Consider the following 142375-nt stretch of genomic DNA (forward strand, 5'->3'; position numbering starts at 1 on the left):
GTAACTCTATGGTAGCACCCAAGGGGCTTGAATTTTCGAGGTCTACCCTTAGACTTGGCAGTGACGTACTGTCCCCACGAGTGACAGAACACTGAAATAATCAAGGGGCAACTAGAGAACATTACCAACACTTACACTCCGTATTTTCCGTTGGCTGACCGACTACCACAAAAAGCAACGAGCTAGGCTGAAACACCTGCATTTTTGAGCTGCCTTACTCAAGAAAGCAAAAAAAATACCATGTTTGTATGCGGCTTTATTAACTCAATGAATTCTCAATTTATGTATTTATTTACATTGTTTGCAAACTGATATGTGACACAGGTACCCCCCTAAAAAAACATGGATTTTAGCTAAATGCCCAGAATAAGGGGTCCCCACGGCCATGGTCTAAAATGAAAAATCAACTAGGGGCTCTAGGCGTTTTCTGGAAAACAATGCATCTCCCTGGAAGGTCAGTTACGCTAGCGCGTCGTGGAACATACCTTCCACGTCGTTCATTATTTTCCATAGAACACCTTAATAGCCCCCCATTAATGATTCCTTAAATATTATACCGTATTTGCAGCAGACAACATTAAGGATATTTGAAGATGAATTTAGTTCCAATTTAACATAGTAGGATAATATGAATATTACTAACATGGGTTACATAAACACATGCAAACATAATACAATTATTTAAAAAAAAACATAATTTATGCATACTTTCTCCAACTGTATTTATCAAGTAAATACAGTGCACTTGCACATGAGTCGCGCAGGGTGTGTAGTTTTCTCTCTTTCCTCCTACCAGGGATGGGATTTCGGGTTAAATATTCAAAATGGCGGATGGAGGAGCAGCGAGTCAAGATGAGAGTTCAGGACCAGGTAATCATTACAGAATTTTACATATTCATACTCATATTCAAACACTCTTTCTCTCAACCCATGTAGCACAGAAGAAACGCGACAACAAAATGAGTTAGCCCAATGTTGCTGTTGTACGCGTAATTTTAGTTAATTCACAGCTAGCGGATATTTGACAGAGGGGTAAACGGGCTATTGCAGTGCGATGACAAATTAAAGGCAAAAAACATGCCTCCCTTCTTTGTGTGATTAGAGCACTGTACGCCGCTACATATTCATACCCTTGTCTACAAATGCGATTTAGCATATTTTATTAGTAATTGGCGACGTGTCTGTGGTTTTTATACATGCCATATTCAGATATTGCTCAAATACTGTACTGTAGCTGTACTAGCTTGATAAGATGGCTAGCTTGGCTGCTAAAACTAGGCAGATCGGCTTTGTGTTTATGCTTATTGTGGCGTTAACTTATCTGCTTCTTGGAGGAGGTTTGCATATTCATTTTTCCAACAACAGCCAGCGGCTGTGCATATTACATTATAATCATATTTACAGTAGCATAATAGAAAGCCGAGAAGCTAACTTGCTTGATGTCGGAGGGCCGCAGCGTGTTTTTATATCTTCCCAGCCTTTGTGCTCGATACAGACGTTGTAGCCTGTTTTGTGTTATTCATGTGGGCCTGTCCGAGCATAATAACGTAGTCATAGAGAATGCGGGGTTCTGCATATACCATGAACTATTCGACATTATCTCGCGTTCGCCGCAAAATATGTCAAAACCTTTAGTTTGGCGGTTATAGACCATGCCGATTGTCTCCACTAAGTTTATATGCCTATTGATCATGTTTTTAGATTAACAGTAGGCTAACCCATCTTTTTTCCATCCATTGTGGCAGCTACAATCTGCCCATTTTCAGCACCTAGCCCGTGAGCTAGTGTATTTTCCAGAAGCGTGATATCAACAATAGTACTGCTCTCTTTAGCAGATAAAAGCCTAAACGCTTTAAGAAATGTATAGCCTAACTAGTATTGTTTAGTATTGTTTATGTTTAGGACGTATTTGTGCTGCCTACCTCCTGGATGTGTTTTAAGAAATAAACGATTTTCAATTTATTTTATTTCGATTATTTAATTTGACCACATTCCCCAAAATATAGCAATGACAGTTATATAAATGTTGCTCCTGCCGCCACAAATCCACTAAAAACACTCACGGTCGAAAGGGAAAAAATAGTTGCCGCCATTGTCTCGCCATTCGCTAGTCTGAGTTTGGATGAGAGCTTTGAAGTTTCGCCCCACACAACCGAGTCCCTCTTGTCTTGAGTTCTGTGTGTGCGTCGGTATCGGTGGCGTTTGTTTACGCAGACTGAATATATTAAAAACTTCAGTAGAATGCCTAATTTGGGGACGTTTCTGATATTTAAAAACGATGCCTTGGATTTCCCAAACTTCTTGTGGAGAGCGATTCCCGTGTTCAGCATCAGTTTTGAATTCCGTTTCTTTACAATCCATGTCGGCGAGGCCCATTCTACCTGTGCCATTTTTTCCCGGGGAGGGGTGATGCGTACTTCCGTGACAGCCAGGGGCACAAGAGAGGCCCACATCCAATGAATGTCTTCGGTCTCAGTTTGATGAAAGGGCAGACAAGGGCTCCCACCCATTTTCTTTTCTGGTGACACTGTTTTCATGATAATAAACACTTAAGATTTGCTGAAGTAGTTCAAATCTTTTCGCTCTGATGTCATATTATAGGTCTATTGTCGCCCTTCTTCAACTTTTATGAACATTCTAGCCAGCAAGCACATTTTCCAAAAGATATGACAACTACACAATTTGCTTGCCTGATGACGCAAACTGAATTCTTCCTCTGCCCTATGTTCACTACATACTGTACTTCAGTCTAAGACTGCTATTGTTGAAGTAATTTCTGGTTATGTTATACAAAACAAAGTCATCAGCGATTTGATCATCACTAACCAATCAGATTATCAAAGCCGATGACACATTTTTTAAACGCTGTGTTATCCAGGTGTGTTATGGCTCTGGCCCAACCCATCGGTTAATGGGACCAAACAGAACAGTTAGAGTGTGTATGCGTTCTAGAAATCAGTGGGGAGGTACTCAGATCCAGACTTATGAACTAACGTCCGTGGGTGTGGCGTAGCGTTTGGCCGGAGTAAGGAGTTTGGGTAGCCAGGCAAACTATTTGCTGCTTAGGCTAGGCGTTTGTGTCCATATTTTAGTTGTAGGCTACATCCCTGTTACTTATTAAAGATAATCTTATTCATGTTGCTGTGTTGTGTCTTGTGCTTTTTTGCAAAGTGTGAAATCAGGTTATCCTTGTCACTGTAGCACAGCATTCACTTATTTTGTTGGGTTCCTGTCTTGTTGTGGGAAGCATTCAGTAAGTCCTTTGTAAAAAAAAATAAAGGGGGGGAGGGGCTTTTAGAACAAAATTGGGTCGATTATGAACTAAGCTACTTTGTGGTGAGAAATTATTTTCTAATTTTCACACTCGCCCTCCTCACTTCCTCACAGTTTTATATTTTCATCCCATTCCATCCCGAGAGTTCCGTCTATGAATATTCATAGTTGTAAACATGGTTTTCATGAATAATGCATTATGTTCAGTAATAGATGCAAGGCATCTGAAAAGTATGCATGAAGTACGTACAGACAAGCTGTTCTATAGTGGGAGTTTGAGAGGAGTATGTCATGTGCACATAGTGATATACTATACAGTATGTGACTAGATGGATAGTAGGTAGGCTTGGTACTAGATTACCATGGTAAAGTTAACCTGGTAAGAGAAGGGACCAGACAGCTGTGTGGGATGTAGCCTAGGATAGGACAAGAGGAAGGCCAAAAAGATTCTCAAAGGGGCAAAAGACAAATGAAAATAATCTAGTGTTGTTCAGGTATAATTTTTTGGAATATACTATAGGCCTAATCCGGTTTGCCAGTAGCCCTGCTAACACTGGGCTAGGCCATCCACATAGGATTCACAGTATTTTGATTTTAAAAACAATTGGGAAATGTTTATATGATCCCCTTTCAAACAGCTCATCTTTACCTCTTTCTTGTAGGCATTCACCTTTTATATAGCCATTACTTAGGGTTGTGACTAGAGGGAGTACAGCTATGACCGGAAGTTACATTTTGTAGCAGGTTAGGAGAGCATTTTAATTACCTCTAACCCTTTACCTAACCTTAACCTACGTCTCCTAACCTGCCACGTTAATTATGCTAACCTGATGCGTAAGTTCTCCTAACTCCTAACTTCCGGTTGAAGCTGTACTCCCTCTAGCCAGAGCCACTACTTTGGCGGGAACTGAGCAAAGAGACATTCAACTTTGACCCTGTTGCTGCAACAGTTGTCATGCTAACCTGAAGCAGCAAACAGCATTGATCAAGTTCTATATTTCTCAGATAGGACAGAATGCAATTAACTGCTTTAATTTCTTCACATTCACAAACAGTAAGTTAGCAGTTTGCCATACTTGTAAATCTTTTCTAAATAATTACCTTCTACTGTGTTAATTTTCCTGTTATGGTGAATAAAAATGTGTCCAAAACTTTACCGTTAGCATTATGCGTTCGGGCAGGTAGTGTTCTCCTGGCATCTGCCAAACCCAGATTCGTCCGTCGGACTGCCAGATGGCGAAGCGTGATTCATCACTCTAGAGAATGCGTTTCCACTGCTCCAGAGTCCATTGGCGGCAAGCTTTACACCACTCAAGCCGGCTCTTGCCGTTGCGCATGGCGATCTTAGGCCTGTGTGCGGCTGCTCTGCCATTTCATAAAGCTCCCCACAAGCAGTTATTGTGCTGACGTTGCTTCCAGAGGCAGTTCAAAACTCGGTAGTGAGTGTTGCAAACGAGGACAGACAATTTTTATGCGCTTCAGCACTCGGCGGTCCCGTTCTGTGAGCTTGTCTGGCCTAACAAATCATCTAAAAGGTATTGCCAGCAGGTATCTCACTGGTCATCCCCAAAGCCAACACCTCCTTTGGCCGCTTTTCCTCCCAGTTCTCCGCTGCCGATGACTGGAACAAATTGCAAAAATCACTGAAGTTGGAGACTTATATTCCCCTCACTAACTTTAAACATCAGCTATCTGAGCAGATAACCGATCGTTGCAGCTGTACATAGCCCATCTGTAAATAGCCCTTCCAATCTACCTACCTCATCCCCATATTCTTTTTAAATGTACTTTTCTGCTCTTTTGCGCACCAGTATTTCTACTTGCACATCATCATATGCTCATCTATCACTCCAATGTTAATTTGCTAAATTGTAATTACTTCGCTACTATGGACTATTTATTGCCTTACCTCCTCACGCCATTTGCACACACTGTATATAGACTTCATTTTTTTCTATTGTGTTATTGACTGTACGCTTTTTTATTCCATGTGTAACTCTGTTGTTGTTTGTTTCGCACTGCTTTGCTTTATCTTGGCCAGGCCGCAGTTGTAAATGAGAACTTGTTCTCAACTGGCCTACCTGGTTAAATGAAGGTGAAATAAAAAAAATACAGATTAGTTGAAAAATCTATTGCGGTGGTTTGTATGAGGCTTTCCTGTAACGACCAGTAATGGACAAAAACCTTTGTACACTAGATAATGTGATATAACCTGTCTGTAGCTAGGTAATTACAGTGATTATACAAAATGCTCTTTCCATGACATAGGTGAATCCAGGTGAAAGCTATGATCCCTTATTGATGTCACTTGTTAAATCCACTTCAATCATTGTAGATGAAGGGGGGTTAAAGTGATTTGTAAGCCTCGAGATAATTGAGACAGATTGTGTATGTGTGCCATTCAGAGGGTGAATGGTCAAAACAAAATATTTTAAGCGCCTTTGAACGGGGTATGGTAGTAGTTGCCAGGTGCACCGGTTTTGAGTGTGTCAAGAAGTGCAGCGCTGCTGGGTTTTTCACACTCAACAGTTTCCTGTGTGTATCAAGAATGGTCCACCACCCAAAGGACATCCAGACAACTTGACACAACTGCAGGAAGCATTGGCGTCAACATAGGCCAGCATCCCTGAGGAAAACTTTCGACACCTTCTAGAGTTCATGCCCCAACGAATTGAGGCTGTTCCTAGGGCAAAGGGGGTGCAACTCAATATTAGGAAGGTGTTCCTAATATTTTGTACACTCAGTGTATATGAGCTGGATAGCTAGATGAGCTAAATATTAAAAAAACTGCAACAACCCAAAACATTGTATAGAAAGTGTCTTTTAGTTGCCTGGCTTGCTAAATTTACATATCCTAAATACAATTTAAAACTAATGGTTTTTTTTTGTGCAAAAAATGTAACAGGTAATGCTGCTATTTGGACTTGGCTGCTTCAATGTCAAGCAGACTGCCGTTTTTGTGTTTATACCAGGTTTATACTTTTTCTTAATAACAAGAACAAGTTTGATGTCAGAGAACAACAATAGAATGTTCATAATTGAAAGCGTGCCACGCCGCTACATGATGATAGGGGACATTTATACTGAGGGTCTGGCGGGACATTTTACACATATTACCACAATCATGACTAGGTTGGTTGGTGGAAAATAAAAGTACAGGCTATGTTGCCGGCAATACCTTTCAGATATAAATGCAAGTTGCCAAAAAGTGTTAAAGTTGGTGGCAAAACGTCTTGTTTTAAAAGGTCTATAATAGTAGGAGAGAGACATGCATGATCAATAGGACAAATGGAAAAATTTGGTCACCATAATTGTAGAACAGTGAAATGCCTTATGCACACACAGTTACATGCTAAGTACTGTATTAACAAACTAGTTTAGGCCTATAGGCTTAACTCAGCTACATGATATTAATGGGAACTTAGTTTGAAGTGTTGCCGTGACTTTACATACTATGGGTGAAGTTAAATGTCAGTGGAATTTGAATATGCTTATTATTCTACACTCGCTATGCCTCACGTTGAATGTCTCCCTTTCACATTAGCTGTTCCGCTATATTCACTCAGCCTTTCTATAAAAAAGTGCTAATGACTTACCTATTAAATATTCTCTGCTAAAATATTTGCATAATGAATTGTTCGATCCACAGTTGGATTTTGCGAGCCACCCTAGCAAGTGTGGTTTAAATAAAGTGCCTTTCTCCTTACTTCTCTTTGCCTCTGAACCCTTCTGTTTTCTCTTTTTGTTTTGCATTAAGAGGGTATAGTGGGTGGTTGTGGTTTGGAAGGAAGAAAGATGGGGTGTCTGTTTTTTGGGTATCTCCGTCCTTGTATCATGGGAGGGAACCTTATTTTTTCCATCAACAAATTCACACTTGGAGAGTTAGTGGTTGAAACATTTGCTGTGGCTTTGAGAACGTGAGTTTAAGTGTCCATAAGGGTTCAGGACTAGACCCAGATGCAGACACGAGAGGCAGATGGTTTGCGTGTTTGATATATATTAGTTCCAAAAGGGGTAAACAAGAGAATAGTCATGGACAGGCAAAAGGTCAAAACCAGATCAGAGTCCAGGAGGTACAGAGTGGCAGGCAGGTTCGAGGTCAGGGCAGGCAGACTGGTCAGGCAGGTGGGTACAGAGTCCAGAAAACAGGCAAGGGACAAAACCAGGAGGACTAGCAAAAGAGAATAGCAAAAGCAGGAGCACGGGAAAAACACGCTGGTTGACTTGAAACAGACGAGACGAACTGGCACAGAGAGACAGGAAACACAGGGATAAATCCACCGGGGAAAATAAATTACACCTGGAGGGGGTGGAGACAAGGACAGGTGAAACAGATCAGGGCGTGACAGTGTCGTAACCTGGCCTAAATCGGCCTTCTGAAGAAAATGGTTAGCCTTTAGCTTCCTTGGCTGAAAAAGTACTACAAACTAGTCTAATAATAGCCCACACTGCAACTGCAAAAACACTGTTTTTAGGCTATTGTTTGATTACTGTCCATACTGTTGATTACTGTCCCTACTGCTTTGTCATGCCCTTTCTTCAGTCTCTGTTTGTCTTGGTCACTAGTGTGATAAGGGAGCCAAGAAAAGAGACGAATTCGGTTTAGTTTTTTATTGAGGATTTTTTTGAGCAAGGCAAAACCACACATTCATCCCCCTATTTTTCAGAGGTCTACCCCACAAAACAATCAGATTTAATTTTAACATTGCTTTGACACCCCACTCTGTCAGTCGGCGCCTGCCTGCTCGCTACATTAACTTCCAAGGCATGTTCTTCTACACTAGATTAAAAAGAGTGAAATGGGAAAAAAGCCGTCTGAATGAGAACAACTAGCCTAATGGAATTTAAAGCTAATCTAAATATGCTAATCTTCACACGCTTCATAAACATAGCAGATAATACCCCCCCCTCCCATTTCTGTTTCTCTCTCTCTGTCTCAGTAGTTGTGCAGAGTGGAATGCCATAGCCACAGGGGGTCTGGTAGTAATGACAGGCTCGTGGTGGAGTTATTTATTCCCCCCACCTCCAAGCCCTCATTAATAACCAGGCCTGGTCTCTGTGACTCCTGGCGGACTTTGGGACCAGCAGTCCGAGACATTCTATTAGTTCTATTAGCACCCGCCACCTTTCCACGCCAACGTGCCCAGACCACTGCCGACAGGCCTCGCACTGAATTCTGGGCAGTTGTTTGCCCTGTTTTTTTACCTGGCTCTCTCAGCTAATTACTCTGCTGCCTGCATTCTGCCGGTAATTGGGCTTAGTTTGAGCCCGGACATCTTTAAAAAAAAATATATTCCCCTGTTTTTTATTGTTCTCCAAAAAGCCATCCAATTAATATGCTAATGAAATGATACATATTTATGGATTTTAAATTATGCAGAAAGCTTTCAGAGCCCGGTGTGAAATGAATTGCTTACAGGACTTCAAAGCCTTGAATCGCTAACGAGGTAGGGCCTGATTTGCATACAGCTTTAATCAGTTGAATACTGATTATACTCCATTATAGAATGGGGTGGGTGGAGGGAGAGAGAGAGGAGCCAGCTGCACTAGTTGTTTCTGTTTTCTTCCAGATAGAGAGGGAGAGAGAACTTTTTCAGTAGTTGCGACAATCCTGCCACGCATCGGAGAGAGGGAGGGAAACTGTTGAGAAGAAAGGAAAGGTAGAGAAAGATCGATTGAGAGTGAGGGAGAGCTGTTAGTCTAAAACCCATTGGCTTAAGTGGAGTGCTGAGGCTGTGTCTCAGTGTTGTTCAGTGGAGCGTTCAGTGGACTGTGCCAGTCTGTCTGTGTCTTGTGTGTGTAGCTGTAGTTTGACTGGACTCTGCACTGACCAGTGGATAGTGAAGAGAGGGAGTAGGGAGAGGAGGGGCAGTGTGCAGTCCGGCGGAACCAAGCCTATCTGCCGCCGCCAGCTTTTGCAAGCATGCTGGAAAATACAGGTTCTACAGAAGTGGGTGAGTCATGTGGTCCGGTGTTGTGTGTTTGTGATGTTGATGATGATGGGGTACCAAATACACCAGATATTGTTGTTGTGGGGGGAGGCCAGGGAGAGCTGCTCATTTTGGAAGTGGGCTACTCATTTGCCGAGAAGGTGCTTAAGTACCAGCTCCTGGTGGCAGGCTTGGACATCCTCGGGTAGAGGTGCAAGCTGGTGGCGCGGATATTTGGCACAGCCTTGCAGTGCGTGTCCTCCAGATTGCGGGCCTGATAAAAACTAGGGCAAAGCAATTGGCTAGGTACTGCTCTGTTTCAGCTGTCGTGGGCAGCCTAGCTGTTTGGAGAGGGAGGTGCTTTCTGTACCCTTACATGCCATGCATAAAGGGACCTTTTGAAATCTACCAATTTGATTGGTAGATTCAAATAAAGTATTTCAAATGTGAATGTGAGAGAGAGAGCGAGATCGTCAAGGAACAAGTCAAAAGGGGATGAAACATTGTCCTGCTGGGCTTTTATGCATGTAAAGGCATGCTTCAAAGTGTATCCCCTAATTTCCATTGTTGAAGATGTTGATTTCCACTGTATTAAATGGGGCTTTTTCTAATTGTAAAATTTTCACCTGGCGCAATTTTTTTTAACCTGGTTTTGTATGGAAACAATACTCTGCATGTAGGCTAGAGGTAGTTGTGGGTGTGTAGCCCATCAGAAAACATTATTATCAGACTCTGTTGGAAGGAGTGGGAGTTGTCTAGTGTTATTGTATTAACTGCAGCATACGACATCAGATATTTAAAAGATGTGGGCTTTAGGCGCTGGTTTGGGATGGGATGGTGGGGCGTTACTTTTAGATGACAGTTGAGTGAAAGTCTCTCTCTGTCTGTCTGTTTTGTCTGTCTGCCTCTTTCAGATTCTAGAATGAGTAATCCATCAGAAACTAGTAAATGTGCAATGGAGAGTCAGAGTGGGGACGGAAACACAGGTGAGTTACCTGCTGTGACCTGCTGCTGCATTGCTCTGGCTGCCCGCACCTGGAGTGTCGTTCAGGAGGCACAAACGGTTTCAAATAGTCACAAACGGACAGAGAAAATGTCCTTGGTTATTAGACTCTTAAGTTCAGGTAATGGTCTTCTGTTTAAAAACCTGTGGTCCTGTTTAGTGCCCTCTGAACACCCCCCGGGTCTGCACTCTGCTCACTTCAATGTCCTACAGAGTGTGTGTTTTTATTGTGTTGATTGAGAAACCTAATAGAGAGAGAGGTTCAGTGAAAGTTAATTGGGTTGTTGTGCTGTTGCTGTAATTAGAGGCTACTGTGTGAGTATTATGTTCACACGTGTCGATTTGTGTGTGCGTATGTGAAAGTGTGTGTGTGTGTGTGTGTGTGTATGTGAAAGTAATTAATTGCTTTTCTGTTCTCAGGAGTCCAAACGAATGGACTGGACTTTCAGAGGCAGACGGTGCAGGCCACAAATGCAATCACCAATGCACATGCACAGGCTCTGATCCAACAGGTAACTCACTCACTCAGACCAAAATGCACACAGGTTTGCTGCTTTTACCAGAGAGTGTGTGTCTGTGTGATCTGAGTATATGTGGGTGTATTTTTTGCACGTGCCCAGGCTGGCAGAAGTGTAGTTGAAATGAGGAGAGGGGACAGAGACATGCCAACAGAACAGAGCCACACACACTAGAGCCGGACGATATGGACAGAAAATCCATATCGTGATAAATCTAACCATTTTACTCGTAAATCTAACCATTTTACTCGTAAACAGTAAATATGAAACGTTTATTTTTATTACTTTACATTAGCGGCAGGGCACTATCATTTTTTATTTTCAGTGCGAAGTAAGAAAACTGAGATGGTAGCCATGATTCAAAAAGTCAGCTATTTGATCTAACATATCCAGGGAATGCATGGTTGATATGTTGATGTGCGACCTGTCAAATAGGATCCAGAAGGATCAGATTTATTTTTGGTTCTTCAGAGAATCTGCCGACATCTTTGTGCATATTGGACTTTAAGCTGTATTATTCACAACCTGAGGAAGTGGGAACTCAAAACACTTGGCTGGATTGCTTACTCTAAATATGATGTTGTTGCTATATAGCCATGTAGGCTAATTGATTAAGCTATCAGTGAATGTAGGCTAATGTCCTACAAAAACCTTTCAGGACTAGGTCTAGGCTAATTTATATAAATGGCACACTCTGCTTTGCGCACCATACTAACTACAGTCTACTCTGGTTGTAAAGTTGTGCCATGAATTCAAGAGGTGAGAAATACATGATATACTCCCAGAAAGCTGTGACTCTCCTCTGTAACTACAACAACAGTAGTTGCTTTGAAAACTGTATGTTTCCCACAATTACATTTGGAGCAACTGTCATATGCTTGTGCTTCACAGTAGGATGAGGGAGTGAGAGTGGCTCGCTCACACAAAATACGACAGCGAAATGGGGCAGATACTTTCATAGCAGGAATCAACATAATGCATAGGCTATTACTGTTGACCAAATATTGGCTTTACAACAATCTACAGGAATGTCGTGTAGCAAAATCACAGAAAATTACCTTCGTAGGTAAAATGTTTCGTTAAGAGGAAGGCAATATCCGTCATTTTCGGTTTACCATCCCAGCTCTAACACACACACACACACACACACACACACACACACACACACACACACACACACACACACACACACACACACACACACACACACACACACACACACACACACACTACATGTAAATGAGCCTTGCTCTCTCGGTATCGCCTGGCAACAAGGCAGATTAATCAACCCTGTATGCTAATTAGCTGCTCTGCGGTTGCTCGGAAACAGATGGCGAAGAATATGCAAATCTCTGCAGAATTTACATGCACCGCATAACAGTTTTTAAAATTAATTTCTCCACTCACCCCTCCCTCTTTCCTCTCTGTTCTCTGTGGGCTGCAGTACATTCCTCTCCTGTTTTCCTTATGTCGATCATTTTCTACTTAGAGAATACCTTCAGTGTGCTACCTATTATTGAAACTCTGTTTTTGTGTTTATGTGGCAGTGTGTGTGGGATTGTGTTTTGTCTTGCTGTGTATATGTTTTTTCTCTTCTTCTCCACTCCAATGTTGAACATTAAACATTTTGGTCTTTGCTCATTATCTCTAGTCAAGACTCTGACAGATATAGTTGCAAGAATTAGGGCATCTGAGTAGAATAAGTATCAGTCAACATCATTATTCAAAAACAGATCGACAAAATGTACAGACGACTCGTGATAAATGCAACGGCTTGAGACTGGACTTAACAGGAACATGTCGTTATCAGGAGCAATGTAAAATAATGCAGTTGAACTGAGACTGGAAAACTGTATTGCACTCATCGAGTTTACAGTTATCAGGAGTCGCCTGTGTCTATATGACATGTATCTGGGAAGGTTATTCTATATAAGGTTATCCTATGTACTCTGCTCCTAGTCCAAGTCTGAAGACTCGGGTGCAATTCCGACCTCCGTCCAGCAGGGGGTGCTGCCTCAGGCCCAGCTCATGCTGGCTGGGGGACAGATAGCTGGAGTAAGTGTCATGCTGTCTGCCTGCCTGCTTGTCGGTTCATCTGTCTGTCTGTAATGTGCTGGTTCTCTATGGCTTCCTCATCTGCACTGATCTAAAAGAACAGCAAATACTCAGGAGGTATCGTTGGTATATTGGTTTCACTGTTCTCAGATCAGTGCATATGAACGGAAGGAGACTATTGAGATACACCCAGAGAAAGGGTGGGGTTATGTCCAAATACTATTTTCCTTGTTTCCTCTCCTTAGTGACCGGTGATTCGATATAAAGATTGAATGGGAATTGATCTACCTACCTTATTCATTCTACCAATTCCTGCTATGATCAGTGTTGGTGGGAGGAACTGAGAGAAGAGTATTGGGACGTAGCCTGTGTGGGCTTGTGCACATGTGCAATCATGTCAACCCCACGACAAACATCACCCTGGTACCATCTTTTGGTTTGTGTGTGAGCGACCGGGAGCCCAGGCGTCATACTCATCCATGATCATTCTGTCGCATGGCCAGAAAGCCCTCACATGATAGAGTCATGTGACCTAAAGATCAGACAGCCAGTGGCTGCGATGAGAAACCTCTCCAAACACCAACATCATCTCCCGTCCAAATGCATGAGTCCTCTACTCTCTCCGTCTGTTGGGCCCTAAGGCACTCAGTCACTGCATCACATGTACTGCTAGTTTTGTAGTCCTTTGAAACTTGAAAGACCTTTGACATTTTGAAATGAATGGTGAGGGGCATTTGTCTTGACATACTATTGTTTCTCTTCCAACCGCTCACGCCATTTACATTATTATCTCTATCTCTGCGCCCCCCTCTACCTTTCTCTCTGCCCTCTCTCCACAATATCTGTCTCCACAATATCTGTCATCTCTGCCTTTCTATCTCCCTCTTTCTCTCTGCCCCCCTCTCGCTGTCTCCCTGTCTCTTTCGCTTTGACCCCCCCCGTCTCGCTTTCTCTCTCCAGTTGACCCTGTCTCCAGCGCAGCAGCAGATGCTTTTGCAGCAGGCCCAGGCCCAGCTCTTGGCAGCAGCCATGCAGCAGCAATCAGCCAGCCAGCAGAGCAGCACCACGGGGGCCAGCATCTCTGCCTCTGCAGCCACCCCCATCACACAGCTGCCTCTGTCCCAGCCCGTCCAGATCACCTCTGTAAGAGAAAAACACACACACCAAATACATGAGAATGTGTATAGACACACACACACACACACACACACACACACACACACACACACACACACACACACACACACACACACACACACACACACACACACACACACACACACACAACCCCATCACTAGGGCTAGATGGAATCTGCAGGGGGCAGAGTATCCTGCTACCTGCTCTAGAAAGGGGTGTAAAATAAAATCCTGAAGTCAAACCCAATACTGCCTCAAAACATATAACAGCCACAGTGTCATCAATTGAATATGCAGGAAACACAGAGCTGTAATGTTCACATCATTCCCCCTCAGATTCCCTCTGTCTCTACTCATCTCCCAGGCCAGCTAAGCCAGCTGGGATACCCGTATGAGATGGCGACCTTCAGCAGTTACCTACCTGTAGTACACCTTTATATCACTGTTATATGAATGACTGGACCTGTAAAATCTACCTAGTAGTACTCATGTATAACACTGCTATATGAATGATTATAAGTATGCTGTTACCTGTAGTACGTTGTAACCTTTTCTCCCTGTGGAAGCTTAATGAAAACTTTCCTCTGTTGATCTCTGTTGTATGAATGAGTGCACCTGTAGAATGAAGCTAGAATAAAGGCCAGCAGGCAGCAGCTACAGTATCACCTCTAGTTGACCTGTACCCCCTTTACCTGTAGGACTAGACTAAATACTGGCTTCCCTGTAGTTACGAGGGTTCCTCACTTCCTGTATTTGTGTGTGCGTGTGCGTGTGCGTGTGTGTGTGTGTGTGTGTGTGTGTGTGTGTGAGATGACCAACATCAGCATGAGTGGTGTGTGACTATACGTGTCTGTGTGTGCCTGTAGTAATGTGTGCTCCTTTCTCCCGGTGGGTGTGTGCGTGAGGACTTCCAGCAGTTACAGCAGCTGCAGCAGCAGAACCTAACCATGCCCCAGTTTGTCCTGGTTCAACCTGGCCACCACATCGCCACCCAGCTGCAGCCTGGTCAGTTCATCATCTCACAGACGCCGCAGAGCCAGCAGAGTATGTACACAACGCAGAGTATGTACTACACACACACACACACACACACACACACACACACACACACACACACACACACACACACACACACACACAGGCACGCACACACACGTGCACAAACATACACACTCGCCCGTCCTCGCTCACCCTCCTTTCGTACCTCTTAAATGGTCTCCATAATTCTCTCAACAGGTTTCCTGCAAGCCCATAATCTTCTAACTCAACTACCTCAAAGCCAAGCCAACCTCCTGCAGACTCAGCCAAGTATCAACCTTGCCTCACAGGTCAGACACTACAACTACAACTATCACTACCATGTTTAGTTTGTCATTTCCTTTCAGCCCTAACCCCATACTTCCGTCCTGTAGCCAGCAACTCCGTCCCACACGATAGCAGCCACGCCCATCCAGCCCCTGTCCCACAGTCAGACCCCGCCCAAACGCCTGGACACACCCAGTCTGGAGGAGCCCAGCGACCTGGAGGAGCTGGAACAGTTCGCTAAGACCTTCAAACAGAGACGCATCAAACTGGGCTTCACACAGGTGGGTGTATGGTTGGTGTTGTGAGGCAGCTGTATGAAGGTGTGTGTACACATTCTGTGTGTGTGGTTTGGGATATTAGCGAACTGCAGGAAGGTGTGTGTGTGTGTGTATGCTTGCATGAGTGTGCATACGTGTGTTTGTGTTAACAGCAGAGCTCTACCTAACCCTCTCTGTCTCCCCCAGGGGGATGTTGGCCTGGCCATGGGCAAGCTGTATGGTAACGACTTCAGCCAGACCACCATTTCCCGCTTCGAGGCCTTGAACCTCAGCTTTAAGAACATGTGCAAGCTGAAGCCACTTCTGGAGAAGTGGCTCAACGATGCAGGTATGTCTCTGAGCTGACCGACAGCTGTGTGTGTTTGTACTCTATTGTGTACCGTATTATGCACTGCAGAGTACCTGGTCTTTACCTCCGTCCCTGTCCCTTGTCACGGTGCTGTTTGTGCAGAGAATCTGTCGTCTGACCTGGCCCTGTCCAGCCCTTGCGGCCTGGGGTCCCCCGGTCTGGGCATGGAGGGGCTCAACCGCCGACGCAAGAAGAGGACCAGCATCGAGACCAACATCCGCGTGGCCTTAGAAAAGAGCTTTCTGGAGGTAACTTACCTCATCAACCAATTTTAGCACTTAAACCATTAGGAAGGGAATCAATGAAATGGAAAAGACTTCATTCAGCGTGTCTGAAAATAACTACCCCATGCTGAAAATAACTGCCCCATGATGAAAATAACTACCCCATGCTGAAAATAACTGCCCCATGATGAAAATAACTACCCCATGCTGAAAATAACTGCCCCATGCTGAAAGTAACTGCCCCATACTGAAAGTAACTGCCCCATACTGAAAGTAACTGCCCCAGACTGAAAGTAACTGCCCCATATTGAAAGTAACTGCCCCATATTGAAAGGAACTGCCCCATACTGAAAGTAACTGCTCCATACTAAAAGGAACTGCTCCATACTGAAAGGAACTGCCCCATACTGAAAGGAACTGCCCCATACTGAAAGGAACTGCTCCATACTGAAAGTAACTGCCCCATATTGAAAGGAACTGCCCCATACTGAAAGTAACTGCTCCATACTAAAAGGAACTGCCCCATACTGAAAGGAACTGCCCCATACTGAAAGGAACTGCCCCATACTGAAAGTAACTGCCCCATACTGAAAGTAACTGCTCCATACTAAAAGGAACTGCTCCATACTAAAAGGAACTGCTCCATACTGAAAGGAACTGCCCCATACTGAAATGGAATACCTGGTCTTTTGCCCTCTTCAAGCAGAACCAAAAACCTACCTCTGAGGAGATCACCATAATTGCTGACCAGCTCAACATGGAGAAGGAGGTGATCCGGGTGTGGTTCTGTAACCGTCGGCAAAAAGAGAAGCGGATCAACCCCCCCAGCAGCGGACACAGCATCACAGGGACAGGCAGCACCCCCATCAAAACCATCTTCACCCCCAATAGCCCCTTGGTATTGACAAAACACACTGGCATGTACATGTACCACACACACTTGCACTTGCATGCATGGACACATACACAGTGTAAGCATGCATTACAAACACACACACACACAAGTAAAGTGTATTTTTTTCTATTCCATGTTCAAGCATTTTTCTTCTCCTTCCCTGGTGCAGGTGGCCAGTACGGCGAGCCTTGTGACCAGTAACACACCAACCACACTCACTTTAAACCCAGTGATGCCTCTCACCAGCACCAGTGTCTCCGGTCTGACCTTGACAGGTACACGGGGAAAGGGGAGGGACAGGATCATATTTGAAGAAAGAAATCTCAAATTAAGATTCAGGCATAATTCCCTTCCCGTTTCCCACCTGGTACTTAAAAACTAAACACCACCCTCCGGGTTCCGTCGCAGGCACGACGATCGGAGCGACCACAAACACGGCATCTGTCATCTCTACGGCACCCATGGTTACCGCGGTGACCAGCTCCACCTCGCTAAGCCCCTCCCCCACGGCCCTCCAGGCCACGGCAGCGGAGACGGATGGAACCCAGGAGCACACGGTGGTCATGCAGGCGCCATCGTCACTAGCAACCAATCTGGGGACAGGTCAGGTGATGGTGGCTGGACCGGGGCTGTCAGCGGCCCTGCAAGGAGCTGCCCAGTTACCCACCAGTTCTAGTTACGCCTCCATGGCTGGCCTTAACCCAGGACTGATGGCATCCTCACAGTTCACTCCTGGGTGAGTAGGACGGGAAAGGGTTTCAGAGCAGGATCACAACACACGTCAAACTACATGAATATATTTCCAGTGCCCATGTATATCTAAAATATGATATAAGCCATGTTGAAACTATTTTGAATAGTCATAGTAGTAATAGTTGCAGTTGAACGCTCATTGCTATGATCATCATAATCTCAGGGATTGAGGGAGGAATAAGGAATTCAGGGTAATCTCTACTGGAATCACTGTGTCTCTGTCTGTCTGACTATACTTGTCTCTGTGTGTAGGGGGGCCTTGCTGAGCTTAGCTCCGGGTGGGCTTGGAGGGGCTATAAACCCCGCCATGTTGAGCAACAGCACCCTGGCCACCATCCAAGGTCTATGGAGCGGCAAGTACACCTGTTTAATTACTCTGCATCTCACACATATGCAGTGTCTTCAGAAAGTATTCCTGGACTTTTTCCATTTTCTTGTTACAAAATTGGTTGTTAAAATGAATTGAATTGTCATTTTTTGCCATCAATCTATACAAAGTGGAAGATAAAAAAAAAATATATATATATTTTTAATGGAAAATAGTACACTGGTACGTACAGTGGGGCAAAAAAGTATTTAGTCAGCCACCAATTGTGCAAGTTCTCCCACTTAAAAAGATGAGAGAGGCCTGTAATTTTCATCATAGGTACACTTCAACTATGACAGGCAAAATGAGAGAAAAAAAATCCAGAAAATCACTGCTCTAGAGGAGATCTGCATGAAGGAATGGGCCAAAATACCAGCAACAGTGTGTGAAAACCTTGTGAAGACTTACAGAAAATGTTTGACCTCTGTCATTGCCAACAAAGGGTATATAACAAAATATTGAGATAAACTTTTGTTATTGACCAAATACTTATTTTCCACCATAATTTGCAAATAAATTCATTAAAAAGCCTACAATGTGATTTTCTGGATTTTTTTTCTCATTTTGTCTGTGAAGTGTACCTATGATGGAAATTACAGGCATCTCTCATCTTTTTAAGTGGGAGAACATGCACAATTGGTGGCTGACTAAATACTTTTTTGCCCCACTGTATATTGTGATTATATAAGTATTCGACCCCCGGAGAACAATACAGCAGCAATTACAGCTGTGAGTCTCTCTTTTTTTTACCCAATTTTCTCCCCAATTTCGTGGTATCCAATTGTTAGTAGTTACTATCTTGTTTCATCGCTACAACTCCCGTACGGGCTCGGGAGAGACGAAGGTCGAAAGCCACGCGTCCTCCGAAACACAACCCAACCAAGCCTCACTGCTTCTTAACACAGCGTTGCTCCAACCCGGAAGCCAGCCAATAACACATTGGTGCGGCTGGCTTCCGAGTTGGAGGAAAAGTCGTGCACCTTGCGACCTGGTTAGCGTGCACTGCACCCGGGCCTGCTAGTGCGCGATGAGACAAAGATATCCCTACCTGCCAAACCCTCCCTAACCCGGACAACGCGAGTCCAGAAAACAGGCAAGGGTCAAAACCGGGAGGACTAGTAAAAGAGAATAGAAAAGGCAGGAGCATGGGAAAAAACACACTGGTTGACTTGGAACATACAAGACGAACAGGCACAGAGAGACAGGAAACACAGTTATATAAACACCAGGGATAACAAGCGACACCTGGAGGGGGTGGAGACAATAACAAGGACAGGTGAAACTGATCAGGGTGTGACAGATACAGCTACCACCATTCTTGAAAATACAAAGAATGGTACTCATTGTGTTGTGTTGGATTTGCCCCAAACAAAACGCTTTGTCGTCAGGACAAAAAGTACATTTCTTTGCCACATTTTTGGCAGTATTACTTTAGTGCCTTACTGCAAACAGGATGCATTTTTTGAATATTTTTATTCTGTACAGGCTTCCTTGTGGTTGAATCTGCTTGAAATTGTGAAGTGAATTTCACTGCTCGACTGAGGGACCTTCCAGATAATTGTATGTGTGGGGTACAGGGATGGGGTAGTCATTTAAAAAATCCTGTTAAACACTATTATTGCACACAGAGTCCATGCAGCTTATGTGCCTTTTTATGCACATTTTTACTCCTGAACTTATTTAGGCCATAACAAAAGGGTTGAATACTTTTGAAGACATTTCAGCTTTTCATTTTTAATTAATTTGTAAACATAATTCAGGCTATAACACAACAAAATGTTGAACAGTCAAAGGGTTTGAATACTTTCTGAAAGTACTGTATATACATATGCTATTTTCATGTTATATAGCTGGAACTTATACTGTATATCCAACCTCAATATATATAAGTACTTTTCTCTTTGCTCGGTACCTTACAGCAGCGGTTCCCAACCTATTCAGTAAAAAATGTGAAAACCACTGCCTTACGTTTATTTACCTGTATAACTAGTCTATACCTGACACTCGTGTACCTGTCCTCCTGTTCTTCACCACATGTTGGTCTCGTCACTGACATCCAAACTCTTCACAGCTCCGGCAGCTAGCGAGCTACACTACCCATCCCCATTAATCCACAGTCACTGTAACTCTCCTCCAACTGACGATGGCTAAATGTCTAGCTAACCCCCTCTGTCCCTCCTTTCTTCCTCCTGTAGCGCTGGCATCGGGTGGCACTCTCCCCATCACCTCGCTGGACGGGAGTGGTAACCTGCTGTTCGCTAACACCTCGGCCGGCAGCACCCCCAACCTGGTGCAGCCCCTCTTCCTGAACCCCCAGAACCTGTCCCTGCTCACCAGCAACCCCGTCAGCCTGGTGTCGGCCGGAGCCGCCGGGGGAGGGGCCCTGCAGGTCACAGCCAACCACCAGGTCACCACGGCGACCGTCCCAGTGCCCGCCTCCACCATCACCACTGCCTCCAAGGCCCAGTGAAGCTGAAGGCTCAAATTGCCTCGAATGACACCCTATGCTCTATTTAGTGCACTACTTTTGGTTAAATGTTGCGTACGATATGGATGGCTTTGGCCATAGTAAGACACTACATGGGGAATAGGGCTGTTGTTTAAGATTTGCCCATAGGCTATTTGCTCAATCCACTTCTTCATCCTCTTCCTCCTTGTCCTTCTGCCTGTCATCTATCATTATTTAATCCTTTTGCTGCCACCAAAAAGAAACCCTCTGTAAAGAGGGTTGGAATTTATATTTTACGTTTTTATTTCATGATTCATTCTCTCTTTTCCCTTGTACTCCAAAAACGATGTGCGACTCCCTGGATGTTTTTGTCGGTGTACGCAGCGGGTCACACAGGAGGACTGGGGCGGCCATTTTCTGAGGCAGGATCATCTTGAACTCTATGGTCTGTGCTCCTTGTGACCCCTGAGGGACCACCTAGCTTTCCCTCTTTCCTCTCTGTCACCTTTTTCAAAAGTATATATCTTTCTCTTCCCTGTTCAGAACATCTTCTGAAATACTTCTAACCAAAAATTTGATTTAACTTTTTTGATGTTTTTTTCTTCTAACAAAAAATGATTTACTACTAAAGTTCACAATCTACATCATCACTAAAAGGGGGGTTTGCGTGTTTCCCCGTCTATAGTTTGAATTTATTTTGTGTCGGGCTCTGTTGGACAGGTCTCAGCACAAATCATATCAAAGTTATATTTTAGAGGCGCTTAGTTTGTTTTCTCTTATTTTAGTGTGTCTGTGAGTGGACATTTTCAGAACTTTGTACGTCTAACATTAATTTAAGCATTAACTCTGATATACAGTACCAGTCAAAAGTTTGGACACACCTTCTCATTCAACAGTTTTTCTTTATTATTACTATTTTCTACATTGTAGTAAAATCGTAAAGACATCAACACTATGAAATAACACATGGAAATGTGTAGTAACCAAAAACGTGTTAAACAAATCAAAATACATTTGATATTTTAGGTTCTTCAAAGTAGCCACCCTTTGCCAGGCTGCATCACATCCGGCCGTGATTGGGAATCCCATAGGGCGACGCACTGGGCGATTGGCCCAGCGTCGTCCGGGTTTGACCAGGGGAGGCCGTCATTGTAAATAAGAATTTGTTCTTAACTGACTTGCCTAGTTAAATAAAGGTTAAATACTTAAAAAAAAAGAATTTCCTTGATGACAGCTTTGCACACTCTTGGCATTCTCTCAACCAGCTTCACCTGGAATGCTTTTCCAACAGTCTTGATGCTGAGTACTTGTTGGCTGTTTTTCCTTCACTCTGCGGTCTAACTCATCCCAAACCATCTCAATTGGGTTAAGGTCGGGTGACTGTGGGGGCCAGGTCATCTGATGCAGCACTCCATCACTCTCCTTCTTGGTCAAATAGCCCTGACACAGCTCGGACGTGTGTTTGGGGTCATTGTCCTGTTGAAAAACAAATGATAGTCCCACTAAGCGCAAACCAGATGGGTTGGCGTATCGCTGCAGAATGCTGTGGTAGCCATGCTTGTTAAGTGTGCTTTGAATTCTAAATAAATCATTGACTGTGTCACCAGCAAAGCACCCCCACAACATCACACCTCCTCCATGCTTCACGGTGGTAACCACCAATGCGGAGATCATCCGTTCTCCTACTCTGCGTCTCACAAAGACACGGTGGTTGGAAACCAAAATCTCACATTTGGACTCATCTGACCAAAGGACAGATTTCCACTGTTCTAATGTCCATTGCTCGTGTTTCTTGGCCCAAGCAAGTCTCTTCTTCTTATTGGTGTCCATTAGTAGTGGTTTCTTTGCAGCAATTCGATTATGAAGGCCTGATTCACACAGTCTCCTCTGAACAGTTGATGTTGAGATGTGTCTGTTACTTGAACTCTGTGAAGCATTTATTTGGGCTGCAATCTGAGGTGCAGTTAATGGCTGATTTCTGAGGCTGGTAACTGTAATGAACTTTTCCTCTGCAGTAGCGCTAACTCTGGGTCTTCCTTTTCCTGTGGCGGTCCTCATGAGAGCCAGTTTCATCAGAGTGCTGTATGGTTTTTGCGACTGCACTTGATAAACTTTCAAAGTCCTTGAAATGTTCCACATTGACTTACCTTCATGTCTTATGGTAATGATGGGCTGTCATTTCTCTTTGCTTATTTGAGCTGTTCTTACCATAATATGGACTTGGTCTTTTACCAAATAGGTCTATCTTCTGTATACCACCCCTACCTTGTCACAACACAACTGATAAAAGTGAGAAATTCCACAAATTAACTTTTAACAAGGAACACCTGTTAATTGAAATGCATTCCAGGTGACTAGCTCATGATGCTGGTTGAGAGAATGCCAAGAGTGGCAAAGCTGTTATCAAGGCAAAGGGTGGCTACTTTGAAGAATCTCAAATATAAAATATATTTCGATTTGTTTAACACTTTTTGGGGGTTACTACATGATTCCCCATGTGTTATTTCATAGTTTTGATGTCTTCACTATTATTCTACAATGTAGAAAATAGTAGAAAATTAAGACAAACCCTGGAATGAGGAGGTGTGTCCAAAGTTTTGATTGGTACTGTATATCAATTTGTAGTCGTGGTTATAAGGCTTTAAAACCGAGTAATAATAAATGGCCGATATAACGGTTATCGTTGCTTTAAGGAGCGGGGTTGACCATGTGTTCTCTCTCCGGTCTTCTGTCTGGTAACACTGAGTTTGTTTATATAAAAAATATATATTTTGCCTGCCACTATTTTGTAAACCGTAGTCTAGGTGTGGACCGTAGACACTGATATGAAATGACAACACTCAGAGCTTTAACTGGTTTGGGGGCAGGGGGTTAGCTGTATGATCCATGGAGTTCTATGCCTGAGTGTTCTCTGACTGCTATGTCGGATGGTGTCTATGGTTTTCATGCCAACTGGATGGAGTTGGTGTGAGGTAGATGGGGTCGTTGTCTGTTTTTGCTCTGATAGATTTTTTAATGCCGCTTTATCTACTTGTGCACAGTATCTGTACCAAAAAAAAACTGGATTTATGAACTGTAGTCTGCCTGTTTTAGAGAAGTTAAACATTCTGTCCCAACATTCTGTCCTTTATTTCGGCAGTCTTTTGACTGGCTTACTTCAAGTTGTACCAAAAATATTTGTTGCTGTGTATTGTCAGTGTAGCTTAGCCTAGTCCAATATTTGAGTACAAGCTCTCCCTCTAGACAACAGGAGATAAAAATGCAATATTTTGATGATCACTTTCCAAAGACAAACTTATTTTTTAATTTGACTAAGGCTCTCCCTGCTCATCTTTAAAGTGACAGCGCAAATATCCAAATAGAAAGGGATGGGAAGAAGGGAGATCAGGGGTATTGTCCCCCTGTATAAAGTTAATATATTTGAGTGGTGTTTAGGTTTGAATGGTAGTGGTTATATGATATCAGTGGGTGCTTGCCCTCAATAATCTTTCCTGTTTTTCTACGTTTCCCCCTATGATGATATGGCGGACTGTGTTCCTTTCTAGACTGGTGTATCTGCTTTGGCAGCAGTTTGGGCTGTAGTCAGGCATTCAGTAGTCGGGTAGGGGCTGTCCGTTTTAGTTTTTCTACCAATCTTTAGCCATGAAATAAAAAGCTTGAACCAAAGTTGTTTTCTCACTAGCTGCTGTGCCTGTGTGCTCGCGCAAGTTGCTGTTCACACGATCACTATCCTACACATTACTACTGACACGTTTTCTTCTCTTATACCCACCTATTTGAATCCTTTTGGCATCCCCCACCTCTAACCCACTTCTAAGGAACAAGGACCTGCACGTTTTCTTCTTCTAGCTTTCTAACCACATCCTGTTAGCAGCTCTCAGGTCACGTGGTTGAAGCCCTCTCTCCTTCCTCTCATCGCCCTACTAACTTTACTATGGGGGCTCATCCCCTGTCAGCACCAGTAAAGATGTTAGCCCTGTGCCGCCCTTATCGAGCTGCCCCTTTCGTAAACAACAACCCCACACAACAATAGTGTTCTTCTATCGGCCCTAACGTAACCAGATGAATGACTGCCTAGTTTGAAAAAGCAGAGACATCTCTCTACGCTAATAAATTTTTATGTGCTCCTTTTCTAATCGTGAATTACTTTGACGGAATACCTCAGCATCACTTAAACATTAGGTTCACTTTAAGAAATCTCACACCTGTAGAATATTGTAGAATGTACAAGTCAGTGGAGGCTGGTGGGGAGAGCTATAGGAGGATGGGTTCATTGTAATGTCTGGAATGGAATCAATGGAACAGTATCAAACATATAAATAATATGGAAACCGCGTGTTTTACTCCGTTCCATCGAATCCATTCCAGCCATTCCAATGAGGCCGTCCTCCTATAGCTCCGCCCACCAGCCTCCACTGGTACAAGTACTGAATGGCTTTGCCATTTAAAAATAAACAAAAGAGTAATCGTTATCTAAAACTAGGACAAACTACTACTGCTATTTTCTAGTACTACTACTTATGGGGTATTTCCAGGTTTGAACAGGTTTGACATTATTTTGTGATCCTTGCCAAAGCAAAGCGAAAGCCTTTCTCTCTGCGGCTGGGTTGATGTCTCGATGCTGCTCACTTCACTGGTTTTCTGTCCTTGAGGTCATGGCAGGCCGAATGGGACTTGTAGTCCTATTTGTAGTGCTGTTTGTAGTCGTGAACCATTGGCCATCGGCAACATGGGAAGTTACTGAAATATTTATCTGAGGAACGACTAAAGGATTAGAGATAAATATATATATACAACTTATGTAAGATATTCATATTTTATATTTGAACTAGTATGTTATCAAGACTGAATGTAATGTTTTGTCATGCTTATAAAAAAAAACTTAAAAAAAAAACATTTTTATTAATGTCAAGACCAAAAACTTTGACCCTTGGTGCGTGATTTGCAGACACCTGTGCCCATTACATGTGTGGGCGTGGTCTCTTGAGTGAGAGAGGCTTGCTGTGGTGCTTCAATCGGACAGTCCCTGCTTGTGCAGTTGCTAGGGGAACAAACAGACTGATGCTCCTGATCTTAATCTTTATTTTTTTTTGTCTGGTTGTTTGGTTTACTATGGATTTGATTTGATGTGCTGTTTTTAACAATCATTTGAATGTTTTTTTTTTATTACTTATGCCTTTAATTGTTTTGTATAGCATGAGAGGGCAAGATCACTGTCTTTCTAGGTTTGACAAAAGATTAACATTGACATTTATGCCTTATTGTTATTTAGAAGACAAGCATTGTAGCATATTGTTGTTTGTGCGACAGTGTATGAGAGTAATCTAGTGAGAGAGGCTACCTCCTCGCTAGCTTTTGTGTTTAGCTTGCTCACTCAGTGCATAGGTCTTTGCTGAAAATCTACAGTGTATTTTAGGCATCATTTGGGAGAGTGCTGTTCTGTCGCGGTTATGTTGCTACCTATGATTTTAGGGGTGACTCATACAGGTCGGAATACCTATAGAAAAGCTTTACTAATAACTGAACTCCAGCAGAGGTGTGTGTGTGTGTGTGTGTGTGTGTGTGTGTGTGTGTGTGTGTGTGTGTGTGTGTGTGTGTGTGTGTGTGTGTGTGTGTGTGTGTGTGTGTGTGTGTGTGTGTGTGATTGAGAGAAGGGAGTGCTGACTGCAGACCATGATGGTGCGTTTGTTTTCAGTTTACAGAGAAAGATGAGATTATGATAAAAATCATTCAAGGGAAGAATGATAATATTGAGTAGGTGTTTCCTCTGAGTTGTGGATCTCTCTGGTTCGTCTAATGCTCTAGAAGTGGATCTGTGTTGATGCATGTGGTCTACCCCCCTGTGTGGTGGGTGTAAAGGGAAAGTGCAGAACGGCACCAGTAAGTCTGGGGTAACTAACTGGGTTAAGGGAGCTGTTGTATACCTCATTTTTAACTCGAGACTAAGTGAAACCTGCTTTAATCTACTTTAGAAATAAACAAATGTAAAGCTGAATATTATAATAAACATAAACATCAAGGTCCTGTCAGAGAAGCCTACAGATGTCCGTTTTTAGTGTCCAGTGTCAGTTGCAGCCACCGGGGGAAGACACGCACCAGTACCAGAATGTCTGCTTATTTTTTTATAATATTTTTTTTACAAGAGCATAACCATCAGTCTCCCTAAACACACTGGCCTCTCAGACCTCAACCTCCAATTGTCTCATAAGGCTGAAAGTATTATCCACATTTTTATTTGGTTTTACCTCTGAAATATTTACCACTAGTCTGTACTTGATTTACCCCTCCATTCTGTTTTCTATGATTTGACAATCCTGCCCTATTTTATTCTAATTTAGATTCTGAATGTAGATGTTGGTGTGTGTGTGTCTGTTCACCTGGTGGCACTCTGTCTCGATGTGCTCTCTTTCTTTCCTGTGGGAACGTTAACCAAAGACTTCTAAAGTGATTGTATATGGACTACACCATCTCTCACCCCTCTCTGCCTCACTATCCCATGAGACACACATTCAGCTGTGCACACCTGTAAAGTCAATACACCTATATGGCAGAGCTGTGTGTGCACCGTGGACACAACTGGTACCTGTAGCAGTGCCTATGGATGGGGATAGGTTGAGTGTGGAGGGGCAAAGTGGGCTTCTCTGATGGACAGGTCAATTAACCAATCCCGTGGTGGCTGGGTGATGTTGTTAATACACACTGAGGGTTGATCCTGTGCACACTGTTTATGCTCAGGACTCACTGTCTCGGTCTGTCTGTCTGTCTGTCTTGTCTGAAGAACTGTTGCTAGGACACACATGTTCAAAGACTGTCACGAAAATACACTGTTTCTGCCTCTTGGGTACAGTGTGTCTGTTTGGCTCCAAGTCAGTGCATTGTAGTTGCCAGGACACATTGTCTCTAGGTTACACTCTCTGGTTCTAGGGTACTGTTTCTGTCTCATCACCGTTTTCTTTCTTACATTCCCTCCCTCATTTCTTATTATGTTTCTCTCGATTCTCTCTGTTCAGCTTTGACACTATGCATCATGGTCCTTCACTCTGCATGGCCTGTGTCCGATTGGCTAAACTCTTTGGCCAATGGAGCCCCAGGGAAGCTTTGTTTGATGCTTTATTCCAAGTGGGGAGTTGTAGGATCTCACAAGCATTATCCCAATGCAAAAATATCCAAATATTTAATGTTTTACAAACGCAGATACCAAAGATAACTCTCTGTCCTGTCACTCGCTCTCTCTCCCTTCCTCTCACCCTGCAGCTTGTGTATTAAGAGACAACCCCAGCACTGGCTTTAGTTCTAGCCTCAGTAATTCCAAAGCATAGATGTATATTTTGGTATATTTCTGAGAAACCTAAATGAAAAACTTCTTGTTTGTTTGGTGTATCGCTCTTTTTCTGTCACAGCATGGAACTAATTACAGAACTGTCTTACACTTGGTAGGTTAAAGATATAGTATTTTTGTATGTTTTGGGTGTGTCAAATTATGTGTGTGATCATATCAGTCAACACGGCCCAAGTGACCATGGTTTAAAAAAATATATAAAAAACAAAATAAGGTAAACCTGTACATATTACTTCTGTTTGTGGATTTTTGAGAAATGCATTCTGTAAAATAAGTTTGGGCTAAACTAAAGGAATGTGTCCACTGTATCGTCCCAGACTGTAGTCTTTCCTCTGAATAATCTCCGTCTTGTCACTCTAGAACTCTGGGAGCCACGCTGTCGTTGTGACGCGCGGTTCTACCGTTCCAGTTTGGACTAGAACACTGCTCACTATGGACACATGCCTCAGATCTGACTACGAAACGCCCCCCTCCAGACATGGCGGATGGTGGCATATAGAACTGAAAGATTGTGTAGAACATTTTAAAGTATGTGAATCAGGACACATGGTAGATTTGATGCATTTGTCTGCTGTATTTTATTTGTTTATATATATATATATATATATATATATATATATATATATATATAAACAATATTTTACTGTAACTGTACAGTTCTCTTTAGTTGTAAACATCATTAAACCATTTTCCAAGTGTTTTAACATTGGAACGTGTACTGTGTCTTTTATTATGTTCAAAATATCAACATTACCACATACAGCCATAGAGGGCACAGAAAGCAGTCAATAAACTTAACAAATTACATGATAATACACATAGATAAGATAAGCACACGTTTCTGCTGATTTGTAACATGCAATAACAGAGCAGGGAGTTGAGCTCAGGAGTAGAACACTGCTATAGCTAGAAAGCAGATAACCTTCTATGCTGTTATCTTCAGAGATATAAGCTGACTGGGGTATCAGTGCAGGGGAGATCTGCCAATGGAGTAAACAGCTGCCTCTGTGCCGAGGGCTGACTGGGATCAGTGCAGGGGAGATCTGCCAATGGAGTAAACAGCTGCCTCTGTGCCGAGGGCTGACTGGGATCAGTGCAGGGGATATCTGCCAATGGAGTAAACAGCTGCCTCTGTGCCGAGGGGCTGACTGGGATCAGTGCAGGGGAGATCTGCCAATGGAGTAAACAGCTGCCTCTGTGCCGAGGGCTGACTGGGATCAGTGCAGGGGAGATCTGCCAATGGAGTAAACAGCTGCCTCTGTGCCGAGGGCTGACTGGGATCAGTGCAGGGGAGACCTGCCAATGGAGTAAACAGCTGCCTCTGTGCCGAGGGCTGACTGGGATCAGTGCAGGGGATATCTGCCAATGGAGTAAACAGCTGCCTCCGTGCCAAGGGCTGACTGGGATCAGTGCAGGGGATATCTGCCAATGGAGTAAACAGCTGCCTCCGTGCCAATGGCTGACTGGGATCAGTGCAGGGGATATCTGCCAATGGAGTAAACAGCTGCCTCCGTGCCGAGGGCTGACTGGGTCAGATCAGTTTGGAGGTGATGGCAGGGCGGAGGGCCGGGTCTGAGTCTGGGTGTTTGCACTGAGAGGCTGGGGGACCTTGGCTTTCTTGTCCTTCTTGCGAGTCTGTGAGAAGAGAGAACCCACAGGAAGAATGTGTAGGTTAATAGCCTTCAGGAGCTTTTCTACAGATTAAGTTGGACAACAACATTTCACTTGTGTTGCCCTAGTTTTGTCATGTAAGTTTGATAGCAGTTTTATGACATGCTGATGACTATCCACAGTATAGGATATGGATGGCAGAGTAGAGATTTCATCTTTCCATCTCTCAAATGTACATAACCTATAGATTTTCAATGTTCTATGTCACAATACCAGTAAATGCAGATATGTAGTTCACATGACTCAGCACAGGGGGCTGAGTCATGTGTTTTGTTCATTACATGTGACTCTTACCCTCCCCTTGGACTCGATCACCTGGTAGGCCTCACTCCCATCATCTTTTATCTGGAGGGCCTAGAAAACAAAACACGTTTTATGGTATTGGTCAATGAATGAATAAAGTGCCCCTGGAATGGAAGGCTTGCAGAAGTGGATGAACCTGCATTTAGGATCACAGTGTTCTGCAACATCTCAGAATTGGAACACGGTTATAAGCCTGTGGTATATAAGGAGTAGTCCTTACCTGGTATGTGTCGCTACTAGCTTCCTGTCTGCGCTTCTAAGAGGGACAACCACAAACATGAACGCATTAAAAAGACTGTGCTCAGAATTATAACACGGCCTCTCTCACACGCTAGTCATAATAGCCCTCTCACTCACCCGTCTAGTAGCTGCAGTCTGGTCAGTCCTTAGATCCTCATAGTCGTCAGCAATAGTACCCGTCAGGAGTTCCTTTACAAAAACATACAGTACCAGTCAAACTTTGGACATACCAACTCGTTCAAGGGTTTAATTTATTTTTTCTATTTTCTACATTGCAGAATAATAGTGAAGACATCAAAACATTGAAATAACACATATGGAATCATGTAGTAACCAAAAAAGTGTTAAACAAATCAAAATATATTTTATATTTGAGATTCTTCAAAGTAGCCACCCTTTGCCTTGATGACAGCTTTGCACACTCTCATTTCAAGAACTTAGAAAGTTTCTCAAGTGCAGTCGCAAAAACCATCAAGCACTGATGAATCTGGCTCTCATGAGGACCGCCACAGGAAAGGAAGACCCAGAGTTACCTCTGCTGCAGAGGATAAGTTCATTAGAGGTACCAGCCTCAGAAATTGCAGGCCAAATAAATGCTTCAGAGTTCAAGTAACAGACACATCAACTGTTCAGAGGAGACTGTGAATCAGGCCTTCATGGTCGAATTGCTGCATTAGAAACCACTACTAAAGGACACCAATAATAATAAGAGATTTGCTTGGGCCAAGAAACACGAGCAATGGACATTAGAATGGTGGAAATCTGTCCTTTGGTCTGATGAGTCCAAATTTGAGATTTTTGGCTCCAACCACCTTTGTGAAACGCAGAGTAGGCGAATAGATGATCTCTGCATGTGTGGTTCCCACCGTGAAACATGGAGGTGGTGTGGGGGTGCTTTGTTGGTGACACTGTCAGTGATTTATTTAGAATTCAAGGCACAACAGCGATACGCCATCCCATCTGGTTTGTGCTTAGTGGAACTATCATTTGTTTTTCAACAGGACAATGACCAAACACACCTCCAGGCTGTGTAAGGGCTATTTGACCAAGGAGGAGAGTGATGGAGTGTTGCATCAGATGACCTGGCCTCCACAATCACCCGACCTCTACCCAATTGAGATGGTTTTGGATGAGTTGGGCCGCAGAGTGAAGGAAATCCAGTCAATAAGTGCTCAGCATATGTGGGAACTCCTTCAAGACTGTTGGAAAAGCATTCCAGGTGAAGCTGGTTGAGAGAATACTATGGAAAGAGTCTGCAAAGCTGTCATCAAGGCAAAGGGTGGCTACTTTGAAGAATCTAAAATATAAACTATATTTAGATTTGTTTAACACGTTTTTGGTTACTACATGATTCCATGTGTTATTTCATAGTTTTGATGTCTTCACTATTATTCTACAAAGTAGAAACAGTAAAAATAAAGAAAAACCCCTGAATGAGAAGGTATGTCCAAACTTTTGACTGGTACTGTACATTCAGAATGTCAGTACCATGTCCATGATGCCACTACACACACACACACACACACACACACACACACACACACACACACACACACACACACACACACACACACACACACACACACACACACACACACACACACACACACACACACACAGTATGGGACATTGTAGCTCACTGCATATGTGGAGTCCTCCACAGGTGCAGTTACAGACTTGCCCCACTGTAGACAGAGAGAAGAGGGGAGGAGCAGAAACAAGGAGTGGATAACACTGTTCTACATCCATTTCTATGTATTCAATTGAACGATAACACGCCTCTGTAACATGTGCACTAACTCATCCTCACTGTATATACTTAAATAACTAGTACCTCATCATTGGTAGACAATGGAAGGCATTACCCACCTATATTGTGACTCACCTTCACTTTGAAGAATAGAACGGTGGTGATGATGGAGTAGAGAATCAGGACTCCGTCCAGTATGTAGCAGATGACCGGTTCATTCAATGAAGCCTCTACAGGGCACACAGAAGATGAAGAGTCTTTAAAACACAGTCAGGGCACACACACAAGCGCAGAGAAGGGGGAGGTATAATAATACAGTTGAAGTCGGAAGTTTATATACACCTCAGCCAAATACATTTAAACTCAGTTGTTCACAATTCCTGACATTTAATCCTAGTAAAAATCCCCTGTCTTACTTAGGTCAGTTAGGATCACCACTTTATTTTAAGTGTGAAATGTATTTAATGTGAAATGTCAGAATAATAGTAGAGCGAATTATTTATTTCAGCTGTTATTCATTTCATCACATTCAAAGTGGGTCAGAAGTTAACATACACTCAATTAGTATTTGGTAGCATTGCCTTTAAATTGTTTAACTTGGGTCAAATGTTTTAGAGTAGCCTTCCACAAGCTTCCCACAATAAGTTGCGTGAATTTTGGCCCATTCCTCCTGACAGAGCTGGTGTAACTGAGTCAGGTTTGTAGGCCTCCTTGCTAGCACACGCTTTTTCACTTCTGCCCGCAAATTTTCTATAGGACTGAGGTCAGGGCTTTGTGAAGGCCACTCCAATACCTTGACTTTGTTGTCCTTAAGACATTTTTACACAATTTTGGAAGTATGCTTGGGGTCCTTGTCCATTTGGAAGACCCATTTGCAACCAAGCTTTAACTTTCTGACTGATGTCTTGAGATGTTGCTTCAATATATCCACATAATTGTCCTCCCTCATGACGCCATCTATTTTGTGAAGTGCACCAGTCCCTCCTGCAGCAAAGCACCCCCACAACATGATGCTGCCACCCCCATGCTTCACGGTTGGGATGGTGTTCTTCGGCTTGCAAGCATCCCCCTTTATCCTCCAAACATAACAATGGTCATTATGGCCAAACAGTTCTATTTTTGTTTCATCAGACCAGAGGACATTTCTCCAAAAAGTATGATCTTTGTCCCCATGTGCAGTTGCAAACCGTGTTCTGGCTTTTTTATGGCGGTTTTGGAGCAGTGGCTTCTTTCTTGATTACATTTACATTTAAGTAATTTAGCAGACGCTCTTATCCAGAGCGACTTACAAATTGGTGCATTCACCTTATGACATCCAGTGGAACAGCCACTTTACAATAGTGCATCTAAATCTTTTAAGGGGGGTGAGAAGGATTACTTTATCCTATCCTAGGTATTCCTTAAAGAGGTGGGGTTTCAGGTGTCTCCGGAAGGTGGTGATTGACTCCGCTGTCCTGGCGTCGTGGGGAGTTTGTTCCACCATTGGGGGGCCAGAGCAGCGAACAGTTTTGACTGGGCTGAGCGGGAACTGTACTTCCTCAGTGGTAGGGAGGCGAGCAGGCCAGAGGTGGATGAACGCAGTGCCCTTGTTTGGGTGTAGGGCCTGATCAGAGCCTGGAGGTACATCACTTGCATCAGTGTAAACAACAAAAGGGCAATCAAAGTTGGGATGACCCAAAAGGGGAGGTGTGACGAGGTGTCATTTCAGGGTTTCAAAGGACGTCTGGCACTCTGCCGTCCATCGGAATTTCGCTCCTTTTCACTTCAACGCGTTGAGGGGTTCTGCCACCTGGGAGAAGTTTGACACAAACCGATGGTACCATCCAGCCATCCGATGGAACCGTTGAAGGGCCTTGAGTGTAGTTGGCACAGGGAAGTCTTGTACAGCCTTGGTCTTTTCAGGATCCACAGGAATGCCATCAAAGGACACAATATGGCCCAGGAACTTCAGGGAGGTTTGGCAGAAGTTGCTCTTCTTCATATTCAATGTCAGACCAGCTTCTCTTAGCTTGAATATCTTGAAAGTGTTGTTCTTTGATGAGCGGCCTTTCAGGTTTTGTCGATATAGGACATGTTTACAAGCGTGGTAATAAGCGTGGTACCTTCAGGCGTTTGGAAATTGCTCCCAAGGATGAACCAGACTTGTGGAGGTCTACAATTTTTTTTCTGATGTCTTGGCTGATTTCTTTTGATTTTCCCATGATGTCAAGCAAAGAGGCACTGAGTTTGAAGGTAGGCCTTGAAACACATCCATAGGTACACCTCCAATTGACTCAAATTGTGTCAATTAGCCTATCAGAAGCTTCTAAAGCCATGACATAATTTTCTGGAATTTTCTAAGCTGTTTAAAGGCACAGTCAACTTAGTGTATGTACACTTCTGACCCACTGGAATTGTGAAACAGTGAATTATAAGTGAAATAAGCTGTCTGTAAACAATTGTTGGAAATTACTTGTCATGCACAAAGTAGATGTCCTAACCGACTTGCGAAAACTATAGTTTGTTAACAAGACATTTGTGCAGTGGTTGAAGAACGACTTTTAATGACTTCAACCTAAGTGTATGTTAACTTCTGACTATAAGCAAACCAGCCATTGTGGAATAGATGGAATTAGATTATGATAATACCGATGAATGAATGTGCTTCTTTCATCAGGAATATTTGATGTGTATGACATTTTGGGTGAAATTTGCATTAAAAAACGGAATAATTGCCCATAATTCTGCACCGTTGGATAGTTGTTCTTCCAATTTTGATCATCATGATTTAGTGACGGCAAAGAAAATGTTTTGATCAACTGGAATTTTTTAACTTTCTGTTTGTGTGCTTGGACTTAAGATACAGTATAAGTGTATGAGGTTGGATTAATCTTTTGCAGGCAGTACTGTTCTTTTGATGGATGTATTTGAAATTTGCATGGTATAATATAGTTCTGATGAATGTATTTATGTTTTGAGAAGACAACTACATTTTGAAAACATATTTACTGTTTTGCAAAATGCCACAGAATTGTGTGTCTTGTGGACCCTGTTTTTGAAAATCAACATTGTTACAAAAAAAAATGCTTGTACTCGATTGAGAAAAACTGTAAAAAGGTGAATGGATACTTAACTAGAAAGGAGAATGGGGTAGTACTGAGCACAGAGCTGTACCTATATTTACATAGGTGGAAATTGCAGACATTTTACTACAGTACACTAATGTTAGAGAAAGTTTGCATGTAATCGGAAATATAGATAACAGTCTCCCTGTCACTAAAAAGGGGGAGCGCTATATCTCTCTCAATCTTTCTGTGGTTTGCCTCCACACTATGTAGTTCAGTGGTTTCTAGAGAAGCTGTTGCTTGGGTAATTTCTAGCACTTATTAGTGTAAGAAAGGTGTGGGGGGAAATGCCTGAGACCATTTAGCTGGGGCCAGCTGGTGATCATCTACATTTCTACAAGATGTAGGATCTTAATCAGAGACAGTTTGCTACAGCAAGAAATTAATCCAGCAGCAACAGGAAATGTGAATTATTATGTGGGTTATAATAAATATAAACATTTTTAGGGGTTGATTAATTTTTCGTTCAGGCAAATCAAGTCTGTTTATTTCCCACTTATTTAAAACTCAAATACACTACAAGTTTGATTTTCCTTCTTTGCAGGGAAATTCTCAGCAACAAAATAGTGATCAATTAAGATCCTACATCTGTACAGGTGCACGCATGCAGACAGACACACACACACACACACACACCTAATTGAGGATATTGACCTGCACACGTGAATGTATGGTATGTTAGGATTACTTTATTGGAAAGATTCACTTTTTGGAGTTTTGATTTTGCATCAATGACTTTATTTCAAATTCACTATTGAGTTACCCTCTTTATTCAGCAGCAACATTGTCTCGGAATAATCACTCTAGTTTTCAGTTATCAAACACCAACAGGTGTGTATGTCTGTGACTTTGCCATTCTGGTAATGCGGAAACGAACAAGGCCACGTCTAAGCTTTCATGTTCTTCGCAGACTCTAAAAATAGATGCGTAGAAAGGTAGCCGCTCAATCACAAACATGAACATATAGGTAGGGTACAGAGCACTAAATCTCCTGGAGCCTGCCTCTCTCCTGACCAGGGGGATGACACTCTCCGTACTCAGGATAGAGCACCTCTGGGTGGGTAAGGAGGTGAAGGCGGTGAGGGTGGGAGAGGAACGCCATCGAAAGGCTTTGGACAGAGCATATACACAGTAGCACAGGAAACGTACTATCTAGCCACACTAGAAAGCATTAATGTCAATTTCTAACCAAACAAACAACTTTAATGTATCATTTTCCTAACCTTAGCCCTCAGACATAAATTCAGAACCAACAGCTCATATACTTGCTGAACAGTTTTGATGGTATCGCCACTTCTGTGCAGTCTACCATGGCTATTTAGTGACTATCGTAATACATCTAGGTTGGCACTTACCTGCAGAAGAAAAAAACATCAGCATCAGCATGACACCTGTCCTCCATATAATGGTCATCCTCTTTTCTCTATTTCTCTGCAAGGACACGGGTGATGATCCCTCTCTTTTGGTCCTGGGCTGAATGATGGGCGCTAGCTCTAGAGGGCTCTCTCTCTCCCTCCCTCTCTCTCTCTCTCTCTCTCTCTCTCTGATCACAGGAAGTGGCTGCACTGACACCAATGTATTTGCTCCCCCTCGCTCTCCTACATTCTCTCCATCTATCTACGGTTCTTATTTTTACCTCCCTAAGCATATATACTTGTCTTTTTCTGTCTTAGTTCTCGCTGTCTCTTCCTCTCTAACCACCACTCTTTCTCTATTTTACGCCCTTATCCCTTTCTCTTAGCATTTGTTTTTCCGTAGTGCATGTTCAGCTCCTCAGTATCTCCATTTGTAACAGATTTCAGGCTTTATCAACAGACAGCCTATGAATGTAAAAAAATTAACTTAAATTCCTAAAGGTACTGTGTGCTTCCTCCGGCTGTCAAATAAAGCAATAATAAGCAAGAGGGTAAGCATTACTGTGATTATTGGCACGGCTGGATTGTTAAACCTGCAAGAGCCTAAATTCGGTTGCTGTTGTTACAGCCCACAGGGACACATCACAAAAATGTGCAATCTACCCCACCATGGCAAGGTGGCAGCTCCAGTATTATACACAGCGAGCAAGGATATCAAATTATCAAAACATTTCAAAGCTAAGGTACAGAATAACTTGATCTCTAATGGTGTACCATTGATATCAACAGGTGAGTTATTTTTTTGTGCTTATATAAACTCAGCAAAAAAAAGAAACGGCCCCTTTTCAGGACACTGTCTTTCAAAGATACTTCATAAAAATCCAAATAACTTCACAGATCTTCATTGTAAAGGGTTATAACACGGTTTCCCATGCTTGTTCAATGAACCATAAACAATTAATGAACATGCACCTGTGGAACGGTCGTTAAGATACTAACAGCTTACAGACGGTAGGTCAGTTAGGTCCTCACCAGACATCACCGGCAACAACGTTGCCTATGGGCACGAACCCACCGTTCCCACCGGACCAGGCAGGACTGGCAAAAAGTGCTCTTCACTGACGAGTTGCGGTTTTGTCTCACCAGGGGTGATGGTCGGATTCACGTTTATTGTCGAAGGAATGAGTGTTACACCGAACCCTGTACTCTGGAGCGGGATCGATTTGGAGGTGAAGGGTCCGTCATGGTCTGGGGCGGTGTGTCACAGCATCATCGGATGGAGCTTGTTGTCATTGCAGGCAATCTCAACGCTGTGAGTTGCAGGGAAGACATCCTCCTCCCTCATGTGGTACCCTTCCCGCAGGCTCACCCTGACATGACCCTCCAGCATGACAATGCCATCAGCCATACTGTTTGTTTTGTGCGTGAGTTCCTGCAAGACAGGAATGTCAGTGTTCTGCCCTGGCCAGCGAAGAGCCTGGACCTCAATCCCAATGAGCACGTCTGGGACCTGTTGGATCGGAGGGTGAGCGCTAGGGCCATTCCCCCAGAAATGTCTGGGAATTTGCATGTGCCTTGGTGGAAGAGTGGGGTAACATCTCACAGCAAGAACATGCAAATCTGGTGCAGTCCATGAGGAGGAGATGCACTGCTGTACTTAATGCAGCTGGTGGCCACACCAGATACTGACTGTAAACTTTTGATTTTGACTCCCCCTTTGTTCAGGGACACATTATTCAATTTCTGTTAGTCACATGTCTGTGGAACTTGTTCAGTTTATGTCTCAGTTGTTAAATCTTATGTTAATACAAATATTTACATATGTTAAGTTTGCTGCAAATTTACGCAGTTGACAGTGAGTGGATGTTTCTTTTTTTGCTGAGTTTATGTTGTAGCTTAGACCCTATTTTAAATCTTCGGAAGTTGTAGTTGAGGACTTGGTGGACTGGATATTCTTTAGGGTTAGGTTTTACTTAGCACTGTGTTCTCTTCCAGGTGCTGGTAAGGGCACAGATGACAGACCGGTAGGATTCCAGTTGAGGTTGTTTAATGACGCTGATTCACATAGAGCAGTAACGGCACAGAACAGCGTATTGCTTGACAATTGTGTTTTAACCAAGAGTGTGTACGGTTCTGAAAAGGGGGAAATTAAGTACAATGGTAAATGGCAGGTATAGGCTTACTACAACCTCCAATTACAGTACATATTGTAGCAATATTATTTATAGCTTATCTGCTGCACCTAATGACATGGCTGTGACTTCACAAATGAATGATCCGAGGTGTGCAACTACAGTACACAGTACTACTGAGCAGCACCATCATCCTTACACAACTGCATGAACTTGAATGTATAATGCATCCACAAGGCTCAATGCTAACAAAATACCCACATAATCTATACAGTATACATCCATATAACCACTGGGCATAAAACTCGACACTGAAATGCTAAATGTCTGAAATGAGATGACAGAAACAACAGGGTTAGAAAGTTTACAGTTACGAGCTCGCGGTAAAAACGCGATTTAGCATAACAAAGGAGTGCGTCCACAACACATAATTGTAAGAAATATGAAATCACATTTCTGAAGGACGCACACTGGCCTTGGCTAAAACAAAGAACATCAACTAAAGGTAATCACAGGAGATGTCTGGAACTTATCGCGACACCCAGCCTCATTTAAATAATATTTTTTTCTCAACTGACTTGCCTAGTTAAATAAATAAAAAATAAATATATGCATATACTGTACCTTATACCATCTATTGCACCTTGACTATGCCGCTCGGCCATCGCTCATCCATATGTACATTTTCGTATTCCATCCCTTTAGATATGTGTGTATTAGGTTGGAGAATTGTTAGATTACTTGTTAATTGTTAGATTACTTGTTATTACTGCACTGTCGGAACCAGCAACACAAGCATTTCGCTACACTCGCATTAACATCTGCTAACCATGTGTACGTGACCAATAAAATTTGATTTGATTTGACTTATCACGGCTTCTGTACTTTCTCTCCTTACTTCCTTCTCCTCAGTTAAAGATCACCCAGCATGCTCTCCTCCCGGTGGGCGGGAGTCTCAATAGTCTTTCGTACTGAGGTGTTTGTTCTGTTTTCGATGTCGGTTGATATAATATTCTTGAATACAGACTGGGTGTTATGTTTTTGCTGATAAATGTAATAAATGTGAATAAAATGTAAATTTCAACATTCAAATGATTACCACAAAGATGGTTGGAGGTCCACACATCAGAGAATGTTGACTTGAGTGGGAATATCCATTGTTATACATTTAGCTGTCAATCTTTCATAGGTAACCTATTGAAATCATAGAAATATAGATAATATAATAGACCTTCCTATTCAAGTTGACTTTCCATTTTGGGTGGACCGGCAGCCATATTTCTGGTAGTACTAGACAGTTAAAAATTACATTTACATTTGAATGGTGTACCAGCTAAATTGCAGTGGTCTGCAGGGATAGGTTCATTCTATTCATATTTGTAATATTATTATTGAAATGACACCTAGCCTGTATTCGAGAGTATGCTGTGTCTCAACCGATGACTGGCATAACACAGACACATCAGATAATGTAAAATAGTGTCTAAGAATCGGAATCCATGCGTTTTTAGATAATTGACGTTAAAGGTTAAAAAAATATATATATATATTGAAAAAATTTCCCCCCCAAGAAATCATAGAATAGTTTGACAGCCCTGTTTATAGGCTTTCAAATGATATCCACCTCAACCATTTACCTTTTTCAGTAATTAAGACATGGCTTTACACAATTACTGTTGCTGTTTACGCAATCCAATAACAGGCCATTATAAATCGCAATCTGGGTCAGATGGGCATAATTTGAAAGGTTGTTCTATTGCCAACATGACTAGCTAAATGATAAAATACGATTTTACAGTATTAGGCTTTCACAGGGAATTCAGCGAATTTTGGAGAACATAGACTGGAATCATGAGTGCATAAAGATTCGACCTGGCCTTACTAAGAATCTAATTATTTCACTCATCCCTGTTTAAGACATTAGAGACTTGAAGAAGACCAGAACGGAGGTTCGAGGTTGCAGCTTGAGTGTCAATAGACCTAATTGAGGTGAAGAAGGGGGTAAATAGCAAGTGGATGACAAGGCATTTTGACATCCCTGTGTGAAATGCTCGCCCGGCATCATCTGACTATGGAAGATGGACCACAACTGGTCTGAATGATGAGCAAAAATCCTCTTCAATATGAACATTTAATGAGTGAAGAGAGTGATGGTGTAGGTCTATTGGGGCACATTTTTGGATGAGCTGGTTTCAAAACGAATATGCTCTTCTTTTTTTCCTTCTTTTCTTTTCAGAAAATAAACTGTATGGAGAAAACGGTAGCATTGTTATTTACGAGGCAAACTACCGCGACCAAAATACAGAACACGTCACTTCCAACATTACATCTCCATGGCAACATCGCAACCAACGTCACATCTGTAACTCCACAGCTGTCGAACGTCAACACGAATCACTACTCATGTCACGTGTTCATCCTGGGCGGTTCTTAAACTCTCCGTTACATGACCGTTGTCATTTCTTCTTGGTGCAGAGCATAAATCATCCGTGGTATGGGACGGTCCAAACACAACGATCATCAATTTAATCGACACGAGGTAAAAGCAAAAAGAGCAAAGTAATCAAAGGGAAAGGAAATATTTCCGAAAAGATTTGTTTCCAGAGGACTCTTGCTCGCGGTAGCAAAGAGAGAGCACGAACAGTGAGTGGGTTTGCGTTGTTTCTAACAAAGCTAGCTCATAGATCGTCCTGCATTCCTGTCTCTGGGTCGTGTGCATGCTGTTGTGATTCGCATTGGCAAACAACCGAATAAAAAATATGAAACAACACAACCGCAAACAACCCTTGTTCCTGGCGTTCATCACGTTTTTAGGTGAGTATGCAAGATGGGCACAATAAATACAATGAATCTAACGCGAATACACCAGAACTCGGTCCTCTAACCTATTTTAACCTCGTTTGCTGGTTTATGTAAACGTGTAAAGCTGGTTCTTCGTTTGCCCTTTGACTTGCATTGCTCTGTTACAGGTCGATGCGGGTCCAGGCTGAGTTGTTTGTCTTGCTTAGTGGCTGTAGTGCATGACGAAGTCAAGCGGTGCATGTGCGCTTTTGTGGCAATGGGCCCCTCACGTGATTCCAAAAGTGCTGTGACAGTGATAAAAAAAAAAACTGGATTCATTATGACCTGTATCATTATTGATGTCACTGCACTCGGTTGTTTTGTTTATATTACATTCTATGCTTGTTTCTTGGCAAGTAACAGATTTAGTGCTTTGGGCAATAAGCTGGTAGTCATGTGCTGTAGAAGGCCATGCTATTAGATCGCAGTAACATGTGTACAGCCTGTCCTTTGTAATCTTCTCTTTGTAGGACAAACTGGGCCTAAATGTAATCTAAATGGGTACAGGCAACTAAGATAATGTCAAGATATTGTGGAAATTGATTGTCAAGATATTGTGGAAATTGATTGTCAAGATATTGTGGAAATTGATTGTCTATTTGTCTAAGTGAGACAGAAATGAAAATGATCGATACAGACGAACCAATGATTTACCGGGGACATTTTACAGATCAATAATAACTATAAATTAGTTATTTTTCTTAAGGAGTAGGTCAGCTTTAATATTGCAGCTTGTGGCTTCTATCAATGTAATTGTCCATTTCCAATTCCCCCCTATTTTTTTGTGTAGGCAATTCTTTTTTCTTAATTAAATATATTTTACTAATTTATTATTCTCCCTATCCCTACCACCCCTCCCCTAATTGGAGTAAACTAATGGCCAACAATACTTAGGCTTCTACTTCCAGCTGATACATACTGTATACATTTTGCTGACAGTATATTTTACACTATTCTGTTTTTTTTTAGTTGCCCTCAACCCCTCCTATCTATATCTGAAAACCATCCAGCTTTGATTTCTAGTGGCCATATATTTTTCTAATTGTTTCACAAAAGTTCTGAACCTTTCTATGCTCAGTTTCTACATATTTTAAATTAAAGATGAACATTTTTGTTAAGAGTATTTCATTGATTGATTTTTATGGCTTTAAGTCAAACAGCAGAAATATTTGCAGCGTTAACTCCAGGTAAATGTTGCAATTCTTCAGCCATTCATGAATGTGCATCCATAAACAAGCTACATAAGGCCAGTACCAAAACAAGTGATCTAATGCAAGCTGTTCTGTTCAGTGGTCTATTTTTTGGGGGGCTTAAATTAAACGGGTATACTTTAATCACAATTTTCTTTAATCAGTTTTGGTCTTTAATGCAGGGCCGACAGACAAGTTCCTTACCTTCTACCCCTTCCACTTGCCGCCTCCATTTTTGCGGTAATGCTGCCATTTTGGATAGAGCAGACATTTCCATATATTTCTGTTAACCGCATGTGACAACTCCACCAGTTCTATTTATTACAGAATTTAAAGATATCTTTTATTATATATTTTGTTTTATTATCAATTAGTTTGTGTTTAATAATATTTGTTTTCTTTTCTGGTGGATTATACTACAATTGCAATCAGCTTGTTTTAAATATAGCAATATTTTTATTTAATTTAAGTAACCGAAAGTGAGATGTAAACAACAATGAAGGGAAAAAGGCCATTCTGGAACACTGGGTGAGCCATTCTTACAAATCTGCTAGAGAACCAGTTCAGATTTAAGTATAGCTTTTGTATGACTGAAGTCTTAAGTAAGCGGTCCAATGCTTAAATATGTTCTGCCCTCCAAATCCATATTCATTACATAAATAGGCCTGTTCAATTTTCTGGCTTGGCGTTCCAAATAAAGTGGAATATCTTTTGCTCATATAACAAATAAATAAAGTATTTAGGTGTAGGCAAAGCCATAAGTAAATAGTTAATCAGGGTGATGTTTTCCACAAATAGACTTTTACTAGAGGAATGTGGAGTTTGAAATTAAATTAAAGTCTGCTAATATGGGCTATTGCCAACAGGACAATTGATAGCCACAACATTCAAAGTAGTAATAGTTAAGGGCAATATAAAAATAATTACTGTTGTGTTATTGTGATTGTCAATTTATCGTGATATGGATTTGTCTATATTGGCCAGCTCTAAACTTAATTGTCCTCAAGTTGCTGAATATTTTTTATATTTTTTACATTTTAGCCTAAGGTTTCCTCTATTCCTACAAAAGCGAGGTAGTGGTGAGTGTTAACTAGTATTTTCCTCTGCACAGGGAGATAGACGGACATTGGCCAAAGAGAATGTGAGCGATGACATCAACAATGATGTAGCCTTGGAAGCCACATGAAGCTAATTGTGATGAATGTGACCGTATTGTAGATTTTATTTATTATTTTTTTTGTTTTTTCAAATGAACCAAGTAGAACAAATGCTTCTTCATTCCAATGGTTCTTAAAAAAACACTTGTGTGAGTCAAGGGTTTCACATTTTGGGGAATATTCAGAGGTGGAAACTTTCTGTGGGAATGAACAGGAATATATGAATATAATTTAAAATGTAGATGTTTTTTGAATAGGATATATTTACCATATATGGAGACAATATCATGTGGAGACAGAAACATGAACCTTTTACCTTGTCATAAGTAGACAATTTCAAATGACTTAAATCCTTCCAATAGAAATAAAAAACATTTAGTTGACTTCACATGGAATGATTTCTCTGAACAAAAGATGGGGAATATTGAATGATCCATCACATCTCCCAAAAATATTTAACATCTGTAAATGAAAATAAAGCGTTGGTTGTCTTCCTCAGGCTTCTCCCTGGACTTCCTCAATGTCCACCTCTTGAACATCAGACTCTGGGGTCTCATCTTCATTGTCACTTTCCAACCTTGAGGATGGATCATTGTCAGGCTCAAAAAGCCTCAAGTTTGCCCGGATGGCCACTAATTATTCAACCCTTGTATTGGTCAGCCTGTTGCGTGCTTTGGTGTGTGTTCCCAAACAAGGACCAGTTGCGCTCTGAGGCGGCTGATGTTGGTGGGATTTGGAGGATGATGGAGGCAACAGGGGAAAGAGCCAAAGATCCACAAAGTCCCTTCCACCAGGTTACTGATGAGATATGTTGGCATGACTGCCATATTGCACCTCCATCCCAAAGCCCTTGCTTGGAAGTGTACTTCACCAGACTGCTTACCACTCTCTCCCAAAATACATCATCCAGAAGGATCCTCTTGATGGGGCTGTCCATATCAGCAGACTGCGATATGGCCATTTCTTGGAGACTCCTTCTCCTTCCCCACCCAAACGGGTGTTGCTGGGCAGCATCAATGTGGTGCTCTTATACTTCTCACTTTGCTTGGTGAGGTAGATTGCTGGAATAACTTGACCCTTCACATACCTAACCATTTCCTTGGCTGTCTTGTAGATTGTATCCATTATTTTCAGTGCCATGATGTCCTTTAGGAGCACCTTCAATGCAGGAGCAGCAGAGCCAATGGGAGTGATGTGAGGGTAAGACTCCTCCAAGCAGCCTTCATGTTCGCAGCATTGTCTGTCACCAGTGCAAATACCTTCTGTGGTCCAAGGTCATTGACTGCCTAAAGCTCATCTGCAATGTAGAGACCAGTGTGTCTGTTGTCCCTTCTCTGTACTCGTTGAGGGGTGGCGATTATGTAGTTAATTATTCCTTGCCCAAGAACATTCGACCACCCATCAGAGATGATTGCAATAAAGTTTGCTTTCTCTGATTTGCTTGACCTTCACTTGAACTCTGCATCCAGCAAATTACTAGATAAAGCATGTCTGGTTGGAGGGGTCTCTTCCAATACACATTGCCTGTGAGCATCGGGTGAACCAGTTGCATACACAGCTCGAGCAAGACCTTAATCAGCATTTCTCTGACCACGTTCCTCCATTGAGTCAACGTCTGATTCCAGGAGGACCACGAGCTGTTGCTATCGATAAGGTGTCTGATTCCTCATTTTCACCTTGAATATGAGTAGAGTGACTTTTGTCAGAGGTTGTGAGCATTGAGGAAACTTTATGCCCTTGACCAGATGATTCTGCATCTTTGTTGCATTCTTCATATATGAAATGGCACAGTATTTGCAAATGTACACAGCGTTACCTTTTACATTAGCTGCAGTGAAATGTCTCCACACATCAGATCGTGCCTGTGTCATTTTACTGTAAAGATTAGTAAAAAAAAAACAATTCCATGTGTATATATAAATGGTTAAGCAGCTAGATTATACAACTCCTTTGTAAGATACGTTTTAAAATTAAACATGTATGGAAAGAGGTGAATTAACACTCCTCAGGGGGCTCAAGCAAGCGAAAAAACACATGGTAGCAAAAACTAGCTAGCAGAAATTGTTAACAAGTTAGAAATGATTGAAACACACTTTCCTGTAGGCTACTATTTACTAGTTAACAAAATCATGCATGTCATAAAATATATTCACCCCACCCAGTATTGTAATCAAAACTTACCAGAAGGCATGTAAGTCATTGGCTCAGACAGTGTAGTAGTATGGGCTCAATAGCATCTCATTAGTGTGCAAGATCTGGAGAATCAGCTGATGGAAGAATGCATGCAGAGGGTAACAATCGCATTGAATTGGGGATAGTGTTACCAAAATATGCCACAAGAACAAGAATCCCTGTTAAGCCAACCTTTTTAAAACAATTTAAGCAAATCTCCCAGGCTTAACTTAAATGGAAATTTACTGTAAAGTTTCCGACCCTTTGCAACCCTAGGTGTGACCCACTAAAGCGCTTGGAATTTGTGACTGCAGAATAAATGGAACCAGAGTTCTGTTACCGCCCAGTTAAGCCAACCCATTAAAGGAATTAGCCACAATATTACCCCAAAGTTACTGACCTACTCAATGGGTGCATCTCAAGTGTCTCACTTCATCTCCTCATATCAGAACGCATGATGGGTGAAAGCAACATTATGGCGTTGAATGCCTCCAGAGGTTGCTTGTCTAGTTCTTTCACATCTATACAGATAGAGAACACTCAAGACTATTGAGATGTACCCTGTGAGACCTAACCACCAGCTAGCTGAGGATCGGACCGAGCTGTATCTTTTTTTTCTATCCATGCATGTACTCTGATTGTAGACTGGCATTGGCTGTTTCACTTTATTGACTTATTGTTCCATTACAGCGGTCACGTTGCATCAGAGCTTTGCTGCCACTGACGTCCCGCCCACTGCTGCTGCCCCTCAAACCACGGCTCCGCCTCCTGCGCCCCCAGCCCGGCCTGAGAGGGGCAACTACACTGTAACCAACGGCAATGGGACCGTCTGTCTGATGGCTCGCATGGGACTGCAGCTCAACATCCGCTTCAGCTCTGCCTCTCTCAATAATGTACACACGTGGACACATACTTGCACATACTTGCAGCCCAGGCACTCTCTCGCACCCCCACACTAACTTGTCTTGTCCTGTGTGTGCAGACTGTGCAAGATGTGTTGAACCTCCAGCCCAACGTGACTAAGAGCTCAGGGTCATGTGACTCGGACAGTGCCACCCTGCTGCTGATGGCTGAGGAGAAAACCAACCTCACCTTCGTTTTCTCCCTGGTCAGAGCGCTCTTTACATTTTTTTTTAGCTTCTCTTTACTTTGTTTTTCTCATCTTTGGCTGTACCATTCACCTCTTACCAGACAGACACATACTCACTAACACGTGGACACACACAGAGCGAGGCAGAGTAAACCCACAGAATAGATATGCCCTGGTGCCTGGTGTTACCAGCAGGAATGTCGTGTGTCGGCGGAATGGAGGTGATGGATGGCAGACAACTGATCTCTACATGACCTGATTAACCTGCACACACACTTTAACATAGGAATACACACATACTGAAACAACACGCAAATATCAACACAGGAAAACATTATCTGGGAATTGATTTGTTTACTCTCTCTCATATCAGTACATGCTTAAGGTAGTCTTCTGTATCAGTAGTACAAACCTTTCTGCACTAACACCTGATGCCACAAGATTGAGCCTAATGAACAAGCAGAGAACAGGCACTCGTGATTTAGTTTGTTCCATCCTGGTTTAAATGGAGTGGGCTTGGCTCTGTAATCCTGTGTATGTGTTTGATGTACATACCGTGTCTCGTCATTGGTTCTCTTGTGTCTGCAGAATGCCACGTCCAGTAAGTACCACCTGAGTGGAGTGACTCTGTCTGCAGCCTGGCCGGACATGAGTGGTGAGTCTGGATCCGTAGTTCACCAATCAATGGATCATCTCTGCAGCATATAATTTCGTGAATAATACATGATCCATCTATCCTCTTATAACCTCCATCTGCAGTTTTTCCAGTGTTGAACCCTTCTATAATCCTCCCTTTCCCACCCCACCTATAACCTCACTGTTGTCTCTCCAGAGCCCTTCTCAGCCAGTAACAGTAGTCTGGACTACCTGCGTGGTACCCTGGGGCGTAGTTACATGTGTCGTGAGGAGCAGACTCTGGCTGTGGCTGTGAACTTCTCTCTCAACACCTTCCAGCTGCAGGTGCAGCCCTTCGGCCTAACCGGGGACCAGTTTGGAGCAGGTACTATACTGGGTGTTACTATGGGACTTATTTCAGGAAAGTGGTTATCCAGAGTTCTGAGATTGGAGTAATAGATGGTCACTAATTCAACTCTTGCTTTTTTTTCTTTCCATTTTTTTCCACCTGTCTCACCTGCTCTTTTCTTTCTCTCTCCATTGGGGTCTCTCCTCTCTCAATCTCTCCAGCGGAGGAGTGTCAGCTGGATGAGGATGACATGTTGATCCCCATCATCGTGGGCACTGCGCTGGCCAGCCTGGTCCTCATTGTCCTTGTGGCCTACCTTATCGGCAGGAAGAGGAGCCACGCCGGGTACCAGACTATCTGAGATTACTTCCTGTCAATTGACCCCCCCCCCACCCGATTGACTGAACCTCACTCCGACCCTCAACTGAACTTCCCCAACCCCATTCAGTTGGTCTTACCGTAGAATCCTTGCTGCCACCTCCTCCCCTTTGTACTCACTTACTCCACGTTGGGTCTCCATGGGGTTGATTTGCACTTTCAGAACTGAACTGCTCCTTTGTATGCTGACAGATTGTAATGACATAACGAAACATTCGACACAGTCACTCAACACTGCAGGAGGGGATGGTGTGGTGGCGTGCTCATAACCATATGCTGAATAATAATCCACTCTGCGTAGCCTGAGGTAGTTTTATCATGCTTACGTTTTACTGGTGTCTGACATGGGAATTCTGAGGGATTGTTTGTTTACAAGCATTGCTGCTGCTGTTGAATGGCTTTTTCTGTTTTTGATGGTGGCCATTGTCAGTCACATAATAGGTCACTGTTACTCTTGTGTGAAGGGAATATTATGACTGTAGCTGGCTGCTCCCCTCTCTCAACCAATGAAAGTTAACTTGTTCCATAATGTTTGCAACATCATTGAATATGGAGTTGATGGAAGTTGCCTCTAACCGCTGGTCCAGGGTCAGATATTTTTGTATCCTGTTTGTTAGGAGTTGAATAATCTGACCTTATATCTGTGGTTAGGGGTTTAACTTGGGACCGGAGGTCAGCTGCAGATTGGGAATGGTAGTGTTTGTCAATCCATAGGGGCACATTTTTGTTTACTTTGGGTTCCCCTCAGAATGGATTGAGGAACAAGGATGAAGGTAATTGGATGGTAAAGCAGTTGTCTGCAGAGGGGGGGACTAATTTATGGTAATCAAAGTCCACAAACCACCCTATAACCCCTAAATAACTTGGAATCTCCACTTTGTCTGATTAGTACATTTGCGGGGCTAGAGGTTTCTGGACCAGGCCTCAGAATGTTTTTTTTGATTATTCTAAGAGGGAACGTGAAACTGAATTGACAGAACGAGCATCACGCTACACTAGAATGAAGGGACGTGGTGGGCGTGCGTGTGCTCCACTTAGACATTGGTATTACAGCGCACTGTACCATGGCTGTTATGAAACATGACTACCATGTTACTACCTAATTGATTATGTGCCAATTATTTCCCCTTAGCAGTGAATTAAACCTGGTTTTATGAATACTGGTACTACCAATTATAGTTACATTAAGACAGATTTTTGTTGGTACTTCCAGTGATTATGTTAAGTAAAATTACATGGTGCTCACAAAGGCTGAATACTAGTTTAAAATGTAACTGGACATTTAAGTGAATAGTTATGTTTTCTAAAGTTAGGATTCAGGCTATTATAGTTCGAACAATTTAAGGGAGTTGGCGTTACTGGCCATAGTACAACACCATTTGAGAGGAATACTACATCTTAAATGCCCGTGCCAAATGGAATCTGTGCCTCCCCACTTACAAGAAGGATGGGATCTATGCCAATGTTATAGTTTCTCTGTTATGTCTCAAAGTACACCCTATTCCCCATGTAGTGCACATCTTCGTTGTCATTGGGGACATACCCTTTCTATCTGCACAGCATGTGACCTTGTTAGGGACATTCCCTTTGATTTGCCTGGCCTATTGAATGATCATAGATGATGCATTGTTTGTAGTGAAAAGGATGTGAACTTTCACTCCACCCCTCATTTAGAAGTGTTAATATCCATATGTAGTGATTCAGGGCTGGATTCAATCAGTATCAGAGCGAGATGTTCCCGCGTTTGGAGACTGCATTAACGTAAGCGCTACATGTCAACTCAATCAGCAATTACCTGAATTTTAACGCGGCTGTTCCGCGATACAGATTGGATCCGGACCTTAAGGTTTAAAAGAGAATGTTTTAATTGTTTTCTAAAAGCGGAGCAAATAAAAAATGTGAGGAATGAGCTCTATCTAGTTTGTCTTGGTGTTTGACAGGACCCTTGGTTCTATTCGAGATTGCTTGTATTGGAACACAAATCGCTAAGCTTGGAGAACAAAGCAATACATTTAGCTTAAATGTAATCGACAGTAATTAACTTCCAATTGAAGGTTAGTGAGAGAGCAGCCCTTTGTTGAAAAGAGTCAACTTTGGTCCAATTAAACCAGTCAAATTCCAACTTGAGGTATGATCGCACAGACATGGCGTAAATCATACATTGAGTCAATGCAAGATTGCATGAACTTATATGCACACTTCAAGTTATGATTCAGGCCTAAGTGTGCACTTTCTCCCTCATGGATTTTAAAGCATTGGGATGGTGTAAGTATGGTCTAGAGTTATCACATTTTCCTCCCCAGGCGATTCCTGGGTTGGACTGGAATATGGTACCCTTTGGGGAGAAGGGTGGAAAATTTAACTACATCCCCTGACTTCATTTTAGAGTTGACACCTCATTATTTACAACGCTTCTCCACTCTTGTCAAACTACAACTTATCATTCCCATGATCCTACCACAGGAAAAGTGCAAAAAGTACAAGATAACAGTTTAATGCTTTTTACAATACAAATAATATTTGGCTAGATGGGGGTACTACAATCACACAGCTCAATTCAGCATCTCAGAAGAGTGATTGCCATGTCATCATATTTGTGGTTCCTGGTTATTTCTCCAAATGTGAAATCTGATCATCTGTAGCTCAACTACAATGAAGATGACCTGGAACAAGCCCAGGATAACCACAGGGTGATTGCCTTAAGAGGTTATTAGTGGTGGAGGAGTGGTCAAGGGCGGAGTCTGGACATCTCAGTCACTATGTGTTCTCGGCATGTCTCCCTTAGCTTAGTGATGGTTGCCATGGAGAGACTTCCTGGTTCCCTGAAGATTTCCTGTCAATATCAAGAAAAGGAGAAAGGCCAGAGTTCACTGGTGAAGTTGTCAATAGATGCTGATCTAAAGTCTCTCGTATTTCCTTACTCATGGTTAAAGATGCACTTCAGCTATTTTTGACCTTTTCCTGTTAAATGATATCCCAAGTATAAATTGTAATGTACACAGACTTAAGGGTAAAACATTTTTTTGGAGCAAGTGTTTTTTAGACTAGTGGTTCCCTGGGAATGCACAAATGCAATTTCAAAATGGGATAGTGCATCATCAGTTTCCCTCGTCATGTCAGTCATTGCATACCTTAGAGCTATTTATAACTCGTCAAATGTCCAGATCAACTAGCCCATGTCAGCTAACATTTGAGCTAGGTTTTTTAGCCCATAGATTGTAGTGGGACGGGAACAGTTTGTCAGGAACAGTGCTTGTGCCCATAGAAATAGACGTGGCGGGCACGAGATGTTCCCCAATTCTGGAAGGGGGCCCGAGTGAAAATGTTTGAGAACCCCTGTTTTAGACCAACTTCAAGAGTTGGCTATTCAAGGAGTTGGTCTGATGCATTAACTCCTCCCCCTTGCTCGTGGGAACAATAGACAAGCAATACAGGTCAAAAGAGGAAAGGCTCACACACACTTATGCAATGTCATACCTGGACCACGTATTGAAATGTGCCTTTTGTTAAATTTCCAATGCAGTCAACAAATGTGATTTTTCCTGTGTTTTATTTATACATTTCCACATGAGGTTGGAATAATACTGAGGAATTGTGAACCTTATAAATGCCCTCTTTTCGTGCAAGAGCTGTTTGAACAGACTGCCTGAAAGTTTAGCCTGTTTTGGTGGGATGGCGCTTTGGCATGCCTGGTGACATCACCAGGTGGTAAATTAGTTAACAGACCAATAAGAAAGAGATCCAAACCTCTCTGCCAATAACAGCTGGCTTTAAGTTTTCCCCTCCCAGATAGTCCTAGCAAAATTATTGTTTGAGAAATGAGTCTTCGCTAAGAAGCTTTTTGACCATGTTAATTGAAAACAATCACAGTAGGGTATCTAATTGTCACCCAGCTGCATTTGACATTAAGGTTAGGAACAGACCCTAGACCTTTGCCTAAGGTTACTTCTCTTCTGGAGTAGCTTACCTGCATGAAGGTGTGGCAGTCGTATGTGAAGGCTCCCTGGGTGATCAGTTTGAAGCGCTCACACACCTCGACCATGGAGCGGGACTGCAGGATCTCAGCTTGGTGGTGGAGGATCAGAGTCAGGGCCACGCGGAACAGAATCTTAGAGCCCTCGTAAAACAGGCAGTCCCAGATCCGTAAAACCGTCTAAGAGAAGAAAAAAATAGAATAATTATCATACAGAGGGCGACGATAGACCCAGACTTTACCAAAACATCCACACACTACCCCAATCCCCTTCACCTCTACAGGCAGGACATCGATGTAGAGGCAGATGAACCATCGGGAGACCACCAGGGTCCACATGACGTTGTGTTGGGCCATGGCCTGCCACACAGCTGGGGCTTTGACCCTCACCAGCTCGCCCAACACCTCCTGGTCCGTCTTCAACCCCAGCATGGCCGGGCTGTAGTAGTCTACAACAAGAACCTGTCAGGTTAATTCAGTCCAGTGTTTGACAAGAGGTTGTGTGTGTGTACATAGATGGCATAAATCCTGAAACCTGAGATAGATCCTGTGTTTGCTCATGTCGTAATGAGAGCTCGACATACCAACACCACAGTCTTACCACAAGCCTCGTGACCATGGCGCTATTCCACATTAGCAGCTCCCAAAATACACAGAAGGGAAAACCTTCAAACAAACAAGTGGGTCAACTACTATGACTATGCAAACCTCACCATGCGTATCCTCTCACACAACCAGACAGACACAACAGGAGCGTGTGGGACTAACCAGAGAGTATTCTTCCCAACAAAGAGTCCATGAGCCAGAAGGACTTCTCTTCATCCTTAGTGATGATGATGAGGTAGCCTGCAATGAAGTTCATACCCTAGAGTAGAGAAAAACAATAACTCCCTTCACACACACACACAAACAGAAACTTGTGCACACATGGTGTGTACCCACAATGCACACACTTCAGAGGACAGGTGAGGTATAGGCAGTTATTACAGCCACAGGGGACAGAACAGGTACACATGGAAGAGGCGACAGTGGACGTATTGTACACACATTAGGTAAACAAAGGTAAGCAAAACTGACACAGGAGACCGGTGAGATCCATCCAACAGATGATTTATAGTATCTATAAGGCCCAGTACCTGGCAGTATCCCACAGCCTGGTTGTGGTGCCCATACGCCAGCAGCACATTGTACAGGGCCTTCTGCAGACAGGGCTCTGAGCTGTTCCGGAACTGCACGTTGTCAGGGAACGTTCTGTGCATGTCTGGCGAGACAGGGCACTCCGCCATCAGCCAATCATAGTAAAGGAACAATCAGGGTCTTGTTCATTAGACAGCAATTATGTTTTCTGTTGCAAGATGCTATAGAGCGATTACACGCCAGCAGGAGCGGAAAATATCTTCGGTATCTCAGATTGTTCTGGAAATTCTCACATAAACTCCATTGGGAAGAAGGATGTTAGAAAAACTTTTTACATTTATCACATTTTTTAAAAGTTCATGATAAAAGTGGCCATTTTGGGCCCTTTTTAACCTGTACATGTCTCCTGTAAGACCCTATGATCTGTGAACCGTATTTGATATAGACATCACAGTGAATGGGAAAATGGATTCAAAGGGAACTCCATTTGCTGGTGACTGAAATTGCAATCCTGAAGGAGGGTTGTGACCTTTGTTAATGACCTATAATGTCAATTGCAATGAATAAAATAGGGAATATCATTAAAAGTACCATGTTGAATAAATGTGAATGAATGTGAAAATGTGTATTTCATAATGAAGACATACTCCATATTTGGGAGCACACTATAAGGAGTATAAATGCCAATATAATTTATGGTTCACAGAACATAGGGTCTTATAGGAGTGTATAGGTCTAAAAAGGGCCTAAAATGGCCTAATTTCATCATCAAATTTGTGATACAAATGTAAAAAGCATGGTAAACATCCTTTCTAGAAAACAGAAAGGAAAATGCAGCTCACTGCTGCTCATGCTTTCTACCAATGAAGTTCCTATTTAACAATTGCCAGAACAATCTGAGATTCCAAAAATATTTTCCACCCCTGCTGGCGTGGAATTGCCCATAAAACATTTGATATTGCTTACAGTACCTATCCTGACGGTCTCCTCCAGCTTGGCATCGTGCTGCTGCTCGGTACCCAGCAGAGAGTGGTAGTACCCTGGGTTCTTTTCCAGCTGCTCCTGGGCCCCGCTGGCTGCCATCCAGATCTGGGCTCGGTGCTCGTTGGGCACACCCTTACGCACATACCGCTTCACTAAGAGAACCGAAACCATGACTACAGTCAAAATTCCAAATGCAAATATAGAATGAAAATTCTTATTCAATATATGTATGTGTTGTGTGTTTATTTCCCTGTCTGTGTGTGTGTGTGTGTGTGTGTGCATCACACCCTTCAGGTTCTTCTCCACGTAGACTTTCCCCTGTAGGAGTTTAGACCACTTGATGGACCTTCTGGTGAGCACAGCTACATACTCAGCCATCATCTTCTCATAGGACTCATAACCCTCAGGCATCTCAAACCCGTACGAGTCCACCCTAGAGAGATAAAGCAGGGTCAGTCTGAGAATACACACACAGAAAAAAAAACTATGGATCTATATGACCCACATTCTAGACCCAGTAGACTGCATTGATCACAGAGGGATGTCAGTGTGGGTTGAAAGCCTGGAACTGTTATAGCATAGTGACAGTCAGGTGACATGACATTGGCCAAGCTTTAGCTACAATAACCTGAGCTAGGTGGTTGGGATTACTGTAACAGGTAGCTGGGATCAGATGACATGCTGTTCAATCAACCCGTGTGAAATTACAACCCTAGAGGTTGAAACTGCATATCAAAAACCAAGCCAAAAGAAGGAAGATGAAGACAAGTTCAAACATCCCAAACAGACATAACATGCAATAAAACAAAAAAGGTAGAAGTTTCACAATTGTGTACTTAATGGCAATTCAGCTGGTAAATGCAAACTTTGTGACATACTGTAGACAGAAAAGTAAAAGCCAGATGATAGGCCCTACACTAAAAGCCCACCTGGTTAATTATTGTCATGCCATGCCGTTGTCACCTGATACACAACTTCATGACAGATGCAGTATAACTTTTCATTGCTTGTAATAATCAATTGTTTGATTATTACATGATTTCATTACGGATAAGTCGGAGACAAATAAATGTATGATACTCATCATTGCAACAACACAAAAATCACACAAGGAAATGTCAAAACTGTTAGGGCCCTACCTGTCATTCGCATTGGTGCTGTTGTTCAGGTGAAGCTGGGAAGTGATCGAGATGTTACCGTTCGTTTCACTCTCCATAGTTTGTAGCCTACTCCTCCGAATTGTCGGTAAAATGTGAAAACGTGACACCCACTCTCGAATTTAAGTTTCTGATCCAACCAACTCCAATAGTTGCAGTCACATCAGAAAGTCATAGACTACTATCATACATTGCCAACTGCCAGTCAGCGGGAGCAAAAAAAACGACGGACTTGTAACGACACGGATGCTCAAAGGTTAATCAGGAGCCAATCCATGTCACGAAAGAATTTGCAGGCTAATGTGAAATTAAATATCTTGCCATAAAATTGAAACAAAAAAACATGGAAAAGTCCATTAATTCATCTACTACCGCTCTTCAGCCCATATGAATACGATTCCTCTCCCCTATCTCGCCAATGATTAATCAGGAGGCGGGACTTGTTTTGTAAACTTCCCCCACCTCAGGTATATCCATTCAGTAAACTCTACATTCAGCCCACTTGGCTTATAGTCCAATAGTGTGCAACTGCAGGCCGCAAATTCATGTCTAAATAGTGCTCGTTTCGCTTTCCATTCTTAATGGTCTCCTTGGTTCTATCAAGCCTTGGCAACAACCGATGCCACTTTTGTGCCTTCATGTCAGCGTTGTGTATTTATTTACTCACAAAAGACAAACCTACTTTTCCACTCTCCAGTAGCCTAGACTAATGTTCAACAGTTGATCAACAAAATAAACATTGCATTCTGGGTGTATAAGAGTTGTGGTTTCCCCTAATGGTTAAGCTTAGGGTTTGTAAAAGGGAGGCTAAGCAGATCATAGATATGTGCCTAAGAGCAACATTGGGATGATGATAACATCCATAGCAAATGTAATATGTTGGTTAAACATTACACAAGTAATGATGCCAACAATACAGTATCTGTTAATTCCCTCCATCAGTATAGTAACCTGCCATTAGTCCAAATTCTAGTCTTGTCCTACAACATAGAGAATGTATGTTCTAATCTACACAATACAGTAGGTTATATTGGAGGTTTCTGGGACATTTTCAACCTGCGTAAGGCCCTTGTGTGATGTGTAAATGAAGCACAGGTGCTTGTGGAGGAGGAAGACAGTACTAGAGGGCAACAGCTAATTGGACTGGGTCTTAAATACTCATGATGGAGTGTGTGTGGTGCGTAACTTGAGTCTGCTGGGGTGGATGTGTTCAGAAGGAATGTGTTCAGTAGGTGAAACATTTTGCAATTAGAAAGAGAAACTTAAATCATGAGACTGAATCATCACATTACAGCAGAACAGCCTCTTAATTTCTGATAAAAACATGCTTTATTCAATATTCCTTTCCAAACTAACAATACCTGTGTGATTAGTGAATGACAAAGTGTAAATAAATGCGTGTCACAAAGGCATTAATACTAAAATGGATGGGCAGCAGGGACCTCTTCAACACACGTAAGCACTGTCCAAAGCGCTCCCTCTAAACACACATGCATGACAAACAGTGCCCCCCAGTGACTGCTTGGTGGTTCCGTATTTGGGGTGTTTAAATTACGTAATGCAGAAACGCACAAATCACAGTCATTGAGGTCCACAGTCCTGCTGGTCTTTTGTGCCTACACTTAATTGACAAATTAGTGTCATTAATTGGCCTGCAGACACTGCATTACATTTGTTTTATCCAAACCTCCAAAACAACCAGGAAGAACAGAACAGTATTTCAGTCTTTGTGGGCCAGAATGAACAGCCTTTCCCTAATATACAGATGTCGAATGGGACAAACATTTAGAGTCATGGTCCATTTACTTAAAATGGCTGAAATGTATTCGTTTATAACAAATATAACATAGTGAACCAAAAGAAGATTCTAAAACACAGAATGTTGGAATTTTTCCAACCCAAACGTTGAAATAAAATAATGACTTGGTACACACCAGACCTAAAATTCTATCAAATGTTATTGAGGCATCATATACCAGATCTTTTATTTTATTTTTAATTTACACAAAAAGATGAATCTCTTATATTCATAAATGTAACTTATTTATATTATTCTTTATATAATTCTCTGTACATACTGTTTTAAAAGACAGTATAATATATACAGTATATAACTAACAGTTTTGTTGACGCTGGTGTTGTGAGCAAACATTGCAAGCAGCTCGGTCTGTCCCAAAGTGTTTGTATTAGAAACAAGGCCCGTTCTGAACAGTCCCCTCAGAGCCCTGCGTGCCACACAAAGCTAACTAACAAGGATCAACCCCAAAAACACACAACATTTTTTCACACTTGTAAATCCAAATTCTCAGAGCTGCAAGAGAGAGAGAGAGAGAGAGAGAGAGACTGTGCCAGGGGAGGAATCTCTCCTTTTCTCCTCTTCACTGGAATACTGAGATTCCAAAGGGAGCTTTGCCTGGAACACTGATATCCCCAAGGCCTCTTCCCAGCTGGCCCTCAGGCTGGGACATGTACTGCCAGCTGGCAATGTGCACGTGGCGACTCCCATCAAACAAGGATAGAAATAAAGCCTTGCTTCCCTGTGTTTTCCTCTCACTCTTCCCTCATAGGTTGGTTACCTGATAGTTGTGCAGTGTCACGGATTCAAGTGTTTCTCTGTTTCCTCTTAAAAAGTATATATTGTTTTTAAATCCAACAGTCAATGAAGAGGAACCAAAGTTCAGCCCCCCTTTCAAGAGCTGGGTTGTTAGTAGTGGGTTTTGCGTTTGGATCCTGTTACGATCGGCCGGGCGAATTCCACAAAATCGTCTATGAGAACTGGCCACGCCCCTGACAGGAAGGAGACGTATGATTAGCAGTCACTTTATTGACTCTCTTAATCCATCGCTTGGATGGAAGTTACCTTTAGCCCAGACCTCAAAACAGCTGACTCCCTCTACATCCTAACTGTAGGCATTGGGGGAGGGGGGACAAAACTGACCTTAAATCAGTGTCTCATCTAAAGCAGTGGTCACTGGTCACCAAACCTGGTCCAGGAGAGCTGCAGGGTCTACGGGCTTTTGTTTCAGCCTAGTACTGAATCACCTGATTCAACTAATTTACGGCTCATCACAAACTTGATTAGCTGAATCAGGTGTGTTGGTGCTGAGCTGGAACAAAAGCCTGCCCACTCAGTGGCTTTCCAGGACCAGGTTTGATGACTACTGCAGTCTGTCATTGTGTATATTCAGTTGAGAGCAACATTCAGTGTATTGCACTTTTGCAAACAGCAATGAACCATGACTACTCTGTACCCTACTGAATACACTCCAGGTAACCACGGGTTTTAAACTCACCCTCCTCGTCGTAATTTGACATGTCGTCTGCGATTATGTTGCCAAAATCCAAGAGTAGGTTCCATGTGTCTTTGGGAATCGACCGTTTGTGGTGTTCCTATATAAAACATGAGAAAACAAAAGTGGGAAAAGCGCACAAGCAGAAAACAAGACACAGGATGTACATAGCAAGCACGGAGTCCAGCTCAAAATGTAATGTTAGATTGGGATGCATAACATTACTCACTCACCAATAAGAACCTGTTCCAGAGGTCCAGGAACTTAAAGCGGCCTGTCAGTACCAGGTTCCAGTAGGCCACAGCCATCTCTAGATCTGAAACACAGCCAGAGTTACACCTTGTTATCTCACTATAGTTTAATCAGATGTGTTCACACTGGGTTGAAACAAAAGCCTGCACACCCTCAGGTGTCCTCCGGACTGGATTTAAGAAACACTGATGTAACTACAATAACTCTTGTGAACACTAATGTAACTAACTTTCATCTGTGCTTACCTAAACCCTTCTGTCCAGGGTTCTTGGCGAAGTTGAATGTGAACTGGTAGAAGTCCTTGAACTTGCCACTGTCTTTAAGCTCCTGTTCTAACCTGGGAAGAAGAGCCTTCAACTTCTCTGGGCTGTCGCACCTTGAGAGAAGATAAATACAGTGGACAAGTAAATGGATCTCAATCAAAAACACAAACACACACCTCTTCTAATCCAGTGGTTCCTAAACTGTTCTTGTGCTATGATCTGTTACCCATCCATTGGGTTCCCCAGGGCAGTGTTTGGTAGGCACAAAACAGGATAACATTTAGTAGCAAACCTTGTCCAATAAGAACACTTATTTTCAATTTCCATTTAAAAATATGTTCCTGTTCTGTACCTACTAAATAAGACCCAGAGCTAACCTACCTGACTTGGTATCACACAAAACACACAGTATTAATGCCAAAGTTCAGAGTCTAAATATAGAACTTCTCCCCACCATGTGAACACACTAACAACAAACACCACAATAACATGTACTGGCATTAACCAACAACACACTGTCATGCCACCAAACGAAGCTGCGTCGCAGAGTGATGACTTCACCCCTCGCTCACCCCAGTTCAGACATGCCATCCAGGAACTCCTTCTTGCTGAACTCGCACTGGGTGGCGGCCCGGAACTTCCATGCCACCACCAAGACACTGATGCTGGCCGGGTCCAGGGTGAGGTCATCGCAGAACTGCTGGATGCCATCGATGCCTATCTTATTCTCATCCTGGGGATCTATGGAAATGACATGTATATACAATCATCTTAGGGATTTGAGAGAAACTTACAAATTTCCTCTTTCAAGAAACAGGATAACCAATACAACGCATAACACCACAAATACATACTACACACTTACTAACCCATAACAGATACATAAACTTTGACACACAATCTCCACAGGCTGTATTCCTCTATAACTTCCCCCACTTGCCTTTGTAGCGGTTGTAGAGCTGTTCCAGCTTCTTCTTCTCCACAGGGGTTTTCATTGATTCCTTGTAGTAGAGGTCTGGGTTCTGGAAGTAGTTGTCTGTGGCCACCTCTAGTTTCCAGTCATTCTGGGTCAGACAGTAAGCAGCAGTCTTCTCCCCAGCCTGCGTGAAGGACATGAACTGCCGGACCTTGTCCCTCTGCGAAGACTTCAGCTTATGCTGCACGGAGACAGGACACGGGCTGTCAGATACCGAGAGACCGTGCAGCACCGACAGCAAGACGCACACACACACTGAGACGCACACCAGGATACACAGGGGCACACACACATCCACAGACATTCAGGACGAGGTCATGTGGACACCAGACATAAGGGTAGGTGGTCACAGAGACACTCACTTCATATGATGAGATACAAGTCGACAAACAGACAGCAGGAGACAGACAAGCAAACAAGCTTTGGGCGTCCAGTCAACAAGCAAGGCAGACCTAGAACTATTCTGAGAGTGGAGAACGTTGGGTAAGCTCAGAGCACGTGCACCCCAGAAGGCCCCCAGTATATGGGGCGTCTAGTGGAATGTAATGTAACACGAGTAGGGGGATGCCATCAATGGGACCTCACTGCTCAACTGTTCCAGGGCGTCCCATGGTCCCAAACACACCATGCTACTGCCAGATATACAGGGGGTATTTCCAACTTTGCAGAGTAAGCACTAAGCAGATTGTGTAATGAAGTTACCAGGTGTGTTCATTTCAAACTGAGTGCATGCACAATTAAACATGTAATGCAGTCCTGCTTGCGTGTTAAAAGTTAGGCATATTTCCATAACTTCGAGACATGCATCTATTTTAATAGACAGTCAACAACTGTAAACGATGACCACCGGGTGTTGGATAACTCTAGACTGATAACTACTTAACTGCCTTCACCATAGAGTGAATTTTAGTTCGGTTATAACTACTCTGTTGAGCGTGTGCGTGAAAAGCGACAACTATGATGTTGTTGAGCAAACAAACAACTACCTCGGACGGAAACGTAATCATCAAAAACATGCAACAACAGATCGGGCGCCCATAGGATATTTCACGGGTGTGCGAGAAAACACTATCCGTCCTGCGCGCTCACTGGTCCGGCTTGGCCACCGCCGTCAACCACGACCAACTTCTCAACTTGGAGCATCTGACTAGCTCGCATTTCCAGACTACCAAAAAGGGAGTCGTAACCAGCTAGCTGCGCGCTGGACGAATGCGGTTCTAGGTCTCAAAATACCACCAACTGACCTTCCTTTCCTTTCCCTGGTAAATACGTTAAGTCAAGTGAAACAGCTCAACAATGGCAACACAGACAGACAGGAGACAGTCCGTGAGCCGCGACGGAACAATTTCTACCTCGCGCAACATGTTATAATCCCGGGGTTCAACATCACAGCAGCGGTTTATGTTTGAGAATCTGTTTATTAATGCCCTCCTTACCTACCATTTTCACACCGCTTTTTACCAATTTGATAGCCAGTCGCTCATTATGCGCTTGCGCGGAAGCACTGACAGCCCTTGCCTTGTAGAGTTGCACGTCGAGGTCATTTGAGTAAATATCCTACAGATATCACGGGATAACAATGAAACTTTGACAAGTAACACTTGTCGAGTGGACTCGAGTTATGCACAAACCTAGATATGGATGCCACTGTATCAATCAAAAATCTACAAAAGAGAAGGATGACAACTGATCTGGCTACCGATCAGTCACGAAGACGACATATCCCGAAATGCAACGTATGTTTGTTTCGGAAGTAGCTTGCAAGCAAGTCTAAGATCAACAAGTATTTTTCTTATGTGTGCTAAAAACATATTATTAATTTGAAATGTATGTTAGACCCCTTAATACCTATTATTGCTATCATATTAATAAACTTGTCTCGGTGTCAGCATTCAATTTAGCTAAACCACAGTCGTTTATTGGATTAACGTTAGCAATCTAAAAATTGGAAGTTGAAGGAGCCCTTCTTTATGTACACAAAGCTCATTAGCAGACTGTTCGATTAAAGTACATACCTCAGGTAGGCCTACCGTCGAGGTTGGGAAAATATTGGTCTTTGGGCCAGGGGAAATTGTGTGGGGCTGCAAACCAGACACATTTCCCAATATCCAAGTAAAGCAGACGTCATGAAAGGAGTTGCTTCATGCCTTGAAATCTGATAAGTGAGAAGATCTGATGTGATTGGTGAAAAGACCAATTCGTGGAAAAAAAATTCAGAAATTGGCTGCATGTTTAAAAGCAGGGGTCCCTAGTGGTGCAATGGTCTAAGGTACTGCATCTTAGTGCAATAAGCGTCCCTGGTTTGATTCCAGGTTGTATCACATCCGGCTATGATTGGGAGTCCCATAGGGCGGCGCACAATTGGCCTGGGTTAGGCCGTTATTGTAATAATAATTTGTTCTTAACTGACTTGCCTAGTTAAATAAAGGTTCAATTAAAAATAGATGTATTCAGATTGGCGATAGCAGTCAAAATTTAGCCTACTTGCATCTCTCAACAGAAATCTCCCACATAATCTTCTTCTGCAACATTTTATCACAACTGACATCCATCCACACTATTAAGCATCACTAAATGTGTTTTAGGGCCTATGTTACATGTGTTGCATGTTGTACGTTTTTCTTTTTTGTGTGTGTGACTAGCAGGTGAGGTTGGGAGGACAACTCACATATCTTTCTCTCTATGATTACAGGTTGGAGGGGGTCATGAATGACTGAGCTGGGACTGGGAGGCTCAGTTGAGAAGGGCGTTCTATCTATCACTTAATGAATCAGGGAAAAGGGAAAGGGGGATACCTAGTCAGTTGTACAACTGTATGCATTCAACTGAAATGTGTCTTCCACATTTAACCCAACTCTGAAACAGAGAGGTGCGGGAGGCTCCCTTAACTCAACATCCACATCTTCGGTGGAACAGTGGGTTAACTGCCTTGCTCAGGGGCAGAACGACAGATTTTTAACTTGTCAGTTCGGGGATTCAATCCAGCAATCTTTCTGTTACTGGCTCAACGCTCTAACCACTAGGCTGGTTGCGCTGCCATTCTTCTATATATGGTTGTCAGACTGTGTGTTTAAAAAAATGTCTGTGGTTGTTGTGGTGTACGTGGTTATGCTCATAGGATGACTTTTAAAGGTGAGACCTCACCGTGTTATTTTCAACACAAACACCTCATGCTTATTTTTTAACTAAGTCTTTAGCTGAACCCTGAACAGTCTCATTCTCTCCTCTAAATAGATGTGTTGAATGTTGTGGTTGTAATAAACAATAGACAATTCACAGTTGACTCCCCAATCAACACAGTTCATCATGTCACAAGAAAAAATAAAGGATTGGTATGTAAGGGTTCAGGACACTGACGGTGCTGGATGAGGTTTTCTGTGAACACTGATCTAAAGTCAGTGCTGCAACTACCCCCAAAGGTTAAGGTACATATTCAGGGAATATGAGCAGTTCCTAGATCAGTGTGTTTAAGACAGTTGAGCCAGCTAGACCTATATATAACTGAACAGATTACTTATTATGACATTGATCTCTGATTTGCGATGTTTTCGAATGGCTTCTCGCTGTTACTATTTTTACTCAAGTTTTAAATCCCGGAAAAGGCTTTTGAAACGCTGAAAAGCTGGAGACCAATTGGTGAACCCGGGATAGGAGGTCCTAGTGCGCGAAGCAATCAGAACGCGCCGAAGGCGTGGCTTTAGCGGCATGGATTGCCTGCGTCATATTGAAGCTATCCAATCCGAAACTTCAGATGTTAGACACCGCCAAGATTGGTTTCAGACTTGGACGGTGGAAGGTAACAGCTGAACACGAATCTCGAGCTAACAGCTAGCAAAGGCAACAGACTTGGGTGTTTATTGATTGAAAGGGGGGAAATTATAATTTGACATTCGAAAGGGATATTTGTCTATCCAGTGATCTCTCCAAAAGATAGGCTATCTGCTTTGTAACTTGGAGGTAACTTGTTATGTTAGCAAGTTAGCTAACAACTTGCTACTGCTAACTAGTGCTTTGACCGCGTTGGCTAGCCAGTTTGCTAACGTTGGCTAATTTACCCAACCGGCTAAAATTGCAAGACTGGTACACTTAGCTATCCATTGTGGTTATCAAGCCCACCAGTTGACCATCAAAATATGAATCGCGTTATTGTAGTTAGCCAGTCATAGCTAATATAACGTATTTACTTTCTCTTGCGCGTTAGTGTCAAGTTATTTATTATGAAATATTTCGTTGTCATTGATGGTTGCAGATTTATTCCTACAATATAACGTTAGTAGGCAAAGTTTTGTCCTAGCTTGCTAGCTAACAGTAATCTTCTAGTCTTTGCCTAACGACCAATTACAACACGTACGACAGCTAGATTACAGCTAGCAAACTAGACAATTTCGTTATTCTTTTTACCATTTACGCCCGAGGCATCCGAACGCTATTAATGTAATTCATAGTTATTCGCTCGGTGGCAAGCGATGTTACTTGGAAAAGCATCCATTTTGAGATTGAGACATGATGGACCAGAAAGCTGCCTAACTAATTCGTTAAGGTCAAACTAGGCATGTAGACATACCTCAGGCGTGGAGTGTTGAATTGCTTAGAAGCTTAAATTCATTATTTCAGAATCAAGATAATTTGACGTATAGTTTTGTTTCCTGTTTGGCGATAGGGATTTAGACCTCCTCTTCCTCTGTCCTCGATGCCAACAAAACAGCCGTCGAAGAAGCAGACGAAAAGAGTGCACTCGTAAGTGCATATCAAATTAAATCTTTAAATTGTTTGGTAATTCCTTATTGCAAATGCATGTGTTGACTTTTATTATTATAATGCACGCAGGATATATTTGAATCCGTTTTCTTATAGTTACACAATCTCAAGTGCATTTGGAATAGTCTCAATGTGCCTCTAAACTAGCTGGCCTGTAATATCACTAACGCTAACGTTAGGTGTGTAGCTTGCTAGCTAGTTAGCATCAGTTTGCCCCTTGAGTTAGCTGTCGCAGAGTGCTGGATAGAAACAAATTCATGTAAAAAGTAATTAGCCAGCCAGACAACGTGCATTGTTGAAGCTGGCTAGCAATTTCTGCTCTGCCTCGTAAACTTCGTGGGGAATCTCGGGTCTAGGACGTGGTCAACAACACCTACTAGGCCTTACAGTTTGCATGATAAAAGTTATGGTAAGATATCAGAAATATAAAAACGAGGACGTTTGATAGATATCACAGGTGATCGAACTCATCACTTTGCGTATTTCAATCGAAATTGCTTTCCAAAGACAATTTCGTCGGTTAGCAATGTTTTTGTTCAGGCTATAGCGATGTAGCCAGCTAGTGCTTTTGTGCAATATATTGCTTGCATACTAGCGGCCTTGATTTTTGATCAATAATGCAATTTGCTACCTACCTTTGCAAACATGTCATGTACAATATGCAGTTCGTATACATGTGCAATAGTTCACCTGTGTGACATTCTCATGACACCCGAGGCCTAACCAACTCGGGAGGGGAGGAATTCCCTGGGTAATATTTTATTTATGCTCATTTATGTTGATCATTTTTTACTGAATTGCTCCCCATACCAAAGTCGTCCTGCTTTGTCCAATGCATTCTTGGAATTATTCAGGTTAAAGCCAACTTTAAATGGGTAGTTTCCACAGTGTACTTTTTTGCACGGACAGCTAAAAATCCAGCTCTAGTCATTGCATTACACACTCCCCTGCTGTATCATGGTTGTTCTGTTTCAGGGAACTCGTTGGTGACATCAGAGCTTCCCTTTCTTCAGACAGAGCCTTACTTTGTTCCGACAGGATGATGGCCAAAGATGTGAGTCTGATCAGAGACAACCAGATGCAGTATTCTTCCACCTTGGTCCTGGGGGACTTAGACATTTGAGATATTCAATAGAGACCAGCTTTTGAGATTTTACTGGAGTAGATGTTGATGGTGTCTTCCCCACAGGTTGGTCTGATGGAAACCAATGGAGAACTGAAGGTTTTTATTGACCAGAATCTGAGTCCTAGTAAAGGTGAGCAAAGCACAGTGTTGTGCTCCAGAATACAGATCAGTGTCATTCAAACCTTGTCTATGTCCGGTATATGTCCTCAACTCAACAGCAGGGGGCAATAAGACTACACAGAAGTTTCTAATTTTACTCCCCTCCCAACTTCTGCTCGTCTTATTACTGGCTTCCATATCAGACAGTGCAGGTGTTCTAAATATCTGTGTACCCGCCAGTAAGTTTGCATCCCATAGGGCCTCCTGCCTGTTCTCTGTAACAATCTACCTGGGGGAACTGGATATGAAGAGGCAGCCATTTTGTTGACAGTGGTTCCAGATTACCCCTTTGACCCTAGTGTTTACTCTGCTCCTTCTTAGGTGTCTTGTCTCTGGTTGCTGTCCATCCTGCATCCATCCCTGTGGCCAAACAACTACTGCCCAAAACACTGGGGCTCTCCAATGTCAACATTGCTCCACACATGGTGAGTGTGTCTGTCTACCTTCACTATTTACCCGAATGGACAGAAATATACTGCAATACGGCAGGGGGGGGCGGCAGGATAGGCTAGTGGATAGAGCGTTGGACTAGTAACCGGAAGGTTGCAAGTTCAAACCCCCGAGCTGACAAGGTACTAATCTGTCGTTCTGCCCCTGAACAGGCAGTTAACCCACTGTTCCTAGGCCGTCATTGAAAGTAAGAATGTGTTCTTAACTGACTTGCCTAGTTAAATAAAGGCAAAGTAAAAAAATACAGGCATATCACAACCACATACTTGATGACAAAGTATTTTATTTTGAGACCGTGTGGTAGAGCGCAGGTTGATATTTGCTCTCGCAGACAAGGTTAAAAAAAATGTTGTTCTGCCCCTGAACAAGGCAGTTAACCCACTGTTCCTAGGCCGTCACTGAAAATAAGAATGTGTTTTTAACTGACTTGCCTAGTTAAATAAAGATTTAAACATAAAAAATGCAAGCTCACCACTTGCGTACACTTGGCCAAAGCGCTTCACAGCTACAATCTATAAGTTTATAGACAAGCACACACATACTTCATGGTCTCTAAGCCCAAACCATTAGCCTTGTGAGGTGACCGGGGATGAGCTTAAGCTGATCAACCTCTGCAGTCAGCAGGATTACACACCATCCCATTACATACATGAGAATATATACATGGAGGGAATCAGTTTAGGTATCACCTGATGGCCGGCCAGCAGACAATGGAATAGATTACTTACCTGGCCTGTCTCCCGTACTTCATTTGAGCAGGAAGTTCTCTTCACCTCAGAGAAGACTCACTCCACCACAGGCACTTGGTATATTATGAGTCAGCGGCATAATGCTCTTTCCATTTCTTTTGGTCTTGTGGGAGATACACCCACCCATAAAACATTGATATACAAGCTGACACTGTGATATCCAGGGGCACTCCAACTCTCAGACATGATTTACAAAAGATGCATTTGTGTTTAGTCGGAGCGCACACTGGATGCTCGGGCCGAGGATTCAAGCGTTGTGGGCTTACAACGGCAGTCAAGCATCCAAGCTAACATTGGTTAGCTACTTCCAGACACAAATGAGAGAACACCTCACTGACCATTTTACTCACCATAGCAGAGCTGTTTAGGCAGTTTTCATGTTATCCAGAGCTTTGGTGACTAATTGTGCTGCTGGCAACAATTTAATTACGTGTTTTTGCTGATGTTTACTGACACCGGCCATATTCAATGGGTGTTGAGCACTTGTAAATTCATCAGTTATTCTGCGCTCTGGTACTCAGAGGAGAGTGCTCTGAAATCAGAGTAGATAGCCAGAGCGAATTTATGAATGCACCCGAATGTCCATTGAGAAAGCCCAATGACTATACCACTTAGTTAAGCTAAGAATGATGGGAATAAGTCAATTATTGTTGTGTAGTTAATTAGTTAGCATATAGTTAATATACTGGCAAGTTTAATGTATCAGTAGGCCAACTAACTTTAGGTAGCTAGCTAACATACCGGTAGATACTTCTGTAGTTATATGCTATATGGTTCATAAGGATAGCTATAAAATTGTCAGACATAACATGTAAGTTAACCCATTTGAAAAGTCATTACTTTAATACATTACTTAACATTAGTCGTAATTCGTTAAAGCAATGAATTTGTTTCCGCCCTCGTTGGACTTCGGCTGCATATATTCTTCAAATCTGAAAACGTTGTGAAGCCACACCCATTTCCAGAATTGCATTATGGGCCCTAAAAGTACTGAAATAGTGTCCACTGCTTGTACACTTCGTATTTTGGCGAATGTGGTACGACATCCGGGAACTTTTGGCACACTAACTGTATCCATACTATCACCAATAAGCATACTATATACTCAATTTACATCGCAAATAGTATAGTTAATGCAGTTAGTATGAGTATTTGAACACAGCTCATGTGTTCTCTTTTTAAGTGTGTGAGTTTGACAGTTTTTTCCCCCTGTCCTGCTAAGCATTCAAAATGTAACGAGTACTTCTGGTTTTCAGGGAAAATGTATGGAGTAAAAAAGTACAATATTTTCATAAAGTATGTATTGAAGTAGAAGTTGTCAGAAATATAAATGGTTAAGTACAGATACTCCAAAAAATGACTTGAGTAGTAGTTTGAAGTATTTTTACTGAAATACTTTACACTGCTGTTTGTGAGGGGCCGCAGTGGCTCGCCGGTCTGCGTACCCACATCCTCCCCATCTTGACAGCGGAGAGAACAAATTTAAGTTTAAGTTAATTTCTGGCAATGATACACATTTTGGCATCAGGTGGAGAGAAATGTTTGAATATGTTATCAGGAATGGAATAGGAATATATACATATAAATATATGGATGCAAATGAGCAGTGTATGCAAGATGCAATAGATGGTATAAAATACAGTATATACTATGAGATGAGTAATGCAAGATTTGTAAACATTATTAAAGTGACTAGTGATCCATTTATTTAAGTGGCCAATGATTTCAAGTCTGTATGTATCCTCACTGTTAATGATGGCTGTTTAACAGTCTGGTGGCCTTGAGATGAAAGCTATTTTTCAGTCTCTTGGTCCCAGCTTTGATGCACCTGACCTCACCTTCTGGATGGTAGCGGGGTGAACAGGCAGTGGCTTGGGTGTTTCTTGTCCTTGATGATCTTTTTGGCCTTCCTGTGACATCGTGTGCTGTTGGTGTCCTGGAGGGCAGGTGGTTTGCCCCCGGTGCTGTGCAGACCCGCACCACCCTCTGGAGAGCCCTGCGGTTGTGGGCAGTGCAGTTGCCGTACCAGTCATGCTCTTAATTGTGCATCTGTACAAATGTGTAATGGTTTTAGGTGACAAGCCGAATGAAGATCTTCATCTGGTAACACTGTTATAGAGTAACTGTGCCAGCCCTAATCACAATGTCGTCACCGTTGATGATGGCTGTCAATCATCGTTGATAGACAATGCAATCGTATTGTCGCCCAACTCTACACTAACCTTTTCAATGATGTATGACTGATGGTCTGTTCATATTGATGTGTGTTGTAGGTGTATGTACTTTATTTTTTATTTTTTATTTTTTTAACTACAGCTTGCTGCAAAGCTCAAATCCTTCTGTTCACCTGATTTAGAATTCCTCACAATCAAATGTAGACCCCATTATCTTCCAAGAGAATTCTCTTCGATTATAATCACAGCTGTATATATCCCCCCCCAAGCAGACACATCGATGGCTCTGAACAAACTTTATTTAACTCTTTGCAAACTGGAAACCATTTATCCGGAGGCTGCATTCATTGTAGCTGGGGATTTTAACAAAGCTAATCTGAATACAAGACTCCCTAAATTATCAGCATATCGATTGCGCAACCAGGGGTGGTAAAACCTTGGATCATTGTTACTCTAACTTCCGCGACGCATATAAGGCCCTGCCCCGCCCCCCTTTCGGAAAAGCTGACCACGACTCCATTTTGCTGATCCCTGCCTACAGGCAGAAACTCAAACAAGAGGCTCCCACGCTGAGGTCTGTCCAACCCTGGTCAGACCAAGCTGGCTCCACACTCCAAGACTGCTTCCATCACGTGGACTGGGACATGTTTCGTATTGCGTCAGATAAAAATATTGCCGAATACGCTGATTCGTTGTGCGATTTCATTAGAACGTGCGTCGAAGATGTCGTTCCCATAGCAACGACAGAAACATTCCCTAACCAGAAACCGTGGATTGATGGCAGCATTCGCGTGAAACTGAAAGCGCGAACCACTGCTTTTAATCAGGGCAAGGTGACCGGAAACATGACAGAATATAAACAATGCAGCTATTCCCTCCGCAAGGCTATTAAACAAGCTAAGCGTCAGTACAGAGACAAAGTGGAATCTCAATTCAATGGCTCAGACACAAGAGGCATGTGGCAGGGTCTACAGTAAATCACGGACTACAAGAAGAAACCCAGCCCAGTCACGGACCAGGATGTCTTGCTCCCAGGCAGACTAAATAACTTTTTGCCCGCTTTGAGGACAATACAGTGCCACTGACACGGCCTGCAACGAAAACATGCGGTCTCTCCTTCACTGCAGCCGAGGTGAGTAAGACATTTAAACGTGTTAACCCTCGCAAAGCTGCAGGCCGAGGCGGCATCCACCAGCCGCGCCCTCATAGCATGCGCAGACCAGCTGGCCGGTGTGTTTACGGACATATTCAATCAATCCCTATACCAGTCTGCTGTTCCCACATGCTTCAAGAGGGCCACCATTGTTCCTGTTCCCAAGAAAGCTAAGGTAACTGAGCTAAACGACTACCGCCCCGCGTAGCACTCACTTCCGTCATCATGAAATGCTTTGAGACTAGTCAAGGACCATATCACCTCCACCCTACCTGACACCCTAGACCCACTCCAATTTGCTTACCGCCCAAATAGGTCCACAGACGATGCAATCTCAACCACACTGCACACTGCCCTAACCCACCTGGACAAGAGGAATACCTATGTGAGAATGCTGTTCATCGACTACAGCTCGGCATTCAACACCATAGTACCCTCCAAGCTCGAGACCCTGGGTCTCGACCCCGCCCTGTGCAACTGGGTATTGGACTTCCTGACGGGCCGCCACCAGGTGGTGAGGGTAGGCAACATCTGCTCCCCGCTGATCCTCAACACGGGGGCCCCACAAGGGTGCGTTCTGAGCCCTCTCCTGTACTCCCTGTTCACCCACGACTGCGTGGCCACGCACGCCTCCAACTCAATCATCAAGTTTGCGGATGACAACAGTGGTAGGCTTTATTACCAACAACGACGAGACTGCCTACAGGGAGGAGGTGAGGGCCCTCGGAGTGTGGTGTCAGGAAAATAACCTCACACTCAACGTCAACAAAACTAAGGAGATGATTGTGGACTTCAGGAAACAGCAGAGGGAACACCCCCCTATCCACATCGATGGAACAGTAGTGGAGAGGGTAGCAAGTTTTAAGTTCCTCGGCATACACATCACAGACAAACCGAATTGGTCCACTCACACTGACAGCGTCGTGAAGAAGACGCAGCAGCGCCTCTTCAACCTCAGGAGGCTGAAGAAATTCGGCTTGTCACCAAAAGCACTCACAAACTTCTACAGATGCACAATCGAGAGCATCCTGGTGGGCTCTATCACCGCCTGGTACGGCAACTGCTCCGCCCTCAACCGTAAGGCTCTCCAGAGGGTAGTGAGGTCTGCACAACGCATCACCGGGGGCGAACTACCTGCCCTCCAGGACACCTACACCACCCGATGTTACAGGAAGGCCATAAAGATCAAGGACATCAACCACCCGAACCACTGCCTGTTCACCCCGCTATCATCCAGAAGGCGAGGTCAGTACAGGTGCATCAAAGCTGGGACCGAGAGACTGAAAAACAGCTTCTATCTCAAGGCCATCCGACTGTTAAACGGCCACCACTAACATTGAGTGGCTGCTGCTAACACACTGTCATTGACACTGACCCAACTTCAGCCACTTTAATAATGGGAATTGATGGGAAATGATGTAAATATATCACTAGCCACTTTAAACAATGTTTACCTTATATAATGTTACTTACCCTACATTATTCATCTCATATGCATACGTATATACTGTACTCTACATCATCGACTGCATCCTTATGTAATACATGTATCACTAGCCACTTTAACTATGCCACTTTGTTTACTTTGTCTACATACTCATCTCATATGTATATACTGTACTCGATACCATCTACTGTATGCTGCTCTGTACCATCACTCATTCATATATCCTTATGTACATATTCTTTATCCCCTTACACTGTGTATAAGACAGTAGTTTTGGAATTGTTAGTTAGATTACTTGTTGGTTATCACTGCATTGTCGGAACTAGAAGCACAAGCATTTCGCTACACTCGCATTAACATCTGCTAACCATGTGTATGTGACAAATAACATTTGATTTGATTTGAAAGCAAATTACTCTTTTGGATTATAAAGCTTCTAGTGCTCTAAAACTGAATTGGTTGAGCTCTCCCCCCTCCCCCTGTAGGTTATTGGTACGCCCCAGAGGCCCAGTGTTTCCAGTGCCATACTGGTGAACAGCCCTCACACACCCAGCTCCCAGTTCCTCACACAGAGCCAGCCGGCCGACGCGTCGCCTTGGTCATCGGGGTGAGTTTAGTTGATTTATTCTGTGTGCTATGCCAGTGTAGTCTAGAAGTATATAGCTGTGTTTAACCACTTTTGTCCACAGGAAGCGTGGTAAGAAGGGGGAGAAGAATGGCAAGGGCCTGAGGCATTTCTCCATGAAGGTGTGTGAGAAGGTGCAAAAGAAGGGTGTCACCTCGTACAATGAGGTGGCAGATGAGCTGGTGGCGGAGTTCAGCGCTGCAGACAACCACATCTCCCCCAATGACTCTGTGAGTTTTGCAGCTGTATGCACAATGCACAGGGCTCTTCCTCAAAATAGCCTGGGGAAGTCTTTGACTTCACTTTCTCTGAGACATAATTCTCTGACATCAGACATTGTCTGAATTTCTAATTATGTCATCACACTGTCAGACAGAATTCTCCGTTGTTGCATCACTCTTAAACTGCTCTGACAGAACTCCTCGTTATGACATCACTCTCTGACAACCATCACTTTTTTCAGCCTTAATCTTAGACAAAACAAATCTCTATGACATCACAATTTCAGACACAACATACCTACTTAGGAAATGAAGTTATGACATGGAGGTCTTCCTCGAGCCTAATTTATGTCCACTACTTTTGCTTTTGGTGTTCGGACTTCAAACATCAGCTGCCATCCTCAGTGTTCCGCTTCATCCACCTTGTAAAGTCTTAAAGAGATTTCGGAGTGCGGACTGAAGCGGATGTTTTCGCTCATGCTAAAACGGAAGTAGTAAATTAGGCTTCAGCACACTGGTTTCATTATGACAAATCCACATGATCATTATGACACCAAACCCAATGGAAGCGCTCTGCACACCCAGGAGTCAGAGATTAACCCCTTCCCCCTCTCCTTGTAGCATGTGTATGACCAGAAGAACATCCGTAGGCGTGTGTACGACGCACTCAATGTGCTTATGGCCATGAACATCATCTCTAAAGAGAAGAAAGAGATCAAGTGGATTGGTCTGCCTACCAACTCGGCCCAGGAATGCCAGAACCTAGAGGTGAGTCTAATATATACACTGAACAAAAATATAAACTAAACATGGAAAGTGTTGGTCCCATAATTCACCAGCTGAAATAAAATATCCCCCAAATTTTCCATATACACAAAGTTTATTTCTCTCAAATGTTGTGCACAAATTGTACATCACTGTTAGTATTTCTTATTTGCCAAAATAATCCATCTACCTGATAGTTGTTGCAAATTAAGAAGCTGATTAAACCGTATGATCATTACACAGGTGCACCTTGTGCTGTGGACAATGAAAGCCAACTCTTAAATGTGCAGTTGTCACACAACGTCAGAGGTCTCAAGTTTTGATAGACTGTGCATTTGGCATGCTGACTGCAGGAATATGCAGAGCTGTTGCCAGATAATTGAATGTTCGTTTCTCTACAATAAGCCTCAAGTGGTTTTAGAGAATTTGGCAGTACAACCAACTGGCCTTACAACCGCAGACCATGTGAATGGCGTTGTGTGGGAGAGCTGTTTGCTGATGTCAACGTTGTGAACAGAGTGCCCCATGGTGGCGGTGAGGTTATAGTTTAAGCTACGGACAACAAACGCAATTGCATTTTATCGATGGCAATTTAAATGCACAAAGATACAGTGATGAGATCCTGAGGCCAATTTTTCTGCCATTCATCTGCCACCATCACCTCATGTTTCAGCATGATAATGCACCGCTCCATGTCGCAAAGATCTGAACGTAATTTCTGGAAGCTGAAAATGTTCCAGTTCTTCTATGGCCTGCATACTCACCAGACATGTCACCCGTTGAGCATGTTTGGAATGCTCTGGATTGACTTGAACGACAGCGTGTTCCAGTTCCCGTCAATATCCAACAGCTTTGCACAGCCATTGAAGTGGGACAACATTTTACAGGCCACACTCAGCAGCCTGATCAACTGTATGCGAAGGATGTGTCACGCTGCATGAGGCAAATGGTGGTCACACCAGATAGATACTAGCTGGTTTTCTGATCCACTCCCCTATTTATTAATTGACCAAAAGATGCATATCTGTATTCCTAGTCATGTGGAATCCATAGATTAGGGTCTAATTTATTTAAGTGGATTGATTTCCTTATGAACTGTAACTCAGTAAAATCTTTTTAATTGCATGTTGCTTTTTTATTTTTGTTCAGTGTATATGCACAGTGCATTCAGAAAGTATTCAGACCCGTTAACTTTTTCCAGATTTTGTTACTAAACAGCCTTATTTACAATGAATGCCTACCGGGGAACAGTGAGTTAACTGCCCTGTTCTGGACAGAACAACAGATTATTTAATTGTCAGCTCGGGGATTCAATCCAGCAACCTTTCAGTTACTGGCCCAACGCTCTAACCACTAGGCAACCTGCCACCCCTCTTCTTGGGTTTGATGCTATAAGCTTGGCAAACCTGTATTTAGGTAGTTTATCCAGTTCTCTGCAGATCCTCTCAAGCTCTGTCTGGTTGGATGGGGAGACTCGATGCTGTAACTCAATACTGTAATCGCTGCCAAATGTGCTAAAACAAAATACTGAGTAAAGGGTCTGAATACTTCTGCAAATGTAATATTTCAGCTAATTATTTTAATAGAAAGTTGCAAAAATGTCTAAACCAGTTTTTTTTTTTTCATTGTCATTATGGGGTATTGTGTGTAGATTGAGGAGAAAAAAAACAATTTAATCAATATTAGAATATGGCTGTTAGGTATCAAGTGTAGAATAAGTCAAGGGCTCTGAGTACTTTCCGAAGCCACTGTGTATATACACACACCTGGTACACCATGAATTCTCTTCTCCCTCACCCCCCTCTTTTCTAATACGCTCTCACACCCTGGCTGTGTTCTGCTCATCTGTAGGTGGAGAGACAAAGGCGACTGGAGAGAATCAAGCAGAAGCAGTCACAACTCCAAGAGCTTATATTACAGGTGATCAGCTTGCCTCCTGTTACAGGACTAGCTTGCCTCCTGTTACAGGACTAGCTTGCCTCCTGTTACAGGACTAGCTTGCCTCCTGTTACAGGACTAGCTTGCCTCCTGTTACAGGACTAGCTTGCCTCCTGTTACAGGACTAGCTTGCCTCCTGTTACAGGACTAGCTTGCCTCCTGTTACAGGACTAGCTTGCCTCCTGTTACAGGACTAGCTTGCCTCCTGTTACAGGACTAGCTTGCCTCCTGTTACAGGACTAGCTTGCCTCATCGACAACAATACAATCACTGCTAAAGGCAAGCATATATAAGAGATCAGGAGATCAGCAGTTGCTACATACCTTTTTTTAGACTTAAATTAATATGTACCCATTGATTCTTTAAGCCTATAACTTAGGAATGCCCCAATAGCTTAGCTGAACTGCCGTACCCCATCAGAATCCAAAATATATGCCTGTTTTACTGGTTAAAAAAAACTATCATTTTGATATCATGTCCATGCATCCATAGCTTTGTCTGAATTTGAGTTGTTATATTTCTCGAGCCCCATCCCTCAGCATTCTACCGAAACGACAGTGGTGGTGACAATGCTTTATTGTTTTAAATGCCGATTGGCACTTTAACATTCTTCTAATGTTCTATCCATGATCCTCTCCTGCAGCAAATAGCCTTTAAGAACCTGGTGCAGCGGAACCGACAGACGGAACAGCAGACCAACAGACCTCCACCCCCCAACTCTCTCATCCACCTCCCCTTCATCATTGTCAACACTAGCAAGAAGACTGTCATCGACTGCAGCATCTCCAATGACAAGTGAGTGACTGTAATATTTGAGTGTGTGTAAATTGATCATCAACTTAATTCATGTAGACATTTTTATTTTGTCCCACAGAATTTTCACTAAATATATTTATGTAAATGGCCAATTTAAAATGTAAATTTATCAGACTCTTATCCAGTGTGACTGGAGGAGGGGAGCAATTAGTGTTAAGTGCCTTACTCAAGGGCACATTGACAGATTTTTCACCTCGTCAGCTCAGGGATTCGAACCAACTACCTTTCGGTTACTGCGCCAATGCTCCTAAACGCTAGGCTACCTGCCGCCGCCCAATAAAGTATCGTATTGAGGCAATGGGAACACCCTGCTCAAGTTTTTCCAGGATTGAATGTTTTCATTCATGTTCTAACCATGCCATTATATTCACCTCTTTACTTTCCTTCTCTTCAGGTTTGAGTACCTGTTCAACTTTGACAGCATGTTTGAGATCCACGACGACATTGAGGTGCTGAAGCGTATGGGCATGGCCTGTGGCCTGGAGGTGGGCAAGTGTTCCCCGGAGGACCTGAAGGTGGCACGTAGCTTGGTGCCCAAAGCCCTGGAGCCCTACGTCACAGGTCAGACCATAGGGGTCAGGGTTCATAGTGCATGCTTAAATTTCAGCCATAGGTCAAGTCATTGAGCTCCACATGATCCATATCAAAGTAAGTGAGATTAATTGGGCATGAAATACTGAAACATGTTGCTAATTCGGTGTAGATTGGTCCTGTTTGGTTCTGTCTGAGGTATATATATGTGAACGTGTGTACTACTGTCTCAAACAGAGATGGCCCAGGGCCCCATCAGTAACGTCTACATCACTGGAGGATCCTCCACCAACGGGGGGCGCCATCACGGCCAGGGCAGGTGAGTCTCTCTCCTACTGTTGCCCTAGTCACACATTCACATAGAGGGAGAGGAAGAGTTACCATATTTCTATCTCTCCCTCTCTGTAGTGACAGTGGTGCAGATGGTACCCTGGCCTCCAGCTCTAATGACTCTCACTACAGCGGCTCCCGTGTTGAGACCCCTGTGTCGTACATGGGGGATGATGACGAGGAGGATGACTATGATGAGAATGACGATGAAGATTAACCTCCTGCCACTCCACGCATTTCTCATCTCCAACATGCAGTCTGTCTCTGCATCTCTCTCTGTATCGCTTTCTCTCAAGGGTGTTGAAGAATGTTTGAGTATGGAGGCTGTGCAACCCTCTTCTCAGAGCGGGGTCCTGAATCACATGATAGCCAATGGCTCTCTGGGAAGTGTAGTTTATGGCTTTGGCACTGCTGCGTCCTTTCTGTGTATTATCACCCTCTTCTTGGCAAGCCATCCCACCCGAGAATAAAGCTACAACAAAAAATCTTCCAGCCAACTCATTGCTGTTGGAGAATGTATAGTGTTCCTTGTGTGTGAAATAGTTATCTTTATTATGTTTTGATTACGTTGGAGAGACTCAATGGTGAACCACTGTTTCAAGATGGCTGCCAGTGTCACTGCACCAGACCGCTGGCTCAGAGACATTCACTGGATCCAAAATGGCTGATTTAGTTGCCACAACGCCCTAAGAAAGATTGAAACTGCCCTTTTGAAAGTGTGGACACTATTTTGTTATACCTCCCCTCCCCTGCTATTTGTGGCATTGATTTCAAGTAGAGAATTTGTATCTGCTCCCCACAGTTCTGTAGGCAGCTGCTTTTCTGCTCCTTGTTTTTGGAGCGTTTTAGCAGCGACTCAATCCCTCAGACCCTGTCACACAGTGGTAGTGTTTACAAATGACTGGCACCAGCGAAGAAAATAACTCCTACCCATGCTAACTATAGGACAATGTTAGGCTTTATTTGTGAAATGTAAACGGATCCTGTGAAGATTGTAGTTTATAGCATCCTTTACGGGTCAGTGGTGGAAGGAAGGCCTGGACATGATCGATGTCTCAAATATGTGGGTTGTGTAGGTCTCTATGGACTCACTTCGAAGATCTCCTTTTTCAAACTGAACAACCCATGTACTGATTCTTCCAAAATACCTTTTCTGTAATCTAATATAAATTTGAAAATTAAATATAGAGAATGTTTTAACAAGTTGACTTCAGTGAGCGTTTTGTGCGGTTTTATAACTTCTAATCTGAAAAGCAGTTGGGTTGTATTTTCTCAATTGTCTTCAATAGCTGAACTAGGACAGTAAAACCTCAAATGTGTCAAACCTATTAAATCCAATGGGAAATCTTTGTTAATTAACTTGCAGTTTGTTATGATAATGGTGCCCAGGGTGACTATCCTGAGCTAAATAGCAAGTGTCTTCACTGACATTTTCAACCTCTCCTTGTCCTGGTCTGTAATACCAACATGTTTTAAGCAGACCACCATAGTGCCTGTGCCCAAGAACACCAAGGTAACCTGCCTAAATGACTACTGACCCGTAGGACTCACATCTTTAGCCATGAAGTGCTTTGAAAGGCTGGTCATGGCTCACATAAACATCCCAGAAACCCTAGACCCACTCCAATTTGCCTACTGCCCCAACAGATCCACAGATTATGCAATCTCTATTGACCTTCACACTGCCCTTTCCCACCTGGACAAGAGGAACACCTATGTGAAAATGCTATTCATTGACTACAGCTTAGCGTTCAACACCATAGTGCCCTCAAAGGTCATCACTAAGCTAAGGACCCTGGGACTGAACACCTCCCTCTGCAACTGGATCCTGGACTTCCAGACGGATCGCCTCCAGGTGGTAAGGGTAGGTTGGCTGGGCTCCCTGCCTGTGCCATTAAACCCCTACAACTCATCCAGAACGCCACAGCCCGTCTGGTGTTCAACCTTCCCAAGTTCTCTCACGTCACCCCGCTCCTCCGCTCTCTCCACTGGCTTCCAGTTGAAGCTCGCATCCGCTACAAGACCATGGTGCTTGCCTACGGAGCTGTGAGGGGAACGGCACCGCAGTACCTCCAGGCTCTGATCAGGCCCTACACCCAAACAAGGGCACTGCGTTCATCCACCTCTGGCCTGCTCGCGTCCCTACCACTGAGGAAGTACAGTTCCCGCTCAGCCCAGTCAAAACTGTTCGCTGCTCTGGCCCCCCAATGGTGGAACAAACTCCCTCACGACGCCAGGACAGCGGAGTCAATCACCACCTTCCGGAGACACCTGAAACCCCACCTCTTTAAGGAATACCTAGGATAGGATAAGTAATCCTTCTCACCCCCCCCCCCCCTTTAAGTTTTAGATGCACTATTGTAAAGTGACTGTTCCACTGGATGTCATAAGGTGAATGCACCAATTTGTAAGTCGCTCTGGATAAGAGCGTCTGCTAAATGACTTAAATGTAAAATGTAAATGAACAACACTTTCGCCACACTGATCTTCAACACGGGCACCTCAGGGGTGCATGCTCAGTCACCTCCTGTACTCCATGTTTACTCATGACTTCAACACCATTAAGTTTGCAGTTGACACAACAGTGCTAGGCCTGATCAACGACAAGACAGCATATAGGGAGGTCAGAGACCTGGCCGTGTGGTGCCAAGACAACCTCTCCCTCAACGTGATCAAGACAAAGGAGATGATTGTGGACTACAGGAGAAAGAGGATCGAGCACGCCCCCATTCTCATCGACGGGGCTGCAGTGGAGTGGGTTGAGAGCTTAAAGTTTCTTGGTGTCCATATTACCAACAAACTAACATGGTCCAAGCACACCAAGACAGTCGTGAAGAGGGCACAACAACACCTATGCCCCCTCAGGAGACTGAAAATATTTGGCATGGGTCCTCAGATCCTCAAAAGGTTCTACAGTTGCATCACTGCCTTGTATGTCAACTGCTCTGCCTCCGACCGCTGAGCACTACAGAGGGTAGTGAGTACGGCCCAGTACATCACTGGGGCCAAGCTTCCTGCCATCTAGGACCTCCACCAGGCAGTGTCAGAGGGTCCTAAAAATTGTCAGACTCCAGCCACCCTAGTCATAGACTGTTCTCTCTACTACCGCACGGCAAGAGGTACCGGAGCTTCAAGTCTAGGTTCGAGAGGCTTCTAAAACAGCTTCTACCCCAAGCCATAAGACTCCTGAACACCTAATCAAATGGCTACCCAGACTATTTGCATTGTCACCCCCCTTTACACCACTGCTACTCTGTCATCTATGCATAGTCACTTTAATGACTTTACATGTACATATTACCTCAACTAACCCGTGCCCCACACGTTGACTCTACCAGTACCTCCCTGTATATAGTGTATATTGTTATTTTACTGCTGCTCTTTAATTACTGTTATTTCTTATTCTTAAACATATTTTTTTAAACTGCATTGTTGGTTAGGTGCTCGTAAGTAAGCATTTCACTGTAAGGTTGTATTCGGCGCATGTGAATAATAAAATTGTATTTTATTTTAATTGAATGTGTGAGCGATATGATGGAAGAATTGAGGGCTAGAGGGAGCCATAACCGTGTTGCTTTCACCTGTCTGAACCTTTCATTTCCGAGGGCTAGGGGCCTTTCCGAAGGGTCCAGAGTTGTCCATTTTAGACTGTGCATGTCCCCCCCTATACTTCGCTGCACCACTGCTTCTTGTTCTTTAGATAACAGGTGCTACTCCAGCCACAGGGACTGAATACATTATCAGCTTGGGCTCACTCTCAGCCTGTGGTATTAGGGAGTTAGTGGATAAAGGCATTACTGTCTGAAGGGTGTTGAGTCAGGTGTGTGTGAGAGAGACCGAGATAGCGCTCAGGAAGTATGCCTTGGGACATGAGGAGGATCTTCTTGTGTCCTCTGTCCTGCTGAAGGCACTGATCTTTCTCCTTCCTATCGCTCCCTCTGTTCATCTTACCCTTCTCTAATCCTCCCTTTCTCTAACACCTTTTACTCTCACATTTGAACTCCTTAATCTCACTCTTCTCACCCTATCTTTCCTTCACCATGCTCTCTGAGTGCTGCAGGCAGCCCCTCTCCCTCCATTGCCATGGATTTGGGCAGCCTGACCATGGTGGTTGCCAACTCAACCTACATCAATGCCCGTAGCAGCTTCGATGGCTCAAACCTAGCGGCTTTGTCTGACAAGTACCCCACCTGCCTCAAGCTGCCCCACAGTGTGTGAGGGCATCCAGGAAGCCCTGGACCTGGCCTTCTAGTCAGTCTGCGTGGAGAAGCCCATTGGCAAACGCCTCTTCCGCGTGTTCCTTGAGGCTGCTCCCGAATCCATGGTCCTTGCTGCCTGTGGCTGGACATCGAGGAGTACGACTTAGCAGAAGGCTCAGAGCGGGCCCAGAAGGGGTTCAGTATCGTCCAGCGCTACCTAGAGGTTCTACTGTCCCTTTCTGACTCCGGAGATGGTGAACCAGGTGGAGGGCCTCTTTGCCCAAACACTGACCTCAGTACTTGGCTACCTCTAGGATGCTCCCTCCACCTTTTTCCTGGAGAGCATGTTCCTTCAGTGGAGGGGGGGTTCAGAGAGGTGTCTGCCTGTCAGATGAAGGCCACAAGGAATCTGTACGCCTGCATGCAGCTCAACAAGAAGAGGCTGAAGAAGAGGAAAGGCTATGAGGTTTGAGTGAGTGTCTTTGGTATGCCCCACCTGAACTGTAGTCTAGTCTCCTGATGTTTACTGTAGTTGTGGTCCCCAACCTTTTGAGTCAAGATCTCTTATGCAGTCAAAAAGCAAGCTGAGTTCTACAGCTAAACATTTTTTTAACAAACTAATACAAACAGTTATGTAAGAATGAGGTTTGTGCAGTAGCCCTAATACCTTATCACAGCATATTGGCTATATGCTTGGCCTGACAATATTGTTCTTCTATACAGACCATATTTCAAAACTCGAGCTTAGATAACAAAATAGATCAGTTGGTGCAGCACTTGCGAGGCAAAGCTGAGCATAAATTGAAATAATTTTCTAATTTCATTTTACTGGACTAATTGCGTCTGATGGTCATGGTGCGTTCAAGACAACTGGGAACTCCAGAAAAAAAATAGTTAAAATCATGATGTTAGTGAACTTCAGGTCCAAGCTCTAAAAAGATGCCAGAGTTTCTGATTTGGATGACTCCTCAAAACGATTTCCCCCACTCGGATCTCATTTATTTCCGAGTTCCCAGTTGTCATTAACGCGCGGAAGTTGGAGATTTCCGAGTTTCCAGTTGTTTTGAACACAGCAATAGTCTCAACGGAGAGAGCAGCTGAGGTTACGCATCTCACTGGCCCTTCTCTCTCCTAGACTGACCAGAGAAAGGGGCCACAGTCTTCCACCTGATGGTGAAACTCAATTTACACCGCATCTGCCTCAGGCACAAATTAATGTTGTTCCTACGACCAGAGCAAGTGAAATACTCCTCGATATTAAAATAGACACGACGAGCTGGTAATACTAATAAAAACGCATGGCTACTCATTCCTTGCAGTTGCAGCGCGAGTGGAAGTAGAGAGAAGTGCGTTTTGTAATAGTGTTGAATAGAACATAGACATGAACTCATAAAAACACAAGCTCTTTGCTGTATTTTTGACAGTCTCTCTTTGGTCATGGTTTTAAAATGTATTAAATCTCACGGAGGCGAGTATCAAACTTTGTTGTGGCCAGGGTCGTGGAAGCTGGAGGTACGGTGATTTGAGCTGTCTGATTGGCCAGGGCTGTATAGCCACAGTTCTCGTCCGTCGGATAGGCTGAGTTCATCTTTTCAGACACAATAAATGGTTCACAATGGGAACACTTTGCTTCCCCTGTTCACAGGGCTTCCGAATCAAGAGCACCTACCAGCAACTTGGGAAAAAGGGTCGCAAGCCTTTGTGCCTTTTATCATTGGCTTTTCTACAGAAATGTTTGGTGATCGACTAGGAAGGAGTGCCTTGAAGGTTGTCCAGTCAATCGGTGACCACTGCTGTAGTTGATGTGTGAGAGAGAAGATACTATCTAAAGGGGGAACTTGGTTAATTACAGTACAGTATGCTTCTGTACACTATTAATGCTAGATCAGAATAGGATTGTAAACACAATGACTAATGACATGGAGGGTTGTGCTACAGTGTCTCTGCCTCTGTGACTGTTAGAACCCACTTATCTGGAGTGGAAATGGTTATGTTCATGGAAGCAGTTTTGATGTAGGCTACAGTACCTGTTCTCCAGTAAGTGATGAGGAGATAATGGTCTTAATCACTTTAGCCTCTGTCTTGGCCCTCTGTATTATACATTGTCATGTGTGTGTCCCTCCTCTGCTCCCGTGCTTTTACACCTGCATTGTTTGCTGTTTGGGGTTTTAGGCTGGGTTTCTGTACAGCACTTTGAGATATCAGCTGATGTACGAAGGGCTATATAAATAAATTTGATTTGATTTGATTTAGGGGGCGATGGTGGAGAAGAGGATCCTTGCACCAGGGTTCACAGTCACTTCATCGTGTTGCTGGCCTAGAATACTCTGTCTGGTTATGACCATCATGAATGGAGGTGACCTGAAGTAAACGCATGCACAAAGCACATACCCACACACACTGCAGGAACTATCCTATTTGTTGTTTCTTGTAATAGATCTGTAACATGTTTGTTCTCGTACTGCCCCAGATACCACATCTACCTGATAGATGAGAACAACCCAGGGATCATCCAGGGCATGGAGCACCTCCACCAGAAGAGCATCCTCTACAGAGACCTCAAACCTGAGAACGTCCTCCTGGATAATGAAGCTACACACTGATGCAGTTATATACACACACACACACACGTTGACGTGATGCTTTGTGATGCGATGTTGTCCTTAGGTAATGTGCATTTCTCTGACCTGGGTCTGGTGGTTGAACTAAAAGTGGACCAGACAAAAAGCGAAGGCTATGCCGGAAATCCAGGTCAGTCTCACCTGCCCGATCTCATTATCTCACAATGGGTCTCACGTTTAGTGTCTCCAAGAAGCGCCACTCTGTCTCTTGTGACTGACCTTTGACCTCTGCCCCAAGGGTTTAATGGCTGCTGAAGGGGGAAAAGTATGACACCTCAGTAGACTATTTCACCCCGAGGGTCACGCTGTTTGAGTTCATGGCCGCCAAGAACCCGTTTAGGGAACCAGGGTAGAAGGTAACCCACTCTATCCTGCCTCCCTTTCATGTCTTAACTCTTCAAACTGATGAGTGTGAAGGTCTCCAATTCTGGTCATGTTGTAAAGCCACTGGAGTCTGAAGGCTTTTGTTCCATCTCAGCACTATCACACCTGTTTTATCATTCTTCATTCATAGACAATGATTATTTGAGCCAGGTGTGTTAGTGCAGGGCTGGAACAAAATCCTGTACACCCAGTAGCTCTCTTGGTCCAGAGTTGGTCTATGACTTTGATGTAATGTCTTTAACCTGCAGTCGTCTTCTGGTTAGGTAGGAAGGAAGAGCTGAAGGAGCGTATCATGACTGGGACGGTGGTCTACCCAGAGACATTCAGTGTGAACGGCAAGTCCATCTGCTCCGGGCTGCTGGAGAAACAGGTTGACCAGAGACTATGCTTCAAGAATGGCGCCTGTGACGAGATCAGGGCACACCCTATTGAAAACCTGTGTGGTGAGCTGAAGAGGAGAGTCCACAAGTGAGGACCAAGGATCTGAAGGATCTGAAGAGTTTCTGTATGGGGGAATGGTCTTAATTCTGTCTTATCTAACATTATAGGAGACTCAGAGCTGCTATCGTGGCAAAGGGAGGGTGCACAAAGTACTAAGTGCAGGGGTGCCAATAATTGTGACAAATTCTTTCATAAAATAATTATTTCATGACTTTTTTAATTTATTTGAAAATGTTTAACTCAAAGGATAGATTCATATGATATTTTCAGTGTAAGATCAAGCTGATAAACAACAATGACAATTTTCACAGCCATTTTTGTTCATATTTACCTAGGATGCACTGTATATAAAAATGAGTGTTTAGCTTCTTATTAAACTAGTCTGTTTTCATGTTTAGTGGAAAAGTGTTTGACCATTGTTGTATATGGAGGTGATACTGTCTTGTAGATCTTTGACATTAACTTTATACAGTAACTTTCAATATACATGTATCTGTGGTGATGCCAATGCAGACTATGGAGCATGGAGAAAGGAACACATTTTTCACACTGTATTGCAAAGCAAATTTATTAACAAAACATTTGTCACTATCAAATATATGAAGAAAAAAAAACACAGTTTTTTTGAAAAGTCACATGGAGTTTCTGCATGACACATTGTAAATATAATGTAGCTCACAGGAATGTCATTGAAACACAGAATCAGCTTTTGTTGTCTAATATGCTGATGAGGTGAATGTACCCATCCCGAGGATGACTTAGCACCACAGAATAGGCTCCAGGCAGTCCGTTCTCTGTAGTGAGCTAGTGAGCTCCTGTTTCATCCACGGTGGAGAACAACCTCCATCTCTTCTTTCTATTTCTCACCTCTTTTCCTTGAGTCTAGCTCCTATCCTCTCTGGTCTCTCCATCCCTCTTTCTCCTTCATTTCTCACTATCCCCTCCACGTCTATCCTCTCTCCCTCCTTTCCTCCCCCTCACTCCCGTGCAGTGGCCTTATAGATCCTCACGTCCCCCTCCTTCAGCTCTGTCAGCAGCGTCGTACTAAAACAACTCTCAAAGCTCTTCTTGAACCTCAGGTCTGACTGAAACCTCACCTTATTGGCCCACAGGAGCGTGGTGCCACTTGCTGGTCTGCAGAAGTGGCGCATGGTCGCCAGCAGCTCCTCCAGGTAGTCGTGGTGATACACCACATCGGCTGCCAGAACATAGTCGTAGCGACAGGAAGTGCAGGGGAAGTCTCTCTCGAGGTCTTGACCCCAGGTGAGGGCCCTCACCTGGGGCGTGTAGCGGCAGCGGCTCTTGGAGTTACGAGAGAGGTTAAAGGTCAGGTTGGGAAGGATTTCGGGCAGGTCGGTGGCCGTTACCCAGGCTCCTGGAAAACAGGACACAAGGGAACAATCAGTCAATCAGTCAAATCAATCAGTCTATCAAACCATGTTACCAACTGACAGACTCACCCAGTAGACTGATCAGTGGCCACTATACAGTTAGGCAGACTGACTAAGAGACTGAAGGACAGACTCACCCAGTAGACTCGCCACAATAGACAGTAAGCCTGTGCCTGCCCCGATCTCCAGAACTGCTTTATCCAGGAGATTCACCTGCTGCCGGTTATTCGCCAGGAACTGACTTAGAGCTACCGCCTACACACACACACACACAATCATCATCATCATCACTACGATCAACTATCGCACAATGATTGTCAGTAAATCCAGATCAGTCAATATGAATGACGTGCACTGTGTTTACATTTTTCCTTGTAAAAATGGGTTTCTAGCATCATATTCCACTGTCGGTGTGCATCTGTAGAACTCACCCCCGGCCAGATGAGGGCACCGTAGGAGTCCAGAGACTCTCGGATGCAGATTTCATGACCAGCGATGAAGAAGGACTCTTTTCCCAGGGTGTAGTAAACACTGGGCTCCCAGACGTTCAGTCTGTCCAACGCCTCCCTGGCCATCTGCTTACAGTCAGACACCACTGTAGAGAACAGGACCACAATACAACCAGGAATTCTACACCACACTGGATGGCCAATATTTTAATAATCACTATTACAGTACACAGGGTCACAAAATAAGACTGACAATTACACACAACCACAGATCGAACAATGAGACAGATGTTTCACAGGATGTATAAATCTGAAGCAATTTGGTGATGAGAGGAAGCCATGTGGCTGGCAGTGGGAGAAGAAGTAGTCATCAGCAAAGTCTGTGCTAGTAGCAAAAGTGTGAGTCTTAGTTCGCATTTTCTTCTACACTAGATCACAGTCACCATTCCTTACTGTTAAGGTTAGGAAACCACTGCTTGCCTTCACCTGCTGTTCCATTTTCCATTGTCTCTTCTTCTTCCCTGTTCTCACCAGGCTCTCCATCTGTCCTTTCTTTCTTGGGAACCTCCTGGTCAGACTGTTTGGCTGTAGAGTAGGTCTCCATCGCCACCTTGTGCTTGGACTGGGCAATGGTGAGTCCGCTGCTCCCCTATCTCCCCTGGGTCTGGTTGTCTGGGTTCTGGCCCAGAGAAATACTTATTTATAACCAACCGTCAGCAGCATGCCACTCACGCTCTGAAAGGGAATACATCACCGACCTCCCTCAGCTCCATGCTCTTACAGTTTATCTTCTCCACACATACAATCACCAGAATTCACATCAAAACATTGTTCACTAAGACGGTGTTTGTAAGTATCAGAATGGAGCATCATTAATACAAGTTAAGTTATAATGTAACAAGGCTTTTACAGACACGTTAATCTCCACATACTAATGTCCAGGAGGCTTGCAGATTCATAGACTCATGCTCCAGAGAAATTAATCAAGCTGAATGAAATTGAACAGAATGCGTGAGATAAGATGGGATGATGTACGATATGTAATACAGACCTGTGTGAGATGGTGGTCTCTTTCTCTGTCTTTGTGACTGACCTTCTGCATCCTGTGTTTATAGCTGGCCAGCATCCCTTTAAATATGTCCCCAAAACACGGAGCTATAATTACGGAAGGGAGGGAACGTCAGACTAAGCTAGTATGATAGAGTGACAGTCTGAGAGAACGGGAGACAGATATGCTGCCTAAAGCCAGACCCCCACTTTGACTAAAGCCCTCTCCACTGTTCACTGATCCCACTGACATGGAGCCAAGTGAAGTCACCATTTTCAGAGATGTTTATGTGTGTCTTCCACAGGAGGTTGATGGCACCTTAATTGGGGAGGACGTGCTCACGGTATTGGCCGGAGCAGAATCAGTGGAATGGGATCAAATACATGGATTCCAGGTGTTTGATGCCATTCTATTTGTGCCGTTCCAGCCATTATTATGAACCGTCCTCCCCTCAGCAGCCTCCACTGGTGTGTGCGTCCAGGTTAGTGTCGAACATAAGTGGAGGATAACTTTCTGCTTGTCTAAATGAAACAGCGGACTTGGCAACACAGTGCCCATACCAGGAAATGGCCAGGGCACTCTGGTTCAGAGGGCACAGCGGGAACTGGTGTCCGATATCAGAGGGTCACTCTTCATGTATATGTTGAGACTTCGTTGTTCTTACCTGTGTGTGTGTGTGTGTGTGTGTGTGTGCGTGCGTGCGTGCGTGCGTGCGTGCGTGCGTGCGTGCGTGTGGTTAGCTGTAATGAAATAAAACTCAGCAGTATCTTGCAACCCCCTTTCGGAATGTTTTAGAGCCTCTGCATTGCAATACCCTCCTCCACTGAGTTTGGAAAGCATGGTTTGATCCCATATCGACCATCTGCAGCCCGTTGAAACCAGACTTATGAGAGTATGACAATAATATGAGATATGGAGCAAGGGCACACTTAAGGCATGCCTGTTGTGGTTACTGCCTATGGCTCAGATTACACTATACACTTTGTGGAAGTCTTATGAAGTTAGTGTACTGTGTGACATTAGTTTGTGGGGTCAAGTATCACTGACCCGGACTTGACCCCCTCTCCTCCCTGTCAGCACTGACCAGGGAATGATTTGGCTCTCCTCTCCTGTTTCTCTCACCACAATTGACTCACTCTCTCTGTCTCTGTCATTCATCTCCCCGGCCTGTATTCTCTCTCTTCCACCATCCCTCTCTCTCGCCTGCACGGATAACGACACACAGACTAGAGCCAGCTGACACTAACAGATGAGAGGATTTCTGAGTGTGTAAATCTATAAGCCATGCTCGTTGTCATGTAAATGATATTGCTCAATATCAAAACACTCATACCAGTCTAAGCACAGGATCACTCAAATAGTTTGATTTATGTTAGACAATAAGAGGGTTGTTTGATTGGTGATTATGTACAGGAGAACAGAACAGCCTGTTTCAATGGCTTGCCTCTTTTATGAGCAGATTCCTCCAAAAATGGATCAGAGGATTCTGATTTCCTGTCACTCCGCTGGATAATAGCTGATCTGGAGAGGCTTGGAATACCATGTGAGTTAATATCATTCCCAGTTGTATCCAAGAGAGACAGGTGAGTAGAATAGATCATGGAACTGTACTATGTGGGAGATGTAGTTGTAATTTTTATGATCAGGCTTGTTTGACTTACAGTAAACAGTTGGTTTGGGGTCAGTGAGACTATGGCAATGGATGTCTGGTGAACAGTTGAGAGGCTAGAGTATGCCAAATATGGATGGGCCTATAGCTCATGTAGTTTATGATGGAGCGTTGATGGAGTGGAGTCTAATCCAGCCTGTGTGTGTGTTAGTCAGGCAGGCTGCAGGCTTATTCATTCTCATAGCCTCTGGAGAAACAGGTGTGTCTGGGCTTAAAGAGTGCACACACGTCCACAGTAGCAACAGTTGCAGAAGAAGTTTCATTTGAATGGAATACAAAAATACTGGTTTAATACAGAGGGACTGTTTCCCAGGCACAGATTAAGCCTACCCATAGGAGAAAAAATAAATACATATAAATATATTTAACGTCACATAAAATGTATTTAATTTCCCCGCCTTATCAATCTACACACAATACCCCATAATGACAAAGCAATAACAAGCTATTCTAATTTTTTGGAAATTTATATATAAAAAAAATGAAAAATCACTCTTACATACAGTTGAAGTCGGAAGTTTACATACACCTTAGCCAAATAAATTTAAACTCAGTTTTCCACAATTCCTGACATTTAATCCTAGTAAAAATGCCATGTCTTAGGTCAGTTAGAATCACCACTTTATTTGAAGAATGTGAAATGTCAGAATAATAGTAGAGAGAATGATTTATTTCAGCTTTTATTTCTTTCATCACATTCCCAGTGGGTCAGAAGTTAACATACACTCAATTAGTATTTGGTAGAATTGCCTTTAAATTGTTTAACTTGGGTCAAATGTTTCAGATAGCCTTCATCAAGCTTCCCACAATAATTTGGGTGAATTTTGTCCTATTCCTCCTGACAGAGCTGGTGTAACTGAGTCAGGTTTGTAGGCCTCCTTGTTTGCACTCGCTTTTTCAGTTCTGCCCACAAATTGTCTATAGGCTTGAGGTCAGGGCTTTGTGATGGCCACTCCAATACATTGACTTTGTTGTCCTTAAGCCATTTTGCCACAACTTTGGAAGTATGCTTGGGGTCATTGTCCATTTGGAAGACCCATTTACAACCAAGCTTTAACTCCCTTCTTGATGTCTTGAGATGTTGCCTCAATATATCCACATCATTTCCTCTCCTCATGACGCCATCTATTTTGTGTAGTGCACCAGTCCCTCCCTTAGCAAAGCACCCCAACAACATGATGCTGCCACCCCCGTGCTTCACAGTTGGGATGGTGTTCTTCGGCTTGCAAGCATCCCCCTTTCTCCTCCAAACATAACGATGGTCATTATGGCCAAACAGTTCTATTTTTGTTTCATCAGACCAGAGGACATTTCTCAAAAAAGTACGATCTTTGTCCCCATGTGCAGTTGCAAACCGTAGTCTGGCTTTTTAATGGCGGTTTTGGAGCAGTGGCTTCTTCCTTGCTGAGCTGCCTTTCAGGTTATGTCAATATAGGACTCGTTTTACTGTGGATATAAATACTTTTGTACCTGTTTCCTCCAGCATCTTCACAAGATCCTTTGCTGTTGTTCTGGAATTGATTTGCACTTTTCGCACCAAAGTACTTTCATCTCTAGGAGACAGAACGCGTCTCCTTCCTGAGCGGTATGATGTCTGCGTGGTCCTCATGGTGTTTATACTTGCGTACTATTGTTTGTACTATTGACTGACCTTCATGTCTTAAAGTAATGATGGACTGTTTTTACCATAATAAGGACTTGGTCTTTTACCAAATAGGGCTATCTTCTGTATACCATCACTACGCAAGGAAAGAAGTCCCGCTATTTAACTTTTAACAAGGCACACCTGTTAATTGAAATATATTCCAGGTGACTACCTCATGAAGCTGGCTGAGAGAATGCCAACATTGTGTAAAGCTGTTATCAAGGCAAAAGGTGGCTACTTGTATAATCTCAAATATAAAATATACTTTGATTTGTTTAACACTTTTTTGGTTACTACATGATTCCATATGTGTTATTTCATAGTTTTTAAGTCTTCACTATTATTCTACAAGGTAGAAAATAGTAAAAAATAAAGGAAAACCCTGTAATGAGTAGGTGTGTCCAAACATTTGACTGGTACTTTATATACTGAACAAAAATATAAATGCAACATAAAGTAAAGTGTTGGTCACATGTTTCATGAGCTGAAATAAAAACTCCCAGAAATGTTCCATATGCACAAAAAGCTTCCTTCTCTTAAATTTTGTGCACAAATTTGTTTACATCCCTGTTAGTGAGCATTTCTCCTTTGCAAAGATAATCCAATGCCACAGATGTCTCAAGTTTTGTGGGATCATGCAATTTGCATGCTGACTGCAGAAATGCCCACCAGGGCTGTTTCCAGATAATTGAATGATAATTTCTCTTCCATAAGCTGCATCCAATGTTGTTTTAGAGAATTTGGCAGTACATCCAACTGGCCTCATAACCTCAGACCATGTGTAACCACGCCAGACCAGGACCTCCACATCCGGCATCTTCACTTGCTAGATCGTCTGAGAACAGCCACCCGGACAGCTGATGAAACTGAGAAGTCTTTCTGTCTGTAGTAAAGCCCTTTTGTGGGGAAAAACGTATTCTGATTGGCTGCACCCATGGCTGCACCCCTGCACAGTCATGTAAAATCCATATATTAGGATCTAATGAATTTATTTAAATTGACTGATTGATTTCCTTATGTGAACTGTAACTCTGTAAAATGTTTAACTTGTTGCATGTCGTGTTTATATTTTCGTTTGGTATACATTTTAAATACATTCTGTAATATGTTTTTGAAGGTATTAAACATGTATTAAATATATATTTCTGAAATGCATTATTTGGACAATTTTAAATATTTCACATGCATCCTAGAAAATGTATCAAGAGGAACCCTCTCTTTGATGGAATGCACATATTACAGTACGGCTTCATGTTTCTATCAAACTTCCGTGGGTCAAAATTGCTCTTGATTGTAAAATTGTTTATGTCTGCAAAATACAGCATTACAGTCATCAAGTGGTGAAAGGGTTCAACAGTATAACATTCTTCAGAGGAACACTGTTGAGTGACTGTGACTAACCTGTCCTGAATGTGTTTAATCTCCAGATATGATTGAATAAGGTTGCCATTTTCATGTAATGCGATGCAAAGCTGGTCTAGATTTCAACGCCAGTAATAGATTGGAGTTGTATTGTGAGGGCTGATCTCCTAAACCCTGCCAAAGGCTGGGTTCCCGGTACATGAACAATGACCTTGTTTCTGATCATCACCCAAACAGGCCTCAATTGTCTCACAGTGAAAGGTTGCCTTTCTCAACCACTGGCTGGAATTAGACAGAGAGAGAAAGAGGGATGGAGGGGGAAAGAGAGCATGGGTGCCCATTTCAGTTTGTGTTTGTACGTGAGAGAATTTGTATTATGAGTTTGCATGTGATATTTCTGTGTGCGTGGTAATTAGTGATTCAAATGATTAGACAGGATTGATTGTCACCTGAGAGCTGCTAATGCTGCCTCTTTCTCAGAAGCTCATGAACAGCATCTGTAGTCCAATGGAAAATTAGTCACACTCATACACAACTATGTAGGAGTCCCAGCAGGCTTTATTGTGTGTGTGTGTGTGTGTGTGTGTGTGTGTGTGTGTGTGTGTGTGTGTGTGTGTGTGTGTGTGTGTGTGTGTGTGTGTCTGATGGAGATCTGTGGATGGGCGTACAGTAGTTCAGTCTATTCTCTCAACTTCTCAAAAACACTGGTACATATTCACACACAGATACACTATTTAGCTTCCCAGTGGACAATGAAACGGAGTTAAAATACTAGAGCTGGATGTGTGCAGCCTTGGTCACGATGGGAGACTGTTGGCCTGGGAACTAACACTCGCTTGGACAGAGTGGCTCTTCCCTGATCCAACAGACGACATGCAGGAAACAATGGAATGTTTGGAATCGTGAGTCTGATGAAGAGAAAGCTGTATATGGGCCGTGTAGTGTATGGGTCTAATATGGGCCGTGTAGTGTATGGGTCTAATATGGGCTGAATGTGAGTCATATATGGGTCTAATATGGGTTGTATACACTGAGGGTACAAAACATTAGGAACAGCTCCCTAATATTGAGTTTTACCTCCTTTTCCTCTTAGAACAGTTTCAATTCATTGGGGCATGGACTCAAAAAGGTGTCAAGTGTTCCACAGGGTTGCTGGCTTATGTTGACTCCAATGCTTCCCACAGTTGTGTCAGGTTGGCTGGCCATCCTTTGGGTGGTGGACCATTCTTGATACACATGGGAAACTGTTCGAGTGTGAAAAACCCAGAAGCATTGCAGTTCTTGACACACTCAAACTGGTGTGCCTGGTACCAACTATCATACCCCGTTCAAAGCCATTTACATCTTTTGTCTTGCCCATCCCTTCACCATCTGAATGGCACACATACACAATTCATGTCTCAAGGCTTCAAATTCCTTCTTTAACCTGTCTCCTCCCTTTCATCTACATTGATTGAAGTGGATTTAACAGGTGACATCAATAGGGGTTCATAGCTTTCACCTGGTCAGAAAGAGCAATGTTTTGTACACTCATTGTATGTGCTGTGTAGTGTATGGGTTGTATGTTGTCAGTAAACAGTGCTCAGGCAAAGCTCCCCCCAGTCTTCCCTTTGCTATGACCCTAAAGCGCAGCTTTAATGGAGTCATCAAAAAGGAGATCAATGAGCAAAACCCACACTAGAGAAGTTAGTCGTACTATTTACATAATTAATTAGTCACTTATATAACCTTTACACTAACATGAATCCCAAGTTGCTCAAACTAGAAACTTCCTGAGATTCAGAGTGGAACTGACAGTTGAGAGGCCATAGGTTCAAGAGGGGCCACAGGTTCAAAGTGCAAGGGTCACAGAAACTAAGACCGCTGTATTCCTAGAGCTCAGGATAGAGGATGAACTTAGGTACAGATCTAGGATCAGCTTACCCTCCCCAAATCATCAACATTGGGGTGAAGAATGCAATCTGACCTTAGATCAGTGTCTACGAGGGGCAACTTTGTCCTACTCCGTTTCTAGACAGGGTAAGTGCAGATGAACACTTGCAGATCACAGCATGGCATATTATTGAACTTCCCTTTTCCTGAACAGCAAACAAACAAATGAATAATAGCAGAAGAACAAAGTATTATTTAATTGTATATGTCATTATACTATCCATAGCTATCCTTCCATTCCCCATACGCAATATGGATATACAGTATTTATGGTTTTCAGTCATACGTACCAACTACCAAAAGCTCCAGACAGTCCTCCACTGGCTCTTCAGGCAGCCAATCCTCAGGGCAGTGGGCACCAGTCTGACAGAGCAAAGAATAGAAAATAGTGTCTACACAAATATGAAAAAAATAACAGGATGCGCAAAAACACTCACACCCAGGAGTGTGTGTATTCACAATTCTGCTGAAGCATTAGGTCCATGACCTGTCTGTGGATGGTCTGACTGGTGATAGATGCCAGGTGGCCACGAGGGAAGTTGAACTGCAGAGTAGCAGAGAAAACACTGATTAAATGTTTACATGTTTGTTGAATTAGAGATGGTTGAATGATTCAAAAAGAGACAAGCTGGAGAGATTGAGAAAACTAAATACAACATGAGGAGGAATGAGTTTCCACTCACCTCTGCATCAGCAGCATTTTTTGTGCCTCTAAAGAATTAGTAGCATTTACCCTCTAGGACCACACCACTGCAGGAGCTCCTCCCTATGGTAGAAAGCAGAATTGCAACATGATTTTACATGTAGTGTGTGGACCTCCCCCCCTCCCACCCCTCTAACCTGTGGGTTCAATTTGGGCCATGTTCTTCATTAGCCCCCCCCTTCTCTATTTAAAGACCACCTCTGAGGGCTCTGGCTCCACCACTATGTACCCTGCTCCGACCATCATGAGGCCCTCGCCATGCTTGGCTGCTCCATGAGAGGCCTCTCTCTTACTCAAAAGCCCTCCACCAATAACAAACTCTCTTCCCTAAGAGGCGTCTCCCCTTCTAAAGCAGTTGTTCCCAAACTGTAGGGCGAGGGTCCACCCCCACCCCCACCCCAAAAAGTGTTTTTGTTAATTATTTTTTAAAGGAACTCAATCTTACTCTTGAAAGTTGTAATAGTAGAATGCACAAGGTGCAATTTCGAAATTGGGCAGTGCATCATCAGTTCCTCTTGCCACGTTAGTTATCACATACCTTAGAGGGCTATTTCTATTTTGTTTTTCAGCCAATAAATATTGTCATTTTTTAGTCACTTGAATATCACATTAATACACATCTGGAACACAGATACACGTAAGGGCTCTTAGGGTGTAGCGTAGTATGATTTCATGTACTGGATGTCATAAGGTGAATGCACCAATTTGTAAGTCGCTCTGGATAAGTGCGTCTGCTAAATGACTTAAATGTAAATGTAAATGTATTATTATAGTGTCTTGCATCTTTAGGATGCCCAGCCCACATATGCTTATAAGACTCTGCAAATGAAAAAATAAAATCATATATGCACACAAATAGGCCACACACTGTCCATTCACTTCTAGTACTTTTTTTTTTTTACAGATACATTTGTATACTGCTTTGTTTTCTTCATTTTCATCATCTAACACTGCACGTTCATAGGAAACTATGCAGTTTTTTGTTTTTTTACGTGTTATTTCTTACATTAGTACCCCAGGTCATCTTAGGTTTCATTACATACAGTCGAGAAGAACTACTGAATATAAGATCAGCGTCAACTCCCCATCAGTACGACCAAGAATATGATTTTCGCGACGCGGATCCTTTGTTCTGCCTTTCAACCAGGACAACGGAATGGATCCCATGCGGCGACCCAAAAAAACGACTCCGTAAAAGAGGGAAACGAGGCGGTCGTCTGGTCAGACTCCGGAGACGGACACATCGTGCACCACTCCCTAGCATTCTTCTCGCCAATGTCCAGTCTCTTGACAACAAGGTTTATGAAATCCGAGCAAGGGTAGCATTCCAGAGGGACATCAGAGACTGTAACGTTCTTTGCTTCACGGAAACATGGCTCACTGGAGAGACGCTATCGGAGGCGGTGCAGCCAGTGGGTTTCTCCACGCATCGCGCCGACAGAAACAAACATCTTTCTGGTAAGAAGAGGGGCGGAGGCGTATGCCTTATGGCTAACGAGACATGGTGTGATGAAAGAAACATACAGGAACTCAAATCCTTCTGTTCACCTGATTTAGAATTCCTCACAATCAAATGTCGACCGCATTATCTACCAAGAGAATTCTCTTCAATTATAATCACAGCCGTATATATTCCCCCCCAAGCAGACACATCGATGGCTCTGAACGAACTTTATTTGACTCTTTGCAAACTGGAATCCATTTATCCGGAGGCTGCATTCATTGTAGCTGGGGATTTTAACAAGGCTAATCTGAAAACAAAACTCCCTAAATTTGATCAGCATATCGATTGCGCAACCAGGGGTGGAAAAACCTTGGATCATTGTTACTCTAACTTCCGCGACGCATATAAGGCCCTGCCCCGCCCTCCTTTCGGAAAAGCTGACCACGACTCCATTTTATTGATCCCTGCCTACAGACAGAAACTAAAACAAGAAGCTCCCACGCTGAGGTCTGTCCAACGCTGGTCCGACCAAGACTCCACACTCCAAGACTGCTTCCATCACGTGGACTGGGATATGTTTCGTATTGCGTCAGATAACAACATTGACGAATACGCTGATTTGATGTGCGAGTTCATTAGAACGTGCGTTGAAGATGTCGTTCCCATAGCAACAATTAAAACATTCCCTAACCAGAAACCGTGGATTGATGGAAACATTCGCATGAAACTGAAAGTGCGAACCACTGCTTTTAATCAGGGCAAGGTGACTGGTAACGTGACCGAATACAAACAGTGCAGCTATTCCCTCCGCAAGGCTATCAAACAAGCTAAGCGTCAGTATAGAGACAAAGTACAATCTCAATTCAACAGCTCAGACACAAGAGGTATGTGGCAGGGTCTACAGTCAATCACGGACTACAAGAAGAAAACCAGCCTAGTCACGGACCAGGATGTCTTGCTCCCAGGCAGACTAAATAACTTTTTTGCCCGCTTTGAGGACAATACAGTGCCACTGACACGGCCTGCAACGAAAACATGCGGACTCTCTTTCACTGCAACCGAGGTGAGTAAGACATTTAAACGTGTTAACCCTCGCAAGGCTGCAGGCCCAGACGGCATCCCCAGCCGCGCCCTCAGAGCATGCGCAGACCAGCTGGCCGGTGTGTTTACGGACATATTCAATCAATCCCTATACCAGTCTGCTGTTCCCACATGCTTCAAGAGGGCCACCATTGTTCCTGTTCCCAAGAAAGCTAAGGTAACTGAGCTAAACGACTACCGCCCCGTAGCACTCACTTCCGTGATCATGAAGTGCTTTGAGAGACTAGTCAAGGACCATATCACCTCCACCCTACCTGACACCCTAGACCCACTCCAATTTGCTTACCGCCCAAATAGGTCCACAGACGATGCAATCTCAACCACACTGCACACTGCCCTAACCCATCTGGACAAGAGGAATACCTATGTGAGAATGCTGTTCATCGACTACAGCTCGGCATTCAACACCATAGTACCCTCCAAGCTCGTCATCAGGCTCGAGACCCTGGGTCTCGACCCCACCCTGTGCAACTGGGTACTGGACTTCCTGACGGGCCGCCCCCAGGTGGTGAGGGTAGGCAACAACATCTCCACCCCGCTGATCCTCAACACTGGGGCCCCACAAGGGTGCGTTCTGAGCCCTCTCCTGTACTCCCTGTTCACCCATGACTGCGTGGCCACGCACGCCTCCAACTCAATCATCAAGTTTGCGGACGACAACAGTGGTAGGCTTGATTACCAACAACGACGAGACGGCCTACAGGGAGGAGGTGAGGGCCCTCGGAGTGTGGTGTCAGGAAAATAACCTCACACTCAACGTCAACAAAACTAAGGAGATGATTGTGGACTTCAGGAAACAGCAGAGGGAACACCCCCCTATCCACATCGATGGAACAGTAGTGGAGAGGGTAGTAAGTTTTAAGTTCCATACTCTTAAATCAGACCGTCCTCTGGTAGTGTTTTTTTAAATATATTTTTTTACCTTTATTTAACTAAGCAAGTCAGTTAAGAACAAATTCTTATTTTCAATGACGGTCTAGGAACAGTGGGTTAACTGCCTGTTCAGGGGCAGAATGACAGACTTGTACCTTGTCAGCTCTATCCACTAGGCTACCCAAATGGTTCCAACTCCATGATTGGCTCTTCAGCCATCACACATTCACCCTTCATAAGAGGGCCCTTCTCTTGTTGTGTTAGCCCCTTGTCCATTGCAAGTGCCATCTCCACCTCTGGCTCCATTTCTAATTCAGCTGCCATTTATACCCTTGTTTCCATCTGTACTTCTGGTTTCTCCATCTCTGGCTCCTCCATTGCCATCTTTGGTTCTTCCATCTCTAGTTTTCCCATCTCCATCTCTGGTTTTTCATATCTAACCCCTGCTCTGGATCTTGTATCTCCTTTGTCTCTACTTCTTCCATCTCTAGTTCCCCCATCTCTGGATCTTCCATCTCCATCCTCAGTAGGTCCCCCTCCATCTCAGCCTCCATCTCCTGCTCAGGCTGAGCCTCCTCTGCTGACAGGGCTCACAGGGCTCAGTTCTTCTGGTTTCTCTTGCCCATCAGGTTTCACAAGGCTCAGTTCTTCTAGTTTCTCCTGCTCGACAGGGCTCAGTTCCACTAGATCCTCCTGGGTCTCCAGCCCCACAGTGTCTTCTGTCTCTGGTTTCTCCTGTACCACTGGCATCCATTCAGTTGACTTTTCATGACTTACTGGAATCACCTGCACATCCAGGCTGGGATCCCCTAGATTCTCCTGCACTGGATGGTTAAGTTCAGCAGGTTTCAGCTGGATTCTTCTCACAATTGCCTCAGGGTTCCAGCCAGCTGGTTTTCACTCTGCAGTGGGGCCTTGTCTGGCTAGGGGAAAATGGTCAGCCTCCACCACGTGTCCCTGCACTGGGATCACAGTCAAGTCCCTAAAATACATCAATAACATTTTGTGTCCCTTTGATGTTTTAAGTCGATACTGTGCACCAATATTTGCCAGCAGCATACCACTCTGCATACCACTGCTGGTTTGCTTCTGAAGCTAAGCAGGGTTGGTCCTGGTCAGTTCCTGGATGGGAGACCAGATGCTGTTGGAGGGCCAGTAGGAGGCACTCTTTCCTTTGGTCTAAAAAAATATCCTAATAGGGTGCAGTCTTTCGGATGTGACGTTAAATGGGTGTCCTGACTCTCTGAGGTCATTAAAGATCCCATGGCACTTATCGTAAGAGTAGGGGTGTTAACCCTGGTGTCCTGGCTAAACTCCCAATTTGGCCCTCAAACGGTCGGTCACCTAATAATCCTCATTTTACAATTGGCTCATTAATCCCCCTCCTCTCCCCTGTAACTATTCCCCAGGTCATTGCTGCTAATCAGAATGTGTTCTCAGTCACTTTACCTGGTAAAATAATGGATAAATAAAATAAAGAAGCCGTTATATTAAAGGAAGTGCCCTTTAATATAGACCACATGGAAAACTCTATAAATCAGACTGAGAAAAGAAAAAAACTCATGTTTTTCTGACTTCAACCCAGTTATGTGAACTGAACTCTTGTTTAAATATGGTGAAACTAACTTTTTAAATTATTTTTTCAAAAGAAACATTGAACATATAATCATAGAGTAAAAGCTGGTTATACTCATTTTGGACATGTGTTTCATGGTGGAAAACTGATCATGTTGAGCAAAACAACCCTTATAGGCTAGAATTTATTTCACAAATGTGTTAACAATATATTCAACTGCCTCACCCTGTTGCACACAAGCTTGCATCCCCCGTCACAAGTGGATTTATGGCTGATTTAAGATGAAAACCACAACCCTGTTACTTCAATGGCATTTTATTGGCACTTACTATATACATTTTGGGGGTTTTACCCCTTAAGACGAGAAAACATGTTTTTATTATGTTAAACATATGCTCTTTATTGCCAGAATGTAAAAAAATAGGTGAAATTAATATTTTCATTCTGAAGTTACATTAGCAAAATGTACTCTATTCGTTGAAATTCAGCTACAAATGTAGCATTGGCGTACTACTATTTAAATGATAATGCCCGATTAACTGGTGTTTGGAGGATATATTGGCAGGGGTTGCTACCCTCTATTGGTTCGGTTGCCAGAGACGCGATCCAGTCCTTCAGTCTTTTTGTTCTGTATCTACAGACATTCGTTCTAAATGTTCCATTGCCATACTTGCTAGCCAACTACGGCTAATTTAAAGTCATGTCAACGTCAAAAATAATAACAGTGGCCGCATTTAAGCTGTTTTCTAGTGACATTTATTAGTACACATCCATAACAATGAGCAAATGAGGCGTGATTTCGCCTGGCATAGAAAATGTGCTCTCGTCAGGACACTGTTGTTCAGAGGAGCTAGCTAACAACACAGCCAACACAATAACTTCAAACACTGAAGCTGTGAAGATTGCAAACTAGCTGCACTTCGTTTAGTTTGACCTTTTTTCATTTGACATTTTTGTATGTATCCATAAAAAAAATTATGCCAGCTGATTCATGATTTCGACTGGCTGAGAAACACTGTCTGTCTGACATCCTGACTCACGACCCCTACACGTTCATTACTATGAGACAGCTGGAAATTGAATTTTAATATTGAAACAATGTTGCAAATGTCGGAGAGACAGACAGCAAGGTTTATACAAATCTTCTATTTTGAAAACTAAATGTTAGTCTAAAAGAAATATGAGATAATGTATCGATGCTTTTTATAGTGGAGACAGTGGATTGCGCAGTCAGATGGAACAGAGTGCATTTTTTATTTGATTTAACAAGGAAAGTCAGTTAAGAACAAATTCTTATTTACAATGACAGTTTACACCGCCCACTAACCCGGACAAAGCTGGGACAATTGCCCTCCAGGCAAGCTTCAATTCCATACAACTCTCCTTCCGTGGCCGACAATTGCTCTTAAATACAAGTAAAACTAAATGCATGCTCTTCAACCGATCGATCGCTGCCTGCCCGCCTGCCCAAGATCATTTTTCTGATGTAGCGAACTGGTTCAAAATAAGATACTACTGTACTGGTGTTGCAAACAGAGTGCACACAAAACATGTACTAGCACAGAGGGGCCACAGCGATCTGACAGAGAATGGTGTTTTACTCATTTGTCATGCATTCAGCACACCACTATGTAGAAGAATAAGAACTTTGGAAACCATTATCATATTATTCTGATGGTAGAATATTGTATGAGAGAACTTAGAAAACTTTATAGAACATAGAAATGTAGAACTTCTGAGACACCTTGCCTGCTAGGCCTAACAATAGCAAGACCAGAGTCTTCATATTCATTTAGACAGGGAGACAAATAACACTTAACACAGGGTAAGCAATATGTAGGATTTGGTATGCAAATTTGTTTCCATCCATTAGTTTAGTATGATATATTACGTTACTTTATGAATGGAATAACAGTCGTACAAGATCATATAAATTAGAGGATCTATACTATCATACGCCTTACCTGGTTGTAAAATATCATACTAATTGTATAATGTAGCTTCTGTAACGTTCGTCGTCTTCCTCTGATGAGGAGTAAGAGAGATCGGACCAGTACGCAGTGTGGTAAGTGTCCATTTTAATAAGATAAACTGAACACTACAAAAATACAAAATAACAAAGTGACGGCATAATACGGTGCCTGGCCGGTCCCCCTCTCTCCACGGTAAGCACGGGTAGTTAGCGCAGGTCTCCTACCTGACTTCGCCACACTCCCCGTGTTCCCCCAAAGACATTTTTGGGGCTGCCTCTCGGGCTTCCAGCCGCGCTGCCTCCTCATAACGCCGCCTCTTGGCTTTCGCTGCCTCCAGCTCTGCCTTGGGGCGGCGATATTCTCCCGGCTGTACCCAGGGTCCTTTGCCGTCCAGGATCTCCTCCCATGTCCAGGAGTCCTGAGATCACTGCTGCTGCTGCTGCCCATTACCACGCTGCTTGGTCCTTTGGTGGTGGGTGATTCTGTAACGTTCGTCGTCTTCCTCTGATGAGGAGTAAGAGAGGTCGGACCAATTTGCAGCATGGTAAGTGTCCATTTTAATAAGACAAACTGAACACTACAAAAATAGAAAATAACAAAGTTAAACAAACGAAACGGTCCCGTGTGGTAACAAATAACAAAAATAACAAAGAGAAACAACTGAAAACAGTTATTGCTGGTGCAGACACACCACAGAAAACAATCACCCACGAAACACAATAGATAACCGGCTAACTAAATATGGTTCTCAATCAGGGACAACGATAGACAGCTGCCTCTGGTTGAGAACCATAACAGGCCAAACATAGAAATAGCAAATCATAGAAAAACTAACATAGACAACCCACCCAACTCACGCCTTGACCATACTAAAACAAAGACATAACAAAAGAACTAAGGTTAGTATTATACGTCTTTCTCTGAGGCCAGGCTGCTTTTTCCATTGTAATGATAAAGTTTAGGAGAATTTACATAAAATGTTAGAAGAAGGATTAGCTCAACTGCTACAGTTGTCCCTGAAGAGATTCAAGCATGCAACCCTTGGATTGCTAGGCGACCGACCTCCCTACATTCGTTTATGTCTAAAGTAACAAGACCATTAGTGTATATCATATGTCTTGGAGGTGCGTAAATATACCTATAATATCCCTCATATCACTCTGATGTCAGCCTGAACTGAACAAATCAACAACCTTGCTCTTTGTGAAGAAGAAAAAAAGTATAATTTCATGCGTTGTTGTTTTTGCCTTACCTGTGAATGTAGTCAAGGTAACGGCTCCAATTGTCTGCTTTGTGATGTGTGTCTGTCTGTATGATCTTGTTTTGAGCTCCCCTGGCCCTATAAAGAGCTGGTCCTTTATTACCACCCTCCCCTAAATCCCCCCTCCACTCCTATCATGTGCAGGTAAATTCCTAAACACATTTGTCCTCTATCTCAGTGTCTCTTCAGCAGCACTCTATTTTTCTCCCTCTGCTTCTTGGTTTCCCAGACTGTACAGTAAAAAAACAGTATCCCTATCTCAATAGGTAATAATTATCATGTTAGACATCAACAACAGTCGCTGGCAGACTCTTTGTAACAGCGCATTTTGGTCACGTGTGTGGGGCCTTGCAGAATGAGTCTATAAAATGTACATAAAATGAAATAGTAAATGTAGATCCTGCTTGTCACAGAGGCAGATGTATAGCACCAGGCTACAGAATGGCAATTTAACTGTAAAGTGGTCATTGTTTTGTAATCCTGCAATTGTCAATTTCCTTTTGGTATTTTGAATGTGATTAAAGATTGAATGACAATGGACTTAGCCAAACCTGTTTTCTGAAATTAAAATGTATGTCAGACAGAAGTACAGTATTGGTTAGTATGATCCAATCCCACTAGGGATCAACCTCCTGATTCAGGTCACTACACAACAGGCGGACACTTGTCCTATCAGACACTGGACAAGAGACTGAGGTCCAGTCTTAAAACAACCCAGTAGTCCCTCCCCTTCAGTGTTTATTAGTTTAGTTTACAGATAATTTAGCTCCTAAAGAAATTGCGAGCAAAAACAAGGAATTATGCTGCATGTATATCTTGATCTATCAGCCTGTCATTAATCTATCTATCACTTTTTGTTTTCATGTGGTTTGATCTGCTACTTTATTTATTGCATCTTTACATTTTGTAATCAGTCTCTTATCCATTTTAGTGGCCTTACAAGAAAAGGTAGTAAATATGGTAAAAATACTGGAATAGCTGTTGATTAATGTTTCCCTGTGGTCAGAGGGAATGGTTGTGGGTAATGGCAATGGGGTTTCCTGTCAACCCCTCCATCATGTGTGTGTGTGTTGAGCTAACAGCAGCAGGGTCCTCTCTCAACACAGCAGCTGCACAGACAGTGGCTTGGAAACAGGTGCCACAGCAGTGTGTGTGTGTGTGTGTGTGTGTGTGTGTGTGTGTGTGTGTGTGTGTGTGTGTGTGTGTGTGTGTGTGTGTGTGTGTGTGTGTGTGTGTGTGTGTGTGTGTGTGTGTGTGTGTGTGTGTGTGTGTGAATGCACCTACATGTTAAATGTATAACTGTATGCACTTGTCTGTGTGAATGTGAGTGGTGAGACACATAATACCCATGATCTAGAGGAGCAGAGACACAGTAGCCCATCCAGCTGTCCCTCTCTGATCCCCTGTGTGTGTGTGTGTGTGTGTGTGTGTGTGTGTGTGTGTGTGTGTGTGTGTGTGTGTGTGTGTGTGTGTGTGTGTGTGTGTGTGTGTGTGTGTGTGTGTGTGTGTGTGTGTGTGTGTGTGTGTGGGTGGGTGGGTGTGTGTATGTGGAGCCTATTGACCTCCCCAAAGCCACCTCTGTCTATAGGACAGAACAATGGCAGTGTGTTTTCTTGACTCCATCTGTGTGTGTGAATGTGCCAGCAGAGGAGGTTGGTGGCATGTTCATTTGGGAGGATGGGCTTGTGGTATTGGCTGGAGAAGAATTTGTGGAATGGTATCAAACACATGTTTTCCGTGTGGTTGATGCCATTCCATTTGCGCCGTTCCGGCCATTATTAAGAGCCATCCGCAACTCAGCAGTCTCCTGTAATGTCCAGTGACTGTCACGACTTCCGCCGAAGTTGGTCCCTCTTCTTGTTCGGGCGGCGTTCGGCGATTGACGTCACCGACCTTCTAGCCATCGCAGATCCACTTTTCATTTTCCATTGGTTTTGTCTTGTCTTCCATCACACCTGGTTCCAATTCCATCAATAACATGTTGTGTATTTAACCCTCTGTTCCCCCCCATGTTCTTGTCCGTAATTGTTTGTTGTAGTGGTTATGCACGGTATGCTGGTATGTACCGCGTTTTGTTTGACCCATTTATTTTATTGTTCTGTTGATGGTGGTTTATGGTTATTAAACACAACTGTTGTAAATCAGTTTCTGCTCTCCTGTGCCTGACTTCTCTGCCGCCAGTAGCATCGCATTACAGCGACTGTCAAACCAACACCTTAACTGTTACGCCAAGAGGTCCAAACCCCCCACCTAGACCTTGGTTCAAGTCCCGATCGGGGCTACACCTGAATTCGCTACAATATACTTGATTGATTTCATTGACTCTACCCTTTAACTGCCCCTAATTGACACATTTCTAGCTACAACTTCCGAGTCCGTTGGAGAGCATCAGGTTGAGTAAAGTGAGGTGTAGTAGAATTACTGATCTACAAATAGCATTCCCTGCCAAATAATAGTTTTTGTGCGAAGAACATTCTCAGAGTCTACCATGGGTCAGGCCTCCCCCGCCAAACACATGCACAACCAGACATTGATTGGTTGATTGGAGACAGCTTGTCTCAATTAAATAACATTTCCTAGGATTTTCTACCTGCAGCAACACTAGTGGATAATGCTGGAAATACCGGTAAAAGAAAAGTGGCTCAGAAAGTACCTAAAAAGCATGGCCCTACTTATAACAACCACACATTTTTAAATAAAAACATAAAAATATCTACATTTGCAAAAACAGTGCTGTAGCCTAGATTGTACGATGAGCATAAACAGAAATATGAATGCTGTAGCCTAGATTGTACGATGAGCATAAACAGAAATATGAATGTTGTAGCCTAGATTGTACGATGAGCATAAACAGAAATATGAATGTTGTAGCCTAGATTGTACGATGAGCATAAACAGAAATATGAATGTTGTAGCCTAGATTGTACGATGAGCATAAACAGAAATATGAATGTTGTAGCCTAGATTGTACGATGAGCATAAACAGAAATATGAATGTTGTAGCCTAGATTGTACGATGAGCATAAACAGAAATATGAATGTTGTAGCCTAGATTGTACGATGAGCATAAACAGAAATATGAATGTTGTAGCCTAGATTGTACGATGAGCATAAACAGAAATATGAATGTTGTAGCCTAGATTGTACGATGAGCATAAACAGAAATATGAATGTTGTAGCCTAGATTGTACGATGAGCATAAACAGAAATATGAATGTTGTAGCCTAGATTGTACGATGAGCATAAACAGAAATATGAATGTTGTAGCCGAGATTGTACGATGAGCATAAACAGAAATATGAATGTTGTAGCCTAGATTGTACGATGAGCATAAACAGAAATATGAATGTTGTAGCCTAGATTGTACGATGAGCATAAACAGAAATATGAATGTTGTAGCCTAGATTGTACGATGAGCATAAACAGAAATATGAATGTTGTAGCCTAGATTGTACGATGAGCATAAACAGAAATATGAATGTTGTAGCCTAGTTTGTACGATGAGCATAAACAGAAATATGAATGTTATCACAACTTAGAACTTGTTACTTGTTACTTCAACAAGACAACAAGTACACATTTGTCACAAATTGATAGAAAAAATATGTTTGCTACAAATTGGTAGAAAATTACAAATTGATCATCACTATTTTGACTACTATAGGCTATATCTAACATACATGATAGTAGCAATGACACATTAAAGCTGCAATATGTCACTTTTTGGGCGACCCAACCAAATTCACATAGAAATGTGTGTTACAGTTCTGGCATTCATATTGAAAGAAAGTCTAAGAAGCAGTATTTCTGTACTATGTGCTATTTCTATACCTTCCATTTGTACGTTTTGTTTTGCATCTTTTAATTTTGGTTTTGTACACCAGCTTCAAACAGCTGAAAATACAATATTTTTGGTTATGGAAAATATATTTCACAGCAGTTTAGTAGATTGTACAGTGATTCTCTACACTATGCTTGCTTGTTTTGTCACATAAACTGAAATTAGGCTAACTATTAGAATTTTTGCAACCAGGAAATGGTGGATTTCTGCATAGTGCATCTTTAAGTCCCACAACTTTTAGAGAACGTTGTGTGTTTGCTGGGTGGTGTATTTGACGGTATATACATTGGCCCATTATTCGTTAATAACGTTGTACATAACCGTTTACTGCCTACACACACTGAAGAGGTAAAATCCTATTCGAGGACAAAACGTTTGTCTACTATAGCCAAAATCACAGACGCGTGTGTCGTGGTGAGCGCGCGCCTGAGTATCTCCGCTCGATGAAATGGTCTCCATCGGGAGCGCGCACATTGAAAACTTCAAGAACTTCTGAACGTCTGGAAGTGTTTCAGTCTTGTCTGGAGCGAACGTTCTCAGACACTCAAATATCTTTCTAGGTTATTTAAATTCACTGGACACTGTTTACTCGTTAGGAAGAACTATGGACCGCATGGGGATTTTGTCTCTTATCTTCCTCGTCTTGTTGCAGAGTAAGTAGATGGAGATGCAGACTTTTATTTGTTTAATCTTGGCCCAATGGGTATTTTGTCTGAAAATACAGTGGTGGAAAAAGTACCCAATTTTCATATTTGAGTAAAAGTCAAGATACCTTAATATACATTTATTCAAGTAAAAGTGTAAGTCATCCAGTAAAATACTAATTGAGAAAAAAATCTACAAGTATTTGTTTTTAAATATACTTAAGTATCTAAAGTAAATGTAATTACTAAAATATTCTTAAGTATCAAAAGTAAAAGTATAAATCATTATATAAAGCAAACCAGACCGCACAATACATTTTTTTTAATGGATTGCCAGGGGCACACAATTTACAAACGAAGCATGTGTGTTTAGTGAGTCCACCAGATCAGAGGCAGTAGGGATGACCGAGATGTTCTCTTGATAAATCTGTGAATGGACCATTTTCCTGTCCTACTATGCATTCAAAATGTACCAAGTACTTTTGGGTGTCAGGGAAAATGTAACAAGTAAAATGTACATTCTTTTCTTTAGGAATGTAGTGAAGTAAAAATAAAAGTTGTAAAAAATATAAATAGTAAAGTACAGAGACCCCCCACAACTACTTAAGTATTTTTACTTAAGTACTTTATACCACTGTGAAAATATGAATTCAAGGGGAGTCAATGAGCTGTCATGCACACTGCAACCTTCATACATATGACTAATACAGGATAGTTGTATTCAATACCATACAGGCTATATGGTATTGATGTTTGATGATCTTCAATCTATTTTACATTTATTTTAACAGGTTAGTCTCATTGAGATGAACAGTCTCTTTTACAAGAGAGACCTGGTCAAAATAGGAACACACAAAGTTTCAGACACATTTACAACACAGAGCACTACAGTTTAAACACATACGTTTACACATTAAGCAGCAAGAGGGTTTGGGGAACTGGGGTGCAAATATGGGTCAAAACATTGACAGCCCCCCACTTCATTTTCCATCATAGTGTTTACCATAGCTTTGCCTCTCACGCTGTATGTGTGTGTGTAAGCTATATATATATATATATATGCATTGCATGCATTGTATGTTCTTGTGTATGTGTCCCTGAGACTAAGCACACTTTAAACAGTTCGATTTGGTGAAGTGTGTGTGATGTGTTTCGGGATTGCACCTGCATGTTTGGCGTTTTAGGCTGGGTTTCTGTACAGCACTTTGAGATATCAGCTGATGTAAGAATGGCTTTATACATACATTTGATTTGATTTGATTGGGCTGGGATTGGGCTGGGAGTGGGTTGGGGTTGGGAAGAGTGGGACGGGAATCATACAGATCTTCTATTTACCTTAGACCCTCTGATGCTGTCCAAGCCCAGAGACCCAGAGACTGATGAAAGGCCAGATCTCTGAGGGGCTCCAGGGCCAACCTCTCTGATGCCTGGTGTAGGCAGGCAATGGTCCTGTTTAATGTTGTCAATAGCCCCTCCATGACCCAGCTGCTAATTGGCCAGAGATGCAATCAGTTGCTATCTGGAAGGGTTACAGACTGTCTGTCGTGTTTGAGGTTGTTCTTCCAAACAGCCATGGGAATCGTTATCACTGTTCACTGGTCCAAAGAAATCTGATGTAATATCAGCAATTACAGTTAGGTCAGATGACTGATGTGTGTGTGTGTGTGTGTGAGGTAGAGAGAGAGAGAGAGTTAAAAACCCTATGTTGGTGTAGAGTTACTGTGATACAGAGGGGCTTTGTATAGAGGGGACCCCCCACACACAAACACAGAGTCAAAAATATTAAGGACAGTGATAGTGGATGACCAGCAGCCGTCTCCATCTACTGTCTGCGTGTGTATGCACTCACTACTGTAAGTCACTCTGGATGAGAGCATCTGCTGAATTACTCAAATGTAAAATGTGTGTGTCTGAAAGAGAGAGAGTAAACAAATCATCTCCCAGAAAATGTTTTCCTGTGTTGATATTTGCGTGTTGTTTCAGTATGTGTGTATTCCTATGTTAGTTTAAGTGTGTGTGCAGGTTAATCAGGTCATGTAGAGATCAGTGGTCTGCCATCCATCACCTCCATTCCTCCTACACACAACATTCCTACTGGTAACACCAGGCACCAGGGCATATCTATTCTGTGGGTTTACACCGCCTCGCTCTGTGTGTGTGTACATGTGTTAGTGAGTGTGTATAGTAAGTGAATGAGTGTTTTCATTGTGTGTGTGTCTCTTTGTCTGTCTGTGTCTGGATTTGTGTCTGCTCTTTCTCAAACAAATACCTTCTGAAATACCCCCCTCAGCCCAATCTGGACTGTGTAGTACAACATCTCAGTTCAGTTCATGTTTACATAAAGTTTTTGTATTTAATAAAGAAAGTTAGAAGTTAGAAACATTGCTGCAAATAGTTAATGTTGAGTGCTGCTGTGTGTATTATTTACTCTTGAATCACCGCTCTCTCTCTCTCTCTCTTTCTCTCTCTCTCTCCCTCTCCCTCTCTCTCTCTCACTGTCTCACTGTCTCAGGTCCTGCCTCCCTCTCTCTGACAGTGAGCACCAGTAAGGCCAAAGTGGTGGTCCATGAGAACACAGGTATGAGAGGATAAGTTAGATGATGAAGAGAAGGGGAGGGGATGAATTGTGAGAGTTCATGAACTGTTTGTTCACTGTTTTTGTCTCTCTCTCTGAATTTCTCGGTCTCTGTCAGACGCTGTGCTGTCCTGTCAGTTCAAGACAGAGAAGGAGACTAACCCTCGTATCGAGTGGAAGAAGAAAGGGAAGGACATCACCTTTGTTTATTTTGATGGCAAATTCAGCGGTGACCACTAGACCTCCCTCTCTCTCTTCCTCCTCGCCTCTCTTTCTTCAACCTTTTTCCTGATTCTACTCTACTGCACCGCTCCACCTCTCCTCCGTCTCTCTTATCTCTTCCCCTCTAACACCATCTCTTACTACATTCCTCCCCCTCTTGTTGTTTTTTCTTCTTTCCTCTCTCTACACTTTTTCTCTCATCTTTGTAACCCTTGACACCTGTGGTATCCCAGGATCCTTTGCAGGTCGGGCCAACATCGAGGGTGCGACAGTGACGCTGCACGCCGTTACCCAGAAGGACTCAGGGCTGTACCGCTGTGAGGTCAGTGCTCCAGCAGACCACACCAACCTGGGAGAGATTAACGTCACCCTCAGCGTACTGGGTGAGTGTGCGTGTGGATGTGGATGTGTGTGTGAGAGAGAGATTGAGGGTGTCTGTGTATTTGTACTGAGGGGCCTTTGTGCTGTCGTTAGTAATCCTATCCTCCTCCCCCAGTGCCCCCCCACACCCCGTCCTGTGAGGTGCCCAGCTCAGTTTTGTCTGGGGCAGGGGTAGAGCTCCACTGTAAGGATAAACTCAGTGTACCCCCTCCTACCTACATCTGGTACAAAGACAACAAGGCGCTGAGCACCACACACACAACTGACACCTCCTTTAGCATGGACACTGACAAGGGAACATTGGTGAGTAACATGTAATGGAGGTGGTTCACGTGCCTGATCAAAGGCACGTTAATGACGTTTTCTCACACTGCATACTCTCATTCTGTCCTCACCGATTCTCTACTCTCTGTGTGTGTCTCCGGAGCAGAAGTTCAAGAGTGTGTCCAAGGCTGACTCAGGCCAGTATCGTTGCGAGGCATCCAACAGTGTGGGGGCGCCAAAGAGCTGTGTGGCCCATCACATGAAGGTCATAGAATGTATGTACAATCCAGTGTGTGCGTGTGTGTGTGTGTGTGTGTGTGTGTGTGTGTGTGTGTGTGTGTGTGTGTGTGTGTGTGTGTGTGTGTGTGTGTGTGTGTGTGTGTGTGTGTGTGTGTGTGTGTGTGTGTGTGTGTGTGTGTGTGTGTGTGTGTGTGTGTGTGTGTGTGTGTGTGTGTGTGTGTGTGTGTGTGTGTGTGTGTGTGTGTGTGTGTGTTTTAGAATGTTTGTGGAAATTTGAACCCTTTCTGTCTTTTTTCTTCCTTTTTTTCACCCTCTCTCTCTTTTCCAATCATCAATCATGCTTATCTTTCTTGCATTTCTCTGTTCACTCTCGGCCCCTATCCCATCTCTTCGTCTTGGCCTCTGTGCCCCCTCTTTCAGATCAGTTGAGTATGACGACACTGATAGCCGGAGCTGTAGGTCTCTTCCTGCTCGTTGTCATGTGCTGCCTGGGTGTGTGCCTCTGTCATCGACGGGGCTGCTGCAAAAAGCGTGAGCACTTACCACTACTGACTGAGCTTGTGACTGACTGATAACATTAACAATATGTTCTAACTGTCCTGTTCTTCATGTTTGCCAACAGAGGAGCAGAAAGGAAGAAGGTTCGTGTTTCAGACAACCATTCTGGCAACTTATCATTGTGTTTTTCATTAGTTCATTTCATTAGCTCTTTACAGAAAAAAAAGAAAAAAAATTCATGGTGGTGTTTGTATTTTTTCTTTTAGCACCAACTCCTACAATCCACCTCCTCCTCCCACCAGAAACGTGAGTGTGTTCCCAACCCTAGATCTTCTACTATCAGTATAGGCCTGGTAGAGAAGTTGTCATGTTTTACATTGGACTGGTCTTTGAGCAGTTGTTGACCACACCACCGTGTTGATAAGACTGAGTTGTTGATAATACCAACAGGTCTAGTGAACTAATGGATACTCTTTCCCTTTCTGCAGCCCAAGAACTACAAGCACACCCAGTCCTTCATGATTTAAGGGTTTCCTTTGTGAAACTCAAATCAAAGCTTGAAGCAGTGAAATCACACAAAGTCACACACACACACACACACACACACACACACACACACACACACACACACACACACACACACACACACACACACACACACACACACACACACACACACACACACGGTGGATTGTTCAACATACATATTTTAGCTTGTTTACACCGCCTAGTGGCCAAAGGATGATGCACAATGATATATTTGTCACACAAAAACTGTCACTTGCTGTGTGTACTCTTCTCTTTTTGTGCTTTGTAGAACATTCTGCTTTTTATGGCTGTATTGAGAAGCAACAATGTGTATTATTATTGTTGTTTTACAGAGATACTTTTATAATTATGTTTTTAAACTATTTGTTTGCGGCTTTGGATGTAGCCTACAAGGTCTTTGTGTGATGAAGGATATGTGATGTTTGTGTGATGAAGGATATGTGATGTTTGTGTGATGAAGGATATGTGCTGTTTGAACAGGTGTCTGCATGCACTGACCATTTTTAGATAGCTAGTTTTTAATTAAACTTATTTTACCACATGATGCCTTCTATTTGACAAAATGGTAAGTTTGGCCATGAACCTCATACTGATTCTATTCAGTTTTAAAATGTTGTATAATTTACAAGGAACAAAGAGGTAGGTAGGTACTAAGTAGTCGGCTGAAAAGAATTAACATTTGTTTGAATGTTCAAGCTGTTATCAGGCACAGATTTTCCTCCAGTTGTTTTTTACATGATTGAACCACCAGGTGGCGGTACAGTGTAGGATATTTATCTGGGGCAGACTGCACAAAGACCTGAGCAAAGATTGTCAACTTGTATACAGTATAACAGTATCTATGAGTGATCTACAAACTACGGCACTATTGTTCATTTTGTTATTTTATTGTTGTTCTGCTGCCTCTACATGTGGGGGTCTTGAACTGTTTTTCTGAGCATTAATTCAAATATTTGGAATAGTTTGTGTGTGTCTCCGCTGCCGTAAACTTGTTGGTACACATGCACTTGTGTGTGAATGTGGTCTTGCCACAGTGTGTGTGAGCCTGGTCTTGCCACCGAATGTGTGAATGTGGTCTTGCTACTGTGTGTGGAAGATGATGGCTGACAGCCAGAAGCCTGAAACAAAGTCTCCTTAAAGAAGCCCTTGCCCTGTCTCTCTGTGCTTGCCTCTGTCAGCTAGCCTTTAGCCATGCATCACATCACACTGAGAAAACAGACTTTAACTAAGGAAAAAAAACAGGAAGCATCACAATAGAGTGGGGCCCAGGCTCCTGGGACATCACATCTGGAATGTATTCAGCAAGGTGAAGCATTGCATCTAGAAATGTAATGAATAGTGCTGACATGATCCCCAGTTTAATTCTGCATGACATAATATAATATCAGGGCCCAGATTCACAAAACACTTTTTAAGCAAAAATGTAAGGAGCTTCTTAAGAAAAAAGAAGTTCATAAGATAGTTTGCTAAGTGCAATTCCTCAACAATATCTTAATATTTAATGATTTTCTTAAACTTCCGGTAGCCTCTGGAACTGCCGATCTGCGGCCAACAAGGCAGAGTTCATCTCAGCCTATGCCTCCCTCCAGTCCCTCGACTTCTTGGCACTGACGGAAACATGGATCACCACAGATAACACTGCTACTCCTACTGCTCTCTCCTCATCTGCCCACGTGTTCTCGCACACCCCGAGAGCTTCTGGTCAGCGGGGTGGTGGCACTGGGATCCTCATCTCTCCCAAGTGGTCATTCTCTCTTTCTCCCCTTACCCATCTGTCTATCGCCTCCTTTGAATTCCATGCTGTCACAGTTACCAGCCCTTTCAAGCTTAACATCCTTATCATTTATCGCCCTCCAGGTTCCCTCGGAGAGTTCATCAATGAGCTTGATGCCTTGATAAGCTCCTTTCCTGAGGACAGCTCACCTCTCACAGTTCTGGGCGACTTTAACCTCCCCACGTCTACCTTTGACTCATTCCTCTCTGCCTCCTTCTTTCCACTCCTCTCCTCTTTTGACCTCACCCTACGAGCAATACGCTCGACCTCATCTTTACTAGATGCTGTTCTTCCACTAACCTCATTGCAACTCCCCTCCAAGTCTCCGACCACTACCTTGTATCCTTTTCCCTCTCGCTCTCATCCAACACTTCCCACACTGCCCCTACTCGGATGGTATCGCGCCGTCCCAACCTTCGCTCTCTCTCCCCCGCTACTCTCTCCTCTTCCATCCTATCATCTCTTCCCTCTGCTCAAACCTTCTCCAACCTATCTCCTGATTCTGCCTCCTCAACCCTCCTCTCCTCCCTTTCTGCATCCTTTGACTCTCTATGTCCCCTATCCTCCAGGCCGGCTCGGTCCTCCCTCCCGCTCCGTGGCTCGACGACTCATTGCGAGCTCACAGGACAGGGCTCCGGGCAGCCGAGCGGAAATGGAGGAAAACTCGCCTCCCTGCGGACCTGGCATCCTTTCGCTCCCTCCTCTCTACATTTTCCTCCTCTGTCTCTGCTGCTAAAGCCACTTTCTACCACTCTAAATTCCAAGCATCTGCCTCTAACCCTAGGAAGCTCTTTGCCACCTTCTCCTCCCTCCTGAATCCCTCCTCCCTCTCTGCAGATGACTTCGTCAACCATTTTGAAAAGAAGGTCGACGACATCCGATCCTCTTTTGCTAAGTCAAACGACACCGCTGGTTCTGCTCACACTGCCCTACCCTGTGCTCTGACCTCTTTCTCCCCTCTCTCTCCAGATGAAATCTCGCGTCTTGTGACGGCCGGCCGCCCAACAACCTGCCCGCTTGACCCTATCCCCTCCTCTCTTCTCCAGACCATTTCCGGAGACCTTCTCCCTTACCTCACCTCGCTCATCAACTCATCCCTGACCGCTGGCTACGTCCCTTCCGTCTTCAAGAGAGCGAGAGTTGCACCCCTTCTGAAAAAACCTACACTCGATCCCTCCGATGTCAACAACTACAGACCAGTATCCCTTCTTTCTTTTCTCTCCAAAACTCTTGAACGTGCCGTCCTTGGCCAGCTCTACCGCTATCTCTCTCAGAATGACCTTCTTGAACCAAATCAGTCAGGTTTCAAGACTAGTCATTCAACTGAGACTGCTCTTCTCTGCATCACGGAGGCGCTCCGCACTGCTAAAGCTAACTCTCTCTCCTCTGCTCTCATCCTTCTAGACCTATCGGCTGCCTTCGATACTGTGAACCATCAGATCCTCCTCTCCACCCTCTCCGAGTTGGGCATCTCCGGCGCGGCCCACGCTTGGATTGCGTCCTATCTGACAGGTCGCTCCTACCAGGTGGCGTGGCGAGAATCTGTCTCCTCACCACGCGCTCTCACCACTGGTGTCCCCCAGGGCTCTGTTCTAGGCCCTCTCCTATTCTCGCTATACACCAAGTCACTTGGCTCTGTCATAACCTCACATGGTCTCTCCTATCATTGCTATGCAGACGACACACAATTAATCTTCTCCTTTCCCCCTTCTGATGACCAGGTGGCGAATCGCATCTCTGCATGTCTGGCAGACATATCAGTGTGGATGACGGATCACCACCTCAAGCTGAACCTCGGCAAGATGGAGCTGCTCTTCCTCCCGGGGAAGGACTGCCCGTTCCATGATCTCGCCATCACGGTTGACAACTCCATTGTGTCCTCCTCCCAGAGCGCTAAGAACCTTGGCGTGATCCTGGACAACACCCTGTCGTTCTCAACTAACATCAAGGCGGTGGCCCGTTCCTGTAGGTTCATGTTCTACAACATCCGCAGAGTACGACCCTGCCTCACACAGGAAGCGGCGCAGGTCCTAATCCAGGCACTTGTCATCTCCCGTCTGGATTACTGCAACTCACTGTTGGCTGGGCTCCCTGCCTGTGCCATTAAACCCCTACAACTCATCCAGAACGCCGCAGCCCGTCTGGTGTTCAACCTTCCCAAGTTCTCTCACGTCACCCCGCTCCTCCGCTCTCTCCACTGGCTTCCAGTTGAAGCTCGCATCCGCTACAAGACCATGGTGCTTGCCTACGGAGCTGTGAGGGGAACGGCACCTCAGTACCTCCAGGCTCTGATCAGGCCCCACACCCAAACAAGGGCACTGCGTTCATCCACCTCTGGCCTGCTCGCCTCCCTACCACTGAGGAAGTACAGTTCCCGCTCAGCCCAGTCAAAACTGTTCGCTGCTCTGGCCCCCCAATGGTGGAACAAACTCCCTCACGACGCCAGGACAGCGGAGTCAATCACCACCTTCCGGAGACACCTGAAACCCCAACTCTTTAAGGAATACCTAGGATAGGATAAGTAATCCTTCTCACCCCCCTAAAAGATTTAGATGCACTATTGTAAAGTGGCTGTTCCACTGGATGTCATAAGGTGAATGCACCAATTTGTAAGTCGCTCTGGATAAGAGCGTCTGCTAAATGACTTAAATGTAAATGTAAATATCTTCTTACAAATCTTCTTAAGAGGTTTGTTGCTAGGCAACCGTTTTATCTAGCTAGCAATGGCAATCACGTTGGCATATGTCTTGAGATTGCTGTTCTAAAACATGTTCTTGGGTTAAAAATAATCAATACTGAAACTTTCAGATGAAGTTTGGGAGTGAATTAAACAATCGCTTTCATGAGCTTTATCTCTCACTGCCCTCAGTTTAATACAAGGGTTTAGCTGTCTTGGAATTAACAACATTTCCAAGAACTTTATTTTCAAGGATCTAATTTCTTCTTAACTTTTTGCTTAAGGAGAAACCTTTTTTGAGGAATAGACACTTTGCTTAAGTTTCTACTTGTCTATAGTTAAGGGAAAAATGGCAGTTTAGAATACATTTCTTCTTAAGAAGGTTTTGTGAATCTGGGCCCTGCTCTACAAAACGTTGCTCCCTTCTGAACAGGCAGGTGGCATAAGACACAACTTCTGACACACCCCTCTGGGGAAATATCACAGTTCCTCCTTTCATTTTCATGCCTAACACACACACACACACACACACACACATGGTTTATGACCGTATGCAATGCAATGAATTGTTTCCAATATGAGTTTTCTCCACTTACGGTATTGCATGATATGTTTCCACAGAGCACACTAGAGTCTCTAGGCAGCTGGAGTTTGGCATAGACGAGGTGATGGAATGGAGGTGTGTTTGTACTGGCAGGGGATCACAGGTTGTCCTCAAACACGTGCATGTGTGTCCATACGAATGCATGCAGGGGTTCAATCAGGCTGTGTTCCGGCAGTTCCAAAACCATCATTTTATTTTCACTAATTTTGGAGTAGAATGTCTTTTTAAATACTCACCAGACCTGACCCCACAGTAATTCTCCTCACACACGCACACATATTATGTGTCTCACCACACACTCACTCACACACCACTCATTTAACATGTAGGTGCATTCACACACACACACACACACACACACACACACACACACACACACACACACACACACACACACACACACACACACACACACACACACACACACACACACACACACACACACACACACACGCACACACACACACAGGCACTCTTGGCCGTACTTATAAATACACTCATAATTCCTGTAATCTTCATTAGAGCTGTGGTCCTTCAGTGCTGAGTGTGTTCTTGGGTTTCTCAACTCGTAACCCCCTCTCCTCTCTCACCCCCACTCTCCCTCTCTCAGGGGTAGCTATGGGAATGTTCCCCTGTGTGTGAGGGTACAATGAAAGACCCTCTGTGTTCCTCTCAGAAACATGACTGCCCCCCCATGTCCCCTCATCTCCCCATAACCCCCATCATTCACCTCATTCTCAACGCCGTACCCTCACCTCCTCATCATCATCTGGGGTGGCAGGGTAGCCTAGTGGTTAGATCATTGGACTAGTAACCTAAAGGTTGCAAGTTCAAATCCCTAAGCTGACAAGGTAAAAATCTGTCGTTCTGCCCCTGAACAAGGCAGTGAACCCATCGTTTCTAGGCCGTCATTGAAAATAAGAATTTGTTCTTAACTTACTTGCCAAGTTAAATGAAGGTCAAATCTCTTGATTACCCCATACTCTCAGCTTTACTTCCTCATGCCTTAAAAGGGATTCTTAGGGATTTTGGCAATCCAGCTCTAATGTCTCCCCAGAGACAGATCAACTCGTACCATTTTTATGTCTCTGTGTCCAGTATGAAGGAAGTTGGAGAGAGGTAGTTTCACAAACTAGTGTTAGCGCAATGCCTGGAAGTCTATGGGTATCTGCTAGCATGCTATACCCATCGACTTCCAGGCATTGCGCTATCTGCTAGCATGCTATACCCATCGACTTCCAGGCATTGCGCTATCTGCTAGCATGCTATACCAATCGACTTCCAGGCATTGCGCTAACGCAACTTCCTTCAAACTGCACACAGAGACATAAAAATGGTATCCACAAGTTAATCTGCCTCTGGGGAAGTACTGTAGGTAAAGGCCCTCATTGCCAAAATCCCATAGTATCCCTTTAAGCCACTTCTAAGCATTTTGGAAAGGAATGGATAGCTATAATAGCTCATAGTTCCAGTCAGAGCTCTTTAACCCTAAGGCTGTTCCCTGGTCCCACTCCTCCCAGGCTGAAAGTAGTGGAGTGAGAAATAGCAACATTAAAACATTTAAACCCTGCTAGACGACAGGCCATCAGAGCCCCATTAAAACTGCATTAACAGGACCTCTCATACAGCCAGGAGAGGTCCTACTACTACACTGTGTGTGTGTGTGTGCGAATGTGTGCGTATGTGTGTGCGTGCGTTTGTGTGTGTCAAATCAAATCTACGTTTTTTTTAATCACGTGAACAGGATACAGCCGGTGTAAACAGTACAGTGAAATGCTTTTTCACACAATGCAATAATACTAGGTCAGATGATAAAACACACATGACAATAGATTAATACATACATGAATATATACACTATATACAGGGTCAATATCAGTCCCAAAATCAATGGCAAGGATTTTGGTGAAAGTTAAGGTGGCTACAGTTTCTTAAGAAAGTATTCAGACCCCTGGACTTTTTCCAAATATTGTTACATTACAGCCTTATTTTAAAATGGATTAAAATAGTTTTTCCCCCTCATCAATACCCCATAATGACAAAGCAAAAACAGGGCTTTAGATGTTTTGCTAATTTATAAAATAAAAATATCACATTTACTTCTTGGGTATTTGGGGAGTTTCTCCTATTCTTCTTTGCAGATCCTCTCAAGCTCTGTCAGTTCGGATGGAGAGCGTCGCTGCACAGCTATTTTCAGGTCTCTCCAGAGAAGTTTGATCGGGTTCAAGTAAGAACTCTGGCTGGGCCACTCAAGGACATTCAAAGACTTGTCCCGAAGCCACTCTTGCATGGTCTTGGCTATGTGCTTAGGGTCGTTGTCCTGTTGGAAGGGGAACACTCGCCACAGTCTGAGGTCCTGACGCTCTGGAGCAGGTTTTCATCAAGGATCTCTGTGCTTTGCTATGTTCATTTTCCCCTCGATCCTGACTAGTCTCCCAGTCCCTGCCGCTGAAAAACACCCCCACAGTATTATGCTGCAACCACCATGCTTCACCGTCGGGATGATGCCAGGTTTCCTCCAGACGTGACGCTTAGCATTCAGGCCAAAGAGTTCAATCTGGGTTTCATCAGACCAGAGAATCTTGTTTCTCATGGTCAGAGTCTTAAGGTGCCTTTTGGCAAACTCCAGGCGGGCTGTCATGTGCCTGTTAGTGAGGAGTGGCTTCCGTCAGGACACTCTACCATAAAGGCCTGATTGGTGGAGAGCTGCAGAGATGGTTGTCCTTCTGGAAGTTTCTTCCATCTCCACAGAGGAACTATGGAGCTCTGTCAGAGTGACCATCAGGTTCTTGGCCACCTCCCTGACCAAGGCCCTTCTCCTCCGATTGCTCAGTTTGGCAGGGTGGCCAGCTCTAGGAAGAGTCTTGGTGGTTCCAAACATCTTCCATTTAAGAATGATGGAGACCACTGTGTTCTTGGGGACCTTCAATGCTGCAGACATTTTTTGGCTTTGTGATTATGGGGTATTGTTTGTAGATTGCAGAGTTTTGTTTTGTATTTAATACATTTTAGAATAAGGCACGTAACAAAATGTGTAAAAAGTTAAGGGGTCTGAATACTTTCTGAAGGCACTGTATGTGCGTGTAATCAGGGTTTAAAGTGACTCCGCAGCTTCCAATTGGCTCATTCGTCCCCTCTCCTCTCCCATGTAACTATTCCCCAGTTTGTTGCTGTAAATGAGAACATGTTCTCAGTCAACTTGCCTGGTAAAATAAGGGTTAAATAAATATAATAAATAGTATCAGCAACGTACATGGTGATAGCGTGTGAGCGTCAGTATGTGAGTATGCCAGTGTGTGTGGGTGCGACAGTGTCTGGGTGTTTGGACAGAGTTTATGAGTGTGCATAGAGTCAGTGCAGATAGTCTGTGGTTGTAGGTAGTCAGCCATTGATGAGAATTTCTGATTCCATTTGTGTCAGCGGGTGTATAAGTGGTGAAGTCAGGTGCAGGAGAGTAGCGTGATGTAAACAGGCACACTTTTATTTTAGTTCCAAAACGAGAGCACTACATAAATCAAACGCGCTCAAAACCCGGAACATAACAAAAGTAAAGCGCGTAATAAGACACCACAATAACATTTACACACAAAACACGATGGGAAACAGAGGGTTAAATACACGTAGATTGATTGGGGAAATGAAAACCAGGTGTGTATGGAAACAAGACAAGACAAATGGATATATGAAAAATGGAGCGGCGATGGCTAGAAAGCCGGTGACATCGATCGCCGAACGAACAAGGAGAGGAGACGCCCGAACAAGGAGAGGAGACGCCCGAACAAGGAGAGGAGCCGACTTCGGTGGAAGTCGTGACAATTTGACCGTTTCACGAACCTGTTTGACCATTTTTTCTCAGTATCTGTTCTCAGCTTTGGTTTCGATTACCATTTAGAAAGCAGACGCTTTCTATCCAAAACAACTTGCAGTCATGCATGCATACATTTTGCACATGTGGGTAATCGAACCCACTATCCTGGCATTGCAAGCTTCATGCTCTACCACCCGAGCTACCACTGTACAGTATCAGTCTGAAAGAGCCACTGAACACACTGATTGGCACGTTTTTTTCTATTGTTCATTCGATAATTTAGATTTCAGTCTTAGAGGTCTGTTTCGCATTTGGTTATTTAGCTCATGTTGTTATTCCCACGAGAAGCCTATTTCAGTTCCTCAAAATCCCCAGAATGAATCTAAGAAAACTCAAGAAATCTGTAATACATTTTGACGTTTTGGCCGAGGATGTTTTAGTTGCACAATTATACATCTAACTAAGGTGTAAAAGAATTTGCAACGTTTTGTCTTATGTGAACAGTCAGAGCTGCTGGAATAGAGAGCAATCACTGCAGCTGTTCACCCCATGTTAGTGGGCAAACATGGACCTCGTCAAATCAAAACCTCCACATTTACCCAGTGTGACGCATGGATGATCCAAACTCCATTTTATACGAGACTGACTTTATGACCAAAATGATACTATTTACACTTTGTAGTCAATGTTGACACTAGAATAACTGTTTCTGACTCATATTGGTGCCACATAGGACGTTTTCAAAGGGATTTGTTGCTTTGTTGCTTTTTAAAGGCAGTCACTCTTTAAATGACAAATACATGCTAGCTAGTTACAATGGGAACAGAGAGTTCGTCTGTTACTTCTAATGACTGTAATAGAATCTTCTGAGAGGGGCCTTTTTCTGAAACATTATCAATAGGACCAGCCAGAATAAATACCAGGAAAAACTATATTTTGTTGTTCAAAAGAGAACAATGATATTCTGGCCTCTGACTCAGCACTGTGGACCATGTTTGAGTTCAGTTCAGGGGAGTGGAGTGGAGTGGAGTGGAGTGTGTGTGTGTGTGTGTGTGTGTGTGTGTGTACAGGGTATTTAATGCTGCAGTGCCTCTGAGTCATAACTCCTGCTCCGTTGCGCCTGATCAGAAAACACACACAAACCATCTCCCCAGCTGCCGATATGGAGCTCAGCTAACATATTGATCCAGGCGTCCCAAACGAATCATTACAAGCTTCACCCACGGCTGGGCCTGTATATGAAGACTTACGACACAGTCGGATTTGAGATGAAAAACCATGTGGTGAGACAGTGTGTGCGCACGTGTGTGGCAACGTGTTAAAAATGAATCCCCCTTCATTTGGAATAATATTTTAAAAGCTAATCTTGAAAATAAAGTTGAACAGATGACAGAAATGCCTATGCCAACCTCTGACCAGCAGTGTCTAGGGCCCTGGGATGTCATGCGGAGTGCCATTTGATAAGACTGTTTAACACTCCGCAAGAATCCTCAGCTCTCAGGTAGCCCCAGTAATGTGCTTTTAACTTATCCTCCCGAGAGAGAGAAGAGACAGAGCAAGAAAGTGATAGGAAAGAGAGAGAGCCAGGATAGAGAAATATTATACAGTCGTGGCCAAAAGTTGAGAATGACACAAATATTAATTTCCACAACATCTCATGAAACCTCAAGGAACCATGAAACCTTTTCGGGTGTCAAGGTGTAAACAATATGGAGAAGATTCCACCCAGCTAATCAGAAGGCAAGGTGTAGCAATTACCATATTGCTTAAACCCAATCTTTTTGAGTCTTCAGAAGTGGAAGATTTAGCCTGCTGAAGCAGTTGGTAACAGAGGTCTCTGAATCCTTGCCAGCAACTTATCAGGCACAAGTGTCCAATAACACACACGCTGACCAATAGAAGAAGAGCCAAGCTTACGTTGTCCCTACTCTGAATGACGTCACCCTGCTGCGGGGGCGGTGCAGGAGGGTGAGGGGCTGCTGCTGCCATTCAAAACCCCGAAAGGCTGCTGGCGGTCTCTATATAAGCTGCCAATTGATAAACCAACAGCTGACCTCCAATGGAGGATAATACATGGGGTGATAGCCACCAACTGACATCTGGTGCACCTAGATCCTAGCGTTGGGGAGGGTTGTCCATTCTGTCCCGAGTCAGCGCATCTTTTTGTACAATGTCCCAGAGTGGAGGGGCTGTTTACACCATTAACCAGCTGGTTTTCTGCCTTGGAAGAGGTCTTCTCTTCCAGGCTGTTCTCTTTTAGACCGAAGTATAGTTTTAGGCTCAGGGGAGTGGTATAGTCCTACTCAACTTCATATCAGGAGCAGCCAAGCTAGCTATCTGGAAGACTAAGTAAAATTGCATACAGGGACAGGGGTCTGTGGATGTGGTGGGCATGCCTAAGGGGATGCTGGTATCAAGGCTGAGGGTTAAGTAGGCCTATTAGAGGCTGGTGGGGAACCGTCATTGGTACAAGGGGCCTTCGGGGGGCATTGTGCTCTGTCGATGAGGGAGCTCTGGAGTTTTTAAAAATCCTCTTTACCATGTGTTCTCATATTTGAGCATGACAAATGAGGGCTGAATGGTGATGGACTGTAGTGTGGAGTCTTGATCCAATAAAGGGGATGAAAAAATATACATATACACTACCGTTCAAAAGTTTGGGGATACTTAGAAATTCTTGTTTTTGAAAGAAAATCACATTTTTGGTCCATTACTGTAACGTTCGTCGTCTTCCTCTGATGAGGAGTAAGAGAGGTCAGACCAATTTGCAGCATGGTAAGTGTCCATTTTAATAAGACAAACTGAACACTACAAAAATACAAAATAACTTTGTGAAACAAACGAAACGGTCCCGTGTGGTAACAAACTCTAACACAGAAAATAATCACCCACAACTCAAAAGTGAAACCAGGCTACCTAAATATGGTTCTCAATCACGGACAACGATAAACAGCTGCCTCTGAGAACCATACCAGGCCAAACACAGAAATCCCAAAACATAGAAAAAGGAACATAGACAACCCACCCAACTCATGCCCTAACCATACTAAAACAAAGACATAAAAGACCTAAGGTCAGAACGTGACAGTACACTCTCCCAAAGGTGTGGACTCCGGCCGCAAAACCTAAACCTATAGGGGAGGGTCTGGGTGGGTGTTTGTCCACGGTGGCGGCTCTGGCATGGGACGTGGACCCCACTCCACCATAGTCCTTCTCCGCCTCTTTCCCACCTCCGTGGCCTCTTTAACACGGCGATCCTTGCCGTGACCTCGGACTGGGGACACAAGACATGGGTTCCGAATGGATGGAAGATTCCGGTAGCACCGGATGGGAGATTCCGGCAGCACCGGACAGGCGGGAGACTCCGGCAGCCCCGGAGTGAAGGGCGATTCCGGCAGCTCCTGGCTGACTGGCGGCTCTGGCAGCTCAGGACAGACGGGCGGCTCTGGCAGCTCAGGACAGACGGGCGGCTCTGGCAGCTCAGGACAGACGGGAGGCTCTGGCAGCTCAGGACAGACGGGAGGCTCTGGCAGCTCAGGACAGACGGGAGGCTCTGGCAGCTCAGGACAGACGGGACGCTCTGGCAGCTCAGGACAGGACGCTCTGGCAGCTCAGGACAGACGGGACGCTCTGGCAGCTCAGGACAGACGGGAGACTCTGGCAGCTCAGGACAGACGGGACGCTCTGGCAGCTCAGGACAGACGGGAGACTCTGGCAGCTCAGGACAGACGGGAGACTCTGGCAGCTCAGGACAGACGGGAGACTGGCAGCTCAGGACAGACGGGAGACTCTGGCAGCTCAGGACAGACGGGAGACTCTGGCAGCTCAGGACAGATGGGAGACTCTGGCAGCTCAGGACAGACGGGAGACTCTGGCAGCTCAGGACAGACGGGAGACTCTGGCAGCTCAGGACAGACGGGAGACTCTGGCAGCTCAGGACAGACAAGAGACTCTGGCAGCGCTGGGCAGGAGGAAGACTCTGACAGCGCTGAGCAGGCGGGAGCACCTGTAGGAAGGAGACGGAGAGACAGCCTGGTGCGGGGGGCTGCCACCGGAGGGCTGGTGCGTGGAGGTGGCACCGGCTAGACCGGACCGTGAAGGTGCACTGGAGCACTCGAGCACCGAGCCTGCCCAACCTTACCTGGTTGAATGCTCCCCGTAGCCAGGCCAGTGTGGCGAGGTGGAATAGCCCGCACTGGGCTGTGCTGGCGAACCGGGGACACCATGCGGAAGGCTGGTGGCATGTACCCCGGCCCGAGGAGACACACTGGAGACCAGATGCACTGAGCCGGCTTCATGGTGCCTGGCTCGATGCCCACTCTAGCATGGCCAATTTGAGGCGCTGCTATGTATCGCACTGGGCTATGCCTGCTCACCGGGGACAACGTGCGCCTCACGACATAACACGGTGCCTGCCCGGTCTCTCTCCACGGTAAGCACGGGGAGTTGGCGCAGGTCTCCTACCTGACTTCGCCACACTCCCCGTGTGCCCCCCTGAAGAAATTTTTGGGGCTGCCTCTCGGGCTTCCAGCCGCGCTGCCTCCTCATACCACCGCCTCTCGGCTTTCGCTGCCTCCAGCTCAGCCTTGGGGCGGCGATATTCTCCAGCCTGTGCCCAGGGTCGCTTTCCGTCCAGAATCTCCTCCCATGTCCAGGAGTCCTGCGATCGCTGCTGCTGCCCTTTAACACGCTGATTGGTCCTTTGGTGGTGGGTGATTCTGTGTCGTCTTCCTCTGATGAGGAGTAAGAGAGGTCGGACCAATATGCAGCGTGGTAAGTGTCCATTTTAATAAGACAAACTGAACACTACAAAATACAAAATAACAAAGTGAAACAAACGAAACGGTCCCGTGTGGTAACAAACACTAACACAGAAAATAATCACCCACAACTCAAAAGTATAACCAGGCTACCTAAATATGGTTCTCAATCAGGTACAACGATAAACAGCTGCCTCTGATTAAGAACCATACTAGGCCAAACAAAGAAATCCGAAAACATAGAAAAAGGATCATAGACAACCCACCCAACTCACGCCCTGACCATACTAAAACAAAGACATAATAAAAGAACTAAGGTCAGAATGTGACAATTACAATAACATCAAATTGATCGGAAATACAGTGTAGACATTGTTAATGTTGTAAATGACTATTGTAGCTAGAAACGGCTGATTTTTTATGGAATTTCAACATAGGAGTACAGAGGCCCATTATCAGCAACCATCACTTCTGTGTTCCAATGGCACATTGTGTTAGCTAATCCAGGTTTATCATTTTAAAAGGCTAATTGATCATTAGAAAGCCCTTTTGCAATTATGTTAGCACAGCTGAAAAGTTATTCTGATTAAAGAAGCAATAAAACTGGCCTTCTTCAGACTCGTTGAGTATCTGGAGAATCAGCATTTGTGGGTACGATTACAGGCTCAAAATGGCCAGAAACAAAGAACTTTCTACTGAAACTCTGCAGTATATGCTTGTTCGGAGAAATGAAGGCTATTCCATGTGAGAAATTGCCAAGAAACTGAAGATCTATTACAACGCTGTGTACTACTCCCTTCACAGAACAGTGCATAACCAGAATAGAAAAAGTGGGAGGCCCCGGTGCACAACTGAGCAAGAGAACAAGTACATTACAGTGTCTAGTTTGAGAAACAGATGCCTCACAAGTCCTCAACTGGCATCTTCATTAAATAGTACTCACAAAACACCAGGCTCAATGTCAACAGTGAAGAGGCGACTCTGGAATGCTGGCCTTCTAGGTAGAGTTGCAAGGAAAAAGCCATATCTCAATAAAAAGAAAAGATTAAGATGGGCAAAATAACACAGACACTGGACAGAGGAACTCTGCCTAGAAGACCAGCATCCCGAAGTCGCTGTTACATCTGCTCCTGCCACGCTCCCCTCAACTCCAAGCATTGATTTTGCAAGAATGGGCTGCCATCAGTCAGGATGTGGCCCAGAAGTTAATTGACAGAATGCCAGGGCGGATTGCAGAGCTCTTGAAAAAGAAGGGTCAACACTGCAAATATTGACTCTTTGCATCAACTTCATGTAATTGTCAATAGAAGCCTTTGAGACGTATGAAATGCTTGTGATTATACTTCCGTATTCCATAGTAACATCTGACAAACATATCTAAAGACACAAAAGATGTGTATAGGTTGTGAGATGTGTATAGGTTGTGAGATGTGTATAGGTTGTGAGATGTGTATAGGTTGTAAGATGTGTATGCCAGCCATTTAGTTGCGGATACAAATCTTTCATTAAGGAGAAAACACATCTCACCGAATGAGGGTCTGACGTTCGTTCAGCGCAGTTTGTTTTAGGGACCGTCCGCCGGTAGGAGTCTTACTGATGATGTTCTAGACTGTTTCTACATGTTGAATCAGTTTGCACTCTGTTCTGAAATTACGTCCGGCACTGTATTCAGAGGGGCTAAGTACTCTCGGCCGGCAAACGCTACCAGTGTGTCCGTGCCTCATGCCATTCACTTGTATTTCTATTTGAGGAATTGGGTTTATGACATGTGCTGCTAACTGTAGATTTGAGAGGTAGATCTCCCCTGCAGCTGCTTGCATTACATGTTTTTCTATTATATAATGAAATAGTCTCCGCCTTAATCTTTGGATCAAATTTTCCACAACAAACCAGATGAATATTCATCAAGTGAATAAACAGGCCAGTCTCACAGACAAACAGACAGAGAGGCTTACACTCAGCCAGCCACATAATGGTACTTTAACCAAACAATGATGAATCCATAAAACTGTCAGGGATATCATAGTAAGATAAACACAATTTATTGTTTAACATATCCAGTTTCTACAGCAGTTCTACCTCAATGATGTAATGCACAAGGATCACGAGGTAGCAACAGATCTGCAGTTTTAGGAAATTAAAAGAGCCATGACATCAAACAGGGAAGTTTTGGTGTGTTCAGCAGATTACACAATTCTGGTGCATTATTGGAGATGGCCCACCTAATACTTCCAAATGCTCGGTTGGGAGAAATTGATTTTTAGGTAACAAATGGTTAAGAGTTGGGCGACGGAGAGAGCTGTGAGGATGTCAGAACATATCCTGCTTATACCTGACTGCGATGAACAGATACGACTACAGATGATCAGATTACAATCATATCTGGGCAAGTCGTAGTTACACCTGGCATTAAAATGTGTCACTAGTTCACGGCCATGTGCCCCATTCAAAGACAGTAGAGGAAACACAAGGAGAAGTGGAGAGTAGTGGAGAAGAGAGAGAAGTTTTGTCTAACCTTGATGGCTAACTGCCCCCCTCTCTCTCTTTCTCTCTCTTCTCCCTCTCGGTCTGACTCTACGATTAAAGGAGAGGGTGGATCTAGCTCAGGGCATCTGATGAGAGAGAGCGCTTTCCCTGATTACAGGAAGTAAAGAAATTCACAACTTGACTCTAAACTTCTCTTTTTGCTTTTTCATCTCTCTCTCTCTCCTCCTCCTCCTCCATCCATCTCTCCTTTTGATTGTAACCTCCCTCTTGACTGCATTCTTCTTTTTCTCTCCATCCCCCTCCTCATCCCTCTTTCCCATTGATTACGACTGTGGTCCCAGTGGAGGGTCTCCCCCTCTCTCACCCTCTCTCCAACCTCTCTTCCCTCCATCACTCTGAGTGTGACCTCTGTGTCTGTGAAAAGTGTTGTCTCCATGGCACTCTCTCTCTATCAGTCACTCATTCAGTTACACAGTCAGTCACACTGTGACCTTTGCATGCGTGTGTACGTGTGTGTATGTGCCCTGAGTGTTGAGATAGTCCTGGCTGTGTGTCCTCTGTCCCCAGAGTTGTCTGGTCAGATTGGATCAGAGCTGCACCACCAGCCTTTGTTTAGGGAGGAGGGTGAGGAGAGGGGTGGGGGTGGATAAGAGGGGGGGTGGATGAGGGAAATGGGGAGGAGGCAGTATAGTTTTCTAGTAGATGATTCACTGGCACTCTAACCCCTCCACTACATCCCACTGTGTCTCAAGCCCAGTGGGAGAGAAGGAGAGTGTGACATTGGGTTGAAAACACTAGTTACTTTAATATTGTTTACATACTGCTTTACTCATTTCATATGTACTGTATATACTGTATACTATTCTACTGTAGTCAAAGCCATTCCGACATTGCTCGTCCTAATATTTATATTTTTCTTAAATCATTTCTTTTACTTTTAGATTTGTGTGTATTGTTGTGAATTGTTAGATATTACTGTACTGTTGGAGCGAGGAACACAAGAATTTCGCTACACCGTGTATGTGACCAATACAATTTGATTTGATTTGAACAAGCAAGTATAGTGTATAGCAGGGGTATTCAACTCTTACCCCATGAGGTCTGCTGGCTTTCTGTTCTACATGATAATTAATTGCACCCACCTGGTGTCCCAGGTCTAAATCATTCCCTGTTAGAGGGGAACAATGACAAAACGCAGTGAAACTGGCTTCGAGTCCAGAGTTGAGTTTGAAGGGTGTAGAGAATCATTCACAGGAGGTTGGTGGCACCTTAATTGGGGATGATGGGCAGGTAGAAATGGTAGAAAATACATCAAAAACACATGATTGCCATATGTTTAATGCCATTCGCTTTGATCAGTTCCAATCATTATTATGAGCAGCCTCCACTGGAATCATTGTACCATCTAAACCGCTGTGAAATATATTTTACATAACCAAAAATACAGTATTTTCAGCTGTTTGAAGCTGGTGTACAAAACCAAAAGTAAAAGAGCAAAAACTAAACTTAAAAACAGGAAGTATAGAAATAGCACACATACTGTAGAACAGATCTACCACTTCTTAGACTTGCTTCCAATGAGAATGACAAATCTATAAATTACATTTCTCTGACATCCAAAAGTACTTGTTACATTTTGACGCAGGTCAGGAAACTTGTCCAATCCACACACTTATCAATAAAATATCCCTGGTCGTCCCTGCTGCATATGCTCTGGCTGACTCACTAAACACGAACGCAGCGTTTGTAAATTATGTCTGAGTGTTGTAGTGTGCCCCTGGCTATCCGTGAATAAAATTAAATAATGAAAACCGTGCCGTCTGGTTTGGCTAATATAAGGAATTTGATACTTTTTTATATTTTAGCAATTACATTTACTTTTGATACTTAAGGATTTTTAAAACCAAATACCTTTTTACTTTTAATCAAGTAATATTTTACTGGGTGACTTTCACTTTTACTTGAGTTATTTTCTATAAAGATATCTTAAGTTTTACTCAAGTATGAACATTTTGTACTTTTTCCACCACTGGTTAGGTCGCCCAAAAAGTGACATAGTGCAGCTTTAGGTGTTTGAGATAGTAATGTATCAATATGTATCGTTTACAACTTAGCTTTGACATAGCCAATGAATATGGAGCACAAATTCAGATTTCACACCCATCTCAAAATCAAATGGTTTTTGAGCGTTTGGAAGTTTCGAGGGAACTTCTTTTCTCCTACAGCTTTAACATATATAGCTGCAGTCAGTTTCAGAAAGGGTGGCAAGAAATATATTTGTCCTAAATATTTCAAAAACTAAAAGCATTGTATTTGGGACAACTCATTCACTAAACCCTAAACCTCAATGAAATATTGGAATGAATCATGTGGATATTGAGCAAGTTGAGGAGACTGAACTGCTTGAAGTAACCCTGGATTGTAAACTGTCATGGTCAAAGCATATTGAAGCAACAATAGCTAAGATGGGGAGAGGTCTGTCCATAATAAAGTGGCGCTCTGCCTTCTTATCAACGCTATCAACAAGGCAGGTTCTACAAGCCCATGACTGGTCCGGTGCCACAGAGTGACTAGAAAATTACAATTGGCCCAAGAACAAGGCAGCATAGCTGGCCCTTAAATGTACACGGTGAGCTAACATGAATTAATAATATCCATGTCAATCTCTCCTGACTCAAAGTAGAGGAGTTATTAACTTCATTACTACTTGTACTTGTGAGAGGTATTGACATGTTGAATGCACCGACCTGTCTGTTTAAACTACTAGCACACAGCTTGGACACCCATGCATACCCCGCAAGACATACAGGACGACTGTGTGATCACGCTCTCCGCAGGCGAATCTTTAGACAGGTCAACACTCACAAGGCCGCAGGGCCAGACGGATTACCAGGACGTGTACTGCGAGCATGCGCTGACTAACTAGTAAGTGTCTTCACTGACATTTTCAACATCTCCCTGTCCGAGTCTGTAATACCAACATGTTTTAAGCAGACCACCATAGTGCCTGTGCCCAAGAACACTAAGGTAACCTGCCTAAATGACTACCGACTCGTAGCACTCACGTCTGTAGCTATGAAGTGTTTTGAAAGGCTGGTCATGGCTCACATCCACACCATCATCCCAGAAACCCTAGACCCACTCCAATTTGCCTACTGCCCCAACAGATCCACAGATGATGCAGTCTCTATTGCACTCCACACCGTCCTTTCCCACCTGGACAAGAGGAACACCTATGTGAAAATGCTATTCATTGACTACAGCTCAGCGTTCAACACCATAGTACCCTCAAAGCTCATCACTTAGCTAAGGACCCTGGGACTAAACACCCCCTCTGCAACTGGATCCTGGACTTCCTGACGGGCCGCCCCCAGGTGTTAAGGTTAGGTAACAACACATCCGCTACACTTCTCCTCAACAGAGGGGACCCTCAGGGGTGCGTGCTTAGCCCCCTCCTGTACTCCCTGTTCACTCAACTCCAACACCATCATTCAATTTTCCAATGACACAACAGTGGTAGGCCTAATCACTGACAACAAGGAAACTGCCTATAGGGAGGTCATAAACCTGGCCGTGAGGTGCCAGGACAACAGCCTCTCCCCCAACGTGATCAAAACAAAGGAGATGATTGTGGACTACATGAAAAAGAGGACCGAGCGCTCCCCCATTTTCATCGACAGGGCTGCAGTGGAGCAGGTTGAGAGCTTGAAGTTCCTTGGTGTCCACATCACCAACAAGCTGACATGGTCCAAGCACACCATGACAGTCGTGAAGCGGCCACAACAAAACCTATTCCCCCTCAGGAGACTGAAAAGATTTGGCATGGTCCTCAGATCCTCAGGTCCTCAAAAGGTTCTACAGCTGCACCATTGAGATCATCCTGGTTGCATCACTGCCTGGTATGTCAGACTCCAGCCACCCTAGTCATAGACTGTTCTCTCTGCTACTACAGGGCAAGCGGTACCGGAGCACCAAGTCTGGGTCCAAGAGGATTCTAAACAGCTTCTACCTCCTAGCCATAAGACTCCTGAACATCAAGTCAAATGGCTACTCAGACTACTCTAATTGCTCCCCCTCCCCCCTCCACACCACTGCCACTCTCTGTTGTCATCTATGCATAGTCACTTTAATTAACTCTACCTACATGTACATACAACCTCAATTAGCCGGTGCCCCTGCACATTGACTCTGTACCGGCACCACCTTGTATATATTCTTATTTTTTACTGCTGCTCTTTAATTACTTGTCCCTTTTATCTCTTATTCTTATCCATATTTTTTGAAACTGCACTGTCGGTTAGCGGCTCGTAAGTAAGCATTTCACTGTTGTATTCTGCACATGTGACTAATAAAATTTGATTGGATTTGATGCCACCCAGAGGTCTCTTCACAGTCCCCAAGTCCAGAACAAACTATGGGAGGTGCATAGTACTACATAGAGCCGTGACTACATGGAAATCTATTCCACATCAGGTAACTGATGCACGCTGTAGAATCAGATCTAAAAAACAGATACAAATACACCTTATGGAACAGCGGGGACTCTGAAGAGACAAACACACAGGCACAGACACATGCATACACACACATGATTGCCGACACACTATACACACATGTACACAGGGATTTTGTGTTTTAGATATGTAGTAGTACAATAGTGGACCGAGGGCACACACTTAATGTGTTGTGAAATCTGTTTTGAAATGTATCGTAATGTTTTAAAAATTGGATAACTGCCTTGATTTTGCAGGCCCCTTGGAAGAGTAGCTGCCCCTCCCCCCAAAAAAGGTTTGTAACATCATGAGCCAAAAAGGTGACTGGAAATTGTAATGTATGATACAAGGAACCACTTCAACATGGAAGGCTGCTGGTCTCTGATCCCATGAATTATGTCTCCTGCCATTGTGGCCTTGAGCAATGCCCCCCCCAAAGTAAAATACTGCACTGATGGGCTACTGTATAAAACACATGTGGTCCATCAATCCTTCATTTGGAGAGCTACTGGGTGTGCAGGCTTTTGATCCCACCCTGCTCAAACACACCAGACAGCTTATCAAGGTCCTGTTGAGCAGCTGATTTTTTCTTACAATGTGGTGTGTTAGAGCAAGGCTGGAGCAAAAGCCTGCACCCTCAGTAGCTCTCCTGGACTCTCCAGGAGGAGGTTGGCCACTCTTCAACATTACAATTACAACCAAATATCTTTATAAAATAATTCCCTAGTTCAATGAACCAGGGATCAACTGGGCTAAGGTGGGCGAGGTAGATAACTAAAATGTTTGTAAGGTTGAAATATTCAGTGTTCCGGGGAGATCTTGACTGCATAGGAGTCAATTAGGCTATTAGGCTAAGAATGTTAATTAATTTATCAGAATTACATGGCCAGTATTGACCCCAATGGGTACAGGTTTTGGTTTTTGCCCTAACACTACACAGCTGATTCCAATAATCAACTAATCATCAAGCTTTGAAAATCTGAATCAGCTGTGTAGTGTTAGGGCAAAAACCTAAACATGCACCCCTTGGGGTTCCGAAGACCGAGTTTGGGGAAATGCTGCAAGCTATCCCTTATTGTGACAAAGGTTAGGGTGTTCATCGTTGGTGCTGGTGGCTTGTGTTCGACACCTGCTAGGGGAGTCACCTTACTCTCCTGTTCTGTGTATGTTTGGTGGGACGTTGATGGAATATTCTCCTAACCTACAGGAAACTGGACACATGAATGTCCTTGCAACGATCCCATGAAACGTGTCTAGAACATGAATATCTTAAGATCCGAGACCATGTTAACCACGTTTTGGGAAAGTTCTATTTAGCCACGATTCTGACCCGATTTAAGCGTAAACTGAACTTAATGACCTTTATATGCACTTTCTTCTCTATGCATATTCTGACCTTAAACATAACATTGCAATCTACTGTAGAGATAGCCTGCAGAGTTCTGTCATACTATCCAGGTCTATGCCCAAACAGTTCGAGCTTCTACTTTTAAAGCTCCATCTCTCCAGAAATGAGTCCATCACTGTTGCCGCTTGTTATAGACCCCCCTCAGCTCCCAGCTGTGCCCTGGACACCATATGTGAATTGATTGCCCCCCATCTATCGTCAGAGTTTGTACTGCTAGTGACCTAAACTGGGATATGCTTAACACCCCGGCCGTCCTACAATCTAAGCTAGATGCCCTCAATCTCACACAAATGATCAAGGAACCCGCCAGGTACAACCCCAAATCCGTAAACCGTGATAGATATCATCCTGACCAGCTTACCCTCTAAATACACCTCTGCTGTTTTCAACCAGGATCTCAGCGATCACTGCCTCATTGTCTGCGTCCGTTATGGGTCCGCGGTCAAACGACCACCCCTCATCACTGTCAAACTCTCCCTAAGACACTTCTGCGAGCAGACCTTTCTAATCGACCTGGCCCGGGTATCCTGGAAGGATATTGACCTCATCCCATCAGTAAGGGATGCCTGGTTGTTCTTTAAAAAGTGCTTTCCTCATCATCTTAAATAAGCATGCCCCATTCAAAAAATTAAGAACTAAGAACAGATATAGCCCCTGGTTCACTCCAGACTTGACTGCCCTCGACCAGCACAAAAAGACTCTGTGGCGTACTGCACAAGCTTCAAATAGTCCCCGCGATATGCAACTTTTCAGGGAAGTCAGGAACCAATACACACAGTCAGTTAGGAAAGCAAAGGCTAGCTTTTTCAAACAGAAATTTGCATCCTGCAGCACTAATTCCAAAAAGTTTTGGGACACTGTAAAGTCCTAGAGAATACGAGCACCTCCTCCCAACTGCCCACTGCACTGAGACTAGGAATCACTGTCACCCACTGATAATTCAACGATAATTGAGAATTTCAAGAAGCATTTCTCTACGGCTGGCCATGCATTCTACCTGACAACCACAACCCCGGCCAACAGCTCTGCACTCCCCGCAGCAACTGGCCAAAGCACCCCTCCTCTTCGGTACCCGGGGAACAGTGCCTTGCCGACTTCACACCTGCCTTGCTCAGGAGCAGAATGACAGATTTTTACCTTGTCAGCTCGGGGATTTGATCTAGCAACCTTTTGGTTACTGGCCCAACACTCTAACTATTTACATGTACTATGTTACGTCTAGGCTTTGAGATCAGGCTGTTTAATTGGCCTATGCCCAGGAGTTTCTCTGGTTTATTTTACAATTAGTTAAATATCGGGAGCCACCATCAGTAATACCCACATACATTTATAACGGTCACTTTAGTGTTAGTTCTCTTCAATGTGTAACTTACATTTTGCATCATTCCATTCCATTTACCTTTCTGTCCTCTGTCACGTCTGTTTAGGTGTTCCTGAAGGTCTCAAGCATTAGTGGAATACATTAGGCTAATGTTGTGCAATAATTTGGGACATGTAGCCTATTTGAATGAGTATGGAACTCAGACCACACAACACAGGTTAAACCTGGAGCCTGGTTCACGATGACTGGACCGTTGCCATACATTTACATGATTAGTGAGGTTTAGGGTAGATTTATAGGACTATTGTTCAACCCCTATTGTACACTTTTCTTCACCTTCCAATATTTCATGGATTGAACATGAAATTGACAACTTTCAGGATGAATCAAACCACTGTATTTTTGATTCACCATTATAGTTTTTCCTTAAAAACTCTCCTTTTTATTGATTCGTACATACTTCCCTAGCCCTAAAATGTGCCTAAACAATCTACAAGATCAGAGTATTTTTAAATCTACCAGTTGGTGCTGAAACGGAGACTAAGATATATAGAGGGCATTCTTTCCATGGACCCATATATCCTGAACCCTTTCTCTCTTTGTATGTTATTGAGTCTGTTCACACAATTCTAATTAAACGTACACTGTATTTAAAGGGATGGTTTAAGATACATGTACTGAAAAGCCTATTGAATGAAAACTCCATGAGAAAATCTGTTGGCCAGCAAGTGGATGGGTTTTCAGCGATTTAATTAAATGTATTCAGAGAGCACAAGGTAGCCACACCTGCAGAGCGCATTACACGACTGAATAAGTTAAGTCTGAATACCAAATACTGACAAGTGAGTTGGACAGGTGTGAAGTCGGAATAGGCCCCTTTGACATTAAAGGAATGGTCTCTTGGAAATATTCCTTGCACATCTCGGGAACATTCCTTTGAAAACATAGGTAATGACCTAATGAGACTCTTAACTGAAGGTTCTCTGCAGAGGCATTTCCTGTGTGACTTCCTGTCCATCTGGACCAATGAGACAGGTGATAAATTTGTTGTTTGCTGGGTATCTGTCTCACACCGTAAATCAATGGAAGTCATTAATAATTCCCCTAGCAGTGGATATATTGCTTTCATTGGGGATGGACAGATATCATCCGTCTTTCTCTCCTTTTTATCCATCATCTTCATCCGCCGGCATCCCTCAATTACTGTCACTGCCTGTCTGTCCCTCTCTCAATCCCTGTGTCTGTGTGTCTACCTTTCTTTGTGAAAAGGGTCTCTTTTCTCTTCCTCTTGCTGTCCTCTCTCTCTCCCTCTGTTATTCCCATGCATGGAGAGTCTGTGTGATGTAGTAACTCTGAGAATGGTGTCCTCTTGCCCTCCTGTCACGTCTGTATTCAGATGTAAAACAGCAGGCAGACTGCTCTCTGATTTATCACAGGATGAAGCTGTCTAATGACCCCTCTGCTCCACCCCTTTCACCCCTCTGAACACCTCAACCCCCCACCATATCCCTAACCCGGACTGATCCCCCACCACTTGTCATGCTCTTCCCCTCTTTCTGACACATTTCTTCTCCTATTTCTACTCCTCCCTCTCTCTGCCCTTCTGTCTTAACCTCCCTTCCCCCTGCTCCCCCCTCAACACACATGTCTTCCCTTGTGGAGATTTATCACCTGTCTCATTGGTCCAGACGGACAGGAAGTCACATAGGAAATGCCTCTGCAGATACCTCAAACAGCTGAGGGGAAGATTGGCTGTTTTTTTGATTGGCAGAGATGACACGCACGCACGCTCTCTCTCTTGCTCTCTCTTGATCTCACTTTAATGTCATCTAACAAGACACAGCAGTTTTTCCCCCAACTAGTGGGACATGGAAACATTTAGCTGACTTTTCTGTCCCTAACCGGAAGTTTCAAATCTGGGGATATGAAAAACATACTTCCTCTCTCTGATGTAAGAGTGCATAATAAGGACTACAGAGAGGACAGAGCTGTGTTCCTACAGAGAGGACAGAGCTGTGTTCCTACAGAGAGGACAGAGCTGTGTTCCGACAGAGGGGACAGAGCTGTGTTCCTACAGAGGAGACAGAGCTGTGTTCGTACAGAGGGGACAGAGCTGTGTTCCTACAGAGAGGACAGAGCTGTGTTCCTACAGAGAGGACAGAGCTGTGTTCCTACAGAGGGGACAGAGCTGTGTTCCTACAGAGAGGACAGAGCTGTGTTCCTACAGAGAGGACAGAGCTGTGTTCCTACAGAGGACAAAGCTGTGGTCCTACAGAGAGGACAGAGCTGTGGAATATTAAGAAAAATATGAGTCCTGAACAAGTAGCTCCCTTGTAATATATTCTAGCAGAGAACATCCGACATCATAAACACATATGGTATAGAACAGAGGAAGAGAGACAGAGATGGAGAGAAAGAAGAAGAAGACAGACACAAAGATAGGGCGGAGAGTACTAAAGAGATAAGGGAAGAAATACAAAGGGAGAGAGGAGGAGAGGAAGATAGAGACAGACAGAGAAAGAGATAGCAGGAGTGTTGAGTTGACGTGAGGCAGGAAGAGCTGAGGGAAGCCCTGCAAATTGGTTGACCCCAGGGGTAGTCTGGAAAACAGTTATTCTCAGCCCTCCAGTATCTGTCACAGACTTTAGGAGGGAGGAGTGGGTTACGGAGGGAAACCCAGAGAGGGCCATTCACAACATCACACTGTTATTCTAAACCGCTGAATCTGCCTCAGTGACTCACATCACAGTATTGCAAGATATTTTATTTCAATAAGACTATTGCAAATTAGATTTTTATATTAATGAGAGTATCATAAACAAGATTGACACTTGGCAAAAGAGACTTGATCTCAATAAGACTTTGCAAAAGACGTTCTATCTCAATTAAACATTTGATAAATACAGTTGAAGTCGGAAGCTTACATACACTTAGGTCGGGGTAATTAAAACTCGTTTTTCAACCACTCCACAAATTTATTGTTAACAAACTATAGTTTTAGCAAGTCAGTTAGGACATCTACTTTGTGCATGACACAAGTAATTTTTCCAACAATTGTGTACAGACAGATTATTTAACTTATAATTCACTGTATCACAATTCCAGTCGGTCAGAAGTTTACATACACTAAGTTGACTGTGCCTTTAAACAGCTTGGAAAATTCATAAAATGATGTCATGGTTTTAGAAGCTTCTGATAGGCTAATTGACATACTTTGAGTCAATTGGAGGTTTACCTGTGGATGTATTTCAGGGCCTACCTTCAAACTCAGTGCCTCTATGCTTGACATTATGAGAAAATCAAAAGAAATCAGCCAAGACCAAAAAATTGTAGACCTCCACAAGTCTGGTTCATCCTTGGGAGCAATTTCCAAACACCTGAAAGTACCACGTTCATCTGTACAAACAATAGTACGCAAGTATAAACACCATGGGACCACGCAGCCGTCATACCTCTCAGGAAGGAGATGTGTTCTGTCTCCTAGAGATGAACATACTTTGGTGCGAAAAGTGCAAATCAATCCCAGAACAAAAGCAAAGAACCTTGTGAAGATGCTGGAGGAAACAGGTACAAAATATCTATATCCACAGTAAAACGAGTCCTATATCGGCCTAACCTGAAAGGCTACTCACCATAATGACCATCGTTATGCTTGGAGGAAAAAGGGGGAGGCTTGCAAGCCGAAGAACACCATCCCAACCGTGAAGCATGGGGGTGGCAGCATCACGTTGTGGGGGTGCTTTGCTGCAAGAAGGACTGGTGCACTTCACAAAATAGATGGCATCATGAGGGAGGACAATTCTGTGGATATAATGAAGCAACAACTCAAGACATCAGCTGGGAAGTTAAAGCTTGGTCGCAAATGGGTCTTCCAAATGGACAATGACCCCAAGCATACCTCCAAAGTTGTGGCAAAATGGCTGAAGGACAATAAAGTCACAATGCCCTGACCTCAATCCTATAGAACATTTGTGGGCAGAACTGAAAAAGTGTGTGCGAGCAAGGAGGCCTACAAACCTGACTCAGTTACACCAGCTCTGTCTCGAAGAATGGGCCAAAATTCACCCAACTTATTGTGGGAATCTTGTGGAAGGCTACCCGTAACGTTTGACCCAAGTTAAACAATTTAATGGCAATGCTACCGAAAACTAATTGAGTGGATGTAAACTTTTTTTTTTTTCACCTTTATTTAACCAGGTAGGCTAGTTGAGAACAAGTTCTCATTTGAAACTGCGACCTGGCTAAGATAAAGTATAGCAGTGTGAACAGACAACACAGAGTTACACATGGAGTAAACAATTAACAAGTCAATAACACAGTAGAAAAAAAGGGGAGTCTATATACATTGTGTGCAAAAGGCATGAGGAGGTAGGCAAATAATTACAATTTTGCAGATTAACACTGGAGTGATAAATGATCAGATGGTCATGTACAGGTTGAGATATTGGTGTGCAAAAGAGCAGAAAAGTAAATAAACAAAAACAGTATGGGGATGAGGTAGGTAAAAATAGGTGGGCTATTTACCGATAGACTATGTACAGCTGCAGCGATCGGTTAGCTGCTCAGATAGCTAATGTGATGAAAGAAATAAAAGCTGAAATAAATCATTCTCTCTACTATTATTTTGACATCTCACATTCTTAACATAAAGTGGTGATCCTAACTGACCTAAGACAGGGAATTTTTACTAGGATTAAATGTTAGGAATTGTGACAAACTGAGTTTAAATGTACTTGGCTAAGGTGCATGTGAACTTCCAACTTCAATTGTACATTTCACCAGGGCACAACAAATTGATTCATTCTTATGTACAGGATCAAAATGATATTTCTGTTCTGTGATGCAATCTTCATTTATGATGAAGGACAGGAAATGGAACCCTGTGCAGTCAGGGCTCAACGAGTGCGACACATACGTGATGATGGTTTTTTTTGTGTTCTGTGTTTGTGTGATACATCCACATAGATTTTATGTCCTGTGTGCACAATGTTCGTCTGTGTGACGTCAATGAGATGATTATAGAGTCTGTTTGTGGACGGACATTCTAACCGTATCGTTATCTACCTTTGTCCCAGACTCACACTGTACACAGTCATCATCCTCAGGCACATGCCCTCTTCATCTACTGATAAAAACTACAGTTGGTTACAGTTGGTTGTGTACAGTATCTGTTTGTGTGATATGTATGTGAATGCATTTGTGTGTGTGTGTTTGTGTGGTTGTGACTGCCGTTGTGTGTGTTTGTGTGTGTGCAGAGCTGTTTAAGCTAAGTTTCTAAAAGAGGGCTTTCCTTCAGGTCACAGCAGCTAAAACTACTAAAACCTAGACCAACTCTCAAGCTCTCCCTAGCACAGCAATGCTGGGTCTTTCTACTGCAACTACTGTTTCTCTTGACTTATTGTGTATGTGGGTGTGGTTTTAGTTTGTAAGTGCAGGCATGATGTGTGTATGACATGAAACATATGTTGAGGCAACCAGCTGCAATAGCACTGAGTTTGTTCAATATTTGGGCATTTAGTCGAACCATACATACATTCTCAAATCAAATCAAATTGTATTGATCACATACACATGGTTAGTAGATGTTATTGTGAGTGTAGCGAAATGCTTGTGCTTCTAGTTCCGACAGTGCAGTAATATCTAACAAGTAATCTAATAAATTCACAACAACTTCATTATACACACAAACGTGAAGGGATGAATAAGAATTATGTACATATAGATATATGGATGAGCGATGGCCGTGCGGCGTAGCCAAGATGCAGTTGACTAGTCTCTCAAAGCACTTCATGATGACAGAAGTGAGTGCTACGGGGCGATAGTCATTTAGTTCAGTTACCTTAGCTTTCTTGGGAACAGGAACAATGGTGGCCATCTTGAAGCATTTGGGCACAGCAGACTGGAATAGGGCTGGATGAATATATCCGTAAACACATCAGCCAGCTAGTCTGTGCATGCTCTGAGGACACGTCTGGGCTGGCGTCTCGGGAGGGCTTTGTATGCATCGCGGAAGTTAGATTATCAATGGTCCAGAATGCTACAGGTAGCCTAGTGGTTAGAGCATTGGACTAGTAACCGAAAGGTTGCAAGATTGAATCCCTGAGCTGACAAAGAATCTGTCGTTCTGCCCCTGAACAAAGCAGTTAACCCACTGTTCCTAGGCCGTCATTGAAAATAAGAATTTGTTCTTAACTGACTTGCCTAGTTAAATAAAGGTCAAATAAAATAAAACTTTTAAATAAATACCAGCTCGTGTCGTGC

General features: G+C 43.5%; 8 protein-coding genes, 1 long non-coding RNA gene and 1 pseudogene across 39 annotated transcripts; 5 read left to right on the forward strand and 5 right to left on the reverse strand.

The window, feature by feature from the left end:
• Window positions 1–342: 342 nt before the first annotated feature.
• LOC118386130 (POU domain, class 2, transcription factor 1-like) lies at window positions 343–28870 on the forward strand. 16 transcript variants are annotated; one of them, XM_052522169.1, is made up of 16 exons: window positions 343–870; window positions 10118–10189; window positions 10627–10718; window positions 12684–12779; window positions 13740–13922; window positions 14253–14339; window positions 14831–14978; window positions 15153–15244; window positions 15329–15502; window positions 15686–15827; window positions 15951–16096; window positions 16779–16970; window positions 17137–17242; window positions 17376–17703; window positions 17973–18073; window positions 20283–28870. In XM_052522169.1, exons 1-16 carry the CDS (start codon window positions 825–827, stop codon window positions 20555–20557), a joined length of 2280 nt encoding a protein of 759 aa, XP_052378129.1. In that variant the 5' UTR covers window positions 343–824; the 3' UTR covers window positions 20558–28870. The 16 variants fall into 16 exon arrangements, with proteins under 16 accessions (XP_052378129.1, XP_052378127.1, XP_052378133.1 ...); XM_052522167.1 differs by having other exon boundaries at window positions 15686–15826; window positions 15941–16096; XM_052522173.1 differs by having other exon boundaries at window positions 14831–14960.
• On the reverse strand, window positions 28724–39043 carry LOC127931078 (high affinity immunoglobulin epsilon receptor subunit gamma-like). 3 transcript variants are annotated; one of them, XR_008139729.1, is made up of 8 exons: window positions 36299–39043; window positions 31975–32069; window positions 31730–31774; window positions 30207–30278; window positions 30070–30105; window positions 29841–29900; window positions 29172–29510; window positions 28724–28981 (listed from the first exon to the last, which is right to left on the reverse strand). XR_008139729.1 is itself a non-coding variant. In XM_052522188.1 (7 exons), the coding sequence occupies exons 1-7, from the start codon at window positions 36354–36356 to the stop codon at window positions 29412–29414; spliced, it is 465 nt and encodes a 154-aa protein (XP_052378148.1). In that variant the 5' UTR covers window positions 36357–39043; the 3' UTR covers window positions 28724–29411. The 3 variants fall into 3 exon arrangements, 1 of the variants encoding a protein (XP_052378148.1); XR_008139728.1 differs by having other exon boundaries at window positions 28724–29108; XM_052522188.1 differs by having other exon boundaries at window positions 28724–29510.
• Window positions 39044–40851: 1808 nt separating this feature from the next.
• Window positions 40852–50131, forward strand: lamp1b (lysosomal associated membrane protein 1b). The gene is made up of 6 exons (XM_035773609.2): window positions 40852–41244; window positions 46481–46683; window positions 46773–46898; window positions 47469–47535; window positions 47713–47880; window positions 48066–50131. Exons 1-6 carry the CDS (start codon window positions 41190–41192, stop codon window positions 48203–48205), a joined length of 759 nt encoding a protein of 252 aa, XP_035629502.1. The 5' UTR covers window positions 40852–41189; the 3' UTR covers window positions 48206–50131.
• A 569-nt stretch (window positions 50132–50700) lies between these two features.
• LOC118386139 (growth hormone-regulated TBC protein 1-A-like) lies at window positions 50701–55910 on the reverse strand. The gene is made up of 8 exons (XM_035773597.2): window positions 55456–55910; window positions 54604–54749; window positions 54304–54468; window positions 53332–53456; window positions 52964–53060; window positions 52472–52644; window positions 52190–52375; window positions 50701–51055 (listed from the first exon to the last, which is right to left on the reverse strand). Exons 1-8 carry the CDS (start codon window positions 55530–55532, stop codon window positions 50951–50953), a joined length of 1074 nt encoding a protein of 357 aa, XP_035629490.1. The 5' UTR covers window positions 55533–55910; the 3' UTR covers window positions 50701–50950.
• An 869-nt stretch (window positions 55911–56779) lies between these two features.
• On the reverse strand, window positions 56780–62417 carry LOC118386141 (DCN1-like protein 2). Of its 7 annotated transcripts, none has more exons than XM_035773606.2 (7): window positions 62270–62417; window positions 60219–60435; window positions 59851–60019; window positions 59261–59391; window positions 58997–59079; window positions 58767–58863; window positions 56780–58260 (listed from the first exon to the last, which is right to left on the reverse strand). In XM_035773606.2, exons 2-7 carry the CDS (start codon window positions 60391–60393, stop codon window positions 58178–58180), a joined length of 738 nt encoding a protein of 245 aa, XP_035629499.1. In that variant the 5' UTR covers window positions 60394–60435; window positions 62270–62417; the 3' UTR covers window positions 56780–58177. The 7 variants fall into 7 exon arrangements, with proteins under 7 accessions (XP_035629499.1, XP_035629498.1, XP_035629500.1 ...); XM_035773605.2 differs by lacking the exon at window positions 62270–62417 and adding an exon at window positions 61695–61840; XM_035773607.2 differs by lacking the exon at window positions 62270–62417 and adding an exon at window positions 61691–61709.
• Window positions 62418–63984: 1567 nt separating this feature from the next.
• Window positions 63985–78699, forward strand: LOC118386135 (transcription factor Dp-1-like). 5 transcript variants are annotated; one of them, XM_035773591.2, is made up of 13 exons: window positions 63985–64050; window positions 64915–64991; window positions 65988–66066; window positions 66202–66268; window positions 66619–66722; window positions 72756–72877; window positions 72960–73125; window positions 73738–73884; window positions 75733–75801; window positions 76463–76614; window positions 77030–77196; window positions 77404–77485; window positions 77575–78699. In XM_035773591.2, exons 1-13 carry the CDS (start codon window positions 64006–64008, stop codon window positions 77711–77713), a joined length of 1416 nt encoding a protein of 471 aa, XP_035629484.1. In that variant the 5' UTR covers window positions 63985–64005; the 3' UTR covers window positions 77714–78699. The 5 variants fall into 5 exon arrangements, with proteins under 5 accessions (XP_035629484.1, XP_035629486.1, XP_035629485.1 ...); XM_035773592.2 differs by lacking the exon at window positions 63985–64050 and adding an exon at window positions 64063–64211; XM_052522183.1 differs by lacking the exon at window positions 63985–64050 and adding an exon at window positions 64072–64091.
• Window positions 66775–73731, reverse strand: LOC127931079 (uncharacterized). Of its 2 annotated transcripts, none has more exons than XR_008139731.1 (3): window positions 73419–73731; window positions 69335–69545; window positions 66775–68956 (listed from the first exon to the last, which is right to left on the reverse strand). It is a non-coding gene; the product is annotated as an uncharacterized LOC127931079 (long non-coding RNA). The 2 variants fall into 2 exon arrangements; XR_008139730.1 differs by having other exon boundaries at window positions 73415–73731.
• A 2048-nt stretch (window positions 78700–80747) lies between the features above and the next one.
• Window positions 80748–85543, forward strand: LOC118386144 (rhodopsin kinase GRK1-like; annotated as a pseudogene).
• Window positions 85544–85695: 152 nt separating this feature from the next.
• LOC118386140 (protein-lysine methyltransferase METTL21C-like) lies at window positions 85696–88365 on the reverse strand. Of its 3 annotated transcripts, none has more exons than XM_035773598.2 (5): window positions 88033–88365; window positions 87435–87660; window positions 86964–87127; window positions 86670–86787; window positions 85696–86516 (listed from the first exon to the last, which is right to left on the reverse strand). In XM_035773598.2, exons 2-5 carry the CDS (start codon window positions 87583–87585, stop codon window positions 86119–86121), a joined length of 831 nt encoding a protein of 276 aa, XP_035629491.1. In that variant the 5' UTR covers window positions 87586–87660; window positions 88033–88365; the 3' UTR covers window positions 85696–86118. The 3 variants fall into 3 exon arrangements, with proteins under 3 accessions (XP_035629491.1, XP_035629494.1, XP_035629493.1); XM_035773601.2 differs by having other exon boundaries at window positions 87468–87660; window positions 88033–88360; XM_035773600.1 differs by having other exon boundaries at window positions 87435–87716; window positions 88033–88080.
• A 19525-nt stretch (window positions 88366–107890) lies between these two features.
• Window positions 107891–113323, forward strand: LOC118385814 (junctional adhesion molecule 2A). The gene is made up of 10 exons (XM_052522190.1): window positions 107891–108062; window positions 110566–110631; window positions 110747–110857; window positions 111084–111233; window positions 111347–111534; window positions 111662–111770; window positions 112156–112266; window positions 112358–112376; window positions 112500–112539; window positions 112722–113323. Exons 1-10 carry the CDS (start codon window positions 108014–108016, stop codon window positions 112758–112760), a joined length of 882 nt encoding a protein of 293 aa, XP_052378150.1. The 5' UTR covers window positions 107891–108013; the 3' UTR covers window positions 112761–113323.
• Window positions 113324–142375: the final 29052 nt, after the last annotated feature.

This window comes from Oncorhynchus keta, chromosome 7, assembly GCF_023373465.1.
Source record: "Oncorhynchus keta strain PuntledgeMale-10-30-2019 chromosome 7, Oket_V2, whole genome shotgun sequence".
Classification (NCBI taxonomy): domain Eukaryota; kingdom Metazoa; phylum Chordata; class Actinopteri; order Salmoniformes; family Salmonidae; genus Oncorhynchus; species Oncorhynchus keta.

Bases quoted from the DNA above. Each gene is read 5' to 3' on its own strand.
- LOC127931078 (XM_052522188.1), bottom strand. From the start codon at position 36,356: ATGACCATTATATGGAGGACAGGTGTCATGCTGATGCTGATGTTTTTT. The intron at 31,775-31,974 runs GTGAGTCACAAT...CTCTGTCTACAG, and splicing joins TTCTATTCTTCAAAGTGAAG to TGGGGCAAGTCTGTAACTGC. The intron at 29,511-29,840 runs GTAAGAGTCACA...CTCTTCTCACAG, and splicing joins TGATCGAGTCCAAGGGGAGG to ACTCGCAAGAAGGACAAGAA.
- lamp1b (XM_035773609.2), top strand. From the start codon at position 41,190: ATGAAACAACACAACCGCAAACAACCCTTGTTCCTGGCGTTCATCACG. The intron at 41,245-46,480 runs GTGAGTATGCAA...GTTCCATTACAG, and splicing joins GGCGTTCATCACGTTTTTAG to CGGTCACGTTGCATCAGAGC. The intron at 47,536-47,712 runs GTGAGTCTGGAT...TTGTCTCTCCAG, and splicing joins AGCCTGGCCGGACATGAGTG to AGCCCTTCTCAGCCAGTAAC.
- LOC118386130 (XM_052522166.1), top strand. From the start codon at position 825: ATGGCGGATGGAGGAGCAGCGAGTCAAGATGAGAGTTCAGGACCAG. The intron at 12,780-13,739 runs GTAAGTGTCATG...TTCTCTCTCCAG, and splicing joins CTGGGGGACAGATAGCTGGA to TTGACCCTGTCTCCAGCGCA. The intron at 18,074-20,282 runs GCAAGTACACCT...TTCCTCCTGTAG, and splicing joins CATCCAAGGTCTATGGAGCG to CGCTGGCATCGGGTGGCACT.
- LOC118386139 (XM_035773597.2), bottom strand. From the start codon at position 55,532: ATGGAGAGTGAAACGAACGGTAACATCTCGATCACTTCCCAGCTTCAC. The intron at 54,469-54,603 runs GTGTGATGCACA...CGGTTCTCTTAG, and splicing joins CGTGGAGAAGAACCTGAAGG to TGAAGCGGTATGTGCGTAAG. The intron at 51,056-52,189 runs GTAAGCTACTCC...TGATATTGACAG, and splicing joins ACTGCCACACCTTCATGCAG to GAAATCTTCAGGGAACCAGG.
- LOC118385814 (XM_052522190.1), top strand. From the start codon at position 108,014: ATGGACCGCATGGGGATTTTGTCTCTTATCTTCCTCGTCTTGTTGCAG. The intron at 111,535-111,661 runs GTGAGTAACATG...TCTCCGGAGCAG, and splicing joins ACACTGACAAGGGAACATTG to AAGTTCAAGAGTGTGTCCAA. The intron at 111,771-112,155 runs GTATGTACAATC...CCCCTCTTTCAG, and splicing joins TCACATGAAGGTCATAGAAT to ATCAGTTGAGTATGACGACA.
- LOC118386135 (XM_035773591.2), top strand. From the start codon at position 64,006: ATGTTAGACACCGCCAAGATTGGTTTCAGACTTGGACGGTGGAAG. The intron at 64,051-64,914 runs GTAACAGCTGAA...GTTTGGCGATAG, and splicing joins TCAGACTTGGACGGTGGAAG to GGATTTAGACCTCCTCTTCC. The intron at 73,885-75,732 runs GTGAGTCTAATA...GCTCATCTGTAG, and splicing joins AGGAATGCCAGAACCTAGAG to GTGGAGAGACAAAGGCGACT.
- LOC118386140 (XM_035773598.2), bottom strand. From the start codon at position 87,585: ATGGAGACCTACTCTACAGCCAAACAGTCTGACCAGGAGGTTCCCAAG. The intron at 87,128-87,434 runs GTAAGGAATGGT...TGTTCTCTACAG, and splicing joins GTGGTTTCCTAACCTTAACA to TGGTGTCTGACTGTAAGCAG. The intron at 86,788-86,963 runs GTGAGTTCTACA...GTGTGTGTGTAG, and splicing joins GTGCCCTCATCTGGCCGGGG to GCGGTAGCTCTAAGTCAGTT.
- LOC118386141 (XM_052522186.1), bottom strand. From the start codon at position 60,558: ATGTCTGTGGATGTGTGTGTGCCCCTGTGTATCCTGGTGTGCGTCTCA. The intron at 58,864-58,996 runs GTGAGTGAGTAA...TGTTTTATATAG, and splicing joins TCTGGAACAGGTTCTTATTG to GAACACCACAAACGGTCGAT. The intron at 58,261-58,766 runs GTGAGTTTAAAA...CCTTCCTGTCAG, and splicing joins GTCAAATTACGACGAGGAGG to GGGCGTGGCCAGTTCTCATA.